Source organism: Pinus tabuliformis, chromosome Q (assembly GCF_031772625.1).
Source record: "Pinus tabuliformis cultivar Carrire ecotype Pingquan chromosome Q, CPIR1, whole genome shotgun sequence".
In the NCBI taxonomy this organism is placed as follows: domain Eukaryota; kingdom Viridiplantae; phylum Streptophyta; class Pinopsida; order Pinales; family Pinaceae; genus Pinus; species Pinus tabuliformis.
The window spans coordinates 1,175,728,086-1,175,872,264 of record NC_142296.1 but is presented as its reverse complement, the minus strand read 5'-3'; the positions used below and the strand labels follow the sequence as shown (position 1 = coordinate 1,175,872,264).

The window sequence follows — 144,179 nt, the reverse complement described above, 5'->3', positions numbered from 1 at the left end:
TGTCTCATGAAGATGTTTATGACCACTTTAGAAGGAAAAGCATGGTCTTGGTATAAAAGCTTGGAAAATGGTTCATTATATTCTCTTGCTGATTTCCATGATGTATTCTATGACATGTATAAAGAGTGTCATCCCTCCTTATTGCTGGTCAAAGATTGCTGTAAACATTCTGTGAGTTTTATTCAATATTTGGAGGATTGTTATGATGATGATGAATTCATGAATGAAGAAATTTTAGAGGCTCTTCATAACAATACATTTCAACACCAAGAAGAAAGGATAACATCCCATGAAATGGAGCATGAAAATCAGCAAGGGTTTACTTATGAAAACCATGTTACATCCTCTGAGATTAATGTGAAGATGCAGCAAACTTGCCAGTATTTTGATCATAAAGAGTATGAAAATGATTACAAACACCAAGAAGAAATACTGGAAGAAATTTTTTATAACCCTAAGGCAAAGGAAAAGGTTGATCATTTCTATAATTCCTTGTAGCAGATTACTTCAAATAATGATCATAATAGTGAGGAAAATTACATTGTCTATGGAAATCATGCAGAAAATCAGTTGGATAACTTATCAAATAAATGTTGTGTGACTAAAGATCGGTTGTTAGAAGTAACAGGGTTTTATGATCTATGAAGTTCAGAGACAATTTCAGTGGCAGTGGTCATCACAATATCATAGCTGCTTTGACTTCCGATGCAGTCGAAAAACTCAAATATCAGATAAAACAAATGATTGGCTACATTGGAAATTTCGCATTGATTGAGCTGAAAGAAGTTTACAATTGATAGGGTAGGTAGGTAGGAGTGTGCAAATAAGCTCAAGGTAGGTTGACTGAGCATTTTTAGTAGGTGCAGTTTGAGTCCTTCTTGCAGAAATCATTAAATCTTGGGGAGCAAATTGGGCAGAAATTTCAGAGTTTTATTCTGAAGGATGGATAGCAGCACTGGAGCTACAGGTTCTTAGTGTACCACTGGGCACACTATCCCTAGTGGATCCACTGTTATCACCCAAAAATTCTCTAAAACTTGGACAATTTACATTTGTTCCTAAGTCTTAATGTTAGATAGTGGTTAAGGCATTTTTATTGTTTTTGTTTTAGAGTCTAAATCATAGAGTTGGAGTCTTGTTTCCATTATTAAATAAAGGTCAACAACCTTATTTCTCCTATCATAGATCCCACATTATTTCAAAAGTGTCATGTGTTAGGTTCTTTCAAAATTGACATGCGCTACGAAATTGCCTAGGAGTTTTCGTAGCGCAAAACTCAGAAAATGCACTATATGCGCTACGAAATCAAGGATTCGTGTCAAATCAAGTCTAGTTGTCAAATCAACCTGAATTCATTAATGTTTCATCATTAGGTGTCAGTCCATGAACCTTGCCCATCACATGCAGCCATTCACTCTCATCATTAGATTCGTTAGGGGTTTTTGTACGCACTCTTTTAAAATTTCAAAAAAGGGCAAGGTAAGGGTGAATTGGTCTTGGTCATTTTCGTGTTCCTTTCATGCATAAGAAGCACTTGGCAAGCTTAGGGCCAGCATACATTAGAGTTCTTTGAAGGCTCAAGCAAGGCAGTTCTCCATTTCAACTCAAGTGAGGCAGTGTTCAAACTAAAACAGGGTAAGTTTTTCCAAGTCTCCTTTACAGGGCTTTCACAGAAATGTTTGAAGAAAAGAAGAACCATAGATCAGGCCAGTGTTTAAGAGCTGAGCCTAAAGGATTAGATGTTCTCATGAAGAATAGAGAGGTTGAAGAAGCATTCAAACAGGTGGGCTGCTGGAGGTTCTGTGAAAAACTTTAGGGAGGTCACAGTCAAGTAACCAAGGCTTTTGCTTTTAATTTCACAGGTTTGAATTCAAAGGTTGGAGTGCTAGAATCACCCGTTTCTCCTGAGGTCATTTCTATAGTCACAGAGATTCCTATAGGCCAAGAGAGATGGTTTAAGAACTTCAAATTTGAAATGGCACCTTGCAAGGTATTCCTAAAGCTCAAATTCATAGACTCAGACCTAACTAAATCAGTGCCCAGGAGCGATGCCAAAGACTCATTTGGAAACTTACTCACATGCATCCAAAGATACTTTACCTGTGAAGGAAGATACCATAAGGTGTACTCTTACCATTTCAAGCTTCTATTACATTTCACTGGAAAAATATCTCTAGGCTTACCTTTTTATCTTTTCCGAAGCTTAGGCAAGATGTCTGATAAGATTCAGTTAAAGAAAGAAGCTTGTGAAACATCGTTGTTCCATCATGGCTTGATCAAATTAATTTTTTTACATGAGCTTCAGAAGGTAGATAGGGAATGGTCTGCTTTCCAATTTATGTTTGGTTTTAGAGCTGAAACAGGACTTAGCCCTAGGGCTAAGGAAATATCATCACCAACAGCTAGTCACCAAGAAGAAGATAGGTCAAGCATGTTTGTGAAACTAAAAACTAGAAAGCAAGTTAAGGAAACAATGACACCTTTGATTGCTCAAGATACCCCTCAACAGTTGTAGAAGAAGGTTCAAATCAAGGTACCAGCACAAGAACATTCCATTGGTGAAACAGTCCAGAGAAGAGTAACTAGAAGACAATTAGCCAAGTAAAAGGGTGAGACAGTGGTTACTAATGAAAGCCCAACTTCAAAGGGTAGTTTGAATGATCTTCTCCAGGCCATTGACATATAAGAGTCTCCTTTGGTCCAAGCAAACTTAATTGAAGTAGGTGAAAGTAGGTTAAAAAAGATGAAATCTTCCAAAAAGTTACAGTTTGATGATCAGGTTTCAAAATTTGTTTTTAAACCCAGAAGGCCTGTGACTAGGCAGTCCAAAAAGTTACAGGAGGTAGAACCGGAGGTGAGTCAGATAGCAGAGACATTAGAATTTCATGAAGAGCCTATGGTTCCGGTAGTGCAATCATCACCAATGCACGAAGATGAAAGAAATAAGGCAGTTGGTACTCAAGAAGAAGAATGTAGATTTGAGGAGGTCAAAAAGAAATTGAAGTCTGCCAATCTTGAGATTGCTCAACTTAAGAAAAGGGCAAGGAAACATGCAGTTGAAAAAGCCAATTTCAAAAGAGTAAAATCCATTTGGGAAGATGGAAAAGTTCCAAGACACGAAGTAGTTGACATTCATGCTCAATATTTCACTTGGATTGTCCCTGCAATAAAGGAGGCAAGATATATCAGAAGGATCAATGGTAAATTAAGAACTAAAATCAGGATGATGAAAAGACAAATTGAAGACCTAGAGATTCAGATGAACAAGTCTAGAGGTCAGCCTCAACATAAATGAACCAGACAGTAAGTAAAGAAGTTTTGACACAAATTTGATTAGGACATTACTGTTTGAAGTTGTTTATGGATGGATAATGTCAAATATATGGGGCCTAATAGCATAAGGTGAAGCTATGAAGAAATCCCAAGGAAGACAATTTTTTAGAAAAAACTATGTGTTTTTTAATCACACAGTAGTTTTGTAGCGCGCCACAAAACTGTTGTAGATGACATGTATTGCACAACAGTTTTGTAGCACGCTACAAAACTACTGTAGCTGCCAGTTTTGTTTTTTGGTGGATCTATCTTAAAAGGAAAACGAGATTATTTTGAAAAGGGTGCTGCTGCAAAGATATAAGAAGACCACTTAAGAAGGTTTGAACCCTAAGCAAAGGTAGATTCAAGAAATGAAATACATATACAAACACCAAATCCTACGTTATGAAAATAGCAGTTATTTTGTAGCTCAATCAGTTTTTCATGCTTCAAGCAAAATTCAAGTGTTTTTTTCTTGGCACAAGTGTTGGAGCAGGGTCTAGGGTTAATTTAATGCATGTCATGTGATTAAAAGAGACAACATGGTTAGTAGAGACTTTGAAGAATCTTCTTGAAAATCAAAGCAGCAATACAGGGGGCAGTTTCCTAGTTTCCAGGATAGTCAAAGGACAGGTAATTGAAGGCTAGCATGGAGTTTAAAGTCATCACCAAAGCCAAAGTTGAGGAGGGACAGTTGTCAAAGACCGAATTTATTCCATAGTCTAGGTTGTTGCTAGCATAATAAGGAGTTACACTCCTAGTTGTATTAAGATTCTAGGACTGTCAGTTAACAGCTAGTTGTAATTAATAATTTGTTTTAAGTATGAATAGGTGTCAATGTCAAGTAAATTCAAATTCCCCTCAGGTTTGAGGAAGGAATCCAAGATTGTAATTAACTCTATAAAGGACAAGAGGTGTAATGCACTAAGGGTTGGAAATTTTTCAAAAGAACACTCATACTGTGTTATAGTGAAAGACTGTGTTTTTTATGAATACAATGATTTGGCTTTATTACTTAAGATTCAGAATAGAGTTTAATGTTTTATTGTCTTATGGTTGTCCTCGTTTCCTCACTTCTAGTGGTATGAATGCATGTTACTTAGAACTCATTGACAATGCTCTAACTTCCTTCATGTATTTGTAGACTGTGTTTCCTACATATTGTTATGTGGTACTGATATATTGAACTCTTGTTGCCCTGACTTCCATGTAAAGCTAATTTTGCTGTGATACTGAAACATTTTCTGACTCCATAAGCCCAATGGATGTTTATTGATTGTGTTCAACCAATTATACATCTTCACTTATTTTTCATAGAGTTAGCCATCTAAACTTTAATTAAAATATTTAACGTATTGAGAGAGCCCTCTCAGGTTGAGGAGGCTAAGCCTCAGCCAAAAGTTGGTTTGAAACAGTTACTCAAGGTCTTCCTGGTTAGTAGCCTATCAGGAGAAGGTTTTCTGATAACATAATCAACAAATAACCAACATATGAACCATGGTAACTCAACCATAATATCACCAACATAATCACTACAAATATACATGAATCACAATAGAAGAATAACTCTTATTAATATATGAAAATACCAACCAAGTTAGGGACTTCCACATACCACCCGACCATAGATTGGGCTAAACCAAATCTCTCTTTCAGCTAATCACCCCCGTGCCATATTCCAAACATGAATGTGGGATCTAGAATAACCAAAACAAAACAAAAAAAATGCTTCCAGAGGCCAAACCACCTAACCCTCATCCACAATGATGCCAATTCCATGATTGGACATCACTAACACCAACCATATCGGTCTCTACCCAAGATGTCCAAGGCTCCAGGAATTAGTAACTCACCCCACAAACTTTTAGGGCTCAAAACCATCTGTCTAACCTCGCTCTAGGGACTAGTAACTCAACCCACCAAGGGCTCCAAAGCGTTCTTCCTAACCTAGGGCCTAGGACTAGTAACTCTACCCAAGTTGTTCCAGAGCTTCTGGAGAATTTGTTCCAACCCACAACCATGAGGAATTTTGAGCACTAATAAGAAAGAAATCAAGTGGAAAAACCCAAAACACCACGGCTATCTAGGAAATATAAAGGTAAGGCTAAAACCACTGTCAATCTAGGAAAATATCCATGCCAATGGCAACACATGACCAATAAATCAGATGCGTATACCATGCATCCATAAACCAGTAAGGAAATCACACATGCAGTTATGCCTCAGATGCTTCGCCATAGAATATATAAACCTAGTTCCCGTTCCTCTCTGGTGCACCTATTACTAGCAAAGAAATCCATTTGTAGTTGTTGATCCACTTGTTCCCTTGCTCTTTCCAGCTTTTCTTTTCCTTCTTTTTCCAAATCCAATGTATGCCAAATTACTCCAAGAATTATTGAAGAATACTCTAAGTGTGCAAGAGTATGAGAGAATGAGAGAATAAAAGAGAGATCCAAAGCTAAATTTTCAAAAGGCTAACAACTGATCCTCATAAGCCTTTTTATCATTGAGGCCTCTACTTTCTCCATTTTCCTTCCTTTTTCCTTCAATTTCCCTCTCATGTAAATATGTGTCTCTTCACCTTCCTTTTCTCCTATTTTCCTTTATTTTCATAATTAAAATGCCAATTATTGCCAATTTTTCTTTGCCAATTTCCATAGCCATAAATTAATCACCAATAATACCCATCACTGTGTTTTTTCCAACATTCGGCTTGGAAGTCGTGTCCCATGACCTTGGTCTTATTTTACTTACATATAAAATCAACCAGGGGTTGTTACAGACCCCTACCCCTTCATGGAACACTATCCTCGGTGTTCAATGACACCTATGAGCAACAAACTACTGAAAAGAAAAAACATATTGCCCATAGACCTTTATAAGATAGAACTATGTAGTATTTACAATGAACAATTGCAAACTGTGACCAACATAACAAACATGGAAATCATACCACTTATTGGAGCTTTATAACATAGCTCATGCGATATTTACAACAGACATGTGCATATACATGTAATCAACACAAAATCAAACACATATATCAGAATACATCTGCTCAACTAGCAAATAGAGAAGGATACATAGCCCGCATCTGATCAACCATCTCCCATGTAGCTTCATTGGCTCAAAGTGCTTCCATTGCACTTTAACCTGCTTCATTGCTCTATTCCATAGCATGGGCTATTTTCGTTGCAATGTGCATTGTGGTTCTAGCTAGAATTCTCCCTCTAGTTCCACATGTAATACAAACCAATCAATCACATGATCAATATCCTGGACATATTTATTAAGCAATGAAACATGGAAAACATCATGGACTTTCACTATAGGAGGTAGTGCAAGTCTGTAAGCCATTGGTCCAATCCTCTCAAGGATCTTGAAAGTGCTGCAATACTGAGGTGCCAGCTTGGAACATGATCCAATCCTTAAGGAGCTCCTCTTAGACTTGATGTGCAAGTACACCTATTCCCCAACCTGAAACTCCTTAAAGACCCTATGTTGATCTGCATAACTATTTTGTCTATCCTCTGCTACCTTCAAATTCCTCTTAATAACCTGCATTTCTTGTTCCATCTATGCCAACATATTTGGTCCAATCAATACCCTATTCACCATATCACTCTAGCTGATAAGAGTATTACAAATCTGCCTGTAAAGTGCCTCAAACAGAGTCATCTTCAAGGACTCCTGATACCTATTATTATAAGAAAACTCAACCAGTGGAAGATAATTTTCCTACTTCCACTATTGATGCATGACGTATATCCTCAACATGTCCTCAAGAATCATGTTAACCCTCTCTGCCTATCCATCTGTCTACGGATGATAAGCTGTATTGAAAGCCAAATTTGTCCCCAAATTTAAAAATAAATCTTTCTAAAACCTAGAAGTGAACTTGGCATATCTGTTGGATACAGTCTTCTTAAGAACACCATACAATCTCACTATCTCCTTGATGAAAATTTGAGCTACCTCCTTAGCTGAATTCATAGACTTAACTGCAATGAAGTGTGCTACCTTACTTAACTTGTCAAGAACAACCATGATGGATCATGCTGCTTTGATGTATTCGACAAACTTGTAATGAAGTCAATGGAAATGACTTCCCTTTCCACTCTGGAATCATAATCGATTGCAATAGACCACCTCGATGCTTACACTATGCTTTTACTTTCTGATAATCCAAACACATCGCAACAAACACAAGTACCTCTTTCTTCAAGTTCGACTAATGATAGAATTTATTAACTATTGTCAATGTCTTCTGATACTATGGGTGACCTGAATATGGATTAACATGAAATTCCCTTAAGATAAGCTTCTTGATCTTACCATCATATGGTACATAAATCATGTTCCTGAATCCGATGAAGACATCTGTTGTGAGATGATACTCCTTATCCTTATCACCTTCACCTTGTTGCTGTAACTTGTGCCTCAACTGCCGATACCTATCATCATGTTGTCCTTCATACAAGATCCGCTCTTGAAGTTCTGTCCGATAAGAACTCACCGTTGTAATGTGATTTACTTGTACTCTTCTACTAAGAGCATATACAACCCTGTTCTCCTTTCACATAATGTACATGATCTCGAAGTCAAACTCACTGAGTAGCCAACCATCTAGATTCCCTACTATTCAGATTAGGTTGACCAAATAAATACCTCAATCCACTATGATCACTCATCAAGAAGAATCTCTTACGAAGAAGATAATGTCTCCACACCTTCAAGGCATGAATGATATATTCCAATTCAAGATAGTGAGTCATGTAGTTCTGCTCGTGCTCATTCAACTTCCTTGACTCACAACATACTACCTATCATTCTTGCATCAAGACTCCACCAAGTCCTCTCTTGCAAGCATCTTCACATACCACAAATTCTTTGTCTGGATCTGTAATCTTTAAGACCAAAGAATTTCTAAGAAAATGCTTCAACTGCTCAAAACTAGTTTCACACTCCTCAATCCATTCAAACTTCTTCACTTTTTGCTGTAAAAGATTTAATAGGATAGGAAATCTGTGATAAGTTCCTAATGAACCACTTGTAATAACCTACTAATCTCATGAAAGAACTTATGTCTGAAAGAAACTACATTTTCTAAGATTGGCATACAACTGATTCTTTCTCAACAATTTTAACAATATTGCTAGATGTTTTGCATGCTCTTCCTCATTCTTAGAATATATCAATATGTCATCAATGAATACTATCAGAAACTTTTCCAGATAATAGCACAACTTACTATTCACCAAACACATAAAAGTAGCTGGAGCATTAGTCAAACCAAAAGGAATCACAACAAACTCATAATGCCCATACCTGGTACAACATGTGGTATTGACATAGATTTCCTCTTCTTTGATGTGTACCTAATGATATCCTAATCTCAAGTCAATCTTCGAGAACATTGATGTTCCCTTCAACTGATCAAACAAGTCGTCAATCTGTGATAGAGGATACCTATTCTTAATCGTCACCTTGTTCAACTGCCTGTAATCAATGCACAACCTGAGAGCACTATCCTTCTTCTTCATAAACAATATTGATACACCCCAAGGTGACACACTTGGCCTAATGTATCCCTTGTTAAGCATTTTCTTAAGCTACAATTTCAACTCCACTAATTCTGGAGTACTCATTCTATAAGGTTCCTTCGATGTTGGTGCTGATCCAGGTATCAACTCAATAGAAAATTCCACTTCACTATGAGGTGGTAACTCTAAAATATTTGCTGGAAATACATCTTGAAACTATTGCAAAACTGGAAACCTCTTCAAGAATTCAACATCATCAACATCGTTCCCTTTTTCACTAGAAATATGATCTACAAACAATACACATCCTTTCCTACTACTATGCTTTTCTTGCATAGCTATAACCATTCTCACTGATAGAGGCTTCTTCTTACCCTACAAAATTCTCCTCTTTCCATCAACATCCAAGCACTCAATAGCCTTCTTGTAACAATATACCTTAGTCCTGTGAATATACAACCAATCCATACCCAACAACATATCGTATGATCCCAACCGAAGTACATATAGATGCACTGATGTATACATATTGTTCAACTCAAATCCACAAGATCTCACCCAATGATGAACTCTTTTCTTAGTACATGTAGCCAACTGCACCAACGAAGACTCTGCATGCACCTATTTATTCAAGCAACACTTATTCACCAAGTCAGGACTGATGTAACTATGGTTATATCTAGGGTCAATTGAAATAGAAGCAACTTGATCACAACTATTACCTTCCATATCAATAATAGATGCATGATGATCAACTTTCCTATTAGCTAATGTTGCATAAATTCAAGGAATACTCTATCCAACATCCCTAACTGTCTGTGCCTCTTGAGCACTATAAATCTAAGGTCTTCCACCCTGATGTTGTGGACAATATCTCCTGCGATGATACTTACCACAAGTCCAACACTGCAAAGGCTTCTTACCATTACCCTTGCTCTACTCGTCAGACTGAAATCCTTGTCCTCTATCAACTACATTTAATTTCTTATACAATGCTGCATTCTCCTTGTTACCTACATCCTGAGGTATTCTGCTTTGCAACTTCTTATTTATGCATTTAAACTTCTAAATGTATCTTCTATGTTAGGAGAGTACTCATCTATGTGCTTCTCATATGATCTATAAGGACAGTCACATGAATTTTAGTCCACCATTTTTCTTGTCATTTATGATCTTCTACTTCCTGCAAACATACCATGCCAAATAACCAAATAATATAAACATAATCTAACATACCTCAATAAATTTCAGGGGAGGCTATCTCATATTCACAATCAAGCCAGATTAGCACGATACATATATATGCATATTCATATAAACCTATTGACATCATGCATGATAACACTAATTGCATAAATGACCTCATGCATGACACCCATAACCATGAAAATGCATGCATAATGACATGCATCTAGCCCATCTACTCCAAGTGTTTGAACTTGGAAGCTCTGATACCAATCTGTAACCACACCTCCCACATTTACCCAATTTCACTGGCATACTAGGGTAAACATGAGACAAAGAGTTACTATGACATGACTGGAATTCCAAGCTACATTTAAGGAAGTGGGGCCATACAACTAACCACAATCTGACAAATCACAACATCCCTCAGGGCTACAAGACACTTAGGGGCCAAATCACCACCCGAATGTTAAAACATTTACTACAGAGATATAAATTATTTACCTAGAGTTACCATGAGAAATAATAAATAACTAGAAACAATACACATAAACATTAAAAACATAATATTTATTTAGGAAAACCCAACTCCAAGGAAAAACCAAACCCAGTGAAATTCCATTAGATCCCTTGGACAAAACCTTGGCTAAGTTAACTTAGTGAGCCTTCACTGCTCACCTCCTTGACCTACATTACAATGAAGTATTCCCATCCTTTTATAGGCTCCATTACATGCAATACCATGTGTACACTAAACCACGTGCCCAAAAACCACTACCATTTGACCCAATCAAATTTTTATTTTTTCCCTGAGTCAAGTTTTCCTAACAATCCCCCCCTTAAACCTTGACTTGGGGTCTCCTTGACTAAATCCATCCAGCTATTCTAAGTGAGTCAACCCCTCTCACTTTGGCTCTTACCCCCCCTCAATTGTTTATCCCTGATAAGCCACAGTATTGCAACAAGAATGTTGTAACTCCCAAGGCTATCAACTTTAATTATCAAACTGGGGTTCGTACACACTTAAGAGGTATCGACACTATATGTGCAACATAAAATGTGTCCTTACTTTGATGTCATGATGTAATGGAGTGCATGTACTGAAGTCAAATCCTAAACTAATTGCAGAAAATGAAATGCTTGAAATGGAAACCTTAACCTATTGCAAGAAAGAAAGTACAAGGAAAGAAACCTATTATAATTGCATAAATATCATGAACTAAATGTAACCCATTACATTTCAAAGAGTTTAGATCCATTAACAAAGTTCATTGGAGGTGGCAATCAAGAAAATCATCATTGTATTATCCAATCCATAAATTTGTCCATTAGCACACATCATTGAAATGTTTTGCATAGATAAAGAGGCAAGTCCTAAGTGGTCTTTAGTCTTCCATAATAATTGATTTAGAGCCTAGGGGTATTTATTCAACACTAAGGGATCATAACCAAGCTTCTTGAGTGAATATGGGCAAGTATATACACGTTGGAAGGCTGCTACAGGGTTTCTTGTAGTACTACTATAGGAAACAACAAATTTTCTATAGGGAGTTATAATTCATCGAATGACCAACCAAATAAAATCAAAATTCCATAGGACAAATTTTATTATTGACTAGGATGTCTTAGGTCTCCATTCCAAGTGGAATCACTCAAAACTACCTCTATTAATCCCTGCTAAAAAATGGTAGAAAATTACTAGTCTAAAATCTAGAAATTCGAGAATTGGTGAGCTAGTAAATCTATTAAATGCCTAACCTAATCAAGTGAAAATGCAATGGGGTAATTTTTTTTATTAACTAGAATTTGTTTTTTTATCTAATGGAAGTGGAACCAACTCGATTGAATCTCATTAGCATGCTCTAAACAATAGCAGAAATATATTGTTATTTGCCACAAAGGAGTTCCAGAAATCTAGATTTGGGAATAAGAAAACTAATCCAAGTAGCTCAATGATTATTATGACCTTCCAAAGATTTTCCAAGGATGAAATGATTTTTTTGATCCTGTAAAATAACTTACATCAACTATTTAACCCAATCCTACAACAAGAAATCATTAATACTAAATGAAGAATAGAAAGAAACAAGAACAAGAGATGCATTTGAATAAGAAGTGAAAAGAAGAAAAACAAATTATAAAAAAGGGCTTTGAGGCTCTTGGGATGGCCAAGCCCAAGGAAACTCAGAGTCCTATGAAGGAGACAAAGGTTTAGAAGCTGAACATGACACCAATATTTGTTATTTTCATCAATACAATTACATCCCTACCAAAAATGACAATGGAGCTGCAAAAATACGACTTCTCTCCACAAGAAGACTAATAAAAAACCACCCCTAGAGGAAAATTCAACTTGCTACTTATACAAAATGATTAGGAATCATTCCCATTGAAATAAGGAAGCTTTCCCCACCAAAATCCCTTGATTAGTGGATCTAGTTCCCAATACTAGGAATCTGCATTAAATGTCAGGGAACACATACCTAGATTTTCTCAATCATTGGAGCTCCACAATCTGTGTCATAATTCCATAATATATTGTTGATTTATTATTTAATATTGGTCCTCATGTAGAAGGGAGCAGGTCCCTAAATTATCTCCTCCCCCAGATCTTCATAATCTGCCCAATATTCTCACAATATTCCACAAAAATAAATAATATAAGACACAAATATGAAATTATCCATAAACCTTCCTAATGAACATATTAAAGTTAAAAATACATTATCTAATGCAAAAAGAGAGGTTTAATGTGCTGAAGGATGGTCAGATGGGCCTTAATTTACGTCTAGTTTAGAGGCATGGACCTTAATTTATGTCTAAATTAGAGGCCCATCATACCCCCTGCTAAAAGTGTTGCTCATCCTCTGAGCAACTTAGTGACCTCATTGTGCCTCATTCATGGCCCTAGTGGCTTCTCTCTTGTGCATTCCTCAGTCCTTTCTCTTAAGACTCTTATCTATAAGTTCTGCAAGAACAAGCCCAAAAATGTAGTTGTTCTTTTCATGATTGCTTAACAATCTTTCAAGAAAAAAAATAGCTTTCTTCTTTGCAAATGAACTATGTGGAATTTGTTCAGTAAATTTAGTGTCCTAAATTGCTACATAAATTATCAATCCGGGTATCGTAAACTGATGAAGTGTAGTGCACTATATGTGCTAGATGACCCTTTCTTACCTCACTATTTTTGAGTTTATGTTTGTTTTGGGGTTTTGTTCTTTTGATTCCTAATGTTCTAAAATGTAATCAAAATCTTAATCTACTACTGCTAAGAACCTAGAGAAATGAAGTGAGAGCTAAAAGTGCTTTTAGGCCAAATTTGGAAGTAAAGTTTTTAAACAAGAAAGTGAAAATAGAGCCTCTCTTCTTGCTATTATGATTGTTTCCAAAACATGAACTAAAAGGACTTTAAAACTTCTATCTACTCAATTACAAAACCAAATCTTAAATGAGAAAATGAGATTGCAGCTATCTATGATAAACCAAAAATGAAATACTAGAAATAAGATTACTTCTACTGTCTAATCTACTTGCAAAATTAAAGCTTATTGAACAACTGAAGATGGAACTGTAGCTAAACTAAGTGAAGAACTAAGAATGAAATTGCAATTATTCTATTATGAAAGCAAGGCTAAATGAAGTATTGTTGTCACTCTGCTACATAACTTAGGGAGAACTACCTCCTTATGATAGCAATCTTGAGAAATTTCATTCTTCATCATTCTAAGAAAAGTAAACATGAAAATGCAAAGAAAGTCTCATTCATAAATAAAACATTTCACCACTTAGCTTTAGGATTAACCTTCAACTGAAAGGGTTATTGGAAATATCCATTTATATCGTGAGTTACTAAACTGATAAGAAAATGGCATTGAATTGCTTAACTCAAAAATTAATGAACAGCAATTGAAAGACTCATTGATAAATACAACATTTCACCATTTAGTTTGAGGATTAACCATCAACAAAAGGTTTTTGGAAACATTCATTTATATCATGAGTGATTACACTAATGAGAAAATGGCATTGAACAACTTAACTCAAAAACTAATGAACAACAATTGTAATGAAAGACTCATTCATAAATATAACATTTCACCATTTAGTTTGAGGATTAACCATCAACAAAAGGCTTTTGGAAATATTCATTTATATCATGAGTGACTACACTAATAAGAAAAAGGCATTGAATAGCTTAATTTAAAATCTAGAAACTAAGGAACAACAGATGAAATAAATCAAATTATGCTACTGACATCAATTTAAAACTACAGTTAAGAGACTAGAAAGAAATAAAAACCAAAGGAATATTCTACGTTGGAATACAACTACTCTGAGTTAGTAAAAAATGACATAAGCTTCATGATACACAGAGTTAGAAAGCGATTATGAACATGATGAAAAACACACAGTGAAGTTACAACTAAACTAAGAAAAACAAAGAAATAAAATGTACAGAAAAATGTACCCTTGACCATGCAGGGGCCCTCTGCAAGGTCTCAGATTATCAACATGGAATCAACACTTCACACGCTTCAGGTATCCATTGAAAACAGAGTTGTTATATTAAAACAGAGCACTGAGTTTCTCACACTACAAAGCGGAAATTGCACTATTACATAAGCAAAAACTTGAACTTGTTCTGCATTCTAAACGCTGGTATTTATAGGAAAAATATACAATTGTTTGAAGAGAGAAGTCATCTACAACAAAACACGTAGATAGGTAATGTATCTGGAATTCTTGTCTTCGGTTGCCTTGAAACATAAATCTTCTAATAGTGGCTGTTGGATTCTATTTGTGCAGGTGGCGAATGAGGTCCTTAGCTTCAGGAGACTGCCTCAGATCCAACACTGAGAATCGTGCAAAAACAGAGTTCTACTAGCCATAGGTTTCTTTAGTTGACTTCCCTTTGACTGGGGTCCTCCTCATCGATCTTGGCCAAATGGATAGGATACCATCCATGCTCTGACGTTTTCCAAGCTACCCATGTGGTTCGTTTCCTCTCTTGACACCTGTAACCTACAAAAGCGTGGATATGGCTACGGAATGTGGCTGCATTCTGTAGCTGAAAAACAAAAACCTATTCAAATAACAAACATAACAATATAACTTGTAAATCACTGAAATATACTCCTTGAGGCAATGTGCAATGGCTTTTGATGATTAAGGATGCATTTTTCATGAAAAATCAAAGGAAGAAGGATGAGAAAGTTGGTTAAGAGATAGGTAGTTTTGGAACTCAACAGGATTGTAGATGCATTTCATTCATATCCTCTCCCTTGAAACCTTCATTCCATTTCCACACATTTTTCCAAAACTGTTTGTGCTTAGAAAACATAACAGTGTTTCTTGAAACCATTAGCCCGCCTTCTTCCCCTTATTCAAGATGGGTTCTTGAATATTTTTCAGTTTGGCAAGTTCTTCCAAATCCTTTTCCAACCTTCTTCTACCTTGTTGCACCATTTGGACACCTCTGAAACCTTAAAAACCCCTTTAGATGAGAACTAGGGCATGTTGTAGTAATTCCTGTAAAAACTACAGGAAACCCGATAGTGGTTCCTGTAGTACTACAGGAAACCTTGTTTAAACTTGTTTTGAGCATAAATGATAGTTTGAGCCTAGGGTAGGCCCTCAAATTGACTTCCATGCCTTTCTCCCATTTCTATAACATCTTTTAGGCCTTGGACAAAAGCTAGAAAGAGATTAGAGACCTCTTGGAAAACCTATTTTCATCACTGTAGTTTCAGTTTTGTTTTGATGGTGAATGCCTTATTTCATTTTATTGCCTTATTCTTCTATTTTGTGTCCTAGATGATTGCCTAATGGCCTTGGAGTTCTCTATTTTTATTAGGTCTCTCTTAGGAACTGCCATTTTGGGTTTTAGCACAATTTATTCCATTCTTCCTTCTTGTAGTAGCATTCTGCCTTCTTGTAGCAGTCATTTCTTCTTCCTTCAGGGTCTTCTAACTATATGGGAGTGATGCGAAATTATGTAGAGGGGTTGGAGGATGATGCTAGGGCCTAGAGGGAGTAATGTAGGTTTGTGAAAATGGAGAGGATCCTCTGTTTGTTTTTTCAAGAAAATTTCAGGGTGAGACAGAGTGTAGGGTTTGTTCTTGAAAAATATTAATTTTTTTCTCATGAAATGGGATTGTTGAATGATGGATAGATAGTGGATATGAAGTGGATGGAGGACTTGGAGTACTGTGGTGACTTGGCCTTTACAAAAATTTATTCTTTTAACTTTTGTCCTCATTCCTCAAAATAATCACCCTTCTTAATTTGACTTTTCCACATTGCATGAGTGGAGTGAGCTACAATTAACTAGTTGAAGGTGGTCGAGACTACTAACCCATCCTTAGCTTATAAAACCTTATCTCTCATGCATTGACAACAATTTTCTAACTATAATATGCTCAAGAGAAGAGGTGAAGAATATTGCATGCATGTACATACCTAATGGTTGTTGGAGAGACATGCATGTTGCTATTGAGTTGATGATTAATCCATGTTCCTCTGGAGGTGATAATTTCCTTTTTTTTCTTCTGCATAGGTCTTCATATCTTGGTGACTCTAAACCTCTATCTTCCAGTTACCATGAGTAAGCTATCCTAGTCAAATCTGACCTTCTTCGAGTGATGTGTTTGTCCATGGGTGATGTTCACTTTCCCTATACCTTATTGCACCATTAGACACCTTTCCCACACTTCATTCTATCTTTCCTACCATCTCCTAAGCTTTCGGCCTGTTTCCTATAGTAAAACAAGGCATCCTGTAGTAGAACTAGGACATCTTGTAGTAGTACTACATGAAAGAATAGATTGGTCTTGTTTTGTCCATATCTCCCAAATGGTAGAAAGGATTGACCTGAAATTTTTTGAGCATGTTTCCATTATCCTTATGCACCTCCCCATAAAACAATTTTGGTCATTGGATGCATGAATCTCAAGAAAAATTAAAAATAGCTGATGTGGATGGAGGTCATTTTCTTGGAAACCATGCACTAGAATTTTTTGAAATTTCCTGGGCATGTTACCATCATCCATATGCATCTCCCCATGAAACAACTTTTTAAATAGATGCATGAATATCGACAAAATTCAAAAATGGATGTAGGTGATGGAGGTTGATTTTGTGAAAACAATGCACTAAAATTTGTTGAGATATCTTGAGCATGTTACCATCATCCATATGCATCTCCACCTGAAACATCTTGGAAAATGGATGCATGGTTTTCAAGATATGACAAAAATAAATTTATTCTCTATGTATTTCTATTTCATGTAGTAAAATAGAGCATTCCTATAGTATTTTAGGACAACAAGGAAAATAATGTGGTAAAATCTTGGAAATGATGAGTGGATCGTGGAAATAGATGAGGGTGATGGATTTGCATGGCCTTGGTATTTCTGGAGCATCTGAGCGAAGGAGGAGAAATTCCAAGTTTGACTTCCTTTGACTAGAATTTTGACCAATTTTTCTTTTATTTGCTGCCAACTTGTTTTTGGCTTGCAGATGTTGGAGAGCACCTACATTCATCAGAGAGATACATGGAGTGAAGTTTTTTTTCTTTTTTTCTTCTAGGCCTAGTGGTTGCCTCAAAGGAGGTTTTCACGTAACATCTTTTTTCTTTTTTCTTTTTTCCCAACCCATTGACCGCCTCATGGAGGTTTTCAATCAATGAGCTAATCTCAGGCACCTCAAAGCAGGTTTTCACTTGAGATTTTTATTTTTTCTCTTATTTTTTAGTTTTTATTTCTTTTCCTATCCTACTCTACTTGAAAAAATAAATTTATTTTCAAGTGTAGGAATACTTCCAATGAATCCAAGTGCACATCAAAATGACAGATAAACTAATATGTAGGCTTGAAATGTATTTTTTAACATGTACCTAGATGTAGGAGACCGAATGCTTTGACTTTGATGATATCAAGCACAATTGAAGAAGAGAGTGTTTCTGCAACTTAATAACTGTCTGAAACCATATTTCAATATAGTTGTGATGCCCCTAGTCCACTTGCTGAGTTGGATAATCTTAGATGTCTTCTTCTTCCATGAAATTCAGATTTTCTTCTTTTTTCTGATTATTCTCTTGAACATATAGAGGATCTGATGGTAAACATGAGGGCACTTTCCCAATCTCTGATTTTGATGTCTACTGTTCATCAAGTGCAGCCCATGATTCTTCGGTCTTCTCATTTGAATCTTTGTTTTCTACATGTTGTCCTTCAATGGCATCAAGTGAATCTGTTAGAAAATTATATATTACAAAGCAATGGAACACATAAAATATTGCAGAAATATAAACACAGAAAACGCATAAAACAAGAGAGACACAGATATACGTGGTTCACCCAGTTTGGGCTACGTGCACAGAGAAATAGCCAGTCCTTCTTAATTATATTATCCAGCATACCGAAGAGATACAACCTACAGTAGATCCGCTGTAACACCCTCTTCGCTCTCAATCTCCTCTCTCTTCCTTACTCAGAATACAGATATGCATAAACGCAATACAATTCCCTCATATACAGTGAGGGGTTACCTTCTAGGGCAAAAAACCCTAAACTAAACATAACTTCTACCGTCAGATCATTCGCCTAATGAATGGCCCAGATTGACTAGAAATTACTAGACTTTTACAAGGCAATTTTACATCTATTTTTAGCTTCGGAGGCACTGCCCTCGAACCCCCACCGGGGGAACGCTAGCCCTCGGACCCCCCCGCGTGGAGGGGTGTACAGTCTTCCTGGGTTATACATCCAGCTGAAACCTTTGAATACAAAAGATAATCAGGCTCCACACCCAACAGAATCTTTTTTTGTAGTATTCTTCCTGAGATAAGATGAATACCATTGAGATCAAGAGGAGATATTTGGAAGTGTTGTACCTCAACATTGTAAGTGGATTGAGCTACTTCATTGTGTGTGTTTGGAAATGGTGGTATAGGTAGTTGAGTGGGAGTAGATATTTGAGATGGATGTGGTTGGGGTTGTGGTTGTGGTTGTGGTGGAGGTGAATGGTAGGGATAACATGGAGTTCGGTATGGAGGATATTGAGGAAAATATTGAGGATATTGTGGATGGGTCCCATAAGTTACTTTCTAACCTTGTTGCCATGATTGGTTTTGGGGTTGAGATGACTAAGGTTGCCAAGGAAAGGGTCTGTTACAATTACTTTGAGATGGATGTGTAGTAGCTTCAAATTGTGAATTAGGCTCTTTCATCATATCAGGTTGAATAGGTTTCCATGGTTCTCTTGGAGCTACATAACCTAGTTGCATTGGAAATTTACTTGCTCCATTGTCCTCTTGGTAAACTTCCTTCAACCTTGGTAATGATGGACAATATTTAACATCATGTGATTCTGCATGGACAACACAAATATCAACATATTCTTTTTCTTCATCTTTTATTCTTAACATTTCTAATTATTTGGTTAGATTGCTAAGAATTTATTTTTTAAAGCCATCAAACAAATTTCCAAGTTTAGCTTGACTTACCGATCTTGACGCTAATTTATTTACTCTTGCCCTTCCTCTTGATATGTGTTTGCATGTTTCACAAATTTATTCAAATGATAATTGATATATATCACCTTTACTCATGAGATCAAGGACATCAATCCATTCATCCCTAATTGTTCTAAGTAAGAGGGTTTTTAGCGTGTTAGATCCTAATTGATGTAGTTTTTCCCTCTTAACATTATACATTAACCCTTTTATTAGATCCTCAAGGCTCTCATCATCTTTTTGATTCATTATAAATATTTCTTCTTTAAGATCATGATCGTTGTATTTTTCTAGAAGTATCTTTTGCACACCATTCCATGATCTTATTGAATTAGTCCCTAAACTCATGAACCATTTAAGAGCTCTATCCTTCAATGTTGCCAGAAATAATCTCAATTTTTGAGTGTTTAATAATTAATCATAAGATATACAAAATATTTCAAATTCAAAGAGAAAGGTTTCCGGATCCTCTGACCTTGGACCATGAAATTTTAGAAGAAAAGATAGAGGGATGTTCTTCATGTGCACACTAGCATCACTATATTGAATGGGAAATCCAAGAGGAACTTCTTAATTGTCATCATCTCTATCCATTTATTCTACCTTCTATGTCACCTCTTCATCTTCTACCTGAAAAAATGAATGGTGACGTGGTTCTTACTACACCACGTGATCAAATGGGGGGATTGGCATTTAAAAAAAAAAAGAATGAGAATGCTAATATAATGCAATTTCCTATTCTCAGCCCCAAGGGTTAGCTCAATCGGTCAAGTCGGGGCCTCGCCAATGGGAGGTCACAGGGTCGAAACCCGAAAGCTCTTGGGGTTAGGTCTGTGGTGACCGAGGGGTGGACCCCCTTCGGGTGGGGTCCACCTAGATTTCTCGAACCTGGAGTAGCGGATCAACTGACCAGGGTCTGTGAACCAGCTGGGAAAAAAAAAAAATGCAATTTCCTATTCTTGAAATGAAATATACATAATCCAATTTTTTTTTGTACAAACCAAAAGAAATGAAACAAATAAGGGAGAAAACAATGCATACTTTGACACCTCCCTGACAATGCTGACAAAAAGTGATGAGCCTTGGTATTGCAACAAAAATGTTGCAGTTCCCAAGGCTACCAGATTTAATTATCAACTAGGCATTCATACAAACTTAAAAGGTATCAAAACTATATGTGCAACATACAATTTTTCCTTCCTTTGTTGTCATGATGTAATGGAGTGCATGTACTGAAGTCAAATCCTAAACTAATTGCAGAAAATGAAATGCTCGAAATGGAAACCTTAACCTATTGCAAGAAAGAAAGTACAAGGAAAGAAAACTATTCTAATTGCATAAATATCATGAAATAAATGTAAACCATTACATTTCAAAGATTTTAGTTCCATTAACAGAGTTCATTGGAGGTGGAAATCAAGAAAATCATCATTGTTTATCCAATCCATAAATCTGTCCATTATCACAAATCACTGAAACGTTTTGCATGGGTAAAGAGGCAAATGCTAAGGGGTCTATAATCTTCCATAATCATTTATTTAGAGCCTATCACTCTTGATTCAAACCTAAGGGATCATAACCAAGATTTTTTAGAGAATCTAGGCAAGTATATACATGTTGGAAGGCTGCTACAGGGTTTCCTATAGTACTACTACAGGAAACAACAGATTTTCTATAGGGAGTTATGATTCATCAAATGACCAGCCAAAAAATCCAAATTGGATGGGAAATTTTTTATTATTGAAGAGGACATTTGAGGTCTCCATTCCAAGTGGAATCACTCAAAAAGACCTCTGTTAACCCATGCTAAAAAAATGACAGAAAATTACTAGTATAAAATCTAGAAATTCGAGAACTAGTGAGCTAGTAAATCTATCAAATGCATAACCTAATCAAGTGAAAATGCAATGGGGTAATTCTTTTTATTAATTAGAATGTCTTTTTTATATAATTCAAGTGGAACCAACTCGATTGAAGCTCATTAGCATGCTCTAAAAAATAACATAAATTTACTGTTATTTGCCACAAAGGAGTTCCAGAAATCTAGATTTGGGAATAAGAAAACTAATCCAAGTAGCTCAATGATTACTATGACCTTCCAAAGATTTTCCAAGGATGAAATGATGTTATTGATCCTGCAAAATAATTTACATCAACTATTTAACCCAATTCTACAACAAGAAATAATTAATACTAAATGAAAAAATAGAAAGAAATGAGAACAAGAGATGCATGTGATTAAGAAGTGAAAAGAGGAAAAGAAAATGATACAAAAGGGCTCTGAGTCTCGTGGGATGGCCAAGCCCAAGGAAACTCAGAGTCCTATGACGGATACCAAGGTTTAAAAGCTGAACATGACACCAATCTTCATTAGTTTCATCAATACAATTACATCCCTACAAGGAATGACAATGGAGCTGCAAAAATACGATAAGACTAATAAAAATCCACCCCTAGAGGAAAATTCCACTTGGTACTTATAAAAAATTATTAGGAACCATTCCCCGTGAAAGAAGGAAGCTTTCCGCACCGAAATCCCTTGATTATTGGATCTAGCTCCCAATACTAGGAATCCACATTAAATGGCAAGGAACACATTCGTAGATTTTCTCAATCATTGGAGCTCCAAAATCTATGAAATAATTCCAAAATATCTTGTTGATTTATTATTTAATATTGATCCTCTTGTAGTAGGGAGTAGGTCCCTAAATTATCTCCTCCTCCAATCTGCATAATCTGCCTAATATTCTCACAATATTCCTCAAAAATAAATAATATTAGGGACAAATATGAAATTATCCATAAACCTTCCTAATGAATATATTAAATTTAAAAATACATTATCTAATGCAAAAAAAAGGTTTAATGTGCTGAAGGATGGTCAGATGGGCCTTAATTTAAGTCTAATTTAGAGGCCCATCAATACCCGAGGTATTTTTTAACCCAACATGCCCCCTATCACCTAGGTCTAACCCAAACTTTACTAGTGATTACATAGGGCTATGCATGCCTTACCAGGTCTTACAACATTATGCCCATTTACATGCAATAAAATTTGACTCTATGATATATATATTAGTTTTGTTGTTTCAGTCCTGACATATCCTCTCTCACTTTTACAAAACCTCTCTTGCTTTTGCAGTGTTTGAACCTGATGCTTTCCACCAAAACCCTTTCCACCTTTTATCTTCTCACTCCAACTATAATAAAAAAATCCTCCCTTTTAATTGTTTAATGGTCGATGAAAAACCCCACATTACTCTCCTCGACCACATGTATTTTTTGATCTGTTATCCTAGCCTACAAACTTCTTTTTAATGGCGAAAGGAAGTTTCTTAAATTAGTTGAAGTTGAAACTCTGATTTTCGTATGCCATCCTTACATAAAGAAAAGCATGAACTAGAAACTCGGATGACATGTTTGTTTCCTTCACTTTCACATTCCGACTTTTCCCCATGGACTCCACAATACAAGTTTCAGCATGTGCATACCCTAGTATAATCTCATTAGCCAAGGGAAGTCACTTATGACCCTTATGGATTCCTTTTTATCCTCTCGATATTGTTATCGAAGGCACGAATTATTCCTCTTCAGGCTTATCGATCCACTCAATACATGGAAAAGCTTCAAGGCCATTATATACATTCCTCATAGCTAGGTCCACACCTTTTATAAGAACCAGATTAGTTGACCTCCTGCGATTCTAATTAATGTCCTGCACTAGATGCTTTCTATGTTATTTACTGAAATGACTATTTTGATCCTTTAACATATCATCGTGTATAGGTAGTATGTGGATCTTGGCGACATACAAGAATGGTCCTTTGTAACTAGAAACATTGTCAATTATTTCCCATGCAACAATATTTCAAATCAAACATACAATATAGTGTCATTTGAAATAGGTCCACTGCACACCCATTATGCACCTTTGTTAATGGATGGACATAGCAATAGAAGCAATGTGCCTTGTCATATGGTGTCATTGGAAACAACCTCCTTGAACACACAATATAGGGCTACGTTGACAAAGACCAAAGCAAAAAACAAAAGGATCAGTGTCCATAGATTAAAACAACTAATGCATTTAGAAACAAAAAACCATAAAATCCATGCAAACAAAACTGCAAAGGAAACATCGTTACTTATCCAAGAAAAATCCCTTAACAATTTACCTAGACAAGATAAAAGACACACCAAATAGGAAATGTCTAATATGTAAATAATTGCAGTTTCAAAAGAATATGGCAAGCATCAGACAAGAGTTGGAACATATATATGTAAATTTATCTGAAAATCATATAAATTTTCACAAAAAAAGTAATATGAAAAATTTGCAAAAGAGCACTTTAAAATGGAAAATTGCCATAGTTTGCTTCACCTGAGAACATTAGGCAAAATATGTGATTTCCAATTGTAGCTACACTCTCAGAACTTGAATAACGTCTTGTGGCATTAAGAATTTCATTTGCACAAATAAGATAATGGGGGCACAAATGATCACAAATGGGCTTAACAAGATCGATTATCAATGTTCCTCTCCAAACAAACATTGTTCAAATTGTATTGCCACAATCTATGCAAGAGACATCAACTGTTGTTGTTGCATTGAAAATATGGCTAGTGTATAAAGATGAATTTCAAACAGGAAACTTTTGTGTGCATAATGTCATGAAAGCATTAAAATAACTATATGATTGACACCTTTATAGAGTTGAGAATATATGCATAAATAGAAATTGGGACAACATCTTACAATCAACTGCTTTGAATGCTCCAATTAAAAATGTTGACATTGAAAACAAAAGTGAAACAAATAGTGATTTAGAAAATGAAACATTAACCTAAACATTGGTCCATAGATACATAGGGTTCCAATGCATCCATGATTTGTAAGACAAGCTGATTGAACTTGGTCCTGCTAAAGGGAAACACCCCCTTGGAGTTTTTAGGGACAAATATCTAGAGGAAATGAAGTTCCCAACCCTTTTCTTTGGAGAGTCCCCATGTGAGAGTGACATTGTAGAAATATTTCGCTACCAAAAAATAGTTTAATGTGATTTAATGCACTATAGTGGTGATTTTTCTTATCACACAACTAGTTTGTTCTTCAAAATATTACGAATAATAATTGAGAAAGTACTTTCATGCATTTTGTTAAGAATCAGAAAATGGAAACTAAAAGGAATAAAGTTATTGGAAAATGATGTTAAATACAAGCCAAACTTGGAGAACCTTCTTAAAAGTGACATTGGTAACATGGGTTTCAAGCACATAAGAACTTCTTTTCATTTCCAACAACAAATGAAGAAAAATATATTTGCAACAATATGTCAATAAGGCCCACCGAATTTCTTCATCACATTTACAAGTGTTGAACAACAATGGACTCCATTGGTCAACGCGTTGACCAGATTACATGACAAAATAAATAAAAAAATAAAACATATTGAAACAATAGAAATTGTAATATTTACTATCTCACAAGAAAGAATCCAATAATGTGTACTCATTATTATAGGCAAAAGATTAATGCTTTGAAGAAAATGATATCTCAAGGGAAAAATTCATTGGAGAGATAATGTATTTCTACTTTGTATTTGAATTCCAAAATAGAGGAAGTGAACATGAACATGGGTTGTTATGGCTAGAAAATGCACCAATATATGGAGTAAATAGTAACACTAATATTGAAAACTTTGTCGAAAATTATTTAACTTGTAACATAGACCAGCTTGATCGAGAGCTTACAAAAATACATGAACACCATCATAAAAAAAAGTTTTAAGAGAACAGGCACACATTGTAGATACAATTTCCCAATGCCACCCATGAGAAGCACAAAAATTCTCCAACCAATTGGTCTGTAGATGAGACATTAGGTGAAAAATAAAAATTGTTGTATAACATCTTAGAAAAGAAACAATATGATAACAATAGTATTTTTGACCAAATTTTGGATGAATTGCATTTAAGTGAATCTGATTACATCTTAGAAATACAAAGTACATTGAAGCAACCAATGATTTTATTGGAACGAAAACCCTCTCATGTTTGGAACAATAACTTTGCAAAGAATATGCCGCAACTATGGAATGAAAATAGTGACACCCAATTTGTCATTAATGCATATGTAGTTGCACCATATTGCACATATTACATGAAAAGAACAACAAACGTCCAACACAGTTCACAACAACAACACCTTCCTTCACATGGTGACATCACTACAACCATGACCGACACAATGCATATGCAACAAGCACATAGACCACAAGGATGGCTAACACATGTGCAACTGACATGAATGCATGACTAACACACAACCCATCCAGTCTGAGGGGTGAACCATGCTCTGATACCACTCTGTGGTATCAGATATGACCCAAAGATAGTGCAACCCACTCTGATACCACTCTATACACCCTCCTCCCACATCTGCCCAAGTAACCGGCCAACCGGGGTAAACATGCGATGAGAGGCTACTATGATTGGATTCAACCTCCTAGGTGACCTTAAGGAAATGGAATCGATGTAAACACATCAAACATACCTTCCACATCAGCTACAATACTCTCGGGAGCCATCCCAACCATACAGATATCATGCCCCTATGTCCCACTACGTTTTTAAGCTATTCAACATTTGGAAGCTCCCATGCTATGGGCATGTGAATGTCCTGAGATCTCTGGATGCTCCCACAAGCTAGCATGCTTGTGTCTAGGGACTTCTCCCAGCATACTTGTGCCAATGTCTAGAGAATTTAAGGAACTTTTCAAGCCCAGAATCAGGACCACTGCCCAAAACTTGTGTAACATATGGAATCCATTAAACACATGATGAAAAGGCTAATAAATGAAAATTCAACTTCAGGACTGGGCTTGACCATCCCCAATCGAGGTTGTCATTTTTTCAAACACTTGGCATCAATGCAATCTACAGGTCTAGAATACAAGACAGAGCATGAATGATTGAAAACTCTTATGAAACATGACAAGAAGGATCACTACCTTATCCCTTGAACTGTTATAAAATCAATTAGGTCTTGCATCCATCATTTTAACCATTACAAGTAAATACATGAAATAACCATGACATGAACCAATCAATTAACCATGCTTATAACCAACATAAAACCATGGAAATAACAGTGAGATAAAAACCATTAAATCCACATATAAACAAGTACAAAAGCAAGGGAACTTAGATTTCATTAATCATAGGCAAATCCAACCAGGTTCGGGACTTCCACCTACCACCCAACCGTAGACATGGATGAACCAAATATTTCTTTCAGCCAGTCACCCTCATGCCATATTCCATAATGAATGTTGGATCTCATGGATAAACCAATCCAAAAATAACTAAGGGAATCCAAACGTTAAACCCTTCCACCGTCACCAAACTGTGATCACACCAAAACCGGTGCTCTGATCACAAAACCAAATCGAACTTGGAATGCCATCCAGAATCCAGCACTGTCCTTGAGGAACTTTCCATCTCCTTGCCTCTCAAGATTTATCGCAATCCAATCCCGGATCACTAGGCCCTAGACCGTGACACCTCCCTCAGGCTTTACTGTGTATCCTACCAAAACCAGTCAAAGGATTCCTAGGCCTTTGGGAATGAACCTTGAGACCACCTCTGCCCTAGATTCTGAAATCCATCCAGAAAATCCAAAGCTCAAAACCGATATAAACATCCCAACACACTATGAGATCCAGAAAAAATCAAGGCTAGGCTGAAAACCACTATCATAACTTGACAAAACCATGCCACTAACAACAAGAGAACCATACACCAACATGAAAATACATGCATGTCAAAACCAGCTAGGAAATTGCACATGCAATATGTTACCTGCAAGTATTCCTACTGAAGCTACTTGATTCTGCTATTCCTTGCTTGATCCTTGCTTCCTTCCTTTCCCATTGCTTGAGTTTCCTCCCTTGCTCCAAAGCTATAGTGCTCCAAGAAAACTCTAAGTGTCCAAGAGCAAGAGAGAGAGAGGGTATAATGAGGGAGCTCCAAAACTAAATTGACAAAAGGTTAAAAACTGATCCTTAGAATCCTTTTTATCAATGAGGCCTCTATTTTCTTCATTTTCCATTATTTTCCTTCAATTTCCTCCTCACATGAAACCTGTGACCTTTCACCTCACTTTTCTCCTATTTTCCTTTATTTTCATAAATAATGTGCCAAAAAATGCCTTTTTTCCTTTCTAATGCCTTTTCCTTTGCCTTTGCCAATTTCATTTAGACATAAACACAACCAGTGATGCCCACTAGGATATATTTTCCCAACATTCAGCTTGGAATAAGTGTCCCTTAACCGTGGTCTTATTTTTCCTTTATTAACTTTTATTACATGAACTTTTCACCAGGGTTGTTACAGTCTTAGACAATCATTCTAGTGTATTTGAGACTCCTAAAGGCGCCCCATCCATTCATGATAATAATCATGCTATTCACTTGATTCCAGGAAGTGTTCCTCCAAACATTAGGCCTTACATATCTTCCTATGCCCAAAAGAGTGAAATAAACATTTGGTTGGATAAATGCTAGAAGTCGGTATAATTCAACCTAGTGAAAGTTCTTTCTCTTCTCTAGTAATATTGGTGCACAAGAAGGGTGGATCATAGTGCATGTGCCTAGATTATAGGGAGCTCAATAAGATCACTATTAAAGATAAATTTACCATTCTTGTCATTGATGAATTGTTGAATGAATTATATGGAGCAATTTACTTCACCAAGTTGGATCTCCGTTCAGGAAGTCATGAAATTAGAACGAAGACTGAAGACATTCTGAAAAAAACATTCAAAACTCATGATGGTCATTATGGATTTTTGGTCATGCCTTTTGGCCTTACTAATGCACCTTCCACCTTTCAAGGTTTGATGAATTCCATTTTCAAACACTTCCTTAGAAAATTTGTGTTAGTATTTTTTGATGATATACTAATCTATAACAATTCTTGGAAGGATCATGTTCAACATGTTCACAGGGTGCTCAAACTGTTGGGGGAGAAACAATTATATGCAAAAACCTCCAAATGTTTCTTTGGAGTATAGGAGGTGGAATATCTAGGTCATATTGTATCTCATGAGGTTGCTAAGGTAGACCCTAACAAAATTAAAGCCATTAAGGAATGGAAAATCCCCACAACCCTAAAGAATCTTCGAGGATTTCTTGGGTTGACAGGGTATTATCGCAAGTTTTTCAAGAATTATGGGAGAATAGCAGCACCTCTAACAACATTATTGAATAAATATGAATTTTCTTGGACTTTATAAGCATTCCCACATATAGATCTGTCCATATTGTAGAATAGACACGGGACTACCTAGAGGAAGACCTGCATATGCACATGTTTATCTGAGACAAACTTGCATAAAGATATGTAATTATTGACTTATTCCTTTGCTGCACAATATAACTTCAGTCAAACCCAAGTCTTGGCAAACCTAGTAACAAACATATGTTAGAAAATTATTATCGTAGATCAACCCATAAGAAACTCATGTAGTCATTTCAGATCTAAAATATATGATCCCACATCACATTCCTTGTGCAACCTTATTTCATATCAAATAATTCATCAATAGCCCATTTCTTTCACACTGAACACTTTGATCTTCATATCCTTATATATGTTAGGACTTATACAATGCCATGGGAGAAATCCTTAGTAATGCCAATAGTATTCCTGGATGGGATCAAATATCCATTGTCGTGCTCATTACTATGGGCCAATACCATGGTAAAGATCCATGGTATTTAGGATACATGGTGTGGAAATTGTACGCGCTTTCTCTCCTCCATACCCAAGTGTGTATGCGACTTTGCTTCACAGAACCCGTGTGTATTTCTCAAAACATCACCTTCATCATTCTTCTTTCTCTGGACTGCTACGCCTTTGTCCAAACTCTCTGTCACATGTGTACTAGTTTGTAAAATAATCATGTTATCAAGGACAACTCATAAAGTAGGTTTCCATCAATGAAAACACATTTGTCATAATGCCAACAGGTAGTCCTGCTATAAAATCTATCGTAATAACTTCCCATTTCCATTCAATAATGGATGGTGGGTGTAGATGTTTGGTGGAATGTTGATGTTTATATTTAACTTGTTGGTATTCCAAACATTTCGCCAAATATTCCACAATGTCTCTTCTCATACACAGCCAAAAGTAATCCTTATTTATCGTTGAGAATAATTTTTGATAGCCATGATGATTAGCGTAAGGACTTCTATGAAATTCATCCAGAATCAGTTGTCTAACAAAATCTAGTTGGGAACATATACTCTTCCTCTAAAATTTAGCAATTGGTCCTTATTAATATTATATTCAGACAGTTTTTCAGGGTTGTTAGTATGATTGGTTTGCTACCATAAAAAAATATACTTTGGATCCTTTTGGGAAGCTTCTTTAATCTATTTAGAAAAATTAAATTCTATCTAGTTGTAGTGAAGTTCATACACACAATGCACCCTTCTAATTAATGCATTTGATACTCAATTTTATTTTCTTTTAAATTCTATATGGCGAAGTCAAATTCGTAGAGAAAATAATTCCATCTTGATTGACATGCATTCAAATCAGGTTGCTTAGAAAATTGGTTAAACTGTTATGATCTCTCATTCTTGCCCAATAGATAATGTCTCCATACTTTCAATGCATGGATCACGAAAGTTAATTCCAAATCGTAAGCATAGTATCCCTACTCATGTTCCTTCAACTTCTAAGATTCGTAAGCCATCACCCTCCCTTCCTACATCAACACTCCCCCTATCTCTTCTTGGCAGGAATCTATGCAGACCACAAATTACTTGTCCCGGTCAACAATCATTAACACTGGGGTAGTGGTTAATAATTGTTTTAGTTATTCAAACTTCATTGACAGTCAATCATCCACTTGAAATCCATCCCTTTCTTCTGCAAGGAACTAATAGGGTAAGCAATTTTGGAGAATCCCTTAATAAAATGATGATAGTATCCTACCAGATCCATGAAAGATTGTATATCTACAACATTTTTAGGTACCAACCACTCCATAATGGTTTTGATATTTTCAAGGCCGATAGTTATGCCTTCGGCTCAAATGGTGTGCCCCAAGTACTGGATTTGGTATTTGTAGAAATCACATTTTCTAACTTTAGCATATAATTGATGTTCCTGTAAAACTTGTAGCACTATCCGTAAATGTTCTTTATTTTCTTCTAGATTTCAGGAGTAAACCAGAATAGCATCTATAAATATCAAGACAATTTTTTCCAGAAACGGGTGAAAAATACCATGCATAAAACTCATAAATGTCATTGGTGCGTTGGTCAATCCAAATGGAAGGACAAAAAAGTCGTAATGACCATAACGAGTTCTAAATTTTGTCTTACAAATGTATTCTTCCCTTACTCGGATTTGGTGGTAATTTGATCATAAATTGATCGTAGAGAAGACTGAAACGCCTTTAACTTGATCAAATAAATCATCAATTCAAAGTAGTGGATACTTATTTTTAATGGTTGACTTATTTAGCTACCTATAATCAAACAAAAGTCTTAAAGTGCCATCTGTTTTCCTCACAAATAGTACTGGAGCTTCCCAAGGTGACATGCTTGGGATGATGTACCCTTTTTCAAGCAATTCTTGGAATTGCATCTTGAGCTCCGTTAGCTCAGCTATGCTCATACAGTAGGGATATTTTGATACTAGGACAACCCCAGGAACTAATTCTATAGTGAAGTCAATATCCCATTTTAGGGGCAACCTCGGGATGTTCTCAGGGAACACATCAACAAAGTCTTCAATGACTAGTATACTTTCTAAAGTGGTTTTCTTATAGTTAACATTAGAATACCCAACCTGGACAATATATATCAAACAACCCTTCCTCACACATTTTCCTAATTGTGAAGTGGTAATAGGACGTAATTTTATTATCTACTTCACTACTTGGATTTCTTGCCTAGTACCATCTTTGGTGAGGAAACTAATAGGTTTTTATTTACAATTCACCAATTACTAATGTCCTTCCATCCAGTCCATCCCAATTAGCATGTCATAAGACCCTAAGGGTAGTATGTTTAAGTTGACCTTAATTTGTTGCTTTCCTATTTCGACAAAGCAATCTAGTACCTTAGCAGTCACTCTTCTCTTTGTTCTAGTAGCTAATTGTACCAGCCAGGGATTTTTAAATTTATGAGTCTATAATGACACTTTTCCACTACCTTAGGGCTGACATAACTTAAACTTTCTCCCAGATCTACTAAAATAGATATAGTCTGGTTAAATAACTTATCTTCCAATTTTATCAGGGTAGGTTGATAATCCACCTGGTGATCTTCCAAAGTAGCATTGATCCTTGGTATGCTCCTTGCTACCTCATCGGCTGTATAAGCTTACTATATGTTAGTAGCTTTCTCCAGTTTGGTATGATGGGGGAAATTTTTACAGTAATGGGGTTCCCCATAGCGCAACATTGTAAGGGGTTTTTTGCGATTGACGAGGTTTTGGCTTGCTTGATACTTATGTTTTCCTAGGCTCATTTTGTGATCTAATTTTCCATTGATTTTTCCCAAAATGTATATTTTTATGACCTTTATATGCACCCTTAAAATTACCTATTTTTGTATTCTTAGTATTATGAAAAATTTTCTACCCCTTTTTATTTGGCCAACGCTTACTACATTCTCCTTTCTATCTCATTTGTTGATAGCAAATCCGAGCCTTTTGAATCACCTTGTCCATTTCCTTGGGTTTATCAAATTCTAGCCTCTCCTTCATGAATGCAGGAAAGATACTAACAAAGCATTGAACTTTATCCTTTTCTTCATGTATATATGGAACATATCTTAACAAGGATGTAAACTTGGTCACAAATTCATCCATAATCAGTGGTCCTAGCTTCAAGTCATGAAACACTTTTTCCTTTTCATCATAAAATTGTTCTGTGAGATATTTATTCTTAAAATTCTTTTGGAACTCGTCCCAAATCACTTCCTACTCCTCAATACATTGCACGTTCTTTACTTCTTCCCACCATAAGGTGTCCTTTCCTGGAAGCTGGTAAATAGACATCATAGCCTTAAGGTTATTATCATACTAATAGATTTGAAAGTAATTATTCATATTAATAATCCAAGCTTTTGCAACTTCCTCCACTTCTCCATCGAATGTCGGACGCCTGATCTTTTTTAATTCCCCCTGCAATTCAATTTTTTGTATTTTTGTTTTCCTTTGTTCAGAAACATTTCCATATTCCTCCTCATTAGCGTCCCTATCTCCCTCGACTCTTTGGGTATGGATTCTTCCTAGCATGTCATCATTTATCTATCTAGTCTCATCATCTATATCTCTGTTATCAGGGCTAGTGTTGGCTTGAGGGGGCTTGGACCCAGGTTCAGAGTTAGTTGTGCTAACCAACAAAACCCTACACTATCATCCCTTTCGGAAAGAGTCCTCTTAGCGCAGACTACAGTCTCACTCGAGGAAGTATTGGGGGATGCTAGAACAAGGTTTATGCATCCATAAGGCTATGTGATGTAGTAGCGAGGTGTTTCCTTAATCTAGGGCCTGATTTTGACCTTCGTGAACCCTTATCTTTAGAACCAAAAGCTTAAATCAATTTCTACTTAATTAGATCTACGAGCTTTGCCTATATTCTAACATGCGTAAGTTACCACATAAAAGTAGATCTAAACCTTTGTGATGCAATTGAGACAATATCACAAAGAATCGAATTATAGCTAAGCATAAACAAAGAAACATATAAATATATAGAGAACACATAGAATTGCTTCAAATATGCTTTATTACTTCAAATCCTTAGTACATACACTTCTTCTAACCCCGTGCACACAGCTGTAGGGGCCCATGCACTTCGCTGTGGAATTGCCAAGGTCTCTGTGCACTTAGCTGCAAGAGCCTTCCCCTTCATTAGAATATAGACTTACAGACTCAAAATATTACTTAGCAACTATCAATAATCTTAGAGTCTTCTCTAATGACTCCTAGATGACTCCCTTTTATATATTTTACATTACATTATCATGATCCACGAACCATGGGCAAAGTTCATCAAAACAACCCATCCCTTTATAAAATAAGGGGCTTTGAACCTCAAATTGCAGAGACTTTACACTATTACAAAATTCTACTCAAAACTTAGACAAACTTGGACCTCGGGCTCCCCATCCCAACAGGCCCCCAACACGAAGATGTGACTAGTCCTGCGTCACGCTGCTGGTACATCCTCAACACATGCTTTGAGGCCACTGAACTCTGCCTTCAATGCTTGAAGCTCTATTGTTCACTGCGCAGTCACCTACCTAACCTCCTCGACCAACTTCTCAGTAGTTGGCCCCTCGACTACTAATCTAATGGTTTGTTGCATTTGCTGCATTCCTTTTATGTATCACAGGCCACCATAATCCTACTCGTAAAATCTTCTGCTCAGTTGCCTTACCTACATAGTGTCCTCTTGTGACATCACCATGCGCTTCAGCTAGAATACTGTGTCCTTCATACTTAGGTACATATTGGTGCAGAACTTCATCCGATCCTATCTTATATAAGTGTCCTCCATCACTGAAAAATATGCAGCCCTGACTACTAGTTCCTTCATTTGCTGCATTGTGTATCCTTCAAGAGCTATGCTAATAGACCAAAAATAAATAATGTCCCCAAAATGTTCATCAACAACTCTGATAGTGAAGAGTTGTGTGTCAGGTAACCCCTCATCAATATTAGTGGGTTCTTCATCGTTCTCGATCCTAGAGAGGTGATCAGATCCAAAATTCAACCTTCCTGGCTTAACTATCACTTCAAAATCATACATTTGGAAGAGAAGCAACCATATATGGATCTTCCCCCCCAACACAGGCTTATTGACAAGATATTTCAATGCAAAATGATCCATATACATTTTGAAGTGTGCACCTAGTAGATAATGCCTGAATTTTTGTAGTGCATATACCATGGCCAACCCATCTCGTTCTGTGGTTGAATAGTTTATCTCTTCCTTAGATATTTTCCTACATGCAAACGAAATCAGATGCTCAATATCTCCTTCACCTGGTTTAGTTAAAACAACTCCCAGTTCTATATAGGATGCATCTACGTGCACATGAAACTCTTTCTTCCAATCTGGGAATACTAGAATTGGCATAGTAACCATCTTCTCCTTAAGAACATCCAAGCTTTTCTGATAGTCATCATCCTAGAAAAATGTAGCATCCTTCTTCAATAACTTCTCCATTGGCACAGTGATCTATATGTACACCTTTATAAACTTCCTGTAATACCCTGTATGACCCAAAGTTGTGCATAGCTATTTTACATTCCTGGGTGGATCCAAATTGATAATTACAACAATCTTGGCAGGGTCTACCATCAATCCTTGCTTACATATGACATGTCCCAACAGTATTCCATAAGGTACACAAAAAATACATTTCTTCAAATTCATGGAAATCTGATATTTCCTGCACGTCTCCAACATTAGGCACAAACTAGAAACATGTCTCTTAACCAAGCCAAATATTGTCCAATTGTCAAATTATACCTCCAAAAATTTGTGAATAAATTCCTTGAATGCGGCGACTACCACCCTTGAAAATATCACAGGAGAATTTTTTAGTTCGAACGACATAACTATATATTGGAATGACCCCAATTCTGTACCAAAGGTAGTCTTGCTTCTATCTTCTGATGCAATATTAATTTGTTGATATCCCGAAAATCCATCTGTGAACGAATAAGCCTCCTTTCCACCAACGTTTTTTTGAACTTCATCTATAAAAGGCGTAGGAAAGGGGTCATGCATGCAGGCATCATTTAACTTCCACAGATCTACGTAGATCCTTAATTCACCTTTTGTTTTCTTTTCCTGAACCACCATCGGACTGACCCATTCCAACTCTTCCATTGGTTCAATGATACCTGCCACGAGCATCTGATCCAACTCTTCTCATACCCTTTCCTTATACTTGGGATTCAGTCGATATGGCCATTTCTTAACTGGCTTCGCATCTAGTTTTAAATCGATCTTCATCACACCCAAATCACCTACTATACCCTTCAATTCAAAGAATTTTGTTGGAAATAAGTCCTGATATTCATGTAGTAATTCAACAACCTTGCCTACCATGTCTTCATCCCAATAGTCACCAATGTGCACGAACTTTGGTTCTGCTTTTGAGCCAATATTTACTTGTTTTGTCTTTACTCGCTATCATATATCAAGTATCATTGAATCAAGTCCTGAAACTTCGTGCAGTCCTTCAAAACCAGGAATGTTGATATTTCTTGGATCCTCATCGCATTCTTCTGTAGTAACATTGTATCATTCCAACACATGTTGTAACTGCACGCTCCAGTCAAGCTACATCCAAGTTATAGGTTTTATTGGTGTTCAGAAGATCGCTACCTTAATCGCCTGAAGCGCCCCATCAATGCATTTGAACCCACCTTCAAAGCTTAATGTAAGCAGAAAAATCTCCTTCATTTCATCCCAATCATTAGTCCTGTGTTGCAACTCCACCTCCAAATACCAATTTGTTGGTATAACATCTAAGGTATGAATAAAGATATGTACCCACTCCGGTTGAGGTACCTCACCCCAAGCCTTAGCCCATCGAGTCAGATGTTCACACGGGTCATCATTTCCTGTGTACTTTTCACTGAGCCATGTTGTTGCAAAGCCAAATCTTAATCTCACTAGTCTACGATATTCCTTCCAATCAACAATATTATCCTTGTGGGTTCCCCACCATCTTGCAGGTGTAGCTCTTAAAGCCAAATCTAGAGACTGGAACCTGTGCTCCTCTGGTACGTCTATTTCAAAATGGTTAAGGAAAGTATTGAAATCATCTAGCCCATCATAATAAGATAATTTATGCACCTCAGTTGATATACATCACAAATACTTTATAAGCCTATTACATCGTATTGTAGAGACCTTATGCAACTGATTCTGCCAATTTTCTAATTATTCATCTGAGTCTAATTGGCATGAACTATCCTTTTCCCAACTGATACGTCCATATGCAGTGGGATTAATCTAGTCTTCTTCTCGCACAGTGAGCTTATATATGTGATGAATGTCTTCATCGTCATAGTCATCACGGACTGGCTCTATGTATCGCGCACCTTCAACTGGGTCCAATCGAACAACCACTCTAAGGCCATTCTTTTCAAGAACCATGATTCGCTTATTCAAATTAATAATAGCATTCATGTTGAAAGCCCAGTCAATACTGAGCAATGATGGGTATGATTATTGTCATCTAATATTTCAATAACTTCAAAATCTGTGAGCACACTGGCTCCTTCAATATCTACAATCACTCCATGCAGGCAAACCATAGGAATTATCTTTTGTTGGTTTTCCATGTGTAGCTGGATTGGCGACCACTGCAACTTAGGTTTCCCCATACATTCCCAAGTCTTCCTTGGTAGTACATTAGCATCAGATCCTAGGTCTAGAATTATCTGGTCCACATCAAAATCGCCAATTTTTGTTGTCAACCGCATTTCGTTACCAGTCCTATTCTTGCTTTGGTTCACCTTATTTATTACTTCTTGTTCCAGTAGTGGCTTATCTTTTCTAGCACAATTATCTATCAGCTATTGCAGTCCTTCAACTAACTTCTAATCCCTCAACATCTTCATGCATGTTTGTAGAAACAATTTCATCATTGTGGGCTCATAGTTCTCCGTCACAGTACTTTCTTCATATTTATCTCTTTGGGGAACTATTGGTATCTGAGTTTTAGACATAGAAGGACGTAGATCCATAAAAAAAATTCTTGCCTCCATAAATGTCTCCTTTTCTCTATGTAAGTCAAATCCAACATCATTTTCAGCAGCCTTGCAAACCCATGTATTCGATACCGGTTGCTTGCATTCTACCTTATCTTCAATAGTGGATATACCACTTTGCTTGACTATATTTACAATAGGATTGCCTATGCACAACTGAGATCTCGTCATATGAATGTTCTGCATCAGATGTTGGTTATTCATTTCCTGCATCTTTGCTATTAATGTAGGACACTATTCTATAACATGATCAAATTGCTTACAATATTGACAAGAGGGATGAGTTTGATTCTGATAGTCGCGCGCAAAATGTCTTGGTTCTCCACAATTGTAGCAGATGATCTTTCCCGACCTCTTCCAACACCTCCTCCTCGTCCTCTTCCACATCCCTAGAATCCTCTGTGAGACGTAGGTGATCCTTGATCATTCTACATGCAGATTTCAGCCTGCATACTATACATCAAGGTTTTGTCTATCATCAAATCATAGCTTTGACAATCTCTTTCATCATGGCCAACCGATTTACAAAAATTTTAGAAGAGTTGTTTTGGTGACTGCACAAACTTTTGTGATAGATAATAATTGTTTGGCATATGCATTCATGGTACTTCGTAGATACTACACCAAACTCTTGAACCAGTGCTTGATCCAACAGGAGACTCTGGTTTCAATGAGTTGGGACCTCCTGCAGCTATATAATCCCGGTATATAAGAAACGGATCCTTATAATGACCTACATCCTTCAACTTCGTGCACCAAACTTTAGGGCGTAGTCTTGATTGAACCTCCTTTCCCTTATTCATATCCTGCAATTCCATATGCAGGATTGCTAACTGTGACTGGATCTGTTGGACTCCTATATTTTTATCCTGGATCGGCAAAGCCTCCAGCTTGATCACAATCTCTAATGGTTTGACCTGAGATCCGATATTCTATTGAGAAAAAGGCAGTCTTAAATGTGGCAATAGCAAAGCTATGTACCATTCCTTATGTTGTTCCTCAAAAATATGAAGATTATCTTGTCTCATTAAGCATTTCAACCTCTGATCCATATCCCACACGGACTCATTAGTTGCCTTCTTGATCTACTTTATTTTAGTGACACACTGAGCTTCTAATTTCGAATTTCTAAATTCTGAGTTCATCGCAGTCTTTGTCTTGGCTAGCATAGCATTTGGGTTTGTTATATTATATTTGATATACCATGCACTCTATCCTGTAGCGCTGTAACCAGTTTCACTTTCTTCATGTCATTATCATTGATCAGCTACGCCTTCCACATAGCTTCGACTATGAGCCAAAACTAATCAGGATCCTCTGATCCCTAACCCTTGAATACATGCATTTTCACTGTATTCATCATACTAAAGAATGAAGGTGGAGGTGGAGGTGGAGGTGGAGGCGTAGGTGTATGAGGTGGTGACGAAGGTGGAGATGGTGTGGATAAATGTGGAATCCCATAAGTTCCCTAACCTTCCTTTTGCGGTGCACCTCCAGGTGTGTTAGGGTTGGTCTTTTCTTCTTTGCTATCTGAATTACCCAATAATGGACTGTATGTGTTTTCAGTGTATTTGTCCCAATTGGCTTTGAATATTTTTTCCACTTCCCGTAGATCCATTCTGACCTCTTTTAAACATCAATTCAAAGGCATAACACCGCTTTCACACAACAACATTTTAAGCCAATTTTTTAGCGATCTCAGGTACTTACTTCTCAAACCCTTAAGAATTAGTGTTCAGCTTTGTTATAATATATAGTGATGTCAATTGCAAATTTAGTGATGAAACCACCCATAATACTATCGATCCAATATTCAATAGCCCTTGCAACCTTATAATCAAATTCTTCAAGGCGCTTGACTAGTTTAGGAGTCCATACAATAGGATTGACATGTTTCCAAGTAGGCTCATTGTCTGATAGCTTAGACAGCCACTCATGTAATTTGCAAGGGAACGATGAAAAGAAAACTTCATGTTATTCAGTGTAGAGATATCTCTATAACCACCTTTCTTTTCACCAACACAGATTTCAATTTTCTTGAGCTACAAACTCGTGCAACTTTTGATCTATCAACTTCTCGATTTCTTTCCTAGTTGGTATCCACGGACACCACATCACACATCCCTTCGATAGATCTCAGTCCTCACAATAGAACCATTTGTTGGATTGAGGGGGCTTGGACCAAGGTTCAGAGTTAGCTGCACTAACCAGAAAAACCCTGCACTATCGACCCTTTCGACAAAAGTCCACTTAGTGCAGACTGCAGTCTCACCCGAGGTAGTATTGGGGGAATCTAGAACCAGGTTTCTACATCCAGAAGGCTATGTGATGTAGCAGCAAGGTGTTTCCTTAATCTAGGGCCTGATTTGACCTTCGCGAACATTTATCTTCAGAACCACAGACTTAAATCGGTTTCTACTTAATTAGATCTACGAGTTTCGTCTAATTATTCTAACATGCATAAGTTACCACATAAAAGTAGATTTGGACCTTTGTGATGCAATTAAGACAATATCACAAAGAATCAAATTATATCTAAGCATAAACACATAAACAGATAAATATACAGAGAACACACAAATTGCTTCAAATATGCTTTATTACTTCAGATCTTCAGTACATACACTTCTTCCGACCCTACGCACACAACTGTAGGGGCCCACGCACTCAACTGCGGACTTACTAAGGTCTCCATGCACTCAGCTATAAGAGCCTTCCCCTTTAGTAGAATACAAACTTACAGACTCAAAATCTTACTTATCGACTATCGATAAGTTTATACTATTCTCTAATGACACCTAGATGACTCCCTTTTATATCTTTTACATTACATTACCATGGTCCGTGAACCATGTGCAGAGTTCATCAAAATAGCCCATCCCTTTACAAAATAAGGAGCTTTGACCCTCCTAAAATCCCCTTTGACTCTTAACGTTCTACGCGCTCCACTCCTCAAATTTTGGAGACTTTACAATATTACAAAATTTTACTCAAAACTTAGACAAACTTGGACCTGGGAGTCCCCATCCGAACAGCTGGGTCAATATTTTTTCTTAGTCCTAGATCAATATTTCATTATGAGTTCTCAACTATGTCATTTTATACTTAGCCATTGAACAATTTCCAACAACATAATGGTTAGATTTTGGTGTTCCTCGCCCAATTGTATCCACATTTCAGGGTTTGACTCGCTAATTGGTATAGGACCGTATCCTATAGTTGGCCTCATTGGGGGTAAACTCCCAGCTCCCCTTCTCATCCCGTTTCTCCCCTCTGTGCACATCAACACATTTTCTTATTATTCCATTTTCCCAAACATGCCATAGTGTTGAAACCATGGCTCTGATACCACCTATAAGATCCATCACTAGTAAAACATTTTTTGTTAACTTAATACAATAAATATTAGTATCAATTCACTTTTCCCAATTACATTATTTTTACCAAGGAATCGCCATTTAATAAAGGAAATGTTGTCTCCTAACTGTTCTTAAATTATTCTTGAGTTACATGGGTTTAAATCTTCCGGTACTCACAACATACCCTACTTTATAACTGATCAATTATACCATATGACATTCCAAAATAATGTACTTATGCTTATACAATGAGTCCTGGTTAAATTTCTTTATGACCTAATGGTCATTAATTTTTTTTACGACTCCATCATGTCAATACTTATGTCTTGGAGGGGGCGCTAGAGTTAAGGTGCATTCATCTACTCGAATTCTCTTGAACCCTAAGGTTTGTCCAATTGGAGGAGATCCATCCAATGATCGTTTAGGGTTCCAATCTGATGGCTCTAATGGTTTTGGGTCAATTAAGGCGAAACAGCCCAATTTTCCCCCTTGTTTCTTGGGTCATTTGCATCTCGCAGGCCAACGAGAGACCTCTGAGACTCTTCCTCTATGTGCCATAATTTCTCCCTAGCTTGCTCTCTATGAGTCACAACAACTTGGTCTATATCATTTACATTTGCTTCTTCGAGGCTTTTATAGTGGAACTGAACCTTTCCTTAACGGTTTCAAGTTTGTTGGTTGGATGAGGACACAGATAGCCGAGATGCCCCAATTCACGAGGTTAGTACATTCGACCTCAGTTCTTAGGTAACAGTTTACATCGCTCAAGTTTTTCACTGCAATTTACTATGACATGCTAGGGTTAGATAGTTTGGCTTATAATCCTGACTTCCTGGTTCCTTCCAGGGCTCAATCTTTCAAATTATCGCTAAGAGGACACCAAGTATGAAATGGAGTGGTTTATTTCGGCACTCATTAGAGGAAATTTCAAGTCTAAAATGGGCCTCCTAAGAAAAATGTACAAACAAAATAAACTTTAGAAGAACCAATATGATTCAAGGTGATGATGTCAACCATGGGGGATGGTTCACCAATTTTGGAGTAAAAAGGTAAAAAGATTAAAAAATAATAAAATAATAAAATTACGTTTTCAACTCATATTTTCAACTTATCTCCCTTATGTTTTACTCAAATTTCAAGTGGGATTACTTGTTGGATGAAAAATTTAATTCCTCACCCAAAGAGCACCCATGTTGCATACTTTCGATGGACCTTGCGACACGAAAAAAGAGAAATACATGAAAAAACATGATTGCAATCATGATTTTAATGTATTTCTCATTTTTCATATTGCAGGGTCCATTGAAATTATGCAATATTGGTACTCCTTGGATGAGGAATCAAATTCTTCATCCAACGAGTATTCACACTTGAAATTTGAGTAAACCCATAGGGAGATAAGTTGAAAATACAAGTTCAAAAAATAGTTTTTTTCTTTTTTTCCCTCTAAAATTTAATGATGTAATCTAATCTTGTTTTATTATTTCCACTATTATTTTATAATTTCCTTAGGAGTCTCATTTTAGACCTCAAAATTCCCCTAATGTGAATTCTTTTCTTTTCTATGACTTTTTCCATGACACTGGTCTAAACTTGGATGCATGTTTCTTGCACGAAGGGTTTTTGTCTCGTTCTTGTTGTATTTCCAACCCTACTCCAACGACGGAAAATATTAGTTATTCTCTAATATGGGCTTCACCGATGATTTTTCCTTCTCAGGTGCACATGTTATTCTTTTCCCTTATGCAAAGCTTACTTATGTTTTATAAAGACTACAACACTAGCTCTCTCCTGAAGGTTTTTCATTTAGTAGTTTTTAGCACCCTTGTCTGAGGGGTCTCATGATTTTTTTCATAGGCGTAGCCCGTAGGGTTCTAGGCTAGCTCATACTGGTAATTTATTTTGTAAATAATGTGCTACTATGGCTACCCTCTATAGGGTTTGACAATTGACAAACTGATTTATTTTGTATGTGCATTTAATAGTAATGGTCGCTTCAACCGTGACACTTATAGTGACCTTCGATGTATTTATTTTATGCCCCTTAACTTCTCAGGGTTCTACGAGTGGTATTATATTTTCTGGAATGTAGACCATTCAATTAGTTTTTTTTGCGAGTATTTAATTGGTTTTTGGTGTTGTACTTGCATGGGTTTCCATATTTAGCTTCCTTGAGTATTTTGTGTAATTTTTTTATGAATTATTACCAGGGTTTCAAATTATTATTTATAGTTAGTATGTAATCATGATATTGAATAATTACAAGGATTTCGAACTATTATTTGCAATCATTCTGTATTATTATTATGAATAATTATAAGGTTTCCAAATTATAATTTTCCACCTGTGTTTGGTAGGGACTATGCCGAGGTAGCTGGTTACATCTGGCTGGCCAAGTTGCTATCCCGACGATGACCATCCTCGTGCCACAACTTCGATCTATTAATGCTACTCTTTCTAGGTTTAGATTCGTTGTTCTCTTATTATTCAACTGCTGATTCCAAGAAAAACAATACTCAATGATTATTTTCCTATGGTAACCCTTTCTTAAAAATTCTACCAAAAAGAACAATTATACAATTACTTCCCTCACAATAATATTATTCCTTAATACTCAGTGAGGGACAACGAATCAAATGTCTATGTTATGCACTTTTTTTAAAGAAGCAAGAATCAATGAATTAAAATACATTTATGTATCCATGTTACTCACATTCTTTATCTGAAAACAAGAACAACAAATCACTAATACATTTTCACATTAGAAGTAACTATTGTAAGTACTTATCTATTGTGCTAGGTTATCTTCAATTTCACCAGAAATACCACAACCACCCAACCAAGAGAATGATAGTTACGCATGCTTCTCTCCCCTGAGCTTCTTTAGTACAAGAATAGCTAATTTTCAATAACCCAATAAGGCAGTTTATAGGAAACAAGACCCCTGAGGTCCAACCCAGAGCTCATAAAATCATAAAAATTTTGAGGCTTCCACTGGCTCTCCGTCTAGCTCAAGAACACCTCATAGGAAACGTCTTGCCTCACCTCATAGCGTCATGTGCATGTTCTCATTTCCTTCTCCCTTATTCCCAAATGTCTCCAGTGTTCTCTCTTGCCTTCCTTGGCTCTCTTCTTTTTGAGATAACATTTTATCTCAAAAGAGGGAAAGGTAACTCACTGCTAATTTTAACTAGGGTTCTTTCCAGTGAATTCCAAGATTCCCTTAGATTTTTACCTTTTCCTAAGATAAAATAAAAACCAACTTTAATCATCGAAATTCTTATTAGGCTTTCCACTTAGCCTATATATTCTTAAGTCTTCAAAGAGTAAAAATAAATACAAGTAACTTAATAGATATTTACAATAATTGAGGGTGTTACAACATCATGGAGTAACTTAATAGTACACCCATCACCTTCTATTCTATACTGGTAAGCTATTTTTTAAATAAATTATCTTTTATAAAAATATTTCATTATTATATATTTAAAATAAATTTAATAATTAGAAAAACATATATATATTAAAAAATAATGTATATATACCTTTATAAATTATATAATCTTAAATTTAAAAAAAAATAAAATTATATTTAAGTTTTGAAAAATAATGTATATATACCTTTATAAATTATATAACCTTAAACTTAAATTATTATAAATTAAATTTTTTTTAAAGTGACTAAATTTAATATAATTTATTAGTCAAGTGGTATTGAGGAAAATGATCATATTTATCATTATTTAAGGCATTATTTATATAAAGACACTACACTATTTATTTTATAGGTATATTATTATTTTTTATTTATTTATTTTCTTTTACCATTTTCTAAAATTATTTTCAAAAATTTAATTATTATAAATTTTAAATTTTTTAAATTTTTTAAAAGTGATTAAATTTAATATAATTTAATAGTCAAGTGGTATTGAGGAAAATGATCATATTTATCATTATTTAAGGCATTCTTTATATATAGACACTACACTATTTATTTTATATGTATATTATTATTTTTTATTTATTTATTTTCTTTTATCATCTTCTAAAATTATTTTCGAAGATAAATCTTCTGGATCTATTTATAAAATATATGATTGTGCACTTAACTTTAGTGTACATTATTTCAAATTCATATATATGTATATATATATATATATATGATTGTGTACTTAGTTCATCTATAACGAGTCAACAATAATGATGGGCCATGTGGTATTCATATAACCTTTACCTTTTCCCTCTCTTAAAGTTCCATTCACCATAACGAGAAGCTCCCAAACTTTCTATATATAACATCGTTCTGTCCCACTGCATCTATGTCTCATTCCATCCCACATTAATTGAGATGTGCTTTTCTTGACTTCCACTTACAGAATTCATAATGGGAATCGAGTAAATCCTTTGAAAATCAATGACAGCAGATTTGTCACCTTGAAGGATATTCTTTCTTAATGAAATTTCATTCATACTATTTCGCACATACTATTGTCAAAATTCCTCATCTTCCATTATGGCTGAGTGGAATTGTGGACTTACCCCTTTACTTCTGAAGTTGCAAACATGATTATTACTTGGCTTGTCTTTTAGCCAAGATTTTTTAGCAATTGAGATGCTTTCCAATTCTTTTTTATCGAATCCTTGTGCTGATATTGTTTTGAACAATATAGTTATTACTTTAGTGGTCGAAGATGTTGCACTTGGTTTTTCCTCCTGAAAAATGGCTCAATTTCAGGTGATCCAAATAGCCCACCATAAATATTTAGGTAGATATTTCCAAAATCAGGCTACTATAGAGTTGGATTTTATTTTCCAGTGGATTTTCTAAATCCAATTGATAAACATATCTTCCCAGGAGGCTGTGATGGAAACTACTTCAAGAATGTCATATAGAGCAAATTTCCATACTTCAGGAGAGAAAGAAAACTGTTGAAAAAGGTGGTGGTTATTTTCCTCCACTTTTTGGCATAAAACACACATGGATAGACCACATATATTTTTCTTCTTCAAATTATCTATAGTTAGAATCTTTTCATGCACCAATCCCCAATAGAATAAATTTATTTTAGGGATGCCATCAGAGTTCTAAATAGCTCCCCAAATTCTATTGCATGATCTCTGATCTTGGCCCTTAGAAAGCATACTGTATCCTTCCTTTACTGTTGATAAGCCTCATCATTGGGTAACTATATGGACCTTCCTACACCTCCTAGCTTATTCAAATCAACTCTTCTCATAATTTCTTATATATTTTGATTATATTTTGCTTGATGAGATGAGTCAAAGTGAGATATTATGCCTAGTGGACTAATGTGCATTGATTGCAAGTTTTTGAGAGCAAATCATGGAAATTTTGGATAATTAAGGGATGAAACTTGAATGAGACAAGGAGGAGAGATTGTAGGATATAGATCCTCCTCATTTACTCCTCACTCATTCGAATACTCCTCCATCAAATCACACTAGCTCGAAGTTACAAGCAGCGAAGTCATGAAGATCTAAAGGCAGCCGAGCCAGTGACAGTTAAAGAGTTAGTTCATATTGAGTTTTGGAGCTGAGCCTCCCTAGATTTAAGGAAGTCATTGGAGACTTTAGTTGTATAAATAAGGACGCCTAGAGCCTCATTAGGTGGTGAGCTCCAGTATTGTAGCAATAATGCTACAACTCCTGGGGCTTCCTGTCTCTAATTTTATCAACCCGGTAGTTCGTACAAACTTGGAAGCGACGGTGCTGTATGCACAAGTACTAGCTCTTGTCACAGCTGTCACTTGTTCAGCTGGCACAAGTCCGCTAGGGCTCAAGCCAACTTCTATAGGCTCTCAGAAGAAGCTTGCTAAATGATGGACGAAAGCTAGCTCAAAGAAAACTAATCTATTTGGCGAAAATGAACTGAAAGCAAATCAAAGCATGGAAACCCTAGGAAACCCTAATTTGACTAGTCTAACCTCTATGATGCAAAGAACGTGAATGAAACTTCTACCAATGATGCCATTACTTCTAGTAAGTGGAAATTCATGAATCTAAGCTACTTGCATCTGAAAAGACATGTTTTTGTATTTTTTCTTTAAGTGGATGGAGTGATGGTGATTTTGTTCTTATTAGGGTTTGGTTGTCCAGAGGTGGTGCAGAAGGAAGGAAAGCTTGGGAAAGGTTGGGGAGGCTAGGAAAGGTCCCCCAGGGATCCTTAGCATCTGTCCATAGAGGTTCCTCATGCTCAGAGGCTCAACAACCGTGTGAGTGGCCTCCTACAGGATGTCTGCAGGGGATCCTACAGGAAACTCAGGGGTTTCTACAGGAAGTCTACAAATTGCTACAGGATGTCCTACCGTGAGTGTTTGAGGTGATGGTGAAGTGATGGATTGGTAGGGGGAGATATGTAGGGTGAAGATACAGTTGGTGATGGCTCAGGAGTGGAGAAGTAGGGTGGAGAACGAGTGTATGCAGTTGGTTGATGGATGGAAGGCTACAACAACGAAAGGTCTAGAGAATGAAGTTACGTGAGGAAATGGAGGTGTTGGAAGGTAGATAAGCGAAGCAGAGGTCAAGGATGTGGTTTTATGCGTGATCAAGACGAAGAAGAAGGTAATGGAATGATGAAGAGCAGTGTAAATAAAACAAATGGCTTATGACTGTCACCAAGACGAAAATTCATTAACCTATGCTACCTGTGCTATGAACTCAATGAACAGCAATATAAATCGTGAAAAGAAATGTGCATGAAGCTGTGATGAAGGTGTATGGTGCAAGTGTGAAGTGCATGGAAAAATCTATCATAAACGTGACTGTGTTGCAGCATGCATAAAGTAAAGAACTGTGTTTTTTGGTGGTTGGTGTAGACTGCACTCCAATCTCCAAACAGAGATGGCAGTGGAGGCTCTCTCAACCTTTTTCTTGGAGCTCCAATGTATTATCAACCTGCTAGTCTAACTAGACAACTGAAAGCAATTTAACCATAAGCTAAACTCACTCAATCTCATAAAAACTAACTCAGCAAACTGTAATTTCGAATTGCATGGTAAAGCAAGGAAATAAAGTGCTGGAACGAAAAGTAATTAACATTACAAAACAGAGGAGATCTATTGCTCTCAGGTTGGGCCCTAACCTGAGAGCTATAGCTCCCTTAAAAGCTCAGAACTAGATCCAAATCTGGTTGCCTTTATTCATATCAAAAATCTAATGTCATGCCAAAACTGGCTTACACAAAAACTAACACCAAGCTTGCAACTCGTGCACAGCAATTACAAATGTAATCCCAAGGTTCAAAAAGCTCCTAACATAGGCTACGGCCTGCATATTTATACAAAATGATGATTAGGCTGGCTTCCTTCATTCGTGGGGCTTGGCTATCCAACTGAAGTCAAACTGCTGTAAAACTGCTGATCCTGTAGAACGTGTTGGTTGCCTTTGAGCTCGGTGGGGAGAGTTGTTGGAGCTCGGAGTTGAGGTGATAATTACGAGGGAAGTCATTTAAGGCCGTAGACAACCTCCCTATAAACCTGCAATGTCCTCCTTGTTGTCTCCTTGTCTCCATTTACGTGGTCTTTTGCTCTCTTTAATGCCAAAAACCTGAAATCACCATGTATTAGCCACACAAATATAATGTATGCCCTTCTTCCTACAAACACACGAATATACTAAGAAATGAATGCATAAGCAGTAAAAAATGAATGGTTGAGAAAGTAAAATAGGCCAAAATGAGCCCAAATTGTACCAAAAATTGGGGCTCATCATCACCCCCCAGCTAAACCATTTTCTCATCCTTGAGCAACCTTGCTCCTGCTCCTTGTCCTTGGCCGAGGACTAGGGACCGGAACATGCTCTTCCTTTCCCGCTTTTGATGGCCCTGCCTTCTCTGCCCCTGGTGGTGACGAGGGTGGAACTTCTTCCCTCTTTCCTGTTTCTTTGAGCCGGGCTTCGGAAGGCGATTGGCCTATCTTTCGTGTCCAGGAGGTGACTTTCGGGCTTCCCTTCTCGGGGGTGGCCGGTGTTTTAGAGGGAGATTTCTCACTGGGTGAAGTAGGGACACTCCCTAAGGTGGTTTGGCTGCTGGGTGGAGGCTGTGACTTGTCCGTTTTCATTCTCTGACTTCTCCTGGCTTCGAAAGGTAGAGGGATCTCCCTCTCTCTCTTCTCCTTTGGCTTTGCAGGTGTGCTGAGGGCGGCCAGCGCAGCTGCTGCCTCCTTTTCGAGAATGCCAGCCTTCTCTTCCTTGCTTTTTACTTTCCCAGTGCTCCTTGTGGAAGGCCCCTTCCTTTATGATTTCGGGCTTCCTATAGAAGACCCTCTCTTTACTAATTTTGGGCTTCCTGTAGAAGACCCGGTTTTGACCACTGCCGGGCTTCCTATGGAAGACCCCTTCTCTGTTTTTGGGCTTCCTGTAGAAGCCTGTTGCTGCTTTCCTGTAGGCGTTGTTCTCGGGCTTCCTGTAGAAGCCTGCGTCTGTGTTTTTGGGCTTCCTGTAGAAGCCTGTTTCTGCGTTCCTGTAGACACAGATGTCACCACCTTTTCTTGCTTGGCTGCATGGATTTTGCTTTTTGCTTTGGCTGCAGGTGCTGATGAGGTGCTTGGGCTGACGTGGACCACCTCAGCTCTGTCCGTCCTACTCTTCAACCTCTTTTCTCTTGCTGACAGGATGGGTGTGCCCTCTTTTGCTCTGTCATCCTTTCCCTCATGCTTCTCCTTTCGTTCTTTCTTCTGTACTGGAGTCGGGATCTTTTGGCCTTTCCCTCTCTTACTCTCGGCTACTGCCTCTTCTTCCTCACTGCTAGAGGAACCCGTTTCTTCAATCAACATCTTTATGTCCCCCTCTCTCGTTAAATTTCTGAATGATTCCCATGAGAGGGGAACCTTATATGAGTGGAGCGCATCCTCCACAAGAAGCTTGATCAACCCATGGTGGGCTACCTGATCCGGTATGCCGTCCTTGAGCTTTGTAGCGCACTCCATCAAGGACTGTAGCAAAAAGTAAGGGATGCTCAGTCTCTGCTCTGCCGGAAGATCAATCCGGTGTCTTAGTTCATTGAGCAGCCGAAAGTGATATGCATACACGATGCTATAACGACCTTCACAGGTGATATATTTCATGATTTGCAAGCTGACTTCGTTCCATGGTGGCAACAAACTTGTCCTTCGCACCCCATTTTTGTCCTCTGAGAATTCCTCCTCAGGTGGGAAGAACTCTTTCTTGGCCTGCTGGCTCAGCTTTCGTTCTTCTTTATCCCACGGCAGACCCATAGGAAGTTCAGTGATTCTACTGATAGATTGCGGGGTGAGCTTGAGGCTTAGGCCCCTGAAATTTACTGTGGCCAGCGTCTTGGATTTTGGCCTCAGGGCCTGCAAGAATTCCTCGGCCACTTCATCATCGTAACCCTGCAGCTTATCACAAAATGATATCCATTGTGCTCGGGTGAAGAGCTCCACCACTTCCTGATTTCTCCTCAATTTGTCTGAATCAGTGGGTTCTCGTCTAATAAACCCACCCGGCATGATGGCACAGTTTTCTTAACCGGAGGTGGTGATGGTGGAAGAGAGTTTAGTTTCTGAGACAGAGTGTAGAATAATGCACATAACCCACAAAATTTTACGACACAGTCTAATTACTCAACAATCCTGTAGAATGCAGTATAGGCACAACAGACAGCAATTTCACCACTTTCCCTATGACCAGACGGTGAATGACAATTCTACCACCTTTAATAACCAGTTGCATGAAGAGTCCAGGGTTACCTCGTTAATTGGCCACCTTTTTACGTGAGGCACCCGCTTTCCTGTAGAAAACTGTGTTCCTGTAGGATGACAGCGTTCCTGTAGAATGCAGTGTTCCTGTAGAATGCAGCGCGCGATTTTTCGGGAGAGTCTACAGTCGGTCTGCGCCTTGGGTGTGCTTCTCGACCGCTCTGATAGCCAAAGACTCGGTGTCACACTGCAGAAGGATCAGGATCGCCGCTCGAGTTCAAACTGGTGGTTGGTACATGCATGAATGCAATCTAGCCGATTAGATTTTGAATTCGGCGGAACTCGTGGCGCGGGGGTGAGCTGTCCCCGCCGGACCGTTGGGTGACGTCATCCCCATCATTCAACTGTGCGTTCCCTTGCTACTGCATCAATTCCCGCGGATCTACCGCCGCCTTTTTCTATTAGTCGTTCTTTCCCCCGACAGGATTTCTCACGTGCATGCTGCCCATACGTTTTGTCCTGGCCGCCACTCACACATCCAACTAGACCATTCACTGACTGACGTGGCCGGCCAAATGGCCACACCGTCGCTCAACCCATTCACCTTTACGCTTAGCAATCAATCAAAGTAACATTCATGCAGTCTGAAGGAAAGAAGGGTTGAGACACTTACCTGCGTGGCTGCACACGATGTTTCGGCTCTTTGGGATGCTGAGGAATCGATTTACCTGCTGCTGGCGATCTTACACAGTCCCGGAGGTTTATGTTCACGAGCTGCCGATGATGGATGGCATGCTTTGGTTGCATGCACCCACGTTTCACTTCAGATGGCCTGCGCGGTGAACGGTATCCACTCTAGCAGGTTTAACGGTTACAGGACTCCCGCGGGATGTCTTGGCACCGTTCTTCCTCCTTGGGTGCATGCTGCATGATGATAGATGGCCTCACGATCATGCTCTCGGTGCTTCTGGACGACTGTGATGAACAAGAGGTGAGATCTCCAGCGTTTGTTTCATTGACAGTTTGCTTTTCCTTGAGATCTCATCGATCTGCTTTGCTGATGCAGGTACTGTGTTGCATGGCGACAAGGATGGTGGAATAATGTTGCAGCAATGTGCATGGTTGACAGTGGTGGCGTGCATGCGTCCAAACCCACCCTTAGCCGCCAGATCTGTTCATGAAATGCATTCTGGGCCGTTCTGAGCTTCTACAGGAAGTTTCCTGTAGAAATACAGAGCTTCCTGTAGAAAGGCGGCTCTTCCTGTAGAAAGTCTTCACCTTCCTGTAGAAAATCCGCATATTCCTGTAGAAAATCTGCGTCTTCCTGTAGAAAATATGCGCCTTCCTGTAGGAGACTCAAGCTGTAATGAAAGTGCACATACCTTGGAGAAAAAGAGAATTCTTGGAGGAGGTGCTGGTGAGGTGTCCTGGCTGCATGATAAGGACCCTTGGCCTTGAGTTGAGAGGCTTCCTCTCCTCCATAGAACATCTGCAATCTGCATGCAACTTTCACATGATAAATTTGTTGATCTTGTTTTTTTTTTTTTTTTTTTTTTTTTTTTTTTGAAAGATAGCAGGGGCGCCTCAATGAGGTTTTCACCCCTACCACCTGCCTTAAGCGCCTCAAAGAGGTTTTCACTCAAGGATCTTTATCTCTTTTCTTTTTTTTTCTTTTTTTCTTTTTTTTGAAAGATAGCAGGGGCGCCTCAATGAGGTTTTCACCCCTACCACCTGCCCTGGGCGCCTCAGAAAGGTTTTCACCCAAGGATCTTTATTATTTATTTTATTTTATTTTTCTTGGATTCTTCAGGGTATGCCCAAAGCAGGGGTAGAACCCTTCTCTATGACCAATACTGCCTTCTCCATGGTTTTGATGAACTCTTGTCTTGAGGGAGGCTTCATGTAGATCTTCAATCGATGCCCATTGACAAGCATGGGGATGGCTTCCTCATCAATGGATCGAATAAGAACAGATCCATTGTCATGACATTTTTCCACTGAATATGGCCCGAGCCATCTGGTTCTCAGCTTCCCCTTGAAATCTTTGTATCTGGAGTCATACAACAAAGCCCAATCTCCCGGCTGAAATTGCTTGTCATGGAGATGTTGGTCATGCCACACCTTTCTCTGAAGTTGAACCACTTCTGAGTGAAGGAGGGCCTGCATGCGGTGCTCATCCAGTCCATTCAGCTGCAATAGCCTTTCTTGTTGTGCATGGCTGAGATCTAGATCCAGCTGAGCTGCCATACTCAAAGTGTTGTATTCGAACTCAATGGATAGCAAAGCTTTCTTCCCATAGACCAGCTCATAAGGTGTGAAGCCGGTGTTGGTCTTCCAAGTGGTGTTGTAAGCCCATGTGGCTTCAACCAGGCAATCTGCCCAGTCCTTTCTGCTGCTGCTCACCACCTTGGTCAAGATCCCTTCCAATGCTCTATTGGTGACTTCCACCTACCCATTTGCTTGAGGATGATAGGGGGTGGAAGTCCTGTGCTTGATCTTGTGATGAGCTAGTAGATCTTCAACCAGGTTGGAGGTGAACTGGCTCCCTTGATCGGTGACCAGCTCTCTTGGATAGCCAAACTTATAGAATATGTTTTCTCTTAAGAACTCGGCCACCTTTTCTTCTGTTGCTGCTTTGATTGCTTTGGTCTCTGCCCACTTCATCCGGTAGTCAGTGCACACAATGATGTAAGACCTTTGCCTTGAAGGAGGGTTGATTGGGCCCACAAAGTCCATACCCCACTTCTCAAATGGCTCAAGAGTCACTTGAGGTTGGAGAGGCATCTCATCCCTTTGGGTCGGTTTCCCCATTCTTTGGCATTGGTCACACTGGCTGACATATCTTCTAACATCTTGATGAAGTGTGGGCCAATAGTAGCCTGCCTGCAGGATTTTGAAGGCAGTTCTCTTTGCTGCAAAATGTCCTCCACAAGGCCCATCATGACAGGTGAGGAGGATGTCAAAGACTTCCTCCTCCCTTACACAACGCCTTAAGATCTGATCGGGGCCAAGCTTGAACAGATTGCCCCCGATCCAGGTAAATGAGGCACTCTTTCTGATGATTCTGCTCTTTTCTCTCGAAGAGAGATGCGGAGGGAACTGTGCTGAAACAAGGTAGTTTCCTATATCAGCAAACCATGGAGAGAGTACTCAGATAGCAAACAGATGTTCATCAGGCATCTGGTCATCCACTGTTCCATCCTCACCTGCAGACAAATCCAATCTCGATAAAAAGTCAGCAACAACATTTTCTCTACCTGGTTTGTCAACAATGGTTAAGTCAAACTGCTGCAATAAAAGTAACCATCTAATAATACGAGCATTCACATCTGGTTTATTCATTAAATATCAGATTGCAGCATGGTCAGTATGTACAAATGTTTGATAACCAGTGATATAATGTCGGAACTTGTTCAGTGCATGAACCACAGCTAAGAATTCTTTCTTGGTTACAGTGTAATTCAGCTCAGTTTTGGACAAGTTTTTGCTAACGAAGTAAATGACATATGGAAGTTTTTGCTCAACTTGTCCTAAGGCTGCACCTATGGCTTTGTTCGAGGCATCAGTGTGGATGTGGAAAGGTAGGGCCCAGTTTGGACCTCTCAGGATTGGGGCTGACACTAACTTGTCTTTTAATTCATTCAAACTCTTCTAACAATCGTCAGTCCAATTAAACTCCACATCTTTTTCCAACAGGCCAAACAAGGGCGAGGCTAGCTTGCTGAAGTCTTTAATGAATCTTTGGTAATATCCTACTAATCCCAAGAAACTCCTAACATCCCTTACCTTTTGTGGAGGTGGAACCTTCTTGATTAGAGAAATTTTGTTAGGATCCACCTGTAACCCTTGGCGAGAGATGGTATGGCCTAGCACGGTCCCTTCAGTCATTAGGAATTCACATTTTTCAGGACTAAGGGACAAGTTCATCTCGATGCACTTGGTTAGGACTTTTCCCAAATTGGACAATGCTTCCTGGAAGTTGGCCCCGTAAGGAGTAAATTCATCCATATAGATTTCTACTCCATCATGGACCAGCTCCGAGAAGATGCTTAAGACATCTCTCTGGAAGGTAGCAGGAGCATTGCATAGCCCAAAGGGAAGGACACGGTAGGCAAAGGTACCCCAAGGACAAGTGAAGGTGGTCTTATCTTGGTCTTCCGGGCTGATTTGAATCTGGTTGTACCCGCTAAAACAATCCAGGAAAGAGAAGAACTTCTTTCCTGCCAGTCCATCCAACACTTCATCTATGAAAGGTAGAGGGAAATGGTCTTTCTTGGTAGCTTTGTTCAATTCTTGGTAGTCCACACAGATTCTCCATTTCCCATTTTTCTTGGGAACCAAGACCAGAGGGGACACCCATTCACTATCTGAGATGGGGTAGATGAATCCGGCATCCAACAGTTTTTGCAATTCTTCCTTGACAATGTCCTTAAGGGCTGGATTCATTCTCCTCTGGGGTTGCCTAACTGGTTTGCAATCCTCTTTGATGTATATGTGATGGGTACAGACCGAGGGATGGACTCCTTTCATCTCCTTATAGCTCCAAGCAAAAGCATCTGGGTGGCTGGCCAACAGGCTACACAACTCCTTCTCCTGGGAAGGAGATAGGGAGGAGCTGATCTTTAATGCTCTCTCAGGGCCGAACTCCACATTTTTGACTCTGGGAGTGACAGGGTTGGTTGTACAAAGATCCACCAAGGAGCTAGCTTGGGCATCCTCCACCAATTTCTCTAAGGATAGTGCACTGGAGGGTGGATTCTGAATCAAGGTCTCAATCAAGTCATCCTCGGTTGGAGGGTCTCTTCTAGTGGTATTTAGGGTGCACAGAGGTGCTGAGTACACCTCGTCTTCCTCTCCTTCTTCTATCCAAAGTGGTAAGTTATGCTCTAAGGAGGGTTGGGCAGGAGGGTATAGGACTAGCTGCTTGGACATGGGACCATTTTTGATGGTCATGTTTCCTGTACGAAAACTTATGTAAGCATCTGCAGTGGCTAACCAAGGCCTTCCCAAAATGAGAGGATATCCAGTAAGCTTTGCCTTTGGTTGCAGAACCAGGAAGTCTGCAGGGTATTCCCAAGAGTCAATAGAGACCAAGACATCCTCCACAATCCCTTCGGGAGTCACGGTGGAGCGATCTGCTAGTTGCAGTAATGTCGAGGTCTTCCTCAAGGAATCCTGAAGATTGAGTTTGAGCATGGTATCCCTAGTCATCACATTAATGGCGGCCCCCAGATCAATCAAGGTGTGAGGTATGATGGTGCCATTGATGTGAACATCTACTACAAGACTTCCGGGATCTAGATACTTTGGGCAGATGATTTGCCCTAACGTAAGGCCAGACAGTTGTCCTATGACATTGATGATTGAGGCATCTTTCTTTCGCATGCCTGGGTGTTTGAAGCACTTTTCCTTAACCAGTTTGTTGTATATGGGCACATCCTTGATGGCTTGGAGAAGTGGTATTTTCACACACAACTGCTGGAGTTCTCCCAGAAGCTCATCCTCCTCTGGGTTGGGTTGTGTGGTGGCTGTTAGTCTCTCAGGAAAGGGTGGAATAGCCTTTGGTTCACTTTCCTGTTTATCTTCCTCATCCTCTGGGGGAGGAGGTTGGCGATCTAGAAGGGTCTTTCCATATCGAAGGTTGATCTCCTGGATCTCCACAGCATAGGTAGGACATGATGTTTCCCCAATGTATACCTGCTGAGCCTGTCTATTGTTGGGGTTCGGGTTCGGTTGAGCAGGCATTTGAGGTTGCCTTGGAGGAGCAGGAGGTAAAGGCTAAGGTTGAACTGGTGGTGGAGGCAAAATGGCAGGAGGAGTGTTGTATTGGGGCCTCCACCCTGACTGAGGTGCACTCCACTGAGGCTGTGACTGGGCATGTGAATGATATGAATGAGAAGTAGGTTGAGTAGGGTACTGAGGTGGATAAGACCATGGAGGAGGCATGGACCAGGAAGGATGAGCAGGGGGACCCCAAGAAGGCATGGGAGTCGATTAGTTGGGGTTGTAATAAGCTTGTGGTGCCCCTTGCATTCCCTGCTGATAAGGTCTAGATCCTTGGGGCCTCCTTTGGTTGATGAAGTAGAGAGGTTCAGTGGGGGCTTCAGTCCCTTGGTACATGGCTTTAAACCCAGGTAAGGTTGGACACTGATTTGTTCGATGGTCCTCCTCACAAACGAAACACACTTCAACTGAATGCAATGGGCATTCGTTCTTAGGGTGTCTTCTGGTGCACCTAGGGCAGAAGACAGCCAAGGCTCTCTCAGCTTCTTCTTTCTTCTGCTGGATCCTGAATGTGTCCAGCTACATGGCAATGATCTGTCTCACCTCACTCTTAAGATCTTCTAATTGGTTTGTAAACTCTTGTTTGGAGAAAGGGACACCAGTGGAGAGGAGATTTCCTCTACCTCGTTTCCTAGCTGCCCTGGAGTGATTTCTAAACACAGTCTTGATGTCCTCATAAGGCAGTTGGTAAATGTCCCCCCCAGCTAACATGTGAAGGGTATATAAAAGATCTTCAGGGACTCCTCGGAGTAGGACCAACTTGAGGGATTCAAGGTCAAGTGTGCACCTGGCCCGCTTATAGCTAAGTTGGAACCTCTCCTCATAATATTCTAAGGACTCATCATTTCCCATGGTCATCCGAAAGATTTCTCCCTTGGTTTCCTTAGACCTACAGTAATCCCTATACTTGGTATTGAAGGCTTGCTGCATCTGAGCCCAAGTAGTGATACTATTCCCAGGTAATCCCATGAACCAGCGTAATGCTGCATCCTTAAGAGTTGAAGGGAAGAGTTTCAGCTTTTGCTCATCTTCAGTATAGTCATAGGTTCTACAAAGGACAGCAAACTCAAACAAGAAGGTATCAGGATCCTCAGTGGTCAGTCCATGGAAGTGAGGCAAGGCGGAGGGGCTAATGTTCTTCATTTTCATCTCTCCATTGGTCTCTCGGATGGGGAAGGCACCTTCTATTCTCTCATCTTCTCTTCTATTATCAGCCATGGCTTCAGATGGAGTGGTCTCTAACTCTTCTTCTTCTATAGGGTCTTGGTATATCTCAGGATGTTCACCTATAGGTTCCTCTAGGTCATTGTCACCAAAGAAGAGAGAAGGGTGACTTAGTGATGTGGTGGGGGTGTTGGGTAGGAATTTGCCTGATTTATCTCGGTTCCTACGAGGCATGAAATGGAAAGGACTTTTCTTTTTTTGATTGCTTTTGCTTTTTTTCTTTGGTACCTGCAAAACTGAAACAGAGTGATCTACAACTAACTATCTTGCTCAAATGAAATTGCGGAATTGAAAGGCTAATCTAGGAAAGCAGGAAATACTAATCTATGAAAGCAGGAAATGCTAGTCTATGAAAGTAGGAAATACTAATCTATGAAAGCAGGAAATGCTAATCTATGAAAGCAGGAAATGCTAGTCTATGAAAGCAGGAAATACTAATCTATGAAAGCAGGAAATACTAATCTATGAAAGCAAGAAATACTAATCTATGAAAGCAGGAAATGTCTATGCTACTTTTTCAGAATGGAAATGAAATAAACTACTGAGCAGAAGCAAGAGTAGGAAAGTAGAAGAAAAGCAACAATTACTAATACTCTGATGCTTCCCCGGCAACGGCGCCAAAAAGATGGTGAGCTCCAGTATTGTAGCAATAATGCTACAACTCCTGGGGCTTCCTGTCTCTAATTTTATCAACCCGGTAGTTCGTACAAACTTGGAAGCGACGGTGCTGTATGCACAAGTACTAGCTCTTGTCGCAGCTGTCACTTGGTCAACTGGCACAAGTCCGCTAGGGCTCAAGCCAACTTCTATAGGCTCTCAGAAGAAGCTTGCTAAATGATGGACGAAAGCTAGCTCAAAGAAAACTAATCTATTTGGCAAAAATGAACTGAAAGCAAATCAAAGCATGGAAACCCTAGGAAACCCTAATTTGACTAGTCTAACCTCTATGATGCAAAGAACGTGAATGAAACTTCTACCAATGATGCCATTACTTCTAGTAAGTGGAAATGCATGAATCTAAGCTACTTGCATCTGAAAAGACATGTTTTTGTATTTTTTCTTTAAGTGGATGGAGTGATGGTGATTTTGTTCTTATTAGGGTTTGGTTGTGCAGAGGTGGTGCAGAAGGAAGGAAAGCTTGGGAAAGGTTGGGGAGGCTAGGAGAGGTCCCCAGGGATCCTTAGCATCCGTCCATAGAGGTTCCTCACGCTCAGAGGCTAAGCAACCGTGTGAGTGGCCTCCTACAGGATGTCTGCAGGGGATCCTACAGGAAACTCAGGGGTTTCTACAGGAAGTCTACAAATTGCTATAGGATGTCCTACCGTGAGTGTTTGAGGTGATGGTGAAGTGATGGATTGGTAGGGGGAGATAGGTAGGGTGAAGATACAGCTGGTGATGGCTCAGGAGTGGAGAAGTAGGGTGGAGAACGAGTGTATGCAGTTGGTTGATGGATGGAAGGCTACAACAACGAAAGGTCTAGAGAATGAATTTAGTGAGGAAATGGATGTGTTGGAAGGTAGATGAGCGGAGCAGAGGTCAAGGATGTGGTTCTATGCGTGATCAAGATGAAGAAGAAGGTAATGGAATGATGAAGAGCAGTGTAAATAAAACAAATGGCTTATGACTGTCACCAAGACGAAAATTCATTAACCTATGCTACCTGTGATGTGAACTCAATGAACAGCAATATAAATCGTGAAAAGAAATGTGCATGAAGCTGTGATGAAGGTGTATGGTGCAAGTGTGAAGTGCATGGAAAAATCTATCATAAACGTGACTGTGTTGCAGCATGCATAAAGTAAAGAACTGCGTTTTTTGGTGGTTGGTGTAGACTGCACTCCAATCTCCAAACAGAGATGGCAGTGGAGGCTCTCTCAACCTTTTTCTTGGAGCTCCAATGTATTATCAACCTGCTAGTCTAACTAGACAACTAAAAGCAATTTAACCATAAGCTAAACTCACTCAATCTCATAAAAACTAACTTAGCAAACTGTAATTTCGAATTGCATGGTAAAGCAAGGAAGTAAAGTGCCGGAACGAAAAGTAATTAACATTACAAAATAGAGGAGATCTATTGCTCTCAGGTTGGGCCCTAACCTGAGAGCTATAGCTCCCTTAAAAGCTCATAACTAGATCCAAATCTGGTTGCCTTTATTCATATCAAAAATCTAATGTCATGCCAAAACTGGCTTACACAAAAACTAACACCAAGCTTGCAACTCGTGCACAGCAATTACAAATGTAATCCCAAGGTTCAAAAAGCTCCTAACATAGGCTACGGCCTGCATATTTACACAAAATGATGATTAGGCTGGCTTCCTTCATTCGTGGGGCTTGGCTGTCCAACTGAAGTCAAACTGCTGTAAAACTGCTGATCCTGTAGAACGTGTTGGCTGCCTTTGAGCTCGGTGGGGAGAGCTGTTGGAGCTCGGAGTTGAGGTGATAATTACGAGGGAAGTCATTTAAGGCCGTAGACAACCTCCCTATAAACCTGCAATGTCCTCCTTGTTGTCTCCTTGTCTCCATTTACGTGGTCTTTTGCTCTCTTTAATGCCAAAAACCTGAAATCACCATGTATTAGCCACACAAATATAATGTCTACCCTTCTTCCTACAAACACATGAATATACTAAGAAATGAATGCATAAGCAGTAAAAAATGAATGGTTGAGCAAGTAAAATAGGCCAAAATGAGCCCAAATTGTACCAAAAATTGGGGCTCATCATTAGGATTCGAATTTTTGATGTAAAAACACTAGGCATTTTTCGAGTTCAAGACTTGTGGAAGACATTGTTATGTAATTTTCTGATTTGATAATGAGAATGAGCATTTCCTTGATGCATCACTGAGTTGACTCAGAACGCTGAAGCTCTTGGGTTAGGGCCCAACGCTAGTAGCAAAGGCTTCTCTTCTTGTATTTGTATGCTTAGTTGATTTCATAGATTAATGGTTGAATTGTCTTTAACATTTTTTCATTACAAGCAGTGGTGGATTTGATTAGTTTGCTTCCATTTGTGCATTGCTTCAACATTAGATTAGGAATATAAAGGAATATCAAAAAGATATTAGTAGGTGGATTTGGCCTCAATCCTCCCTTCAGGGACCATGGTTTGAGGAAAGAACTCCTATACAGCCCGAAAAAGACAGAATTCTGATTTCTCATGGAATTTAGGGTTTTCTATTACTTAGGTCCACATTTCACTAGTTTTCAAGAATAGGATTTAATTTTCATTTCTTCTATCTTCAGTCTTACATTAGATTTCATTAAGGTTTCATATTACCCTGCAAGTTTTCCCATGCATGAAATAGGCAGCTAGCTCATGAAATTTTGTTTTCCTTAATTGAAATCCTTCTTATTTACATGATTTATGGATAAATGCCAATGATTGATGCAGTGCAGGAGTTTCAGGAGTACAGAGAAATTTCATGATCAGCAACCCCATCCGAACCTCATCCATCCATGGTTATCACTTTTCTTCACTAAATCCCTCACTAAATTCATCATTCCACAAGAATACTTCTCCAAGTTTGTTGAGCAAATCCAACCATTTCACAACTCTGTTTTTGAGTTTTGAAGGAGTCCTAGGCACTCCTTTGCTTCATTTCACCCACCATTCACCTTCCTTAATACTTACATCACCTTCCAAATCCCTCCTCTTTCTCTCGGTTGTATCCTGTAGGAATACAAGGGATCCTGTAGGAGCATTAGGACATCTTGTAGGACGAATTAGGACATCTTGGAGGACGAATTAGGACATCTTGTAGTCGCCTGTTTTGAAGCCGAATTGTGGAAAAAGCCCCTAGGAAGCCAGAAGACGACCCCTACTTGCCTCCCAAATCATCTGACCATCCACTATCATCCCTAATCCACCTGGCACATCACCAAAAGAAGTTAGCTTCCACACTTTCACACAAAAAATACAAAAAGGAAAAAAGAGTTATTTTTTTCATTTACATGCATAGCAGTAGAATGTTTGGTGTTTCAAATTGCATGCCTAGGACAGTAGGATTGCACATATGATAATTTAGCATCCTCTTGAAGTAAAGTCTCTTAGCAGTTAGATTAGATGAATGGTGTGTTTAAGCATTTGATTTCATTATTTTCCCTTATTGTAGTAGACAAGATTTCTTTTAGTGTATATTTCTCTTTTTCCTCATTGGAAATCAAGCTTCTTCTGAATCAATAGGAGCCTAGTTTGAAAATCCTCTATGGTCTATCGCTAGCTTAGCAGTGACAAAGAGTGGACCCATCACATTTACTTGTGTATAATGCACTATCACCTCCAAGTTTGTACGAACCCCAGGTTGATAAAGTAAAGTTGGTAGCCCTAGGAGTTATAGCATTATTGCTGCAATAATGGTGCTCATCACTTTTTGGTACTATTACCGGGGAGGTGTCTAAGTAATATGTGATTTCTTCTTTCTTTCTTCCATTTCTTATCTCTGACATTCTACTATTAGCTTCATTTCTGCAAAAGTAATTTAGTTTGCTTTATTTTCCATTCTGCAAGTGAGATTTCATTCAAGCAATTAGTTTTCATTCAGTCAGTTAGTTTCCATTCAATTTGTGATTTCAATTCTACAATTATTCTCAAACCTTGAAAAAAAAACAAAACAAAAACACTTCTTTCATGCCTCGTAGAAATAGGGATAACTTAGGAAAATTTCTACCAAATACCCCCATCGCTTCAAATAGCCAATCTTCCCTTTTCTTCAGTGGCTATGAATTGGAAGACCCCTTAGGTGAACAACCCAAGATATTTGAAGAGTCTATAGGGAGATAAAAAGAAGGAGAACCCATTCCAACTGACGTAATGGCTGAAAATAAAAATGACAGAGGAGATAGAGAAAGAATTGAGGGTGCCTTTCCCATTAGAGAAACTAATGGGGATACCAAGATGAAAAACATAAGCCCCTCTTCTCTTCCTCATTTCCATGGCCTAACCTCAGAAGATCCAGACACTTTCTTGTTTGAGTTTGTTGTCATATGCAGAACTTATGATTACACCAATGATGAGCAAAAGTTGAAACTATTACCATCCACTCTCAAGGATGCAGCTTTGCACTGGTTCATGGGTTTACCTGGGGATAGCATCACAACCTGGGCTCAGATGCAACAAGCCTTCAACAACAAGTATCAAGACTACTATATGTCCAAAGACACTAAAGAGGAAATTTTTAGGATGACCTTAGGGCATGATGAATCCCTAGAGGATTATGAAGAAAGATTCCAGCTTAGCTACAAAAGGGCCAGGTGCACACTTGATCCTGAGTCACTGAAGCTAGTCCTTCTCAGAGGGGTAAGGGAAGATCTTTTGGATACCCTCAACCTCCTAGAAGGAGGGGACATCTACCAACTATCCTGTGAAGATATCAAGATTGCCTTTAGGAACCATTCTACAACATCTAGGAAAAAGGGTAGGGGTAGTCCTGGACAACCAACCTCCACCTCCACCTAGGGAGAGTGAGGAGGAAAGAGAGGAAAGCATGCCCAAAATAAATCCACCACCCTTTCCTGAGAGATTAACTCAACCAATCGAGCCTATCCAGAAGAGAATGAACTTCTGGGAGAATCTAAAAATATATGTGTCAAAATTCCACTTCTCTAAACCATAAAGGATATACCTATTTACAACAAGTTGATCAAGGGGAAGTGTTGCGAACATCCACGGAGGCAAAAAAGAGACACCCCTACCATTAATGTCATTGGACAGTTGTCCGACTTAATTCTAGGGCAGGTAATTTTCCCGAAGTATTTGGACCCTGGAAGCCCTGTAGTAGATGTGCACATCAATGGCACCATTGTCCCACACAATTTGATTGATCTTGGGGCTGCCATTAATGTAATGACTAAGGACACCATGCTCAAACTCAATCTCTAAGGTTCATTGAGAAAGACCACAACAGTCTTGCAACTTGCAAACCATTCCACAGTGACCCTTGAAGGGATTGTGGAGGATGTGATGGTCTCCATTGACTCTTGGGAGTACCCTGCAGACTTCCTAGTTCTCCAGCCTAAGGCTAAGCTTACTGGTTATCCTCTCATCCTTGGGAGGCCCTGGTTAGCCACTGTCGATGCCTACATCAGCTGCAGGGCTGGAAATATGACTATAAAAAATGGGCATATGTCTAAGCAGTTAGTCATGTACCCTCTTGCTCAGCCATCTCTAGAACATGACTTACCTTTATGGCTAGAAGAGGAGGAAGAATATGAAGTCTACTCAGCCCAACTCTATACCTTAGAAACAACCATGGGAGGAGGACAACTGGATGAAGATGATTTGATTGAACACATACTCCAAAGTCCAACTCCCAACACCTTGTCCTTAGAGGAAGTAGTAAAGGAAACCTAGAACAACCATCATATTGATCTATGCTTAGCTGATTCAAACCCTACCCATGTCAAAACCATAGAATTCAGCCCTGAGAGAACTTTGAAAATCAACCCATCTCTTTTTGTACACCAAGAAGAAAAGTTGTGCAACATGCTAAAGGAACATCTGGATGCCTTTGCTTGGAGTTACAAGGAAATGAAGGGAGTGCACCCCTCGGTGTGTACTCACCACATTTATATCAAAGAAGGTTGCAAACCAGTCCGACAACCCCAAAGGAGAATGAATCCAGCTCTCAAGGATATAGTCAAAGAAGAACTACAAAAGCTACTAGATGCAGGATTCATTTACCCTATCTTGGATAGTGAGTGGGTCTCTCCTTTGGTGTTGGTTCCAAAGATAAATGGGAAGTGGAGGATTTGTGTTGGTTTTTTGGGTGATAAAATGTGCCTTTTAAAACTCCTCCTTATCCTCACATTAATTATCAATCTGGGCAAGTCTTCTTATTTCAAGAGTGTACATAGTATGTAGCGGCTATTCAACTCAGAGAGTAATGTTTCTAAATTGCAGTATAGATTTGTTAAATACAAGAGTAAACAAATGCATCTAGTAAATTCCAATTGCAATTAAAGGAAACTCAATCCTGAAATAAAATCTTACATTCATCAAAGTAACAAAAACATCAGTTGAGAGTATAGTAGTGATAACTCATCTCTCTTTAACTGATCTAATCTCAACCAAACCCAATCCTCAATAATTAATCTAAACAGTGAATGAATGTCAATTTGAGAGTTTCAACAACAATAGTTAATACTCTTTATAGTTGATTACAGAAAGCAGAATATTTATCGAAGGAACTTGATCTGAAATGAAAGAAAACTGAATCAATGACAATTCTACAAATTATATAAAATAAAGAGGTTCTGTCAATATTGTAAAATAATAAACAGTGTAACGATAAAATCACAAAAAGCAAGAATACTATCAAACCATCACACTTGTGAGAACTGGAAATGTATGACACAAGAAGAGCAGTTGAATCCACCAGTGGCTGGGCCCTTGGCCGCCAGCAAAACACTGCTAAGTTACTTCAGCAAATGCAAAGGAACAGCAACCCTACTTATATATTAATCATCAACTAAATGAACGTTACAAGAGATTCGTGTTCTTCTCAACAGCAAGAGTCTGTGAATACAACTACAATTACAATAATATAGAAATTCCTCCCCCCTTTCTTCTTACAAAACATCTCTTTTATAATCGAAAAGGGTACAAAGATAAGTGATAAATGCGATCCCTCAAGATCTCTCGATCCTGAGGGATTCGCAACAATTTTCCATCTTTAGACATTATTTCCTTTCTTGCGCTGATCCTGCTAATTTGCTTTTGGACATATCTGCAACCGCCGCGTTCCTTCCTTAGCTTGTCGATGTTTGCTATTTCTTCACAGGGAACAACATTTGTCCCTTTTGTTGTTTTCCTACAGAAAGGAAGGTAATAATTATCCAAAGCATAACTGCAGATAATTTTTGTATTTCTTACCGTAATTCCTTAATAGATTAGTGCATTGAGATATAGAATGGATAATAATAAAAGAAAAGGATGATGAGTTTAATAGTAATTGCATACCTTTTCCATGACCCAACATACTCCCCTGCTTACCGCTTTTCATGTCCTCATGAAAACCATGTAGCTCGTATGCAGAGCAGTCAAGGAATAAGCTGGAGAAGGAATGGCGTAAAGCGGTCTGAAACCATGGTTCTTGGCCAAGTGCTCAAAGATGTGCCCTGTCTGTGCTTCAAGCAGTTCACATATAGCCTTGTACCCCTCAGCAGGATACCAAATAATAGGGTTGCGAAACCAACAACCCAGCCAATAAGGACCTTCTCTTAAGATGAGATTGCTATAAGTGACAAAGCGTTCTGCAGCCAATTTAAAATTTTTATAATTGAATGGTTCTCTATTCTGTACATTGCTATTAGAAACTGTCCACCTGAACTTGGTTGCAGCCAAGGAGCTTTCCTGAATGGAGAGGAAGTATTCCACTCCCTTTTGGACAATCTCTTTCTGAATGGGCCCCAAGATTTTGATTACTCCTTCCCTTTTCATCAAACTTTTGTGATTGGCCAGCATTTGTAATAGGTGTTTTGGTTCACCTCTGACCCAAAGGTCCAGTCCATTTTCCTGCCTCTGGAACGTGTTATGAGCCTTGAACCATTTTAGTTGATTAACAGCGAATGAAATGAAAGCCTGGAATTGCACATCCCCCACAAAAGGACTGGGGTTCTTTTCAATTTCTTCCTCTAATACAAAATTATGTAAGTAAAATTCACACAGCAATCTCTGAACTTTTACCCCATGATGTTTTCAACAGTTTATAAATCCTCAATTTTTTTCATTTCTATAGGTTTTCCAGTCTTAACAGCTTTGATTTTCAGCTGTGAGTATCTTTCTAGCAAAAATAAGGCATACTTGTTGGCTGGGGATCTACATGCCAAGACATCAGTGTACAGTGAGCAAATAGTATCCATTTGACTCATGACCTTCTCTAATCTGAGCTTCATTTTCTCAGTTCTTTCCTCTGCCTTTCAGTATTTATCAAAGGTCTCACTTTCTGATGTATTCATGTCCCGAAGTTGCTTCTGTAATTCCTGATATTTTTGTTGGGAGACAGTTTCCAGCTCAAGCCATTCTATGGTAAGCTGAGCCTGGGCTAAATCTGCTTGAAGATTCACTATACTGAGGTCGTTGCTCGTCATGATATATTTGGCTTGGGTATTTGTCTGTGTACTCCTGCTATGAGAATGGATGTTGATTGTCTGTGTTTCTTTGCTGTAGGAGGCCCAAACCTCTATCTAGGTAGATGTGTTGTAGGAGGGTGCCATCTCTGTCTAAATGGCTAAGTCATGAGAAAGTATAACCTCTGTTTGGGTAGCTGTTTCTGCAAAAATTGCATGTTGTTCCCTAACAAGTTCAGTGAGTATGGGCTCAGTTTGAGTCCCCGTAGCTTTTGTTTCCTGCAATTCAGTTTGGATGGCTACATTTATTATTTCTGGGGTTTTGTTTGGAACCTTCCCTGCTACTAACTTTCTTATTTTTTGCCTGAGCCTTTTTACTAACTTCTGCAGCCTTTGTTGTTCCTTCCTAAGCTTTTTAATTTCATCTCTCTGCTTTCTAGGAGGAACAATTGTTTTGCTAATGGTCTGTGCTCCTAACGAGCTTGGTTTCTCATCTTGGTTTTGTTCCACAAAGACTGTGTCCTCTCCCTGATTTGTTTCTATTTCTCCTGTTTGGCCTACATTTTCTTTATTTAGGCCTTCCTGACTGGGTTCTTCTGGAGGCATATCACAAGTTGGTTTACCTCTTCTTGAGTGGTCTCTGTCTTTATTTCAACTTCACAGCTTACGTGGCCAGAGTTTTCTACAGATTGGGTTGCTCCAATGTTCAAATTGAGTGAGCTTTCAGGTTGTATGAAGTCATTCATATTGGCCAAAATCTGGGCCAATTCGATATCATGCAGTAAATCACCTGGGGGGCTTGATGTTGAGGGGATTTCTAATTCATCTCTTTCTTCTTCTTCAGAATGCCTTGATTCTTCCTCATGGTCCGACTCAGGGTTCTCCTGGCCTTCTATCTGTAATTTTTGTTCACTTCCCGGGCTAGACAATTCTATGGGCTGGCTGATACTGCCCTGGGGGTTTTCAGCTACTTCTAGGTTTGTCCTCACCCTAGCAGAATGTCTGCACTTTTGAGGAGTGGTTGCTGTAAGGGTAGTCCTTTTCCTTTTCGGAATAGGGTTAGGCGCAGGCAGAGCTAGGCCCCCTTCAATGGCAAATACTAATTCTTCCCAACTTGATTGCTGCTGGGCGAGGTTGTAACTCACTATCAGCCTAATCAAGCAGTGGTGGCTCACGACTATTTCTACATGCCAGGATTTTTTTATGCTTCGAGCAGTGTCATGCAACAGAAAATTCAAATACGCAGGCAAATTCACAGAACATTTTTGTTTTAGAACAACTAGGAGTTTAAGTTGACGCGGCCTTACCACATCTTTTCACTCGTCACATGTGATGTAGTTCTGGACGACTCTGGCTAGTTCTGCCCATGGTTCTCCAAGGGATGACGGTCGAACTCCTTTGCCTTTGACGATCAGGTCCTGTCCCTCGTCCTTGAAAACTGCAATAGCATCCTGCAATTTTAATCTTTTATTAGCCCATATGGGTCCTTCTGCTGGTAATCTAGACACTTCAGCTATCACCACATCTGTTACTGTGATTTGCCTTCCTCTTATCATAGATTTCCTGTTCTGTAAATTTTGTAGGAATTCAATAGCAATTGCTTCGTTGGGTTGCTGAAACCATGTGAAATATGTTATCCACCTGGCTCTAGTGAGAATTTCTCTAGCTGCATCAGAAACAACCAGTATTAGTGGTTCCCTACGCACTGTTCTTCCTCCCATACTGCCTGGATTCTACAAACAGTTAGTATAGCAGAGATATCACAGCAATAGACAGAGCCGAGCTATGGAACAACAAGTTGTTATAATGGTTATTTTCGGATGATACTTTACAAGCATGAATACTGTTAACTAGAACTTGCTATTGTACCACTTACTCTGTAATTATGGAATGTTGTATTGCCCTGCACAATCGAATAAAGGACTGACACGCATACATAAATACACTAGAGGTTGCTCCTCTCCCCCCTTCAAAATGATAGGTCGCCTTCGACCGAATGAGTGAAGGAATGACGTGCTGGAAGCGAAGTACGAGGGTGATAAAGTGGCAAGGTATACATATTAATGATAAGATCGCAAAATATATCAGAGTGCTGAAATCAATGCATATAACAAAGATTATCAATAAGTGTGGAGATGCCGTGAGATAATTCAAAAAGGAAAAAGGACATCGGGTGCAGGAAAGATACTTTTTTGTCATCATTCCACTTAAACTACTATGATTGATTTTTAAAAGATATCTCATGCATAAAGGTTCAAAAATAGATTGGGAACATAATCTCTCTGTAGTAAAGGTAAAAAAATAAGAAAAGGGAGTTATAATAACTATTGATGTTAAAAATAAGACTCCAATACCATCAGGAGTGCTTTTGTTGCCGGGTAGATGTTTATAACCTCGACAGAGTTTCTTTTTCACCTTTTTGGAACCATGATCCTCTATGTATAATTAGGAAAGTGCATTATGATGTCAGAGTGGAGACCAATGTACTGGCTTGGTAACCAAATGAATACATTACCATTCACTCGAACGAGCGAAAAGTGGGTAGGCTGGCTCGTGATGAGACCTCCTGTTCCAAGGACTTTATTTTTCTGATGCATCCATTGGATCATATCCCTAGTGTGGTGGCCATAGTAGGAATGCCACTTCGTTGATTCCTTATGATCATGGTAGGCTGGCTCATGATGAGACCCCCTATCCTCCATCTGAAAAATCATAGAATTGTTAGTAAACAGATATATATATATATATATATATATATATATATATATATATATATATATATATATATATATATATATATTTTAAGAATAGCACTTCCTATTTACATATAGAGAGTGGCTCAACACTCCTTACGAGTAGGGATGGTGGAATAAGTCTGAACATCTCAATAGAAAAAAAGTATGCCCTTAACCTTATTTGATGATAAAGAACAGAGAGCATTATAGGGATTAGAGAAGAACCAGCATGGTATAAATAATCAATCAATTCGATTTATAGTGAAAATAAGGACAGTGAAGTGATATAGATAGTTGTGTCCTTCCTTCTTTGATTAATACAAAGCAATCTCATTAAAGATGATAATATTTGATTTGCCTGTTCCAGTCAACTTCAAATTTTGTATCCTTCTATATCTATTTGTGTACCTGCCCTATAGAGGATCATAAGGAGTGAAATAATATTCACAAAGTGCTTATTTCCTAAAGAAAACCTCACACAAAGAGTGTTGTTCCTTGTAGGGAACAGCAAGAAAAGACACAGAAAAAGGTGTTGTTCCTTAAAGGGAACAACAGCTGTTCCCTGTAAGAAATAGCGAATGAAAAATACACACAGATGGTGATGTTCCATGTCGGGAACAGCAAAAGGATATATACATGATGGTGTTGTTCCTTATAGGGAACAACAGTTGTTCCTCAGGAGGAACAACAAGAAGAAAAATTGCACACCGAAACTATTGTTCCTTAGAGGGAACAACAGTTGTTCCTTAAAGGGAACAGTAGTAGTTCCTTAGAGGAAACAGCATTTGTTCCTTATAAGGAACGGCGAAAAGAAATAAAAATAATTGGACGCGAAATTGTTGTTCCTTAGAGGGAATAGTAGCTGTTCCTTGGAGGGAAAAGTAGTTGTTCCTTAAAGGGAACGGCAACTATTCCTTAGATGGAACAACGGAAAAATAGATACAAATGAAATTGTTGTTCCTTAGAGGGAACAACAGCTATTCCTTAGAGGGAATTCTAGTTGTTCCTTTGAGGGAACAACAAGTATTCCTTAAAGGGAACAACGAGAAAACAAATCCAAACAAAACTGTTGTTCCTTAGAGGGAACAACAATTGTTCCTTAAAGGGAACAACAAAAAGCAAATACACATGAAAGTGTTGTTCCTTAGAGGGAACGACAGTTGTTCCTTAGAGGGAACAACAACTGTTCCTTAAAGGGAACAACAAAAAGCAAATACACATGAAACTATTGTTCCTTAGAGGGAACGACAGCTGTTCCTTAGAGGGAACAGCAACTGTTCCTTAAAGGGAACAGAAAAAAGCAAATACACACAAAATTTTTGTTCCTTAGGGGGAACGGCAGTTGTTCCTTAGAGGGAACAACCACTATTCCTTAAAAGGAATAACAAAAAGAAAATACACAGGAACTGTTGTTCCTTAGAGGGAACGGTAGTTGTTCCTTAGAGGGAACAACAATTGTTCCTTAAAGGGAACTGCATGAAAACAAATATACAGGGAATTGATGTTCCTTAGAGGGAACGGTAGCTGTTCCCTAGAGGGAACAACAACTATTCCTTAAAGGGAACAACACGAAAATCTGTACACAAAATTGTTGTTCCTTAGAGGGAATGGCAGCTGTTCTTTGGAGGGAACAACAGTTGTTCCTTAGAGGGAACAGCAAGAAGAAAATCCATACAAACATTGTTGTTCTTTAGAAGGGATAGCAACTATTCCTTAAAGGGAACAACAACTGTTCCTTAGAGTGAACAACAAAGGAAAAATTGAAAAAAGAGAACTTATATACAATTTATACAAGCAAATTCAATCAAAATAGAAAGAAAAATTTATGTACAAATTTCAAAAACAAATGAATTATTCACTAGGTCGATGCTGAGGATGGGTTGCCCTCCTCAGCAAGAATTTGTATGGTGGAATCTTCTCATAATTGTTGGCAAAAGGACTCCGTGGTAAGCGGTTTGTGATAGAGTCATACTTGATGTCCATTCGCTTTAAAAGAGTAGCTAGACCCATCAATGGTGGCTAATGTGAGGGTGCCATTATCATGCACCTTTTGTATCTCATAAGGTCCTAACCATCTGGTCTGGAGTTTTCCTGGGAAATCCTGGAACCTAGAATCATACAGGAGTGCCCAATCTCCTTCATGGAAGATCTTCTTTTTGATAAGGACATCATACCATTTCTCTCTTTGTTTTTGGATAAGTGCAATGTGCTGAAGAGCTGATAGCCGGATTTCATCCAATTCATTGATTTGATGTAGCCTATTAATCTGTGCTTCGTTTAAGTCCAAGCCTACCTCCTGAGCTATCCTCAATGTCTGGATTTCAAATTCAATTGGGAAGATAGGTTCTTTGCCAAACACTAGTTGATATGGGGAATATCTCATGGTATTTCTCTGTGTCGTGTGGTATGCCCATAGGGATTCTAGCAATTGGTTAGCCCAGTCACATTTATGTGATGCAACTGTCTTTGTGAGTATTTCCTCGATCACTTTATTTGTGCTTTCTACCTGGCCATTTTCCTGCGGGTGGTATGGAGTCGTGATTTTGTGCATGATATGATGATTCTTTAATGTTGCAGCGATCTTATGGCCTATGAATTGTGGCCCTCCATCTGTAATTACCTCTTTAGGCAAGCCATATCACACGAATAGTTGGAAATGAAAGTGTATTACCAAGTCCTCTGTTGCCCTTGGTAGTGATTCTGCCTCCACCCATTTAGTCACATATTCTGTTGCGATGAATATGTATGTCTTTTGATTAGATGATGGGTTTATTGGACCAATGAAGTCTAACGTCCATCGTTCAAAAGGTTCAATGACCAATTGCGGATGCAGGGGCATCTCATCATACTGTCCAGGGCGTCCCATTCTTTGGCAACTGTCACATGCCTGGACGAACTTCTTGGCATCTTTAAAAATGGTGGGCCAATAATAGCCCATTTGCAAGACTTTGTGACTAGTCCTGCGGTCTGCAAAATGACCACCACAAGGCCCATCGTGGCAAGCTTTTAGGATGTCAAAGACTTCATCTTCCCTGACACATCTTCGAATGTGCATATCGGCCCCTGTATGAAATAAATATCCTCCGATCCAGGAGAACCGAGTGCTACACTGTACTATTTGTTTTCTTTCATTAGGCATCAGGTGCTTCGGTAATTTTCCCACTACTAGGTAGTTTGTGACATCCGCATACCATGGTGTTTTAACGGTGACAACGAATAAGTGTTCATCAAGGAACTGGTCTTCTATTGTTTTCGAGTTGTCTGTCTTTGGCATTCGTGAAAGGAAGTCTGCTACTGGATTTTCTTTTCCTGGTCGATCTTTGATAGTGATATCGAATTCCTGCAAAAGGATCAACCATCTTGTCACTCTTCCATTTGTAACAGGTTTATTAGCTAGATATTTAATAGCAGAGTGATCAGTATACAAAACCACAGGGTATCCTGTTATATAATGTCTAAATTTATTGATAGCATAGATTACAGCCAAAAATTCTTTTTCAGTAACAGTATAATTTAATTCAGATAGATTTTTGTTGATATAGTATATTGCATATGGCTTTTTATCTTCCTCCTAGCCGAGAACTACTCCAATGGCTGTGTCTGAAGCATCAGATGAAATCTGGAATGGCAAATCCCAGTTTGGGCCCCGTAATACTCGGGCTGTTGATACAAGTCATTTTAATTCTTCAAAAGTGATGTCACATTTGTTAGTCTAGATGAAATCGATATTTCCTATTAATTCATATAACGATGCAACAAACTGAGAAAAATTCTTTATATATCTTCTATAATAGTCAAAAAAACCCAAGAAACTGCATACCTCAATTTGTGTGGAAGGGATAGGTATTAAAAGAATTATCTGAATTTTTGCTGGATCTACCTAGATTCTAGCTGCTGAGATATAGTGACCCAAGATGAGGCCCTCGGTCATCATCATGTGGCATTTTTCATGGCTTAAACAGAGTCTGGTGGCAATGCATCTTTGCAGAACTTTCTCTAATGTTTGTAATGCTGGCTTAAAGTCATCTCCATAAGGTGTAAAGTCATCCATGTACACCTCGAGCCCTTCATTTATCAGATCTGAAAAAATGCTGAGTATAGCCCTCTGGAATGTGGCAGGTGCATTGCACAGCCCAAAAGGTAAGACCCTGTAAGAAAATGTTCCCCAAGGGCAGGTAAAGGTAGTCTTATCCTGATCTTCAGGGGCAATCTGAATTTGATTGTATTTGCTGAAGCCATCTAGGAAAGAAAATAATTTTTTTCCTGCCAATGTGTCCAAGACCTGGTCAATGAACGGAAGGGGAAAATGGTCTTTTTGGGTTGCTTTATTAAGCTCTCTATAGTCAACACATATACGCCACTTTCCATTCTTTTTCGGCACCACTACTAATGGAGAGACCCATTTGTTGTCAGATATGGGGTAGATGAAGTTTACATCTAACAATTTTTGTAGTTCAGCTTTAACAATATCTTTAAGATGAGGATTTAACCTCTGTTGAGGTTGTTGAATGGGCCTGGCATCTTTCTCTGTATAAATGTGGTGCATGCATAATTGGGGATCAATCCCTTTCATGTCCGGGTAATCCCATGCAAAGGCCTCTTTATATTTTCTCAGGAGTTGAACAAGCTTCTGCTCTTGGTCAGTAGTCAGATTTTTGTTAATATTCAAAGTTTTTCCTGGCTCAATTTCTATGGTTTTGTTGTTATAAACAGAAGTTGTTGGTATTGATTGATCGTTAATATCTTTTAAGGGATCTTCTTCTATTTCGTTATCGAGGGCTGCTTCGATCATGTGACATTTTAGATGGGATATGACATCTAGTTGGTTAATGTAAGTGTTAATGATGTCATCTTCTGTTGATCCTTAAATTTGAGAGCACCTTCTATGGTTAGCGGTGATCTAATGTTTTCAGTTAGATATGATACAGGTTGTTTTCTGGTTTTGATTATTGTTAAACTTGGCTAAGCTGGAGGATATGAGGCTAAATTCTTCACATTGCTTCCTCTTGCTATAGTCATGCTGCCTATTCGACAGCTTATGTAAGCATCTGCGGTTGCTAGCCAAGGTCTACCTAGAATTAGGGGATGTCCATCGAGTCGGTTTCTACGATTAATGATCAGAAAATCTGTTGGGTATTCCTAAGAGTCTACAGACACCATTACATCATGTAATGTGCCTTCTGGTTTGACTACCGATCGGTCAGCCAATTCCAACAAGGTCATGGTTGGGTCCAAGGATGTAATGCCAAGTTTTTGACAAGTTGTGGTTGTAAGAATATTGATTGCTGCTCCTAAATCGACTAATGCATTGGGGAAGGAGCATCCATTTATTTGCACAGTGACTATAGGATTTCCTGGGTCCTCATATTTTACAGGTGTTTCTCTGCCTGATAGTAAATCAGATAAGGTACCGACTACATGGAAAGTTGGGGTTGTTTTTATTTTCCTCTTTGGCTTTTTCATACACAATTCCTTAATAGTTTTTTCATAAATTGGAATGTCTTGAATAGCCTGGAGGAGCGGTATTTTTATACACAAATTTTTCAATTCTCCCAGAAGATCAAAATCGGGATATTCAATTGGGTGAGGTATGATTAATCTTTCTGGGAATGGTGGAGAAGAGGTGATCATTTGATCATGAGTTTTCTATTTAACCATGTTCTCCACTTGTGGTGCTTGTTCTACAAGTAACAGATCTTCAATTTGTATATTTTTATCCCCCTCTGATTCTATTATCCACCCAAATCTTAATTGAAGCTCATTACACTCCCTTAGCTCAGTTTCTGGCTCTGGTCCTTCAATAATTTGCACAGATTGAACCGGTCTGTTGTTGGGGTTCAGGTTGGGTTGGGCTGGGAGCTGCAGTTGTAGGTTGGTCTGAGGGTTCTATTGCAATGTCTAGGGTGCTGGTAGTGTGGGTTGAGGTAGGGGGATTGTTCCTGCTGGCTGATTTGTAGGTCTTTGCTAGCTTGACTGCCAGTTCTAGTTCTATGAAGTGGAGGGTGGCCATTGGGATTGATATGCATTATTCTACCAAAACGATGGGAAGTAAGAGGAATTTGGCCAATTGTTATTTTGATTTGATTGTTTGGGTCAAGGTGGTATAGGGAATGGTTGTTGTGACCAATTGGAAAAAGGTAGTTGGTTCTACCACACAGCTCCTGGGTATTGTTGCGAATTATATTGCAAAGTTTGAAAGAAAGAAGATGGATCAGTCGACATACTTGTTTGTCATGGTTGCCATTGGCGACATTGATTTAGCAGGTAGACTGGTTCTATTTCTTCCTCTGCCTCCTTATAGACTACTTCCTGTGGCATGATATTTCGTACATATGGCATAGGTTTGCACCATATCCAGTAGGCATTTTCTATGACTATGCTTCTTCTTGCATCTAGGAAAGAATATCACCAATTTTTTTTCTACTTCCGCCTGCTTTTTCTTGGCTTGCATAATGTCCAATTGCATTTTTAGAGGTCCAAAAATATCTGTTTTGAAATCCTCTAGCAGGTTGCCAATTTCTGCACAAGTTATACCTCCACCAGAGATTTTGTTGTCCCTAGTGGTCATGTCGCGTTCTGCTGGTTTCAATCTCGTATTGCCTCTTGAGGACCTGATACACAATTTAATAATGTCAGCATATTCTTCTTGATATATATCACCTTTACCCATAATATTTAATGTTTCTATCCATTTTTCTTTCATCCCTTTAATCAGTGTAGTTTTTAGCACATTATCAGGTAAAGGCAGAGTTGCATAGGGAGATCGCTGGAGGTTATATTGAAATCGTTCCACATATTCTTCTAATGTTTCACTGGGTCTTGCTACCATTTGGAATATTTCATCTTTCAATTCCCTAGATCTGCAATAGTCCTGATACTTTTTTAGGAAAGCGGTTTTCATTTGTTCCCAATCATTTATTGTGCCTCCACCTAATCCCATAAACCATCGCAAGGCTGCTCCTTTCAATGTAGAGGGAAACAACTTTAGTTTTTGGGGGTCGATGGTATAATCATAACCCCGACACAATACATCAAACTCAAATAGGAATGCGTCTGGATCCTCTGATGTTAGTCCATGAAAGGTAGGAATGTTTTGGAGAGGGATGGCTTTCATGGGTGCATTGACAGTTGTGTCAACGATGGGATACTGCAATGTAGAGGTTTGAGGTGTTTGTGGGTTGTTGGCCATTTGATCAAATATGTGCTAATACCCTTCCGAGATCTCTAGAGAGTTATTCCTAGGATGATTAGAAGGGGTGGGAATAAGCTTAACAGCACTCCCTCGGTTTGGGATACTGAATGTTCCTTGTTGAATTACTACCTGAGGGGATCTTGGCTCCTTTGCTTCCCCTGCTTCTTCTTGAATGATCTTAACAACACTCCCTCGATCTGGGATACTGAGTGTTCCTTGTTGAATTACTACCTGAGGGGATCTTGGCTCCTCTATTTCCCCTGTTTCTCCTCCTCCTTCACGAAGATTACAAGAATTCCCTTCTTGTAAAGAAATTGGGCAAGAATTTTCAATTTCTTGAAAACTCTGCTCAGTCCCTTCTATTTTGTTGTGGACCTCAGCGAAGGCTACAGATGGTGAGCCTGTGGCCTGAAGGGAGACAGTAGGCTGTCTGGAAGCAACTTTTCTAGGACCTACTGATGGCTGAGATTCGGCTTTCTTTAAGATGTCATCTATGAAAGTTGATCATCCAAGGGTCACCGGTCCCTTAGATCTGTCGGGTTTGGGTAGTGGAATTGGATTATTTTCAGGTTTTTTCTTCTTAGTCATTCATACACATAATTCAAATATTTACCTCTACCCTAAGTTCTTAACAATTCTGCTGGAAAGCGGGCGGGGGAGCAAGCATTTTACGTTCTTCGTACGCAGGTTATTACCTTTCATTTTTAAGACCCAATTCTCTCTCAATAGACAAGCAACAAATACTTACTTCAGTTTTCTGTAATTGTGCTGAAAAGCGGGCGGAGGAGCAAGCACTTTACTTGCTCGTTACATAGGTTCTTACCTTCCATTTTCAAAACCCAATTCTTCTTCAACAACAATCATCAGATGTACATTACTCCTTAGAAATGGCTACACTCTCCCCGGCAACGATGCCAAAATGTTGGGTGATAAAAGGTGCCTTTTAAAACTCCTCCTTATCCTCACATTAATTATCAATCCGGGCAAGTCTTCTTATTTCAAGAATGTACACAGTATGTGGCGGTTATTTAACTCAGAGATTAATGTTTCTAAATTGCAGTATAGATCTTTTAAATACAAGAGTAAAGAAATGCATCTAGTAAATTCCAATTGCAATTAAAGGAAATTCAATCCTGAAATCAAATCTTACATTCATCAAAGTAATAGCAACATTAGTTGAGAGTACAGTAGTGATAACTCATCCCTCTTTAACTGATCTAATCTCAACCAAACCCAATCATCAATAATTAATCTAAACAGCGAATGAATATCAATCTGAGAGTTTCAACAACAATAGTTAATACTCTTTACAATTGATTACAGAAAGCAGAATATTTATCGAAGGAACTTGATCTGAAATGAAAGCAAATTGAATCAATGATAGTTCTGCAAATTATATAAAATAAAGAGGCTCTGTCAATACTGGAAAATAATAAACAATGCAATGATAAAATCACAGAAAGCAAGAATACTATCAAACCATCACACTTGTGAGAACTGGAAATGTATGACACAAGAAGAGCAGTTGAATCCACCAGTGGCCAGGCCCTTAGCTGCCAGCGAAACACTGCTAAGTTACTTCAGGAAATGCGAGGGAACAACAACCTTACTTATATATTAATCATCAACTAAATGAACATTACAAGAGATTCATGTTCTTCTTGACAGCGAGAGTCTGTGAATACAACTACAATTACAATAATACAGAAATTCCTCCCCCCTTTCTTCTTACAAAACATCTCTTTTATAATCGGAAAGGGTACAAAGATAAGTGATAAATGCGATCCCTCAGGATCTCTTGATCCTGAGGGATTCGCAACAGTTTCCCATCTTCAGACATTATTTCCTTTCTTGCGTTGATCCTGCTGATTTGCTTTTGGATGTATCTACAACTGCCGCATTCCTTCCTTGTTAAAATTGGCAACTACGGCCAAACTTCATGTGGGTCATCTTATTCATGGCTGATAATATTTTTATTAGATTCCTCTCATCGATAGGTGTAGGATTGATCTAAATATCATCCGATTCTGATAAGTATTTATGGATATATGAATTTATTTTGATTATGGAATTATTATCAAGCCAACCTACAACTCATCTAGGCTCAAAAGCCCAACAGTCACATCTATTCAAACATCAATAGCTATGTATAAATATAGGAGGAATTTTCCTCATTTTCACTCACTCATCTCATCACATCTCTCTCTCTCTCTCCTGCATAGAAAAGAGACTCTCTCTCACATATGTGGAAGGAAGCTCCTAAACCTAAAGCTGCAACTGCAGATCCAAACTTTGACCATCAAACCTCCTCTTCTGAACTATGTTGTAGGTTCATCTGAACCTCCTCTAAAGGCCACAATTTTTGGTGGTGGAATCAAGCCGATCCGATGGTCGGTTTGTGAGATATCGATTGCCCTAGTTTTGATGATGAAGCCGCTAATGCTGATGTCGTTGATCTAGGGTTTGCTACTGCTGGTATAAATCAGGTTTATTGTACTATTTCTCTCTACTGAATTTTTGAAGATAAAAGAAGATTTGATCAAAGGGTTTCCCCACACATTGTGGGGTTTTTCCCTGGCTAGCCACCACATCTTGTGTCTCTTGTCTTGGTTTGTTTTCTGTTGATCGTTTAATGTTCTATCTGCACTTTACTTATGCACATGTGATTGCTAATATATGAATAATAAAGAAAGAAAAGTAAATTGCTCTAAGCATAGAACATACCATAACTTAACATGGTATTGGCAAGGCTATCCTAAAAAGAACTATGGGGTCCTCATCGCTCTTTCCTACCGAGGACAAGCTCCGTGAGAAAGCTGACTATCACGAATGGAAGATGTCTATCAATCTAACCCTAGAAGATCAAGGAGTATTGGACCATGTGAGAGGCAATATTGTTGAGCTTCCATCAAATGCATCCGCTGCTGCCAGGAACAAATGGAAAACCGGAGAAGTCAAAGCAAAGAAGATCATCTAGGACTCGATTGACAAGCATTTGGTGGCCTACATCTCTGACCTGAACACCTCCAAGGAAATCTATGATAGACTAGGAAATGGCACTCACGACTCTTGGAGGATTACCATCCGAATGGTACGTGTTCAGGAATACTCTTCTAAATAATAATATAATTCCTGGTTTTAAGGAATTAATGGCTAGATGCATTCAAGAAGAAACAAGGGTAGAAGAGCAAGAAATGTCCATGCCTAAATGTCCTCCTGCTGCCTTTTCTTCTCATGCTAAGAAAAGAAATAATTCTGGGACTAAATCAAAAAGAAAGGCTGGACATAAGGGAGGAAGAAAAGGACAATGTTACATTTGCGATAAAGCAGGTCACTATGCAAGGGAGTGCCCTGATAGAAAGGACTCACACTGGGACGATGATCAAAATCCCTCTCATGGCAATCAAAGGAATGGAAAATTCCATAGCAAAGGTAAAAGGAATGCTGGAAATCAAGGAAGAGGACAACCATTCAAGAAGGCTAGAAATTCCAGGTATGAATCCAAGATTATTGAAAATAAGCAGGATGAATATTATCTACTAGTTGCTTTATCTACCTCTGCTCCAATGGGAATTTGGCTCATTGATAGTGGTGCCTTAAGGCACTTCACTGGTTACAAAGATGTTCTCCATAATCTGATAGAGAAAGAAACTAACCTGGAAATTGTCCGTGGAGATAATATGAAATATCCTATGAAAGGTGTAGGCAATGTCTCCCTCAAATTGAATCAAGGTAATACGATCCACTTACAGGATGTATTATATGTACCTGACCTCAAAAAGAACCTGGTGTCCATCTCAGCAATGGAAGACAAAGGCTACAAGGTAACCTTCAGCAATGGCAAGGTATGTGTATGGAAAAATAATGTTAAAGATGCCTTTACTCTTGGGTTTCTTATTGATTCATTATATCAGGTCGATGGAAGTCCACTAGGTGTCATGTCTTATGACACATCTCTTCAGTCTACACATTGGCATTGGAGGTTTTCCCACTGTCATTATAAAGCTCTACCTAGTGTAAGATAATTGGTAACAGGGATGCCTGAATTCTGAGTAGAAAAAGAAGGTGTATGTCCAAGATGTGCCGAAGGAAAGCTCAAAAGGGGACCATTCCCCTCAAGCCAAAGCAAGACCTCTAATATATTATAGTTGGTTCACTTAGGCATACCTAAGGCTGGCATTAAGAGGGAGACTAATACACCACATACTCCTGAGCATAATGGTGTGGCGGAAAGGAAGAACTTTATGATTTTGGAAATTGTCTGTGCCATGCTCCATGATCAAAGACTTCTGAAGTTTCTATGGGTAGATGATGTAACAATGCCTAATGTGGAGGAACCCATGGATCCTATTTATCCACCTGAGCCTTCCTCTTCTAGGAATAGGCCTTCATGGCTTAGGGGGCTACTTGATGATGCTAAAGGACATGTTGCACCCGAAGGAACCTTCCGTCAAAGTAAGAAACCTAACAGGTATCAAGGATACCTGACCATCATGAGCACGATCATACAAAATGAACCTTCATCATACTTAGATGTCATCAAGCATCAACTATGGAAGGATGCTATGACCAAAGAATATGAGTCTATTATGAAGAATGATGTTTGAGAAGTAGTTCCCAGACCCCAGGACAAGACAATTGTCACTTCTAAATGGCTTTACAAGATAAAGCATGCAGTAGATGGAAGTACGGAAAAGTATAAGGCTCGTTTTTTTGCTCGTGGTTTCTCCCAAAAGGAAGGTATAGACTATGATGAGATATTTGCACATGTTGCCAGATATACGACCATCTGCTCGATCATAGCCCTTGCGGCTTCACAAGGATGGAACCTACATCACAAGGATGTCAAGACCGCATTCTTTCATGGTTCAATCAAAGAAGAGGTCTACATGGAGCAACCCAAAGGATTTGAGATTTATGATTGAAAATCTCATGTATGCAGGTTCAAGAAGGCTCTCTATGGGCTAAAGCAAGCACCCGGAGCACGCTATGAGAGGATTGATACCTACTTGATGAAGCTGGGATTCACTAGGAGTGAAGTCGATCCTAACCTTTACTTTAAGGTTGAATATGATAGACCTCTCATACTGGTGTTGTATGTGGATGACCTCTTTCTAACAGGTGCAGACCCTCTCATTCACAAATGTAAGAGGGAGTTGGCTTCTGAATTTGAAATGAAGGACCTAGGACTTGAAGTGTGGCAGAAGCCAAGGGAAATTTTCCTATCTCAAGGAAAATATGTGGTGAAGATTCTAGAAAGATTTGGTATGGTAGACTGCAAGCCTGTAACTACCCCGATGGAGCTTGACTTCAAGAAGTTAAGCGGTAGTGCTGCTGGACCTATTTTATGAAATGCCACCGAGTATCGGCAACTTGTTGGAGCATTAATGTTCTTAGTGAACTCCCGTCCAGATATATGCTTCGCAGTCAACACGTTAAGTCAACATATGGTTGAACCTCACCATATACACTAGATTGGTGCCAAGAATCTGTTGAGATATCTTTGTGGCACAATTACATATGGGTTAAGATACACTGCCAGATATGTGAGACTACTTGGATACACTGATGCTGATTGGGCAGGCAATGTGGAGGACCATAAGAGCACTTCCGGGTGTTGTTTCTCCTTGGGATCTACTTTGATATCCTGGATGAGCAGGAAGTAGAAGTTGGTGGCTTTGAGCACCGCTGAAGCAGAGTATATTGCTGCTAGCATGGCCTCCTGTGAGGAAGTCTGGTTGCGAAAGCTCTTCAGTGAACTATTTGGATTTACACTGGATACCATCGTGATCCTATGTGACAAATAGAGTGGGATTCATCTATCAAAGAATCCCGTATTTCATGATCACTCCAAGCATATCGATATCAGGTATCACTATATTCGAGATATGGTGCAACGGGGAGCTATCAGGCTCCAACATATTCGTACAGATGAACAAGTCGCCGACATTCTGACAAAGCCCCTAGGGAAAGTAAAATTCATGAATTTTCGAGAACAACTTGGTGTTGCTCAAAGACCCTCCGATGAGGGTCCTATATGATGCATTGAGCTCTGGGAGCTCCGGGGGGGTGTAGGGTACTTCTTGGAGTGACATATGACCATAGGGTGATTCACTATCCCCTGGTGGTGTACATGTACACCCTGTGGCAACTATGTAGTAGGATGTTTGGTTCTCCTGTGAGGTCTGGATGATGTGTTCTCCATGACAACTATGTAGCAGGATGATTGGTTCTCCTATGAGGTCTAGATGATGTGTTCTCCATGACGATTATGTAGCAAGATGATTAGTTCTCTTGTGAGGCCTGGATGATGTGTTCTCCATGGCGATTGTGTAGCAGAATGATTAGTTCTCCAGTGAGGACGTGATTGATTAAGTTCTCCTATCAAGGCATCCTACCCATGTAGTCAGGGACTCACAGGAAGTACCTCTCATCTTATCAATGAATAGGGAAATGAAGTTAGGGACTATAGTAGTACCGATGGACGCATCGCTATATCTACCATATTCCCTATGCTAGGATGACCTTCATTAATCTAGGATCAATGATACTAGTCTGGGACCAGTAGTAGGAGGTTTACCCACTATGACGTTGACTTCGGGTCGGTTGAGACTGGTCTCGGACCAGTGGTACATACTATGAGACTGACCTCGGGTCAGTGCAGTACTGGTCTAGGACCAGTGAGAGTGGTACATACTATGACGCTGACTTCAGGTTGGTTAAGACTGGTCTGGGACCAGTGGTACACTCTCTGAGACTTCAATACTAGTCTGGGACCAGTGGTAGGAGTGGTACCTACTATGACACTGACTTCGAGTTGGTTGAGACTAGTCTGGGACCAGTGGTACGCACTCTGAGACTGACTTGGAGTCAGTGGAGGATGATACTGGTCTGGGACAAGTGGTAGGAGTTGTACTCACTATGATGCTAACTTCGGGTTGGTTGAGACTGGTCTGGGACCAGTGGTACATACTCTGAGACTGACTTTGAGTCAGTATGATACATCCTCGATCATTTCTTCTTCTTCATAATTTGTACAAAAGCAGAGAAAAACATAATAGAGTAGTACAAATTAGTATGGGGCAGAACAAGACAAAGCAGAATAGTCAGAATAGAGCAGAGCAGGGCAAGGGTCAGGCTATATGGGGCAGTGCATTTGATGGATGAATAGTAGCGACCGACAGATAGATTGCAGATGAAGTTCTCCCTAGTTGAGAGGGAGTGTTAAAATTGGTACTAGGGCCAAACTTCATGTGGGTAATCTTATTCATGGCTGATAATATTTTTATTAGATTCTTCTCGTTGAGAGGTGTAGGATTGATCTAAAGATCATCTGATTCCAATAAGTATTTATGGAGATATGAATTTATTTTGGTTATGGAATTATTATCAAGCCGACCTACAACTCATGTAGGCTCAGAAGCCCAACAGTCACATCTATTCAAACATCAACAGTTGTGTATAAATACAAGATGAATTTTCCTCATTTTCACTCACTCATCTCATCACATCTCTCTCTCTCCTGCACAAAAAAAAGGTTCTTCTCTACTGCGCAGAAAAGAGACTCTCTCTCACATATGTGGAAGGAAGCTGCTGAACCTGAAGCTACAACTGCAGATCCAAACTTTGACCAGCGTTGACCATCAAACCTCCTCTTCTGAACTACTCCGTAGGTCCATCTGGCCCTCCTTTGAAGGCCACATTTTTTGGTGGTGGAATCAAGTCGATCTAACGGTCGGTTTGCGAGATATTGACTGCCCTAGTTTTGATGATGAAGCCGCTAATGCTGATGCTGCTAATCTAGGGTTTGCTACTGCTAATATAAATAAGATTTTTTGTACTATTTCTCTCTGCTAAATTTTTGAAGATAAAAGAAGATTTGATCAAAGGGTTTCCCAACACATTGTAGGGTTTGTCCCTGGCTAGCCACCACATATTGTGTCTCTTGTCTTGGCTTGTTTTCTCAGTGATCGCTTAATGTTCTATCTGCACTTTACTTATGCACATTTGATTGCTAATCTATGAATAATAATAAGAAAGAAAAGTAAATTGCTCTAAGCATAGAACATACCATAACTTAACATTCCTTAGCTTGTCGATGTTTGTTGTTTCTTCACAGGGAACAACATTTGTCCCTTTTGTTGTTTTCCTGTAGAAAGGAAAGTAATAATTAGCCAAAGTGTAATTGCAGATAATTTATATATTTCTTATCATAATTCCCTAATAGATTAGCGCATTGAGATATAGAAAGGATAAGAATAAAAGAAAAGGATGATGAGTTTAAAAGTAATTGCATACCTTTTCCATGACCCAACAGGTTATAGAGAGTTAAACAAAGCAACAAAGAAGGACCATTTCCCTCTACCTTTCATTGACCAAGTGCTAGATGGCTTGGTAGGGAAATTTTTTTTTTATTTCCTATATGGTTTCAGCAGGTACAATCAAATCCAGATTAGCCCTGAAGACTAGGATAAAACCACCTTCACTTTTCCTTGGGGTACTTTCTCCTATAGGGTCCTTACTTTTGGCCTATGCAATGCCCCTGCCACTTTCCAGAGAGCAGTCTTGAGTATCTTTGCTGAGCTAGTCCATGATGCAGTAGAAATTTATATGGATGATTTTACACCCTATGGGTGTGATTTCTAAAAGGCTCTGTCCAACTTAGGTAAGGTCCTGAACAAATGCATTGAAATGACCCCATTCCTTAGTCCCGAAAAATGTGAGTTATTTATGATTGTAGGGACTATTCTAGGTCATTCAATATCCTAGAAAGGACCGCAGGTGGACCCAAATAAAATAGCCATCATCCAAAGGGTCCCACCTCCGCAAAAATAAAGAGATGCCAGAAGGTTTCTAGGTTTAGCTAGATACTATTAGAGGTTATAAAAGACTTCAGCAAGTTAGCTTCTCCTTTATTTGGGTTATTGGCCAAAGACTCTTAATTTTTATGGTAAAAAATATGTCAATACGCCCTAGACACCCTGAAGGAAAAGTTGAACACTGCACCTATTCTCCGAGGCCCAAATTGGGCCCTTCCTTTCCATATACATTCTGATGCCTCTCACAAAGCCATAGGAGCAACTCTAGGCCAGATAGATAACAAGTTACCTTATGCCATTTACTTCATCAGTAAGAATCTGTCAAAGGCCGAACTGAACTATACAGTAACTAAGAAGGAGCTCCTAGTTGTTGTGCATTCATTGAACAAATTTAGGCATTACATTACAAGTTACCAAACATTTGTACATATTGATGATGCTACAAATAAATATTTGATGAATAAACCTGATGTGAATTCCTGAATGATTAGATGGTTACTTTTATTACAATAGTTTGATCTAACTATTATTGATAAGCCTAGCAAGGAGAATGTTATTGAAGATTTTTTTATCCAGTTTAACTTTGCCTACAGGGGAGGAATAAATGGTTGATGTTCAGTTACCAGATGAACACTTATTTGCCATTTCAGTTCTCTCTCCATGGTTTGCTAACATAGCAAACTACTTGGTGTCTACACAGTTCCCACCGAATTTGTCCTCCAAAGAGAAAAGCAAGATTGTGAGGAAGAGCGCCCCATTCACTTGGATTGGGGGAAACCTCTTCAAACTAGGCCCAGATCAAATTCTAAGAAGATGTGTTAGGGAGGAGGAAGTCTTTGACATCCTTCTAACCTGTCATGATGGGCCTTATGGAGGTCACTTTGCAGCCAAGAGGACAACATTCAAGGTGCTACAAGCTGGGTATTATTGGCCCACTCTTCATCAGGATGTGAGAAGGTATACTAGTCAGTGTGATCGATGCCAAAGGATGGGAAAGCCTACTCCAAGGGATGAAATGACTCTCCAACCTCGAGTGACTTTCGAGCCATTTGACAAGTGGGGCATGGATTTCATTGGACCTATTGACCCTCCATCTAGGCAAAAGCAGTACATCATTGTGTGCACTGACTATTTGACCAAGTGGGCTAAAACCAAGGCAATCAAGGCAGCAACAGAGGAGAAAGTGGTTGAGTTCTTAAGGGAAAATGTATTTTATAAGTTTGGGTACCCTAGAGAACTGGTCATTGATCAAGGCAGCCAGTTTACATCTCACATGATTGAAAATTTGTTAAGCTAGCAAAAGATCAAGCATAGAACATCCACTCCTTACCACTCACAAGCTAATGGGAAAGTGGAGGTGACCAACAGAGCATTGGAGGGCATTCTAACCAAAGTGATTAGCAGCAGTAGAAAATATTGGGCTAATAGATTAGTTGAGGCCACTTGGGCCTACAATACCACTTGGAAGACCACCACTGGAATCACCCCCTATGAGTTAGTCTATGGGAATAAGGCCCTGTTGTCCATTGAATTTGAGTACAATACATTGAGAACGGCATTACAACTAGATATAGATCTCACCAGTGCACAACAAGAGAGATTTCTCTAGATGAATGGGTTAGACAAGTTTAGAATGCAGGCCCTCTTGCACATAGAGGTGACTCAAGTTCAAAGGAAGATCTGGCATGACAAGAACATAAAGGAAAAATAATTTCAAGAGGGTGATTGGGCTTTGTTGTATGATTCCAGATACAAATATTTTAAAGACATGTTAAGGACTATATGGTTAGGGCCTTATATCATAGAGAAATGTCATGATAATGGTTCAGTGCAGATAAGAACCATTGATGGAAAGGTTATTCCTTTACTTGTCAATGGGCACAGATTGAAGGTCTACAAGAAGCTCTTGTCAAAGAAAGAATTCATTGATGGCATCAACAAGGCAGTAATGGTGGTGGAGCAAATCTCATCTTCTGCCCCATCAAGTCACTGAAAAAATAAAAATAAAAATAAAAATAAGGAGACTCAAGTGAAAACCTCCATGAGGCACCTGAGTCCCACTGTTGGGTTGAAAACCTCTTGAGGCGGCCCAATGGTGTCAAAAAAAGAAATGAAGTAAAAATATATCTGGGTGAAAACCCCTTTTGAGGCACCCAGGGAAAGCAACTAGGATGAAAACTTCTTGGAGGTAGACTAGTTGTTTTCAAAAAAAAAAAAAAAAAAAATTAAAAAAGAGAGAAAAGAAAATTTTCAAAATGTTGTTTACAGGTCAGCGCGAGGAGGATCAGAGCAATAAGAGGGGATCAAAAGGACCTATACAGTTCATGTTTTCATTCCTCCATTCCATATCGTTCATCATTCCATCATTCCCTCCATTTGTAAACTCATGTAGCTCAGTATGCAAGCATTCTGTGTTTTCTACAGGATTCCCTGAAAACCTACAGGATGATCCTGTGGGAATTACAGTGGAATGGGAATCCCAAGGAAAGTAACCCTAGAGCAAGGGGATGACATGCTTATGTAAAAAAATAAATGTCTACTTCACCATCTCATCACCATGTCTCTCTCCACCATGATCACCCCTACATTCATCTAATAAAGAGAGTTTCAAAATTTTTTTATTACTATTTTCAAAAAAAAAAAAGGGATAAAGCCAGAGAACAGGGAGATAACACCTGAAAGTTATACCTCTCATTCACCAATCCATAGACCCCTTCTCTACCCATTCCAACCATCCTCCTGCTCTAGAAGTGAAGGATTGATTTAAAAAAAATTCAGGGAGAGGCAGCTACAGGACATCCTGTAGTAAATCCTGTAGCAGCCTATCCCACAAAACAAAAAGTCACAGGTTGTATTCAAGTTCAACATGGAGATCCAGAGGTCAAAGAAGCTCCTCTAGAGCTTAGCAGCATTAGCATCACCATCGAGTACCTGCACATCAAATAAAAGCATCAAAGGGGAACAATGAAAAAAAAAGAGAAAAACACATGCAACAAATACACAGCAAGGACTTTACTCTCCAAAAAAGCAACATCAAGGCATCTCACCACAGGTATGTCTTTCGCTTCAGCTCTCTCATTGGCATAATATGATAAAACATGTAGATTTGATAAAAAGTTGGTTTTATAAGCAAAAGGTGGGCAGTTAACTTGGCCATCTTCGGTCAGTCAATGAGAAGAATATAGTTATAGTCAAGTCAGAAGAAAGGAGAGATGAGGTTGAAAGTGGTTAATTTATGGATGCCTAAAGTGGGAGTTAATTACGATGTAATGAGAATGATGATGTGGTAGTGGAACCAACGGTCCAAAAATGGATACTCATACCTCAGTTGCCAGCACACCATACCATTCAAATCACCCATATGAGGAAATAAAAAGTTGATTCCCATGCATAGAGGCATTCGCAATCTCAAGGCTACATCAAAGAAAAGTTGCTCTCGGTCCCTGAAGCAGTCTATAGGAAAGATAGTAAGGGTTTTTTCCAGCGCAGGAGCACCAACAGGATCCTACAGGAAAACCTACAGGATACAAAACAGTCACCTACAGGATTGGCAATGAGCATTTTTAAAGGGGAAAACCGAAGATTTTCTTCATCAGGCAGTGATAAGGAGGTAGGAGTTATAACTTCCCACCTTTTACAAGTAAAAAAATATATAAAAAAGCCTTCTATTTTGTTGAAAAGATTGCAGTATAGGGGAATTATACACAGAATTTTCATTTAAAATTCCTCATCCATTAGAATTTGCTATCAGACATATACAACTCTCCACATCCATCAGAGAAAAATGATAAGGGGATTTAACAAGAGGGAACCCACTAACAAAGTGAGAATTCATCAGCACCCTCCTGTACTAGAGATATTCACAAGGAATAATTTGATGGGTTTGTTTGAAAAATTAAGGGGATATAATGATGAAATGGCTATAGACTTTGCTTTCTCCCTCATACCACTGACTAGGACCCATGCCATTGTTGTGGTGAAAGGCCTCTCTGTAGAACTCACCCCTAAAATCATAGGCAAAATCACCACAATTCCTTTAGGGTTGCCTTGGAGAAAGGAAGATAAGGGTAACAACCAAATTGCAAAGAAGAAATTGTTTTTGGAAGCAGAGGAGGCAATGGAAGACAAAAAAGGGGTCAGACGAGCAAGCCTGCCATATCCTTGGAATGAAATTCACTACCACCTCATCAAGTATATATAATGTGAAAGTAGGTACAATGTGGTATATGGGTACCATTTTAGGATTCTCCAAGAGATGAGGTTTGGAGCATATACACCTCCTCAAAACAGACTAAGCATACCCTACTTTCTTCTTCAATCAGTGACAGATATGAGCATTAAGGTGTAGGGAGGAAACCATCAACAACTAGTCCATCGTGGGTTAATTAGACTTATCATAGAAGATTCCCTCCAAAACCTAACACTAGTACAAAATGGCTAATTAGTTACTAAAAAACAAGTAAAATTTGCATATAAACGACCATTTTTCAGTTGGTGACCAGTAGTAGCTAATTTACAGTATCTTATAACACGACCAACTTTTAGTCGTTTTTAGCTTAGTCATTAATTGGTTGTCTCAATTTTATCGTCTAGTAGTATATTTAGTCATAAATTTGGTCATTAATTTAGTCATTAATTGTCACAATTAATGACCAAATATACAACAAAATATACTACTATATGATCACCGTAGAAAACCGATTAATGACCAAAATGTTGGTCATGTTATAAGATACTGTAAATTAGCTACTAATAGTCATATATATGCAAAATTTAGTCATCGCTTAAAACCAATTAATGACCAAAGAAATATGACTAAATTTCAGTCGTGTTATAAGATACTATAAATTAGCTACTAGTAGTCGTATATATGCAAAATGTAGTCGTAATTTGTAATCACAAATTTATCAATTGCAGTAGTCATTTATCTTTTCTTGGTAGTTTCATATTCATTATATAAACAACTAATTTAGTAGTTTATATTCATTTCATTTACTTTCATTAATAATCATTATAAACGACTAATTTAGTGATATATTCATTTTACTTGTGTTCATCATTAATTAGTATAAACTATTAATTTAGTAGTTTTAGATTAATTTTGTGTTCATTATTAATCAACATAAATTAATTAGTATGACTTTGTGACTAAATTAAAAAAAATCATACAATGTGCATGTTCATCTAATATGAAAATGCAAAGTTACATATGTTAATTACAATACTAAACAATATCAACTACAACTATAAATAATTTCAACCACAAAAAATATATTATATGAAATGTCAAGTATTACAATATGAGTTTCCAACTTAATATTGGTTGGACTACAATTTACACATGAAATATTGTTTCATCACTTTAAAACATTATCATTGTGTTGCCAAGGCAATATTGCACATGAATTCACCAACTATGAAGACTTGACCATTAGTCTCTATGTGCGCGCCTTATGTGGGATATTGTCTCTAAGGGTATCACTAGACCGATTCTCTTCTCTCTCTCTTTTTTCATTTGTCACTCCAATGTTACAGTTCTCCTCTTTCTTCAATTATTGCTTCTTAACATCAATACTAAGTTCCTTTTCTAAAAACAAAAGAATATACAATACAAAGTATAAGACATGAAAGACAATGAACACTAGAATATAAACTAAACTAGACTATAAAAGAGGTATACGACATATACCTCAACATCAACAATGTCACAACCATTTTCTCCCATCAAAGCAAGAAACTCGAACAAGTTTTCTTCACTTGGGCAATAATGGCCACTATGTGGCCAGATGACCTATATAAACAAAGAAAATAAAACATCACCATATAAAATAACACCTAAGTAACTTAGTATTCAACCTTCAGGGAAAGCTTAGGCACATTCTTGTCAACTATGTTACATGTTAAAAATATCAAGTTGTGGATAACTTGTGAAAACTAATAATCTGAGGTGTGATGTCTAATCCTTGTTGTTTTATTCGCAACAACATTTCATTATCTAACACATGAACTTGGTCAAGTATATAAACAACATGTACTAAAATAACAACATGAAATTAAACTTTTCAAATAGCCATGAAAACATGTTAACACAAAACAACTAAATAGATTTCAATCAATGAAGTGTAATACTAATTTCATCTTCAAACTTTAGTTGTTGTTTGAATGGATATGATACCAGGTATTTTCAGTTTCATATTTAAAAGACCAAAAAATAAAAAGAAACATTCAAAATACAATCAAACAATAAAGAGAGGATATCATGCAATGGACATTACAATTATAAAAAAAATTGTTTACCTGTCCACCAATGTCTTGTTTGACATTTATAAAACATTTGCTTGCCCAAAATAACCATGAGGTGAAAGAATCACAACATTAAAAACCATAGGAATCCCTACTAGAAACTCAAACAAGTTTTCTTTAGTTGGGAGATAGTAGCCACCATCTGGCTAGATGACTTGTATAAAGAAAGTAAATAAAACGTCACTATAGAAAATAACACCTTAGGAACTTAGTATTCAACCTTCAGGAAAAAACTTAGGCATAATCATGCAAACTAAGTTACATGTTTTAAGACAAGTGGTGAATTAGCATACCATATTTCCAACCCTCCATTTTTTATTGCACCAAACCTACTAACATCTAATACAAAAAAAATTTCATTATAGTGGATCAAGAAAGTTTCTACAAGAAACTTCTTAAGAATCACCTTCTCCACTCTCCACTCAAGAGGAAAATTCAATGCTCGGTAACGATGAAGATCCCCTTTTCGGCTAATATCAAGAATCATGTATATCTGCATATACAAAACAACAACGTAAGAGGAAAGTGTGTAGAAAAAAATATCTATAAAATTGAAATAGATGACAACAATGACATAATGAGAAAAAGGAATGAAAATTGAGAAACCTAATTTATTTGCATAAGGAAAAATTCAAGTAGAAATCATAAACAAATCTCAATATTTACACAAGAAAAATGTCACCCTTATTACCATTTTGTTCATACCAATGCTCCTAAACATCATCAAAAGTGTTGTTATTTTAAAGTGTACCCTCAAGAGGATGATAAAGGGAGCAATGCACATGATTTCAAACTAACAAATTTAAAACAAGAAAAAAAATAAAGTTGATCTTTCTAGGTTCCAGAAACATTCTTTAAATATTAACAACCTTCTTTTACAAAGAAAAGGTGCATTAACCAAAAGCCCAAGGAATGGATTTTTTCTTTCATAGCATCACAATTTTCTACTATAAAATTTTACCAATTAATCCTAATGTCGCTCAAAATTTTCACAAAACCATTTACTAAAGAAATTGTCTCATTAATATTTGACAAGATGAAGTTTGAAAAGTGAAAATTGATTTTGATTTGGAGTTGGTGAGACTCGGAGCTTGAACATAATTTTGTGCTTATTACGCACCCATGTTCTCATCATGGCTTATGAGGTTCACGCTAAACACTTTGATAACTTTATATTGCAATCACCATGACCTGGGACATTGCCATGATTATAATGGGGAGGGTGAATGGTAAAACCCCATTAGTTGACATATACGTACCTTGAGGAGAGTACATGTCCTACCCATTTAGGTATTGGCTCATTGAGCGTGTAAATATCAATAACATAGAAGAGTGAATGCAGGCAATGGTTGTAAGAAATGCATGTATCAATAAGAATATTATACTTAAAGTGAGATAATAATTGTATAGAAGTTACCTAGATTTCAAGAAGTCAACTTTTAGTTCTAATTAAACAAGAACCCCAATGAAACATCCTTCACTTCGAAACATATGTTTACAAAATCACATTAATAAGATATATATTTACTCACCTACCTATCATAGTGAAAAACATAAGGATAAGAAAGATGAAACTCTTCATCTAAACTAATGCCTAAATGTTGCCAGGTGGTTCTTGATTAATGTTTTTTTTCCACACTAATGTCTCTTGACATTGTGATAGAATTCTTTGTCTTGAGGAATAGGTACAGAAAATCTCCCTATACATCAACACCATGTGAATCAGTTTTATGTTGAAAAAGCTAACTACCATCTTAAGTAATTTGATTGAAAAAAAAATCTTGAGCTAACTATCTACAAACCATATAACAACTTGTAGTTTTCATATTCTACCACAACTGGCCAAACAGACAAATAGAAAATCATTGAAACATGGTATGCTATTATGACCCAATCCACCAACTTCAAGAAATATAAATAATATATAATTGAAACATTTCCACAAAGCATCAAAGTTTGATCCTACATATCGTATTGAGTTGTGCTTCCATTTATTGAAGGTCTTATGTGAAAATGTAAAACCCAAAAAGTATGATGACATTTATAATAGCATCAGAGATACAATTTTCATATCCTTTATAAATTTGGAAAAATGAATGCATGTGAACAACGGTACAAGCAGACAACTTAAATGGGAAAGCATAGAAACATGGTCCACCACTGTCCCAATCCATCAAACTCCAAGAAATAGAAAGAATAAATAATTGATTCATTTTCACAAAGCCTCAAAGTTTGATCCTACATATTTTATTGATGTGTGCTTCCATTTATTGAAGGTATTATGTGAAAATGGAAAACTCATAAGATAAGATGGAAGTTTTAATAGAACCCAAGATACAATTCCATATCCCTTTTATTATACTTTATAAATTTGAAAAAATGAATGAATGGAAAATAAAGGGGTAAGGAATATGCGAGGTAAACTACTAACTAGAGAAATTTTGGATGGTCAACCCAAGGAGAAAATCAAGGGAGGAAAGTAAAATGATATCATCTTTCAAATGATAAGTGGGAAAAAGGGGCAAATACTTGTTTTTTGAATAAATTAATACATTGCATACAAAATCCTACAACTTATGAACAACTTGGGCTATTTTGCATGGTGTTTCAGGGATGGGGGTGAGGGGAAGGGTTTCAAGGATGGCTAGGAGTTAACCCCAAATTTCAATTGGACAACCAAAAATATTTTTAAAAGATAAAATTTTAAAGAAATATAAAATTTAAAAACAAAGATTCTAGAACATAGTGTTATAATATAAGTCAATAAAAGTAACTGCCATAGATAATAGATCTAATGTAACTCAAAAAAAGTAACAAGTCTTAGATAATAGATATTAAAGATCTTGTCTACATGGATGTTATAACTCTCCCAAAATAAAGAGTTGATATAGGATACACAAACCTACTAAACATGAGAGTCAAAACTATGAAGGCAATTAGTCCTCATTACAAAAACATACTACATAATATTCATGCATGCAATGCATAGATAAACTTTGTCCAGGTTTGAATGTAGAACAACTTGGTGAATATTTTTATCTGAGAATTGGAACCAAATGGGCATTATTTTCGATAGTGGTTATTCAAATGTCCTCAAAACCATCCCAACAGATCTCCCAAAACTCCCTATTTTTGGTAAGAACCATCTAGAGGATATGGGATAAGTCCCCAAAACCATAATAATACGTCTTCCAAACATCCCATTTTATGGAAATAAACATTTAGACAACGTGGGAGAGGATAACACAACCTCAAAGATGTCTCATTCAAAATAGGGAAATTCCCCTTGCAAACCCCAAGGGCAGAAAAATCCAGAGGATGCATCCCAAAGTAGGGACAAGTTCCCCTATGCAACATCGTCCTCAGTGGATAATCAACATGATACACTATACAATGATATAAGAGAGTGACACACTAACATATGAACTCACAACCAAGTGTATAAATTGACCTATATATCCACAAGTAGAATGTAAGTAAGGAAATTATTAAATCATTCCACAAATGCATGGAAGATAACATCTATCATATCTAATTAAATTTTAATACTAGAAACCCTACAATTGGAGGGCCTAAATTAAGGAACATTGGAAAATAAAACTTATAATTGGATATATCTATTGTACTTCCTACAAAATGCAAGCAGATTGTGGATTACAAATTTACAACCATGATTACATAAGAACTACTTACGGGTTTCAGGTGACCATACCCATGGCTTTGAGAGCATCCAAAGCATTCAACTGCTCCATTCTCATATTTAGACCACTCTTTTGGGTGCTTCTTGCACACTACCAACCTTAGGGATAGTTTGGACAGTGCTTACTTGCATATCCATATATGTGACACCATATGTTACTTCATCATATCCTAAGGATGAGATGATTAAACTTCACTTTAACGTAGCAACCAGATGTAACCTTGGGTTGGAAAGGGCTGGTGGAGTCCCTAAATATAAAGAGGGTAGAGTCTTTATATCTATTAGGAACTCATTTTCTTTCTACACTACCTCCCACCACTCTTCTTCTAGTAAATTCAAGTTGAAACAACCCTCTACTTGTTTCCTTGCTACCACAATTGCACAAGAATTGATCTTGTGGAAACCAACTTTCAAGAGAGAATTAGTTCTAATAATTCTACAAATTTTGAACCAAAGTTTAACCTTGCATGCATTATATGGTTCTAGAATTCCCTAATACATCGACATAGCTAGATTGGTACTCGCAGAGTGCATCGACCACAAAAGTAGTGTACTTAAGAAGCCACAATATACATATGCTACAAAAATAAGATATAATTAATAAAGGAAATAACATAAAACAAAAGGACAACCTAACCCCTTATTGATTAATATCTTTATTTGAGCTTGTGAAATGCAATCTAGAGGTTGTAGTCTCTCAACAATTCATATTATTTTAGACTAGCATGATCAAACTGCCAATCAGTCTTAGACTTCCCTAAACATGAGCTGGTATTCATTTTATTCTTCTTCTTTTAGTTCATTGGAGTTGAACCCCTTATTATATTGTAGAGTTGGAGTTGAACCTTCTATCCTGTTTCATAATTGGAGTTGAACCTTCTCTTCTCCCATTGAAAATTGTTGGAACTAAACTCTCTTTAGTTAATTCACTAGATTTACAATTGACCCTCAAACTATTAATTTCACGTGGTAGTCCAACAATCTTAGTGGCACTTCACCTCCTCCTGAGTTGTCTCAATGAATTCCCAGGGGTAGTGCATGGTGAATCTCCCTTTGACAGTCCCAATAACTTCCCATGCATTTGTCTTTAGCATTCCGTAGCAATGCATCAATTCTATAGAAATGCGTGAATTTTGTGGCAATGCATGGATCCACAAAAGTTTTGTAGCAGTGGAAAATTATTTATTACTCCTACTAATAAAATAAACTAAACAAGAAGAAATGCAGATCAGAAGATAATATTTTGATACTTACATGAGCCCAAGGATGCTAACTTTATGTGGGATCAACACCTCTAACAATGATTCTCACATTATCCTGTTCATCTTTCAACTCATCCTACTGGATTTGGGCTTTGATTACCATTCGTCTTCACAGTGATCATTCACATCATTCTAAATCCAAAATTCCTCATGCTTCTCCTTTCCCAGTTCAAATGGTTTCCCCTCTGGGATGTTTTTGGAGTTGCTCTAATATCAAAACTGATGCAATTTTTTGACTGTACACTAGAAAAATTTGGAACTGACTCCAAATGGTTGTGGATCCTTTGGCTTTTATACGCACATATCTGCAAAACTGATGAAGACACCTTCGGTCTGCACATGTGTAGATTTACAAACCCTGTTATAGTTCATAGGTAATTCCAATAATACTTCTCATGATCTGAAAAGGTGTTATTAGCAACTAAGTAATATATTCTGCCACACAACGTTATAATTGGAGGAATCAAGAGAGATTTAATACCTAATTCTAGCATATCATACATGAACATGAATACACAACTTGTGGCATCACTTTATTTATTAGCTCCTCCTCTAATCTTTAATGCAACACACAGGTCCAAACCATGGCTTTTGGCCAATGATTAATGCCATAGGAATACTGGTGAGCACCAATATTGCAGCAATAATGTTGCAACTCCTAAGCTGCCTACTTTACTCTTATCAACCCGGTAGTTCATAACAAACATGGAAGCGTCGGTGCTGTATGCACAAGTACTAGTTCTCACTGCAGGTTGTCACTTGGTCAGTCAGTGCAAGATCACTAGGAGCTCAAGCCAACTTCTATGGATTCCAAAAGAAGTTCTATATATGATGAAAGGAAAGAAAGATTACTCTACAAATGCTACTCTAACTGCAGAAAGGAGAAAGACTAAAATGTAAAGCAAACCTAGTAAACCCTAATTAACCAACTAATCCTACTTTTGCAGAAAGCACTATGAAAACCATGAAAGGAATGCCATTACCTACTCAAGGAAGTAAAAAACATCTAACTAAGCTATTTCTGGAAGTAAATAAGAAAAAAACATCTTTTTGGATTTTTATGTATTTTTATGTGAATTTGACATGCATGTAATTTATTGTGTGTGAATGTGGTAGCGAATAGGTGGCGTTGGAGGGTGGCTTTGGGACTTGAGAGGATGTAGGATGGTGTGGATGGGTCCTAGGAGGTCTCAGGTGGCCTTCTGGAGGCTTTCCCACACTCAGCCTTCAAAAGAAAGCCTACAGGAAAATCTACAGGAGGACACAGGAAATCTACAGGAGGAAAACAGGGCAACTACAGGAGGCCTACAGGAGGAGGCCGAGAGCAGTTTTCACTATTTTGAGGGTGTGAGAGTGGGTGGCAATGAAAGATGAAGGTTGGAATTAGGTGTTAGGGCACCTAAGGTCTACCATGAATCACCGGGAGAGAGGAAGATGATTGGGTTTTCTCAAGGAGAGAGGAAGAAGTTCTATGGAAAATGCAGGAAAATAAGGTAGAATTGAGGTGAGGTTTGGGCGACTTGTAGGGCATGGATCAGATGGAGGATGTGATGGATGATAAGCTAGCCTACTGCAAGAAGAGATCTGCTACAAGGGAACTGACATTCAACCAATAAGATCAAGCAAGCAATGAAATGAGTGCATCTCAAAAAACAGAGTTTTGCATCAAAATAGTCTAAACTATGATCTATGAAAGGAAATGCTGAGAAATGCTGCAAAAAAGGAAAGCATGAAAGAATACTATTGCAAGTAAAGAAGTGAGCATGATGAAGAAGATCTGAAGAAAAAAAAAACTGGACTATTAACCTACTAAAAAGCTGCAAACACTAGAACTCCTATGAAGGAGGAAAATCTGTGTTTTTGGGGTAGCAAGAGGGTCTTTGCCTCAAATCATGGTCCCAAAGGGAGGAAGAGAGGCCAAGGCACTATTTCTAGCCTTTTGAATCTTCTCTTTATCACTACTTAACCTACTATAGAAAGCACAAATGGAAGCAAACTACTGAATCATCAAAAGCAACCTATTCTTAACCATAAAAGAAATACATCTAACAGCAACTGAATCTACAAACTGAAATAAAATATACAAATACAAGTAAAGAGGAGCTTGGCTACTTGGATTGGGCCCTAACCTAAGAGCTTCAGCCCTTTGAGGTAACTCAGTGCTAGCTCAAAAAGGATTCCATCTTTATTATCAAAACAATAGCAAGATTACATGAAACTGTCACAAAATAATAAGCTCGAAGTTGGAGCAGAGTTTACATAAGAAAAAATCCAACAAAAATCTGACCCTAGTGAGGCCCTAGGCCTCTCTACTTATACAAATGAAGCTACCAACAGCTTCCTTAAAATCAGGGAGGCTTGGCTCCCAAAACTCGAGATAATCATCAGTCATCCTCCACTTGCTCGGCTGCCTTCTAGTGCATGATTCGGCTGCTTGTACTCCGAGCTGAATGAAGGGGAATTCGAAGTGAGGAGTAATAAATGAGGGGGATTCCCTCCTATAAGTCCTCTCCTTTGTCCACTTCAAGTTATTGTTGCCATTTGTCCACTGGATCCTTGACTTTGACCTCGAAATTCATCAATAATCTGCATTAAACACATGTTAGACCACATGGCATCATAACTAACTCAACTCACTCCATAAGCATAAATATAATCAAAAAATAATAAAATAAGCTAAGAGAATGGTTGATTTAACTAGGTAAGGAGGTAAAATGAGCCCATATAATTACCCATTTATGAGGCTCATCATCACCCCCTACTGAAGGTGTTGCTCATCCTCTGAGCAACTTAGTCCATCTCCTCATCTTTTATGGCCCTGGTGGCCTCCCTAGCATCCCAAGCTTCTGATGTGGTCTGCTCTTCTTTGTCATAGAATCCTACCTTCCTTTCTATCTCTTCCCACTACTCCTCCTCTTCTTCTTCTCTTCTGCCTTCCAGCATGCCTAACAACAGTGGGGGACTCAGTTTGAGGCCAATCCAGTTGACCTTCAGCCTCTGCATGGAGCGCTTGTACATTGGCACTCTTCTTAATGCCTCCTTCAGCCTCATGGGGGAATGATATTTCTTGATCTATAGATTGTGTGGTAAGGTGTTCCATCTCCTCATGCATGCATGCACATAGTCATCCCCAAGTAGCCTTTGCATATCCTCAAAGTGTGCAATGGCTTGTGCCTAATTGTTTAGATATCTAGGGGTAATCTGAGGATCATTGGAAAGTAGGTTGTGTGTGCTGATGAGTGCCACAGGATCTGATGGCTCAGCTCTTATCATTAATGGCTCATTCTGCTCTTTTATCATCAATCTTTTTATTTCTACTGCCCTCAACTCTTCATGGTTCATCCATGAGGCCATGGCCATTAGTTGCAAGTCCCCCAGCCTAGCATTGGGGTCCCACACATTCATGTCTATGAGGGCCATGTTATGTAGGTAGAATTCTGCCATCTTTGCCTTATCCTCTGACATGCTTTGGTCACACAGATCCATAAACTACCTATAATCTTGGAAAGGCATTGTGCCTCTTTGTGCCAGAGTCTTTATCTAGAATTGTAACCATTGGTCCTTGAGATATAGGCCATAGGATTTTGCTGGTGTTCTACATTGCAATGCCTCCATGGATAAGCTGGCCATGCATGCCAATTGAGTCTCTTTCTCTTGCAGTTGCCTCCTTAACAATTCATTTTCAGTTTCAAGGTGGCTTCTTGTAATTGCTTCCCTATCTCTGAGAGCACTCAACTCTCTGCCCATTTCTCTGAGTTTGTTTTCCATATGGCCAATATCCTCAACTCCTTTGGATTTGGCTATTTGCATCCACCTATGTGTTCTTATTCTTTCTTTCTCTAATTCAAAGAATAGTGGAATTGCAAATTTTTGTGGGATTATCCTTCCTCCCTCAAGTAGATTGTAATAGGAGGCAAGACTAGGCTGGGGATCAGGTTCTTGTAGCTCTGTTGCTTCCTCCTTTACCTGTGGTTGTCCTTCCATCCTTTTCTCAAGCTTTTGGGTCTCTTGTAGTTTTGACAGTGTCTCCTGTAGAATTGTCTGAGCCTCCTATAGGACTATTTTTGGGTCTTGTAGTACTACCTTTTCCTTCCATGTGGAAGATCTAGGAGTCCCCCTTTCATATGTGATAGGTGTCTTGGAAGGGGATTCTTTCCCCTTGGCAGAGGGTGAATCTTCAATTGTAATTGGCATTTTTGAAGAGGGCTAAGGTTTGCCTGTTTTGATTCTTGTGCTCTTCCTAGCCCTGAAATACATGGAGGCCTGTCTTTTCCTCTTTTGCTTTGGCTTGATTGGTGTATTGAGGGTAGTGAGGGTAGCTGCTACCTCCCTTTCCAAAGTCTCAGGGGACCCTTCTCCTTGTTCTACCTTTTCTGCCTCTTTTTCTCCTTCTTCTGTCTCTTTTTCTATCTCTTTTTGCTCTGTTTCTTCCTGCTATGTTTCTTCAGCTTTCTCCTCCTCTATTTTAGTTTCTTCCTCCTTCCTTTCTTGTTCTGCTAAGTCACCAGTGACTTCACCTTCTCCCCCTTGCTACTCTTCCTCCTCACTGCCAGTAGGACTAACATCATAGGTTAGGGCCTTTATGTCATCCTCAGCTGTCATGTTTCGGAAGACTTCCCATGCTATAAGGAGTGTAAATGTATGGAGGGCTTCTTCCACTAGGATTTTGATTAACCCATGGTGAACTAGCTACTCTAAATTCCCTGCTTGAACCTTAGTGCTGGAGTCAATGAGGGACTGCAGGAGGAAGTAGGGGATGCTGAGCTTCTGAGGTGCTGGAGTGTCCATGCCATACCTTAATTCATGGAGGATTCTAAAGTGATAACCATAGACAATGATGTACCTCCCCTCACAAGAAATGTATTTGATTATTTGATAGCTAACCTCATCCCAAGGGTATGGTATGCTAGCCCTTCTAATGCCATTTTTATCCTCTACAGGGGTTTCATTGTTTTGGAAAAAGTTTTTCTTGGCAGCCTGGCCAATTGGTTTCTCATCCTTACTCCAAGGCAGCCCAAGAGGAAGGGTAGTGACCCTACTGATAAATTTAGGGGTTATCTCCATGGAAAGACCTCTAAAGGTGACAATGGCACAAGGATAATTTTAGGGGCGAATGTTCGCCCTTTGGCGAAATTAAGGGGTTTTAAATTTTTAGTGGGCGAATATTTTGTATCATAGTACATTTTTACAAATCACCTCAAATAGCCCACCTTATTTTAAGGGAGAGGGTAAAAAAGGTAAATTTAGCCCTTGTTATTAGGACTTACAACCTTCCATTCGCCCATTTTCAAGAATAGGTTTTATTTAAGTGAATCCTATGGGCCAAATACCATATTTATAAAAGAGTTATGGTAAATTAATAAAAATATAAATAAATGAGAGGTATGGTAAATAAATAAAACATTTTTTATATTTACTCCAGAAGTCACCTTATATACATGTAAGGGTGTAAACAAATAAAAATATAAGTAAAGTGGAGGTATGGTAAATAAATAAAACGTCTTTTTATACTTACTCAAAAGGTATGGTAAATAAATAAAAATATAAATAAACTAGACATATCGTAAATAAATAAAACCTCTTTTTATATTTAGTCCATAACCCTCGTTCTATTTATGAAGGCTCAAGAAAGAGGCTTTATTTAAGTGAATCCTATGGGCCAAATACCATATTTGTAAAAGAGGTATGGTAAATTAATAAAAAACATAAATAAACGAGAGGTATGGTAAACAAATAAAACATTTTTTTTATATTTACTCCATAAGTCACCTTATATTTACGAACACTCAAAAAATGGGTTATATTTAGGTGAAACCTATGGCCAAAATACTATGGGACAAATACCATGGACTAGATTGTTATTGTTGGCATTATGATTCAGGTGTTGTCCTTGATGGCAAACCCATTCAGGTGATAAATCAAGAAGGACGCAGGAAATATGTTCAGCAAGTGCGTCCCCGCAGGTATACCATACAGAACCCGCGTCCAGGGACGCAGGCCAGCCGTTCAGGAGGTGCGTCCGCCCAGTGCACTCATTTCAAGGCAGAGAAAAGCACGTGGGGGTTTCTTGTGTGGTATCTAGCCGACGGTTTTGTGTTTCTATGGTGTCGGCTCGTGGTTTTGTTCCATGTTTTGGGGAGAAGCTTGCCTATATAAAGCAAAGGAGTTCATTTGGATTAGGCATCATCTTGGTTGAATATCTTTTGGTGAGATCTAGTCCAGATCTATGAAGGCGAATCTTCTAATGGACTGTGATCTCTATGGCGCATGATCAGATCTGTGGATCTGAGTATTTGGGTTGGTTCTGAAGTCCTCATATCTTTTATATCTGAAGGGACGCAGGTTCAGTGAAGGGAAAGTGCGCCGGGACGCAGTACAGTAAAGGCTCAGGTGCGTCTCTGAGGCAAAGAACGCGGCGCGACTGTGTTATTGGGTGCGTCTCTGAAGCAAAAGACGCGGCGCGATAGTGTTTTTGGGTGCGCCGGTCGCAGCAAAGCATAGAGGAACAGTGCGTCGGCACGCAGAACAGTGGAAGGTTGACTGCGTCCAGTCGCAGGTCACAGAAAGAAAATATGCGTCCCTGTCTTAAAGATGATCTGTTGACTGTATATTTCTGTTCATAAGGTGTTCTGGGTTATTTCTGTAATTACCGATCTGATATCTGTAGTGGACTGTATCTGTTGTATACTTGCTGATCTTTTGATTCTTCATGAAAAGAAGTAGGGGGTTGTAGCTCCCTTCCAGGAGAGACTGGAAAACGAGAGAGAGTTGTAGCTCTCTGCAGGTTGCAGCCTGCGTGCTGGTAAAGGACTGCACCAGTACAAAATCATTGTAAAAAGAATTTCTTGAAAGAAGATAGAGACATATTGCAGCAGGTGGTTTTCTCCCGCATTGGGTTTCCACCTTACATCTTGTGTTCTTTGGTGTGACTGTCTATTTTCCTTATTCATGCTCATTATTTTATGGTACTGATATGCAAGAATAATTCAAAAGATCAAATAAGGAAGATTTGGTAAATTGCTTGATAATACTGATTCACCCCCCTCTCAGTATTATTTCCAACAATTGGTATCAGAGCAGGTCCTTCAGAAAAGCTTGATCGCTTGAAGGTAGATCGTTCATCATGAGCAACTACGAGAGAGAAGCATCAATCAGGCCACCAGTTTTTGATGGGACAAACTTCAATTATTGGAAGGTAAGAGTTACTGCATATCTTCAATCTCTTGGTACTGAAGTTTGGGACATTGTAGAAACAAGCTATGCTTTTCCTTCAGCTACTCCTACAGATCCAGCTGAGAAAAAGAAGTATGAAACAAATGCAAAAGCAGTCAGTACTCTATTAGGAAGTATATCCCAAACAGAATTCATGAAGGTAATGCATTTCAAATCAGCAAAAGAAATATGGGACAAAATGATCACAAGCTATGAAGGAGATGAACAGGTAAAACAAGCCAAACTTCAAACTCTCAGAATTCAATATGAGACTCTCAAGATGTATAATGATGAAAGTGTGGCTAATTATTTTCTTTGGGTAGATGAGATTGTAAATTGTATGAAAATTTTGGGTGAAGAAGTAAAGGAGTCTCTAGTAGTTCAAAAGATTCTAAGATCATTATCCCCCAAGTTTGAATCCAAAGTATCTGCAATAGAAGAAAAAGAAAATCTCCGTGTTCTTACTATGTCTCAGCTACATGGAATTCTAACTGCTTCTGAAATGAGAAAGGGAGGACCATCAGACAGAAGGGAGGCTGCTTTTAAAGCATCGGGCAAAGAAGATTACTATGAAGCAAGCCATGATCCAGAAGAAGAGGAAGAAGAATCAAATTTTGTCAGAAATCTTCAAAGAGGTTCTGGAAGGTTCAGAGGTAAGCTACCTTTCAAATGCTTTGCTTGTGGAAGAGTAGGTCATTATGCTGCAAAATGCTCTTATAAGGATAAAGGAAAGGAACCAGTTAGATGGAACAAGAAACAAAGCGCAAATAAGAAAAGCTACTACACCCATGAAGATAGTGATGGCTTATCAAACAGTGATGAAGATGAACAAGGTAATAAATATAGGTTGTTAATGGCATTTGAAGATGATGATTATGAGGATGCTATAGATGTGGATAACCTTTATGATGAAATTACTAGACTCAAGAGATGCATAGAAGAAAAGAACATGATTATTGATACTCTACAATTCCAAATTGATGAAAAGGAAAAACATCTTGAAAAATTAGAAGGTGAAATTGTTGGTCTTAGAAAAGAAATTGAGAAAACAAAAACTATTAATCTCAAGTTTGTCAAAGGATCTGAAACTTTGGATGAGATTATCAGTGTGCAGCGGTCTCCACTAAATAAGACAGGTTTGGGCTATAATGGAGAAACTTCTCAAGCATCCACTTCAAAAAGTTATCTTGATGCAGCAAGAAGAAATGAGCAAGAGCACAAGGAAGATCATCAGGTAAAGCAGGGACAAATGTCAAGCAGAAACTATCAGGGGCAATCCAGCTTAAGGGTGAACAAAAGCCACAACCAGCCACAGGTAAAATCTTCTCAATTTGGTTCAAGAATAGATGAAAATAGAAATTACAATCAGTTGGCTGGTAGATCCAATAATCGCAGAAGCTTCTTCAATGGACAATGCTTTTCTTGCCATAACTTTGGTCACAAAGCAGCTCAATGTGTTGCGTATAAAACAATCATGACTAGAGAAGCTCAAAAACAAAGAAGTATGACAGGGATTACAAAAAGGACCTATAACAACTTTTCAGCTCTTGAAAATGAAGTTGAATGTTCTATTTGCAATAATTTTGGACATAAAGACTTTGAATGCAGAAGCAGGTTTCCGGAAAGAAAGGTACAAGAGCAGAAAAAGGAACAAGCCTCAGACGCCAAAACATGGAGAATAAAGGAACCTCAAACAGAAAGATGTGGGATAGCATTTTATGCAGAAGGACAAGAAAATCTATGGTACATTGACAGTGGATGTTCGAAGCATATGACAGGTGATAAAGAAAAACTTGAGTCTTATTCTAATTTAGAAAAGGGAAAGAAAGTCTCTTTTGGAAATGATACTCCTGCAACTATAAAAGGAAAAGGTATTGCTCCTTTAAAAGAAGATGTTAAGGCTGGAAATGTTTTGTTTGTTGATGGATTGAAGCATAATCTACTAAGTGTCAGCCAGATGTGTGATCAAAGAACCGAGGTTATATTCAAATCAAATGGATGCCTTGTTCGTGATCTTGATACAGGTAAAACAGTTCTCAAAGGAAAGAGAACTCCAAATAATCTATACATATTTGATGAAGGACAGCAACAATGCTATCTAAGCAAGAATGAAGAGCACTGGTTATGGCATCGAAGGTTGGGACATCTAAGCTTCTCACAAATAAGGAAAGCTTGCAAATATCAGGCAGTTCGCGATCTTCTAGATATCAAAATTCCTGACAACACCATATGCAGATCATGTCAGTTTGGAAAACAAACCAGAACTAACTTTCCAGAGAAAGAAGGATCAGCCAGCATGCCTCTTGAGCTAGTACATACAGATGTATGTGGACCATTCAGAAAAAGAACACCTAGAGGAGAGGAATACTTGATATTATTTATTGACGATTTCTCCAGGTTTGTTTGGTTAGGACTTATGAAGCACAAAGATGAAGCATTCGAAAAATTCAAAACCTTCAAAGCCTTGGCTGAAAATGAATCAGGTCACAAAATTAAGTGCCTCAGATCTGACAGAGGTGGGGAATTTACTTCAAATGAATTTTTCGATTTCTGTGATGAACATGGGATAAGGAGAGAATTCTCTACAGCTAGAACGCCTCAGCAAAATGGAGTTGTTGAAAGAATGAACAGAACAATCCAACAAATGGCTCGTGCTATGCTTGATGAATCAGGAACCCCCGCAACCTTCTGGGGTGAGGCTGCACATACTGCGGTTATTATTCTCAACAAGACAAATGTCCGGGTGAACAGCACTCAAACCCCTCATGAGCTCTGGAGTGGTAAAACTCCTTCGGTAAAGCACTTCAAAATATTTGGGAGCAAATGCTATATCAAGAATACTGAGGAGCAGCTTGGCAAACTTGATCCTAGAGCAGATGAAGGCATTCTTCTTGGCTATTCTCCACATAGCAAAGCATACAAATGCTACAATAAAAGACTTGGCAGAATTGTTGACAGCATTGATGTAGTGGTTGATGAAAAGGGATATATTCCTAGGCAAATACATCGTGAAGACATCGAAGAAGATGAGAGCTACCCTCAAAGACAGAATGATGAAGAAGAAGAACCTCAAGAAGAATCTCAAGAAGAACCTCACGAAGAAGTAGAAGAACGGACAAGAATAGAAGAAAAGACTCCATCCAGATATGTTCAGAAGAACCATCCAGAATCTCAGATCATGGGACAAAAAGAAGCAGGTATACAAACTAGAAGAACAATTGCAGAAGCTTCAAGCTATTTGGCATTACTTTCCTCCACCGAACCACAAAATGTGAAAGAGGCATGCAAAGATGAATGTTGGGTGAAAGCAATGGATGAAGAACTTGAGCAAATCGAAAAGAACAACACTTGGGAGCTGGTTCCTAGACCAAAAGATAAGAATGTTATTGGAACAAAATGGGTCTTCAAAAATAAATTGAATGAAAATGGAGAAGTAATTAGAAACAAAGCCAGACTCGTTTGTAAAGGGTATGCGCAGCAAGAAGGAATAGACTTTGAAGAAACTTTTGCTCCTGTTGCAAGACTTGAGGCCATCCGAATGTTCCTTGCTCTCTCAAGTTTTCAGAATTTCAAAGTATTTCAAATGGATGTGAAATCAGCCTTTTTGAATGGAGACTTGGAAGAAGAAGTGTACATTGAACAGCCAGATGGGTTCATTCTTGGAAATGATCCAAATCTTGTATGCCGATTGAAAAAGGCTCTCTATGGTCTCAAACAAGCTCCAAGGGCTTGGTACTACCGGTTGGACAAATATCTTCATCAACAAGGTTTCTTAAAAGGTTCAGCAGATAGCAATCTGTATATAAAAGTTGAAAATGACAAATTGCTAATACTTGTTGTGTATGTAGATGACATTATTTTTGGCAGTAATGAAGAAGCTATGAGTCAAAGCTTTGCCTCAGTCATGCAGAAAGAATTTGAAATGTCCTTGCTAGGAGAACTGACATATTTCCTTGGTTTGCAAATCCAACAGAAGGAAGGAGGAATCTTTTTATCTCAAACCAAGTATCTCAAGCAGATTTTGAAGAAATATGGCATGGAAGATGCAAAACCAGTATGTACACCCATGGTCACAGGATGTAGTCTCAGTGCAAATGATGAATCTGCAGCAGTACATCAACCAACCTACAGATCTATGATTGGAAGTTTACTATATTTGACAGGTACCCGACCAGACATCATGCATGCAGTTGGAATAGTTGGAAGATTTCAGGCAAATCCGAAGGAGACTCATCTTCAAGCAGTGAAGAGAATTTTCAAATATCTTCAAGGGACTCAAAATTATGGCTTATGGTATCCTAGAGATACAGATCTTACTCTTCATGCCTATACAGATGCAGATTGGGCCGGAAGCGTGGATGACAGGAAAAGCACAAGTGGTGGTGCGTTCTTTATGGGTCCCAGACTGGTCTCTTGGTTCAGCAAGAAACAGAGTTCAATTGCCTTGTCTACAGCTGAAGCAGAATATGTTGCTGCTGCATCTTGTTGCACCCAACTCCTTTGGATGATGCAGAATTTGCAGGATTATCAAATCACTTGTACTCCTCCAATCCCTATCTTATGTGACAACACAAGTGCAATCAGCATCTCAAAGAATCCGGTTATGCATTCAAAAACCAAGCACATACCAATCAAGTACCATTTTCTCCGGGAACAAGTACTTGAACAGAAGGTCAAGTTGGAGTATGTTCCTTCTAAGGAACAAGTTGCTGATATTTTCACCAAACCGTTGCCCAGGGACACTTTTGAATACCTCAGGCAAAAGCTGGGGGTTGTTGATGCATCATCTTACTGTTGATCATCTTCCTATTGGTGGTATAGGCTCAGGGGGAGCACATAATGCATTGTTGAGAAGGAGATCTTGGAAATAGCTGCAATATGTCTTTATCTCCTTCATGATGGATTTCTGGTTACAGATCTGGAGATGCATGAGCATAGGGGGAGCATACCCTTTGCCCTTGATGTCAAAGGGGGAGAATGAAGCTGAAGATTATGTGGTTGCCATCAAGTCCAAAGGGGGAGATTGTTGGCATTATGATTCAGGTGTTGTCCTTGATGGCAAACCCATTCAGGTGATAAATCAAGAAGGACGCAGGAAATATGTTCAGCAAGTGCGTCCCCGCAGGTATACCATACAGAACCCGCGTCCAGGGACGCAGGCCAGCCATTCAGGAGGTGCGTCCGCCCAGTGCACTCATTTCAAGGCAGAGAAAAGCACGTAGGGGTTTCTTGTGTGGTATCTAGCCGACGGTTTTGTGTTTCTATGGTGTCGGCTCGTGGTTTTGTTCCATGTTTTGGGGAGAAGCTTGCCTATATAAAGCAAAGGAGTTCATTTGGATTAGGCATCATCTTGGTTGAATATCTTTTGGTGAGATCTAGTCCAGATCTATGAAGGCGAATCTTCTAATGGACTGTGATCTCTATGGCGCATGATCAGATCTGTGGATCTGAGTATTTGGGTTGGTTCTGAAGTCCTCATATCTTTTATATCTGAAGGGACGCAGGTTCAGTGAAGGGAAAGTGCGCCGGGATGCAGTACAGTAAAGGCTCAGGTGCGTCTCTGAGGCAAAGAACGCGGCGCGACTGTGTTATTGGGTGCGTCTCTGAAGCAAAAGACGCGGCGCGATAGTGTTTTTGGGTGCGCCGGTCGCAGCAAAGCATAGAGGAACAGTGCATCGGCACGCAGAACAGTGGAAGGTTGACTGCGTCCAGTCGCAGGTCACAGAAAGAAAATATGCGTCCCTGTCTTAAAGATGATCTGTTGACTGTATATTTCTGTTCATAAGGTGTTCTGGGTTATTTCTGTAATTACCGATCTGATATCTGTAGTGGACTGTATCTGTTGTATACTTGCTGATCTTTTGATTCTTCATGAAAAGAAGTAGGGGGTTGTAGCTCCCTTCCAGGAGAGACTGGAAAACGAGAGAGAGTTGTAGCTCTCTGCAGGTTGTAGCCTGCGTGCTGGTAAAGGACTGCACCAGTACAAAATCATTGTAAAAAGAATTTCTTGAAAGAAGATAGAGACATATTGCAGCAGGTGGTTTTCTCCCGCATTGGGTTTCCACCTTACATCTTGTGTTCTTTGGTGTGACTGTCTATTTTCCTTATTCATGCTCATTATTTTATGGTACTGATATGCAAGAATAATTCAAAAGATCAAATAAGGAAGATTTGGTAAATTGCTTGATAATACTGATTCACCCCCCCTCTCAGTATTATTTCCAACAGTTATTAATACCATGCAAAAAACCATTATTAACCCTAATATTAGAATTAATAAAAATAAAAATGGCACATGGTATTGACCCATGGTATTCACCAAAATGGCACATGGTATTGACCCATGGTATTCACCTGGAATGTAGCCTATTTGAATGGGGGAATTAAACCAGCATGTAGCCTATGCTAAGATACACTAGGACTTTACAAAGTTTTATTATTTAGTGAAAGGCTCACCAAGATCTTACAAGATTGTATAATTGAGTAAAATATTCTAATAAAAATAAAAATGGCACATGGTATTGACCCATGGTATTCACCAAAATGGCACATGGTATTGACCCATGGTATTCACTTTGAATGTAGCCTATTTGAATGGGGGAATTACACCAGCATGTAGCCTATGCTAGGATTCACTAGGACTTTACAAAGTTTTATTATTTAGTGAAAGACTCGCCAAGGTCTTACAAGATTTTATAATTGAGTAAAATATTCGCCATGCCTGGTGAGAGATTCGCCAAAAAATTATATATACGTATTATATTATTGATAAAATCGCCTTCCATTTTTCCTATATACCATGGAGATTCGCTCATTTATTATATTTATAAATTTAGTGGGGGTTCTTAAAATTTTCCCTGATGGCATGAGTTCTTGTGTGGGGCAATTTCCTCATCAAACCCTTGGAATTTCTCAAAGAAATTCATCCAATTTGCCCTTGTGAAGATGTCCACCACTTGTGGATGTGCATCGAGCCTAGTGGAGTTAGTGGGCTCCTTTCTCATAAACCCTCCTGTCATTTTGTTTACACTCTTTTGGGAAACCAAATGTGGAGATGGAGACAACAATTTTTTAGAAAAACAAACAAACAAAGGAGACTGTGCTTTTTTTAAATAAGCAGAATTTTTTTTATGTATTTTCTCCTCTCCTAAAGACTTTATTTCCTCCTCAAATTGAAACCACTTCTTGCATATATTGATATTCAATAGGGGCATGCATGGAACCTACCTCCTCAGACTGAAAATCGTGCTAAAACTCATGTTTTCTCCCTTCAAAACAACTCACTGCCCCTCCTGTAGAAGCCTGTTGTCCCTCCTGTAGAATTCCTGTAGGCGCTCTTGTAGAAAATGTCGAGAGCAAGAATATGGGAGAGCTCAATGGAGGACAATGGCTATAAGGCTGTGGGGGCACAAGGAGAGTGTTGTAGCTGAGTTACGAGGAGAGAATGAAGGAAAAGGTGGTGAAAATGCTTGGGGAGGAGTACTTATTACCCTTTATGGATATTTCCTGTGATGGGGGGTGAGCTGGCAAAGTATATGTTGGCCATATTCAGATCGTTGGTCCCCACCTACCTTTTCATCATGGCCCCTCCTCATAATCATCCCTTATTATCACATCGGAGTTCACACTTCCTCCACTACCTGTCCTTGACATCTTTCTTGAGTTGACTATGCACACATGTGGGTGACATCTCAGATGAGTGGAGTCAACTAGATGAAGGTGGCCAAGTTAACTGGCCACCTTTCCCTCATTCAACCTCAACCATCTCATTGCTTTTGCATGACTTCTAATTACACAAATGAAAATAGAGGAGTGGGTTAGTTACTTACCTGTGATCCAAATGTATTTCTTGTGAGGTGTTATGGCTCTCTCTCTGTTGCATGCCTTTATTTCTTTTGGTGCATGTTGTCTACTTGTTGATATGTGGTTATGTCTTGTGTAGGTTCTTCTCTGGTTGGGTCTGAGCTTCAGGTATCTTCTCAACCTTCATGTGTGCATTCTCCTGCTGCTGGTGCTGGGTTTTGATGGGATCAGCTGCTACAGGAATTCCTATAGGAGCTCCTGTAGTTGTTTCTCCCCTTGAAACTTCAGCTTCTTTCTGCTTGGAGCTTGGAGGATGATGCCAGAGGTATAGACAGAGATGGAGAGGTAGTAGGTAGGCTTCAGGTGAGGTGGATGGTGCTGCTTCCTCTCTTATTTTTTGTTTTTTTTTCTTTTCCTGAAAAACTATTTTTTTCCTGTGTTTTTCTTGGACAGGAAGAAGAATGATGCTTGGGGTGTGATGCAGGCTTGGAAATGATGGCAAGGAGGTTTGAAGAATATAGGAGGGTTTATAAGTTCTTCATGAAGCTTCCTTGTCCACCAACTACCTTTTATATCCATTTATGTCTCTCTGTAATTCCTACAGGAGCCTCCTCTAGAAAACACAAAGCCTCCTATGGAAAGCACAGTTTTTGAAAAAGAAGCACAGTGGGGTGAAAGAAATGTCAAAAATCATGGAGAAAAGTGTGGAGAAGGTAGAATAGGTGCTGGTGTGGATGTCAGGGTTCTCTTGGCACCTTCTTCTGCTTCTTGTAATCCTCCTGCAAACCTGCAATGCAAATAAAAATTCATTTTTCTTTTTTCTTTCTCTTTTTTTTTTTTTTGAAAACAACTAGGGCACCTCCAGGAGGTTTTCACCCTAATTGCCTACTCTAGGCACCTCCAAGGGAGGTTTTCACCCAGGGATCTTATTATTTTTTCTCTCTTTTTTTTTTGACATCACTGGGCCGCCTTAGAAGAGGTTTTCAACCCAATGATGGGACTCAAGTGCCTCATGGAGGTTTTCACTTGAGTCCTTATTTTTTATTTCTCTTTTTCTTTTTCTTTAGTGAGTGGGTGAAGTGGAGGCTAAGACATGCTCCACTACCATCACTATCTTATTCAAATCTTCAATGAACTCTTGCTTGGAGAGGGGTTTCTTGTAGACCTTCAACCGATGTCCCTTGACAAGCATGGGGATGGCTTCACCATCAATGGTTCTGATTAGAACTGAACCATTGTCATTGCATTTCTCCATGGTGTAGGGTCCCAGCCATCTTGTCCTCAGCTTGCCTTTGAAATCTTTGTATCTTGAATAATAGAATAGTGCCCAATATCCCTCTTGGAATTGCTTCTCTTTGATATTTTTTTCATGCCATATCTTTATCTGAAGCTAACTACCTCTGTATGGAGAAGGGCCTGCAGTTTGTGTTCATCCAATCTATTGAGCTAAAGTAATCTTTCCTTCTGTACATGGCTAAGGTCTAGGTCCAGTTGAGCTGCCATCCTTAGGGTATTCAATTCAAATTCTATTGACAGCAAAGCCTTCTTCCCATAGACCAATTCATAGGGTGTGAACCCTGTGCTGGTCTTCCATGTTGTGTTGTAGGCCCAAGTGGCCTCTGTTATCACTCAGGTTGTCCCTTGGCTCCTTAAGGGATATGGCCGAGGTAACCACAAACCAATCTTTGGACTGCAGGTCCTAGCCTACCTGCAGTCAGAGAGGGCTCTCTCTTTATGATTCAGCTTTGTTTAAGGGTGATTTTAGGCTAGATATGAGTGCATGAGTTTGATTTAAGTTTGGTGGGATGGTTGATGTTTTCAGACAGAGTTGGCATGCAAAGTGTGAGGAGTTAAGACCATTGGGCATGGATTCAAGGATTAAGGCTGCTGGTGCGTATTCTTGGTCACACGAGGAATTACAGAGCATAATAGTTTAAACAGGGAAAAATATCAAAGCTGGAATAAGGGTGGAATGGGTGTCAGGGAATGAAAGATAGCTAAGCAGCTCTCATTATGCTAACAGAGGGAAGGTGAGTGAACATCATATAGAAGCAAACAAGGATTCCTAAATAACAGTCATATATGAAAGAACTAGTGTAAATATGAGCCAAGAAGTATTCATATTTAGGACTAATTCAGAGGAAAACATGGAGAAATAACAGGAATTGAGAACAGAGTACAAATAAGCAATATCTGAACTATTCTTTCTTCCTGCAATTTAGATCATGACACATGGATGATATAGCATACATAGAAACTAAAAAACAAGGGAGAAAGACTTATTGTTCCATGAAGAAAGCATTAGAATTCTGCAATCAAATCTTTAGCCATCAAATCCACAAAGAGACAGTCCATAAGCCAACATTCCAGCAATCTTTGTTCATAACAGTTCACAGGTTTACAGCACAAGTCTAGAATGACTTAATCGACCAACCAACCCTTTAAACAATGAACAGGGTGGTATTTATAAGCAAAATATCTACAAACACAGATCTGATAGCAGATCTGGGGAAATAACTGTCTTTAACCTAATTTGTACTGAAATAAATGCAAGAAATATCTATCTAAGTGCTGCACTGGGGCAGCTGCCTCAAAAATGAGTAAAGATGTGTCCTTATGGCTCTGTGTTGTTCATTTATCCATAACTGTGCCTTGGAACTTGAAGCGCTCCTATCATGTGTCTTTACTGCTCATAAATTCTGATTTGGTGAGCCTTAATGGCTTTAAGCTCCTTACTGATACTCTTTGACTTGGATGGAGGGCCTTTATTGCCCATCTGCTTTGAAAATAAAGATTTCCACTGAAAACATTAACTGATACACTTTGCCACTTCACTGGTACACTTTAACACGGAATCTGGGCCTTATCTTTCCTCTGATATGCTTTAAACTGTCAAATCGCCCCTTTTCGGCCCTTTCAAGGCAAAAATAACTGTTGTAATGTCTTCAGTGGCCTTTAGAACTGTATCGGAGCTAGCTAATCAAAATATTATCAAAACTGAAGAAATCCTGCAAAAAATGGCGGAGGAATACAACCAGATAACTATGCTGGGCCGAGGCTGGCTTTTTGAAACAAAACTGGGCTTTGGAGCGATCCAAAATGGCTTAGAGATGCATGCTTTTCTTTAACTGGAGCCGGGCGCGGGCGCTGGAAGAAATCCTGTGAAAAATGGCCATTTTCCTTTTACACAGCCAAAGACCCATTTACACGCAAAAATCACGAAAAATATGGGCGGGCGCGGCACTGTTCATTAGATTAAATCCTGGCCATTGGATCGCGCAAAGGCAGATCCAACGGCTGGCGCTAAATCGACGATCGGCGGATCCCAACACATAAACCTCCGACATGCGATATGGCCCGCGGACCCGAAAATGCATTAAGGCCCTCTTTTATTGAAATCGGGTCCGGCCCATCGGCGGAACCCAATCGGCGGATTTGATGAAAATGGGTAAGAGGACCCGAAATCCCCTTAACACTGCGCTTTATATTATCTCGGCTCCGGCCAGTCGGAGCCATATGGGAGTGATGCGATTAAATATGGGCCATTGAACTGGGGGCCCAGAATGGGCGGCTGCGATTAACTCGGTGTTTCATCAATCGGCGGGGCGGAGGGTTTACACATATGTGATCGCCGAAATGGGCGATCGCTGAAATGATCAGAGCCGTCGATGCGGTTGCGCGATCGGACGACCGCGATTAACTCGGTGCATTGGCGATCGGCAGGGACGGGGGATATCATATATATGGGCGGAGTGAAATAGAAATGCGCGACAAGATTAGGGTTGTTGATCCGAGGGCCTGATCCAACGGCTCCCGATAAGTCAGCAATATCGCGTCGGTAATGGACCAGGGTGCGGGCCTTTGTTTATTAGCGATGCGACATATATAATGCGATAAGGCTCATTTTAACCAAAGGAAGGCTTAAGAGATCGGATGAGGATTTATATGACTCGGAGGGTTCCGATAACAAAAAGGAAGACATGTAATGCATCGGAGATGAGTTTACATGATCGGAGAAGGGCTTTTAAGAAAAAAGAGGGAGTCTTGAGGCCTCGAAAGGGGTCCGATAACCAAAAAAGAGGGGTTTCATGCCTTTGGAGGAGTCCAAAGGTACTTGAGAGGGATTTTATGTGTTTTGAGAAGGGTTTTAGGCCTTTAAAAGGGGTTTATGCCTTGGAAAAGGTAGAAACAAGGCCAAAAGATGGATTTGTACATTTGGAGGGAGATTTTATGCTTTAGGAAGGGGTCCAAAAGCATTTGGAAGGTGGTTTGAGAGGCGAATGAGGGTTCTTGCTAAGTTTCAGGCAAACTTAGCAATTCCCAAGCATACTTATGGTTATCTTTCAACCAGAGGGAGGGGATATGTACATAGGGGAGCTATTTAGCATATTTTTAGTAGGGGAAGGGGAAATAGATAGGGATTTACATAATAATGTTAGGAATTAACATGAAATGTGAAGAAAGCGCTAAGTATGGAGATCTTAGGCTATAAAGGGGAAATAGAACTTCGTAGAGGAAATATGAACACTCCTTAAGTAAAGCAGATCTTTACTAAGGCGAATGATATGAAAAATGATGAATTTAAGAGATATCAAGCAGATCTTGACCTCTTTAGGGGAAGTTAGTGAGTGATTTGGGAAGAGGAGGAAGGGGAAGTTAGACATGCCTCTTTTTAGCTGCTCCGAGTGAAAATTGCCTCATATTTGTGATCTGGATAGATTTGACACTTGAAAATATGAAATGGATCACAAATGATCATTCTGCCACCTCAGAACTACCTACCCAGCCTACTTACCTGGCATTTTGTCTTCTTTTTGGTTTGGGTGCACTTGAACTATCAAACCCAGCTTTTCTTCTTTTCTTTTAACTATTTTCCTATCTAAATCTAGCCTTATTTCTTTCGGGGCTTAGATTAAGCTGTTGAGCACCCAAGATTCTCTACCTATCTACATATCTGCCAAGATTAAACAGTTTGGATAGATGTTTATTCTCTATATTCTAAAACAAGAAATTGAAACCTAGGGAAGTCAAGATTAAGCTGTTTGGCCTTCCCTTAACTGTGAATTCTTTCAAAAATGGAACTTTTGTAGCATGGAAAAGATGAACATTTTTGGCACTTCCACTATCAATCACGAAATGTGAAAACCTATTGCAATAGGAGGCTAACAGTGGCTCCACATGGGGATGGCTTTTCCTTGTGAAAAGTCAAGAACAGCAGGTCAGAATGCCTTGATCTTCAATTGCTACTGTACTCTGAAAACTTCCCTTTGCTGGCTGCTTTATTTATATATATGATAGCATGCTTGAAGAGCTCAGGGCCTTCACTTCGGGCTTCAACTGCAGCAAGCTTGCTATCCAAACAAAAAACTGAAATCCTACCTACTTACTCTAATCAGCACTTACTTTGTTGGTTAGGTGAAATGAAACAACCAATGCAGCCACTTAAGCAATATAAACATCAGTGAGCTTTGCTGCTTGTGCTTGTTGATGCTTAAAATGGAGATCTTGGAATCTGATATAGCTTTGTTAACCATTGAGAAGATCAGGAAACTTCTGATCTCCTTTACTGAATCTAAACATTGTACAAAAGGGTTCTGCAACATATATACATTATTGCTGAGCTGAAATAAACAACTGTACAAAGGTTTAGGATCACTATCATGCCTTTGAATTGGGGAATCACCAGCATCTTGATATTGAGCTTTGCAGCCTGCTAATGGAGAAGAACACTGATTTATGTCATCATTCAACTTGTCAGTCGATGCATCATACAGAACATGGAATGATACTTGCAATTCATTACAAACAGGCTCATATGGCACTTGACTGATTGGCATTTGTTGCTCCTCCTCTTCTTTACATAGCTCAGAAGACTAAAAACAAAGTGGCAGGGGATCAACCTGGATCATTTGATCATATGCTGTTGCTTCCAATTCTTCTTCAGAATTCTAATATTCAGTGGCACTTTGGGGCTGCAAAACTAGAGGTAATGCATTATGAGCAAGGATTTGACTCTCCTCTAGATGATCAATATCCACACTTGCTGACACTTGATTATTAACTGCATGATAGTTCTCCCTAATAAACTAAAAAGACTCGAAACAAAATGGCAAAGTTCCTTCGCTGGCTTCAAAATTTTCTATACTTTCCTCCTCCTCTTCATAGCTGAAATGAGCAAGCTGATTACTAATTTCAAGCTACTGAACTTGAACTGTGCTTTCTGACAAAATAGGCTCTAACTCTTCTACAAGGCTGATTTGGACATTAGGTGCATAATCTTCATCATATTGATGATACTTGGGCAGACAACTGAAAGAAGAAAAGCAATTATATTCATACAATAGATTGGGAGATTCATCCATATATTGCTCAGAAACTGAAGTTTCATCTTTGAAAGTAGTTCTTCTCTCAGCTCTTGCTCTGTTTCGTTTGGCAATCAGATTTGCCTCCACACTAACAGCTATATTCTGCATGTCTGCTAAGGTTTGAGGGGCTCTTTCCCTCAATTGATAGGCCATGTCGATATCAAAACCATCAGGGAATTTATACATAGCAAGATCAGGTGGAGGCCTAAGGTTCTGGGGAATTGCATTGTAAACATTGTTAAATCTTGCACAATAGTCTAAGACAGCCTCTTGAGGGCCTCTTTTGATAGTATCATATTCTGATAATATGTGCAGTGGATCTCTCTTTTTCTCCCATCTGTTAAGGAATGTCTGGTAAAGGGCCTCTGGGTCAGCTATGGAATTTGCAGGGAGAGCTCTAAACCAAGGCCTTACATCTTCTGTTAAACTTTGGACAAAAATCTTCATTCTTACATGATCATCATCTATTTCATAAGTCTCAAAATAGTCCTGCATTTTCTTGGTGTGTTGCAGGGTTGTGCAAGAACTAGTACCATCAAAATATGTGATTTTGGTTTGATAGTCCTGAGGCATAGCCCCTAGATTTGCAGGTAACTATAAAGGTGCATAACGATTCGCCATATTTGCCAGGATAAAAGGAACAGCAAGAAGAAACAGAACAGCTGGGATGGAAAAGGAAAAAATAGAAGGAGTTGGAATATAGCTTGCTGAACTGTTTCAGAGGAAACTTAAAGATTTTCTCTTTCAGGTCCATTCCTCCAGTGGAGTCTTGATTGAAAAAAAAATGTGGAGTCGCCAGGTGGATGATTTATCCTATGGTGTGTCTAATCTCTATCCACCATCAAAGATCAGAACTAAACATGAAATAAGTTCTGAAGAAAAGGAGCACTTTCTCCAGAAAACGAGATTTCCTCTTTGGAGCCAGCTTCTGGCCTGATTCATAGAATTTTCTAAAGATGTTCCGCAGTCGAGTCGCCACTATGTTATCACTCAGGTTGTCCCTTGGCTCCTTAAGGGATATGGCCGAGGTAACCACAAACCAATCTTTGGACTGCAGGTCCTAGCCTACCTGCAGTCAGAGAGGGCTCTCTCTTTATGATTTAGCTTTGTTTAAGGGTGATTTTAGGCTAGATATGAGTGCATGAGTTTGATTTAAGTTTGGTGGGATGGTTGATGTTTTTAGACAGAGTTGGCATGCAAAGTGTGAGGAGTTAAGACCATTGGGCATGGAGTCAAGGATTAAGGCTGCTTGTGCGTTTTCTTTGTCACATGAGGAATTACAGAGCATAATAGTTTAAACAGGGAACAATATCAAAGCTGGAATAAGGGTGGAATGGGTGTCAGGGAATGAAAGATAGCTAAGCAGCTCTCATTATGCTAACAGAGGGAAGGTGAGTGAACATCATATAGGAGCAAACAAGGATTCCTAAATAACAGTCATATATGAAAGAACTAGTGTAAATATGAGCCAAGAAGTATTCATATTTAGGACTAATTGAGAGGAAAACATGGAGAAATAACAGGAATTGAGAACAGAGTACAAATAAGCAATATCTGAACTATTCTTTCTTCCTGCAATTTAGATCATGACACATGGATGATATAGCATACATAGAAACTAAAAAACAAGGGAGAAAGACATATTGTTCCATGAAGAAAGCATTAGAATTCTGCAATCAGATCTTTAGCCATCAAATCCACAAAGAGACAGTCCATAAGCCAACATTCCAGCAATCTTTGTTCATAACAGTTCACAGGTTTACAGCACAAGTCTAGAATGACTTAATCAACCAACCAACCCTTTAAACAATGAACAGGGTGGTATTTATAAGCCAAATATCTACAAACACAGATCTGATAGCAGATCTGGGGAAATAACTGTCTTTAACCTAATTTGTACTGAAATAAATGCAAGAAATATCTATCTAAGTGCTGCGCTGGGGCAGCTGCCTCAAAAATGAGTAAAGATGTGTCCTTATGGCTCTGTGTTGTTCATTTAGCCATAATTGTGCCTTGGAACTTGAAGCGCTCCTATCATGTGTCTTTACTGCTCATAAATTCTGATTTGGTGAGCCTTAATGGCTTTAAGCTCCTTACTGATACTCTTTGACTTGGATGGAGGGCCTTTATTTCCCATCTGCTTTGGAAATAAAGATTTCCACTGAAAACATTAACTGATACACTTTGCCGCTTCACTGGTACACTTTAACACTGAATCTGGGCCTTATCTTTCCTCTGATATGCTTTAAACTATCAAATCGCCCCTTTTCGGCCCTTTCAAGGCAAAAATAACTGTTGTAATATCTTCAGTGGCCTTTAGAACTGTATCGGAGCTAGCTAATCAAAATATTATCAAAACTGAAGAAATCCTGCAAAAAATGGCGGAGGAATACAACCAGATAACTGTGTTGGGCCGAGGCTGGCTTTTTGAAACAAAACTGGGCTTTGGAGCGATCCAAAATGGCTTAGAGATGCATGATTTTCTTTAACTAGAGCCGGGCGCAGGCGCTGGAAGAAATCCTGTGAAAAATGGCCATTTTCCTTTTACACAGCCAAAGACCCATTTACACGCAAAAATCACGAAAAATATGGGTGGGCGCGGCACTGTTCATTAGATTAAATCCTGGCCGTTGGATCACGCAAAGGCAGATCCAACGGCTGGCGCTAAATCGGCGATCGGTGGATCCCAACACATAAACCTCCGACATGCGATATGGCCTGCGGACCTGAAAATGCATTAAGGCCCTCTTTTATTGAAATCGGGTCGGCCCATCGGCGGAACCCAATCGGTGGATTTGATGAAAATGGGTAAGCGGACCCGAAATCCCCTTAACACTGCGCTTTATATTATTTCGGCTCCGGCCAGTCGGAGCCATATGGGAGTGATGCGATTAAATATGGGCCATTGATCTGGGGGCCCAGAATGGGCGGCTGCGATTAACTCGGTGTTTCGGCAATCGGCAGGGCAGAGGGTTTACACATATGCGATCACTGAAATGGGTGATCGCCGAAATGATCAGAGTCGTCGATGTGGTTGCGCGATCGAACGGCTGCGATTAACTCGATGCATCGGCGATCGACGGGGATGGGGGATATCATATATATGGGCGGAGCAAAATAGAAATGCAAGACAAGATCAGGGTCGTTGATCCGAGGGCCCGATCCAACAGCTCCCGATAAGTCGGCAATATCACGTCGGCAATGGACCAGGGTGTGGGCCTTTGTTTATTAGCGATGCGATATAGATAATGTGATAAGGCTCATTTTAACCAAAGGAAGGCTTAAGAGATTGGATGAGGATTTATATGACTCAGAGGGTTCCGATAACAAAAAGGAAGGCCTGTAATGCATCGGAGATGAGTTTACATGATCGGAGAAGGGCTTTTAAGCAAAAATAAAAAGAGGGAGTCTTGAGGCCTCGGAAGGGGTCCGATAACCAAAAAAGAGGGGTTGCATGCCTTTGGAGGAGTCCAAAGGTACTTGAGAGGGGTTTTATGTGTTTTGAGAAGGGTTTTAGGCCTTTAAAAGGGGTTTATGCCTTGGAAAAGGTAGAAACAAGGCCAAAAGATGGATTTGTACATTTGGAGGGAGATTTTATGCTTTAGGAAGGGGTCCAAAAGCATTTGGAAGGTGGTTTGAGAGGCGAATGAGGGTTCTTGCTAAGTTTCAGGCAAACTTAGCAATTCCCAAGCATACTTATGGTTATCTTTCAACCAGAAGGAGGGGATATGTACATAGGGGAGCTATTTAGCATATATTTAGTAGGGGAAGGGGAAATAGATAGGGATTTACATAATAATGTTAGGAATTAACATGAAATGTGAAGAAAGCGCTAAGTATGGAGATCTTAGGCTATAAAGGGGAAATAGAACTTCGTAGAGGAAATATGAACACTCCTTAAGTAAAGCAAATCTTTACTAAGGCGAATGATATGAAAAATGATGAATTTAAGAGATGTCAAGCAGATCTTGACCTCTTTAGGGGAAGTTAGTGAGTGATTTGGGAAGAAGAGGAAGGGGAAGTTAGACATGCCTCTTTTGAGCTGCTCCGAGTGAAAATTGCCTCATATTTGTGATCTGGATAGATTTGACACTTGAAGATATGAAATGGATCACAAATGATCATTCTGCCACCTCAAAACTACCTACCCAGCCTACTTACCTTGCATTTTGTCTTCTTTTTGGTTTGGGTGCACTTGAACTAGCAAACCCAGCTTTTCTTCTTTTCTTTTAACTATTTTCCTATCTAAATCTAGCCTTATTTCTTCCAGGGCTCAGATTAAGCTGTTGAGCACCCAAGATTCTCTACCTATCTACAAATCTGCCAAGATTAAACAGTTTGGACAGATGTTTATTCTCTATATTCTAAAACAAGAAATTGAAACCTAGGGAAGCCAAGATTAAGCTGTTTGGCCTTCCCTTAACTGTGAAATCTTTCAAAAATGGAACTTTTGCAGCATGGAAAAGATGAAAATTTTTGGCACTTCCACTGTCAAACACGAAATGTGAAAACCTATTGCAATAGGAGGCTAATAGCCTCAACTAATCTGTCTGCCCAGTCTTTTCTGCTGCTGCTCACTACCTTGGTCAGGAACCCTACCAATGCTCTGTTAGTGACCTCCATCTACCCATTGGCTTGTGGATGGTAAGGGGTGGAAGTCCTGTGCTTGATTCTATGATGTGTGAGCAGGTCTTCAATCAAATTGGAAGTGAACTGACTGCCTTGATCTGTGACCAACTCTCCTGGATACCCGAACTTGTAGAATATGTTTTCTCTCAAAAAATCAGCTACTTTTTCTTCTGTTGTTGCTTTGATTGCTTTTGTATCTGCCCACTTTGTAAGGTGATCGATGCACACAATGATGTATTATTTCTGCTTTGAAGGAGGGCTGATAGGACCCACACATTCCATGCACCACTTCTCAAATGGCATCCTTTGGAGCAGGTTTCCCCATCCTCTGACACCGATCACACTGGCCGGTATATCTCCTCACATCTTGATGAAGAGTGGGCCAATAGTAGCCTACTTGCAATATCTTGAAGGCAGTTCTTTTTGCTGCGAAATGATCTCCACAAGGCCCATCATGACAGGTCAAGAGGATGTCAAAGACTTCCTCCTCCCTGACACATCTTCTCAAGATCAAATCTAGCCCAAGTTTGAAGAGATTTCCCCCAATCTAGATGAAATGGGCACTTTTCCTTACTATCTTGCTCTTTTCTTTTGAGGAGAGGTGTGGTGGGAACTGTGCTGAAACCAAGTAGTTTGCTATATCAGCAAACCATGGAGAAAGTAATGAGATAGCAAACAGATGTTCATCTGGAATTTGGTCATCCACCATTCCTTCTTCACCTGTAGGCAAATTTACTCTAGACAAAAAGTCAGCAACAACATTTTCTTTACCAGGCTTATCAATAATGGTCAAATCAAATTGCTGCAGTAAAAGAAACCATCTAATAATGCGAGCATTTACATCTGTTTTTTTCATTAAATATCTAATTGCAGCATGATCAGTGTGCACAAAGGTTTGATAGCCTGTGATATAATGTCTGAATTTGTTTAAGGAATGCACGACAGCTAGGAGTTCCTTCTCAGTCACTGTATAGTTTAACTCTGCCTTTGACAAGTTTTTGCTTATAAAGTATATGGCATAAGGTAACTTTTCATCAATTTGTCCTAAGGCTGCTCCTATTGCTTTGTTTGAGGCATTTGTGTGAATGTGGAAAGGTAGGGCCCAGTTTGGGCCTCTCAGAATTGGGGCAGTCATGAGCTTGCTCTTCAAGGTATCTAGGGCTTCTTAACAATTTTCTGACCATATGAACTCAACATCTTTGCCTAAGAGGCCAAACAAAGGAGAGGCTAGCTTGCTGAAATCTTTAATGAATCTCCTGTAATACCCAGCTAAGCCTAGGAAATTTCTAATATCTCTCACCTTTTGAGGATGTGGGACCCTTTGGATGATGGCAATTTTGTGGGGGTCCACCTGCAGTCCCTGCTGAGATATTGCATGACCTAACACTGTCCCTTCAGTCATCAAAAATTCACATTTTTCCAGACTAAAGGATAGGTTCATCTCAATACACTTGTCTAGAACTTTTCCTAGGTTAGATAAAGCTTCCTGAAAGTCAGAGCCATAAGGAGTAAAGTCATCCATGTATATCTCTACTTCATCATGAACTAATTCAGAAAATATACTCAATACCGCTCTTTGGAAAGTGGATGGAGCGTTACACAAACCAAAAGGAAGGACCCAGTATGCAAAGGTACCCCAAGGACAAGTGAAAGTGGTCTCATCTTGGTCTTCCGTGCTGATTTGAATCTGATTGTACCCGCTAAACCCATCTAGGAAAGACAAAAAAAATTCCCTGCCAGACCATCTAACACTTGATCTATGAAAGGTGAAGGAAAATGGTCCTTTTTAGTGGCTTTGTTCAATTCCCGATAGTCGACACAGATTCTCCACTTACCATTTTTTTTTGGCACTACCACCAAAGGAGAGACCCATTCACTGTTAGAGATGGGATAGATGAATCCTGCATCAAGCAATTTCTGCAGTTCTTCCTTAACAATATATTTAAGTGTTGGATTCATCCTCCTTTGAGGCCGTCTAACTGGTTTGCAATCCTCCTTGATGTATATATGATGAGTACATACTGAAGGGTGCACTCCCTTCATCTCCTTATAACTCCAGGCGAAGGCATCTAGGTGTTTTCTCAGTAGGCTACATAGTTCCTTTTCCTGGAAAATGGATAGGGATGGATTGATTTTCAAGGTTCTTTCTGGGCTGAACTCTATATTCTTAACATGAAGACAAGTGGAGTTGGCCGCACAAATATTAGTTGAGGGGTTGTTTTGGGTTTCTCTTACTATGTCCTTTAATGATGATACACTGGGACGTGGATTCTGAATCAGATTTTCAATCATATTGTCCTCGTCTTGCTATTTCCCCCCCATGGCAATTTCTAATGCACAAAGCGCTGTAGAATAGACTTCATCCTCATATTCCTCCTCTAACCAGAGAGGTAGATCATGTTCTAGCAAGGGTTGGGCAGGAGGATATAGGATTAACTGCTTGGACATGTGCCTGTTCTTTATGGTCATTCTCCCAACGCGATAACTGATGTAGGCATCAACGGTAGCCAATCAGGGTCTTCCCAGAATGAGAGGATATCCAATGAGCTTTTCCTTTTGTTGGAGAACTAAGAAATCAACAGAGTACTCCTAAGAATCAATGGAGACCATCACATCTTCCACAATCCCCTCAGGGGTCATGGTGGAGCAGTCTGCTAGTTGTAGCACGGTCGTGGTCTTCCTCACGGAGCCCTGGAGGTTAAGTTTGAGCATTGTGTCTTTTGTCATCACATTAATGGCAGCTCCCAGGTCAATCAAGGTATGTGGTATCATGGTGCCATTGATGTGGACATCAACTACTGGGCTTCCAGGGTCCAGATATTTTGGACAGATCACCTGCCCTAACATCAGGTCAGATAGTTGTCCTATGACATTGATGGTTGGGGCATCTCTCTTGTGGCTTCTTGGATGCCTAAAGCACTTCTCTGTCATCAACCTATTATAGATAAGCACATCTTTTATGGCTTGGAGAAGTGGTATCTTCACACATAAATGTTTCAATTCTCCCAAGAGTTCATTTTCTTTTGGGGGAGGTTGGACTATCACGGATAGTCTCTTAGGAAAGGGTGGAATTTCTTTAGGTTCACTTTCCTCTTTATCTTCCTCACCCTCCCTGGGTGGAGGCTGGTTGTCTGGGAGAACTTTCCTAGATCGAAAGTTAATTTTCTGAATCTCCACAGCATAAGTTGGGCATGATGGTTCCCCACTATACACTTGCTCAGCCTGTCTGTTGTTCGGGTTCAGATTTGGTTGGTCAGGAATTTGGTGTTGCTTTCGTGGAGCAGGAGGTAACGGTTGTGGTTTGGCAAGTGGTGGAGGCAAAAGAGTGGGAAGAGAGTTGTATTGGGGCCTCCACCCCTAATGAGGTGCATTCCACTGAGGTTGTGGCTAATCATAGGATTGAAATGAATGGGTGGCTGGTTGGGCATGATATTGAGATGTGAAGGACCAAGGAGGAGGCGTGGACCAGGAAGGATGAGTAGGAGAGCCCCAAGAAGGTATGGAAGTGACTTGGTTTGGGTTGTAGTATGCCTGAGATGTCCCTTGCATCCCCTGCTAGTATGGTCTAGGTCCATGCGGCCTTCTTTGGTTTATGTAATAGAGTTGTTCAGTGACTCCCTCAGCCCCTTGATATACAGCTTTAAGTCCAAGTAAGGAAGGGCACTTATCTGTAGAATGATTTTCTTCACAGACTGAACAAACCTCTATAGAGTTCAATGGGCATTCATTCCTAGGATGCCTCCTTATGCATCTAGGGAAAAAAATGGCCAAAGCCCTCTCTACTTCCTCTTGTTTCCTTTTGATATGTAAGGTATCCATTTACATGGCAAGAGTCTACAACATCTCACTCTTGAAGTATTCCAACATGTTTCCAATTTCTCCTTTAATGGATGAGTTAGATGAAGAGGTATTGGCTATGGGTTGACTCCCCCTACCTTTCTTTCTGGCTGCTCTAGAATGGTTTCTAAAAATAGTCTTGATGCCCTCACAGGATAGTTGGTAGATGCCTCCCCCGGCCAGTAGATGGAGGGCGTCTAAAAGATCTTCCTGAATTCCCCTGAGCAAGACCAGCTTCAGAGACTCAGGGTCAAGTGTACACCCAACCCTTTTGTAACTAAGCTAGAACCTCTCTTCATAGTCTTCCAGGGACTCATCACTTCCTATGGTCATTCCAAAAATTTCTTCTTTAGTATCTTTTGAGCCACAATAGTCTCAATACTTGTCGTTAAAGGCTTGCTGCATTTGAGCCCAAGTTGTGATATTATTGCCAGGTAATCCCATGAACCAGCACAGTGCTGCATCCTTGAGAGTAGAAGGGAACAGTTTCAACTTTTGCTCATCTTTTGCATAGTCATAGGTTCAATAGATAACAACAAACTCGAACAAAAAGGTGTCAGGATCTTTTGTAGTCAGACCATGGAAATGAGGTAGGGTGAAAGGGCTTATATTCTTCATTTTGGTGTCCCCATTTTTCTCCCGAATGGGAAAGGTACCCTCTATTCTCTCTCCATTCCCCCTAGCATGTATCTTTTCAGCCATTGGCTCCAAAGGAATGTTTTATTCGTCTTCTTCCCCTATAGGTTCTTCAAATATGTATTGTTGTTCACCTAAGGATTCTTCTTGATCGCAGCTGCCGATGAAGAGAGAAGGTTGGCTGTGTGAAGCAGTGGGGGTGGTGGAAAAAATTTTCCTGAGTTATCTCTATTCCTAAGAGGTATGAAGGGAAATCTTTTTTGGTTGGTTTTTTTTTCTTTTTCCCCACACTGATAGTACCTGCAAAAAATGAAATTGATTGAACAAAACAAATTGCAACTAGCTGAAATGAACTTGCTGAAATGAAATTTGCAAAATTGAAGAGCAAAGCAAGGAAATGTAGAACTTAAAAGAAGAGAAATGACTAGTCTAATTTTGCTAAAATGAAATTTGCAGAATTGAAGAGGAAAGCAAGGAAATGCAGAACTTGAAAGAAGAGAAATGGCTAGTCTACTTTTGCTGAAATAAACTATTAGCAAAATGTTGGAATAGAAAATAGAAGAAAGTAGTAATCACAAAATACTCTGACGCTTCCTTGGCAATGGCACCAAAAAGTGGTGAGCACCAGTATTGCAGCAATAATGTTGCAACTCCTGGGCTGCCTACTTTACTCTTATCAACCCGATAGTTCATAACAAACTTGAAAGCGTCAGTGCTGTATGCACAAGTACTAGTTCTCACTGCAGGTTGTCACTTGGTCAGTTGGTGCAAGATCACTAGGAGATCAAGCCAACTTCTACGGATTCCATAAGAAGCTCTATATGTGATGAAAGGAAAGAAAGATTACTCTACAAATTCTACTCTAACTGCAGAAAGGAGAAAGACTGAAATGTAAAGCAAACCTAGTAAAACCTAATTAACCAACTAATCCTACTTTTGCAGAAAGCACTATGAAAACCATGAAATTAATGCCATTACCTACTTGAGGAAGTAAAGAACATCTAACTAAGCTATTTCTGGAAGTAAAGAAGCAAAAAACATATTTTTGGATTTTTATGTATTTTTATGTGAATTTGACATGGATGTAATTTATTGTGTGAATGTGGCAACGAATAGGTGGCGTTGGAGGGTGGCTTTGGGACTTGAGAGGATGTAGGATGGTGTGTATGGGTCCTAGGAGGTCTCAGGTGGCCTTCTGGAGGCTTTTCCCACACTCGGCCTTCAAAAGAAAGCCTACAGGAAAATCTACAGGAGGACACAGGAAATCTACAAGAGGAAAACAAGGCAACTACAGGAGGCCTACAGGAGGAGGCCGAGAGCAGTTTTCACCATTTTGAGGGTGTGAGAGTGGGTGGAAAATGTGATGAAGGTTGGAATGAGGTGTTAGGGCACGTAAGATCTACCATGAATCACCGGGAGAGAGGAAGATGATTGGGTTTGCTCAAGGAGAGAGGAAGAAGTTCTATGGAAAATGCAGGAAACTAAGGCAGAATTGAGGTGAGGTTTGGGCGACCTGTAGGGTATGGATCAGATGGAGGATGTGATGGCTAATAAGCTGGCCTACTGCAAGAATATATTTGCTGTAAGGGAACTGACAGTCAACGAATCAGATCAAGCAAGCAATGAAATGAGTGCATCTAGAAAAATAGAGTTTTGCATCAAAATAGTCTAAACTATGATCTATGAAAGGAAATGCTGAGAAATGCTGCAAAAAAGGAAAGCATGAAAGAAGACTATTTAAAATAAAGAAGTGAGCATGATGAAGAAAATCTGAAGCAAAGCAAAACTGGACTATTAACCTACTAAAAAACTGCAAACACTAGAACTCCTATGAAGGAGGAAAATCTATGTTTTTGGGGCAGCAAGAGGGTCTTTGCCTCAAATCATGGTCCCAAATGGAGGAAGAGAGGTCAAGGCATTGTTGCTAGCCTTTTGAATCTTCTCTTTATCACTGCTTAACCTGGTATAGAAAGCACAAATGGAAGCAAACTACTGAATAATCAAAAGCAACCTATTCTTAACCATAAAAGAAATACATCTAATAGCAACCGAATCTACAAAGTGAAATAAAACATACAAATACAAGTAAAGAGGAGATTGGCCACTTGGATTGGGCCCTAACCAAAGAGCTTCAGCCTGCTGAGGTAACTCAGTGCTAGCTCAAAAAGGATTCCATTTTTATTATCAAAACAATAGCAAGATTACATGAAACTGTCAAAAAATAATAAGCTCGAAGTTGGAGAAGAGTTTACATAAGCAAAAATCCAACAACAATCCAACCCTAGTGAGGCCCTAGGCCTCTCTACTTATACAAATGAAGCTACCAACAACTTCCTTAAAATTAGGGAGGCTTGGCTCCCAAAACTCGAGATAATCATCAGTCATCCTCCACTTGCTCGGCTACCTTCTAGTGCATGATTCGGTTGCTTGTACTCCAAGCTGAATGAAGGGCAATTCGAAGTGAGGAGTAATAAATGAGGGGGATTCCCCCCTATAACTTCTCTCCTTTTTCCACTTCAAGTTATTTCTACCATTTTTCCACTGGATCCTTGACTTTGACCTCGAAATTCATCAATAATTTGCATTAAACACATGTTAGACCACATGGCATCATAACTAACTCAATTCACTCCATAAGCATAAATATAATCAGAAAACCTTACAATAAGCTGAGAGAATGGTTGATTTGACTAGGTGAGGTGGTAAAATGAGCCCATATAATTACCCATTTATGAGGCTCATCACATACTAAGGCTCCTCTGAGCACATTATCTCTATCTTTGTTACATAGAGGTAGGCTTGTTCCCTTGTACACAGAGATTACAATCATTATATCCTAAATTTCTAGAAATAAATACATCTAAAGATCCAAACACCAACGCTACCACATTTTTTGGGTGTTAGAGACCCACTAAACACCGCATAGGAATCTTGCTTCATGGTCTTGTTGTAGTTTCTCTTCTTTCCATTTGGTTCCAAAATCAATTCCTAGCTCCTCATGATTAATAAACCCAACAACTCCCATAAATGGGTCAATAATTTAGATGTGTGTCATGCTCTACTGCCCCTACATAAAGCACAAATCTATATAGACCCAAGTCTGAGATGCACTTCCCAGTTTGTGAATATTGATGTTGCATATCTCCTATTTATATATTTCAGAACTAAGTGATTTGCGTGCATTTGATAGATCCTCAAGCTTAGGAACCCCCAAGGTCAATATCAAACATGAATATATAAGGGTGTGTGCGAACATCATATTCATGTAGTCAATGCATTGTTTATATTTAATGTCCCATCACATCGACATACAAACACTACAATGCCCACCCATGTCCAGGCTATTAGCATGGACCTCAGCTCTTTCTCAGTGCAACTAAGGTGGATGTGATCCAATTTCCATCTCTCCAAAAGTATATAGTAAGCATTACATCAAATAAGATTTACCACTATCCCTGAAAGGACATACTACCAGGGACGTTGTGGCATAAACATATATATGTAAAAAGGATGGAGCTTCAACAGAAAGGATCCAACTTTGCATCAGGAATAAAATCTATTCACTAGACATTGAATGGGGCTCCAAATTACTCATTGACATTTTAGTAGGCAAATTGCACAAATCCATATCCTTTAGATTGTCCTAATACATCTGTTGCAATGTTACAAGAGAGAATAGACCCAAACACAGAGAAAGTATCATAGAGAACTTTAATGTCTATTACTTTGTGAAGATTCTTAATAAACATGTTCGTTGATCCACTCTTGCGGATGTTGGGATCACGATGTGAATACATTATCCGAATGGGCTTTACATTAAGAGGCATAAAATTCAGCAAATCTCAAGCCTTGCTGGAATTTTCAGCAATGCCATAATTGATATAGGTGTATCCAAGAAAACTCTTGGTGCTGATATCTCTGTAGATGCGAATAAAGAGAACGAGACCAATCTGCTGGAAGAGCCCATAAATCTGGCCATCGGTAACGCTGAGGTCTAGATTCCCCACATACAGAAACGTTGATAGGAATTGATTAGGCAGATTGTTGTTGTCATTCCCAACAGCCTGTTGCTGCTGTGAAACAATAGATTTTTGGAGTTGGACTTGTATCTGTGTCATTCTATCTCTCTTTTATAGAACTTTTATCTCTACTCTCTGATATTGGAAAAAATAGAAATTCGAACCTCCTTCAATTACCACAAATAATTTAAAATAAAAGGAATGAAATCGTGATCAAAATGGAAAACAAAAATCCAAAACCACCATAAAAAAACATGTGAAGTTTAAAATCAAGGTTGGGAGATTCAAACAAAGCAAACCAACCAAGCCCTCCTTTAAAATTCTTAAATCCTGAAAATTGTTAAGTTTGTTGAATTTTGAGTGAGATCTAATATTCTTCTTTCTTACCTTCTTAGTTAGTGTTGTTGCCTCTCTGAGGTTGGGCCCCTAAATAGTTCCTCCCCCTAGGAGTTTCGTACCTCCATTTCTCCCCCCTTGGTCTGCGGGATAACCCCACCGCACTTACTTACTTACAAAGAAACATGTATATACACCAAAATGGAATGCAAGCAACTAAGTTCTATTCAGACTAACCTCAGGTTTTAGTATGTATAGTGCTAATGTTAATGTTAATGTATCAATAGTAAAGGCATGTGCACTTCCTACACCACCAACTTGAGGTGGGGGAGATTTTGTGATGGTTTGGATATGGGAACATGTTCCACCCGACCCGATTCTTTATCATCCAAAAACCCAATAATTAGAAATGGATTATGAGAAAAAAAAGGGAAATGTCTATGAAAATCGAGGTCGGATGGGATCGGTCACTACACATATCCCAAACCGAGTCAGGCTAAACCTGATGATTGAGTTGATTCAAGTTCAATATGTGCATGCCTAGGAGGACCAGGTAGGTGTACGAAGTTAGGCAGTAAGGCAGGAAATGCTCGTTGAGGAAGGACATGGCTGGAAGAAATCAAATTGTAGATTTGCAAATATGGTGTAAACTATAAATTTGACCATCCTCCCCTAGGAGCACTTGACAAAGGTTGTGCTCAGCAACTTATGAAGTTGACTCTTGTAGGATTCCCAGGACGAGAGGGTGAGGCTTCATGCCCATTCTATATGAAAACTGGAACTTTCAAGTATGGTGCAACTTGCAAGTTTGATCATCCCCCTCCTGAAGAAGTTGTAGCCAAATATGTTGCAATGGTTGCAACCACTAAAGATACCTCAACATATTATGATAAGATTGATTGAGGGAATGTTGGAGCCAAAGCTATAGATGAAAATATCAAATATTGATGAACATTGCACAAAGTGGATTAAGGTCTTCTGTTTGAAGGAGACATGAAGAAAGGTAGATTTGTTTGGGGTTGTAAGATTTCACCATCAAACTGCTATTTGTGGGATGCAGGAAAATATGCCAAATTCAGGGTTGCAAGGTTTTCCCATGAAGTTGTTGTTTGGGAGTTTCTTTGAAAATGTCAAAGTTTCCATGCATGCCTAATATTTTGAGGAGCATTGAAATATGTATTTTGGTTGTTTCATATGTTGTAATTTTTTGACTGTATGACATAGGGTAAAGAATTTTACACTGAAGATGTTATTGTAGCTATTGTAGGAATGTTTAGAAATTGGCTATGATTTCGTACCAAAAAAATAATGCAAACCTAGAGATATAGAGATCGACTCAACAACACCTACTTCGACTTCGATAGATAATAAGAAAAGGGAGAAAAGACAGCTACAAACTGCGTCACTCACCATTTGGTAACCTCATCCCAAATATTTCATGTATACCCCTGAATCAAGGGCTCTCCAAACTTGTTGCCACTTTATTGAGGGAGGTGTGCAACAGGTCGATATAAGTGATTCCTAGACAATTACGATCTTAGCTTCTCATATTCTAATTGATAAAATCAAATGGTGACAGCTTCAAGCTACAACCTTCACGATATTGATCTTTCAATGACATCAATGACAATACATGTTCAACTATAATTCTCAATTCCACAAATCTATATAAATGATTGAGGGAAAAGAATGATATTTCCAATTATTCCTAATCACAAAAAGGATTGTTGAATAGAAAAAGCCAGTTTAGGTAGTATATGGGGGCAACAAAAATTCAAATTGTGTAAACAAATTTTTAAAATGCATAAAAAAAATAAGGCATGACCCATAAAAGCATAGAAAAGAAATTTTGGGGGTCTATATCTTAAGCAGGTGCGAGCAAAACAAGGTCACAAAGTTTATATATAGTAGCATTTAAGGTAATTTCTAGTTATTCAAAGAGATGTCTGCAAGCAAATCAATAACACTTAAGATTTTTCTTTCCAAGATATTGGTCAAACAAGAAGCTTCAATTCTTTTGGGATATGAGTAAATTTAGTGAGTTGCAAACTTTATTTTATAGAAAAACACAACTTTCCATAGAAGAAGTTTCTTCTCCACAACCACAGCACCGAAACCAGCCCCAAAAACTCGAAAATCAACCCTAAAAGCATGAAACAATTGACAACAGAAATGGAAAATTTGACAAGACCTGAATTAAATCTAATCATAGTGAAGTCCACCGTACCTTCCAAGTGACAATGACGTGATCTGGCCTTTCTTAAGCACTAGGGGCAACCCCAGGGTATCAGAAAAGGGATATCATTCATATCTAGTAACCTAAATGAACATAGCATTTAATACAGAAACCATTTATCATAATCATCTTCTACAGTAGCACCATGAACACGAACAAGCAAAATCTCATATTCTTCTTAGGTGTTTCTTTGGTTTCTCTATCTCATCACCAACTTAGTGTCCATTCTCTAAAGGACCTGATAGACACATTCATGTAACTTCTTAAACAACAAAATATCTTAATATCGCCTAACTCCAGGCCATGCATATGAATGACCTTCAGTAGAGGGAAAGCAAATTTTAGGTCTGCTAGATGATCCACTACTGTTTCCTTCAAGAATCCTTGATCTACTTCTTGATCCAGGGAGAGAACTTGTTGCATGTGTTTCCCAAGTTTCATTGAATTTGAGAGCTTCCTCTTCAGTCAAGTTGTGAAGATTCTGTACAGTATTCTCCTTGCCATCTACATTTTGTTTCTTATAGACAACATGCATCTTGTCACCAATTTCCTGAGAAACTCCATTATTCTCTTGTTGTGAGTCATCCCCAGGCTCTTGCTAAATGCGAGAAGGCTTTAACCGAGTTGGGTGTTGCACTGGAAAATGTGGATGACACAGCAAGTGCTGCTAAGTTTATAGCCACCCATAATTACAGAGATACAAGAGTTGTTGCAAGTGCTCAAGCTGCAGAGATTTATGGCCTTGATATTCTTTTAAATGGGATCCAGGATGATTTTTACAATGTTACTCGCTTCTTGATGTTAACCAGGGATCCAATAATTCCACGAACTGACAGACCTTTCAAGACAACCAGGGGAGATTTTCAAGGTACTTGTTGTATTTTCTTTTAGAAATATCAATTTAATCAAGATTGAAGGTAGACCCTAGAGAAAGCGGCCATTGAGGGTGGTTGATGATAGGAACAATCAGACTGCAAAATACTCTGACTATCTATTATATGTTGACTTTGAAGCCTCTATGGTTGATCTACGAGCACAAAATGCATTAACTCACCTACAGGAGTTTGCAACATTCCTCTGAGTACTGGGTAGCTATCCAATTGATACGACCCCTGTGAATCATCCTGTAGTTTCATAGGCTTACAGATCATTGGTTTAAACTTCAAAGGTTTCTACCCTTGTGAAGCACATTGTTTTCCACTGCCCTATTTCATGGTTGAGGCGAACAAACATTTTGGCCTCTGCTTATTTATCCTTGGTGTCCTGTCAAGGAGATTGCATTCCAGAGGTTCCCGCAGTGCTCAGTTGGCATGCACAGGTTGAAAATTAGCAACTTATCCATATTAATACTACTTATAGCTTGCCAGGTTTTGATGTGGGCCTGAAGTGAGGATTGTCACCACCTGGTTCTGTAAAATATAAGATAGATGCATGTGCATCTTTTGTATATTTGATTTTTTGTAAATATAGTTGTAGGACATTGATAGAGACAAACCGAATCAGGAATAAATGATGCCTTTCTAAACTTGAATATAATATTATTGTGCTATATTGAATCACTAACATTTTATTTGGATTAAAAAAATGCCACTATTCTCTTGCTTCCCTTGGCTATTGTTCTGATCACTTCTTTTTCATTATTTCATGAAGGTTAAGAATTCGTTGAATATAACTCAACCCTCTCATAGAAATATTTGATCTCTCTCGTAGAAATGGTAGTGATGTTCACCCTCTTGGAATCATAATGGGGATGCAGATAGTAAGGAATGTATGCTTCCAATCTCAGCTCCGTCGAAAACGGGACACCGGAGAAGCGATATCCATAGTTTGAATTGCTCCCGGCTACTAAAACACATCTGTCAGGTAGAACATTGGCAGTGGAATGATACATGCTCGGGATTTTAGTGGGAGCCAGGACTGTGAACCTATTGCCTAATTCTTCTGTGGATGTGTAGAGAAATAGACTTAATGCGGGCTCTTGGGCAAATTGCCAGCCGGCTATGCCATTTCTCGCACCATAGATTATGAGAATCTGGGTAGTGGGGAGAATGAGCATGTCGCCCATGACTCTGGGGCCAAGCATGTCCTCCATCTCCCATTGCGGATTCTGAGACGTGATCTCCATTCTCCCGCAGCTCCTCAACGCCTCCACGAACGTCTGGTTCATAGTAGCCTTTACAAAAGCTCCATCCGGGGCTCCTCCACAGACTAGGATCTCCACCTTCTGGAAATTATTAGGGGACTCCAGGGGAAGCATTACTGAAGAACCAGACGAAGGATAGTTCTGGGCGCCACCTCCAGGCATGGTGGGGAAGGTTTTTAGTACCTGGTTTTTGTTGTAGTCGAAGAGGATGGAATCCTTGTTGGCGAAAATGAAGAGATTTCCATCTGACGAGAGATGGAGGAAGGGATAGAGATTGTTCTCCTCTCCCACTGAGTTGGTCTTCATGAGGAATGGGAGCTGGAAGGCCCTGTCAGAGGGGGCTTTCGGAACGAATTCATAATTGAACGATCTATGCCCCCTATGACAATGACCCGACCATCGGGCAAGATCTGGTTCAACGCGTACCATCATTTGGCAGTGAGGTGGACCAACGATTCAATCCAGTTGCAGGCCGCGTCGGAGCATGGGACGAAGTAGCGAATGACTCTTGTCCCATCGCTTCATCCTCTGGTCTGAATGAGTGTGCCATTTTTGGAACACGAGCAACTACATTCGTTGAATCTTACCAATACGAAACACAGGGTCCCGAGCTTGGCTACTCGGTTTGGCTCCTGGGCTTGGATCCCCATCTACAATTGCAAGCGATTTTCAAACAGAAGAAGAGGGTTTCCGGGAAGCTGAAAAAATCAATATTATGCACAACTATGATAGCTATGCTAGTTACAGTTTCACGAAAGTAAAAGGATTCATCGCGGAATCTAAAAACTGAATGATTTACCAATTTTGACACATTTTTTGTGAGAAAACCATTCAAGAAGAGCGAAAAAATTCCACTTGCAAGCTCCAATCACTGCAATTAATCCAATCATCGCGGCTACTGCTCCCACAGTTATCCCAAGAATTACATAACATTTTTTCCCTTCTGCAATTTGCACAGAGTTAATGGGTATGATCTATTTAACCCAAAATATATAAACCCTTACTAAATTAAGTAGTATATTCCTTTTCATGCTAAACTATGTGAAACAAATACCAGATACTACAAGAAGTTTACCTGGAGGGGCTGCTGTAGGAGGCGGCGGTGATGGGGGCGAATGCGGGGGGAGCACTGACAAATTGACAAGAAACCTGATTTAAGAAAAGTAGTGATGATAAAATGATCAAAGAAACCCTCTGCGCAGGCCATCCTTTCTATCGATCCCTCTCGTTGTTCTCAATCCTCAACCCCTCTCCCGATCAACCCTCCTACTATTGTTGATACCTCCGGGAATGATGTTGTTGATACCTATAATCCATCGACTTCCCTTCTAATCCATCTTCATAAGAATTGGACTGTCGAATTTTTATCATTCATGATCCAATCTAAAATCCCCGCCTAAAATCCCCCTTGTCCTCACGTGCTAATTCTAATATTCTCCCACTCGATCCCTATTCTTCCATCACTAATAATTTTTTTACTAAAAATAACCCTAACAATATTATTAATTATAATAATATCTCCAACCTTTCTAATCCTAATCTTGTTTTCCTAAGTCCCCAATTATTTTCCTCCCCTTCATTTATCCAACTTTAATAATATCCTCTCCAATTATAACTCTCTTACTAATTATAATTTAATTAATAATAAATTCCTCATTAATAATAATTTCTCTAATAATACCTCTAACAATAATAATAATAAGAAGAAAACTAATAATTCTCTTAACATATGTAATAATTTGAATAATATGACTCCTAACAATAATAATAAATGTATTTTTAATAATAATACTAATTCCTACCTTTAGTTGGATTGGTTTTAAAAGCAAACCCATTTTATCTTGAAATGAAAAATAAGCACCATGATCAAGGCATGTCATGAGAAAGGGTACAAAAGCCAAAGGTGTAAAAATTAGGGCAAAACTCCATAGGACTGAGGGACAGGGATAAATGCACCAAACTCTTTTTTCAGGATCTTCAACAACAACAGGAGTTTGATTACATCAAAGCTATTCAGATTAAGAAATGTAGGCTCATTAAGAATAAAGAGATTTTTCAAAATCTTGTAGCCTACCACAAACTGATATCACATCCAGCACTTCAATGAGAAGTCTAATGAAGCATCATGGAGAGAAGAATTTTCCTACAACCAATTTCATTTTCCAATTTTTAAAACAAACTCCAACTAGAAAAACAGGAGGAGGAGAAAAAGGAAAATATTTTTTGGAAGTAGAGGAAGTTGGTCATGGCCTTCAATCTTATTAGCACATGACAAGGAATCTCTATCTAGATTGTCAAGAATATTGTCATGTTCTAACTTCTCTTCTGCCACTAAATTTATCTCCAACATTGTTGCACAAGAAATCAATGTCTTGTATGCTAGTAGTTTCTATGCTTACAAATATATAGTCTTATGATTAAACAATTATCATTTCCAAGATAACAGTCAAGAGTTTTATAGATGGGTTGTGCTAGTAGTTTCTATTCTTGAATCCATGGGTACCCTACAGAGTCAAAGTTTCCTCATGCATATACCTACAACCGAAACATCTTTTGCTGGTTGCAAAATTTTAAACTACTACCATCTCCCGCTTTCATTTTTTGCTGCAACCTTCCTGCTTACTTGATCTTTCTAGTTTTTAACAATAAAGTTTTGATTATTTTCCTAAATAGGTTTAGGTTTCTCATCAGGCTTAGTTTCTTGTGTTAACCTTGTCTTACAATTTGAGTCCCTTGAACGTTTATCATGAAAATATTTATCAATAAAATCATAGCCAAAAATAAATATAATCTTAGTGGTACTCTCATGTGGTAGTTCAACTTCAACTACTTATAGTGCATTTTCATTTTATTCCAGGTTCTTCCTATATGTATGTATATAAAGAAGATGATAAACTTGAGGCATCGGATATGAAATGACATAATGCTATATCTGGGCTACATTATGATTCTAGGTACTAAACCTAGGGTTTTTCATTATGGAATTGAGTTTGGTGTTGGCAATTGGAAATTTGACAAGGTTGTTTGGAGAGACATAGATATGACAAATGTGTGTTGGAAGTTGTTTCCAGAACCACCTAATATTTCTACACTGACATCAACAGAGGGTGGAGACAAGACTGGTGCAGATGTGGGATTTAGAGATTAGGGACCTATTCATAGGGCTCTACAAAAAGCACCAAAGTGAAATGTAGTCTATGACAATGGATATTTATGTGTTGTGGTTGAATTGATTTGGGAAGTGGTATGCACCCATTGTTAGGATATTCCGACACATAGGATATAGTTAAGTTCAACTTGGTCTAGTATAGAGTTAGGTTAGAGTTAGGTAAAGTGTGTTTCTTTACCGTTGTACATTTTGTAACTTACAATCTGACGGTCACGATATGTAGTGATCCGACGGTTCACTCTCACCTCGGTATTACCGACACTTGATCCGTGGCTTGACACCCGATTGGTCCATGAGTTCTATTTAAAGCGCATGGAGGGTCATTGTTTGAGTAATCCATGCATGAGAGAAGCTTATGTAAATTTTCATTCTTTGATTAATAAATTGCCTGTAGTACCCACGTTGGGACAGGCCGTGGACTGTTTCCCTCCTTGCACTCTGAGGGTTTTAACCACGTCAAAAATACTGGTGTATTGATTTGAGATCTGGTTGTGAGCGGTGTCCTTTTGGTATTCTTTCTGAGGAACTTACCCTGTAAATTCCTACATGGTATCAGAACTATTTAAGGGCCGCGTCCGTTGGTGATCCAAATCTGAAGCCGGTAGAACTGCATGCGGCTGTCGTTTCCTAGATCTACTGTTTTTGACTACTTTCGAGCTGAGAGTACTGCTCTGTTGCGTTCAGAGCATCTGTTTCAGTGAGGAACCCCTTTCGTTTCACGCGAAAAGGTTTCCGGTAGCCCTAGCTGCGTCATTTTTCAGATCGGGAGGTATACAGTGTTTTTTGCAGTTTACTGTTATTTTCTCTCTACTTATTTCGGTTTCGGTTTATTTAGGCTTTTTTTACCGGATCTATACCTTTCATTTCTGTGTATGCTCTTTGCCCTGCGACTCTGTGCGATCTGGGAAAATCAGAAACAGAAAGGAAGGATTTTTCTCATGCGTATGCTCTTTTCCCTGCACCTTAGTGTGATCTCGGAAAATCAGAAACATTGAGAAAAATATTTAGTTTTTCGGCTAAAGCTAACTTTGAGATTTTTTTTAAAATTTCTAGTTTTTTGGCTAAAGCTAACTTCGAGCCGTAAGGTTCGTTTTTCTTTGCATATTTGTGTTGGGTTTTTTGTTTTGTGTTTTGTAGGGAAAAAGAGCTTTCTCAAGGCAAGCACGCAAACCGAGGCCCCCCCTCTCTCTCTCTCTCTCTCTCTCTCTCTCTCTCAAATTTTTTGTATAGATCAATTGGTTCAAAGCTTTTTTAAGAGAGTAGAGGTCTTGGGTTCAAGTCTCCATTTTGTGGGGGCGGATTTTTTTTCATTCCCGCACATTCGCGCACTTTGCCGGCAACGTCAACAATTTTTTTTCAAAAAGCCATAACTTCTTCATCCGGAAGCCTTTTTCAGAGCCGTTTTTTTTAAAACCGCCTATTTTTTCGAGATCTATCCATTGGAACACTTACTTTCAGCATCTTCAGCTTTAGGTTTTTAAAAAAATGGAAAGTCCATGCCAAGTCATTCTTGACAGCACTAACTACTTCCAATGGGTAGCCTACATGGAAGATTTACTTAGAAGGTCTCTTCAGAATAGCCACAGACCAAGAGAAGAAACCGAAAGATGAAGACAAGGCGGAAAAATGGGAAAATAGACAAGATCAAGCACGTGGTTTGATAGGGATGTCTATTTCTCCTGATCTTAGATTCCACATTGCAGAACTTGAGACTCCTCATGAAGCATTAGAAAAACTTGCTAAAGTTTTTGGAATTAAAAATGAAATTAGAGCCCATCAACTTGAAAATGAGCTGCTTACTTTGGATCCTAATAATTTTTCTTGCATTGAAGATTTTTTGTCCAAATTCAAGACCCTTAGATATCTCTTGGAAGGTGTTAAAGTTAAGAAAGAAGATGGTAACCTTATTTATTCCATCCTTACTAAGTTGGGACCAGCCTACTCTGTATTTGTTTCCACTTTCCATTCTACAAGGGAAGCTTTCATTTGTCAAGGACAAGAATACAAGGCCCCTTCCTTTGACTCCTTTTGTGATTCCTTAATAAGAGAACAAGAAAAACTCTTACACCTTGGTCTTCTTAATCTTGGAAACTCTTCCACGAAAGCGTTAGCCGCCCAGCAGCAACCAAATTCAAAGAATCCTAAGAAGTCATATCCTCAAAAGAATGGTCCTAAACCATCTCAGCCTCAAAATGAAAGATCATTTCAGCAAAATGATAAGACCAATAAAAACAAATGGAAGAAGACTGATAGACATTGTAACTTTTGTAATCGAGATGGCCACTTAGAATCTAAATGCTTTAAGAAGATGGAAGCCTTGGAAGCCGCAATGAAGAAACATAACATCCATGTGGAGCCTACTTCAACTTCAACTTCCGGAATGGCACTTTCTGCATGTCATTATCAATCATCTCAGTCTGGTTATGCATTAAATGTATCTTCTTCTTCTTCTCATTCTCATGAGTGGCTCATTGATTCTGGAGCCTCTTGTCACATGGCCAAAAACCAAGCCATGTTTTCTTCTTTAAATGATTGTAACACCAAAAATATATATATTGGTGATGATAGATCTCTTAATGTTGTAGGGACTGGAACTGTTCATCTAGACAATGGTCAGTTTAATGATGTATTATGTGTTCCAACCTTATCCTGCAACCTTCTATCTGTCTATCAGATAACTCATTCAGGTGAAGGTAAAATTGTTGAATTTTCACCTCATGATGTTGTAATCAAGGATCTAAAAGATCCTAAACAGATTCTAGCTACTGGTCTTGCTGATGATTCCAAAAGGTTGTATAAGTTTCACAACTTTGGGTCATCAAATCTTCCCTCAGTATTTGTTGCTCATAATGATGAAGTGAGCAAACTTTGGCATGAGCGATTTGGTCACTTAAACTATCGCTCCCTTCAGCATCTATGTAAAGAAAATATGGTGACAGGTCTTCCTATGGTATCTTGCAGAGATGGTGTTTGTTCCGGATGTGTACTCGGAAAACATCATCGGGACAGTTTTGACAAACGTGCCTCTTGGCACGCCTCAGCCCCTTTACAGCTTGTGCACAGTGATTTATGTGGTCCTCTTCCTGTTGCTTCATTCTCTGGCTGCAAGTACTTCTTAACTTTCATTGATGATTTCTCCAGACGCACTTGGGTATACTTCTTAAAACTCAAGAGCGAAGTATTTAACACTTTTTTGGCCTTCAAAGCCTTTGTTGAAAAACAATCTGGACATCAAATTCTTAAGCTAAGAACTGATAATGGTGGAGAATATGTTAAAAACACATTCATCAACTTTTGCACCGAAAATGGAATTCAAATGCAACATACTGTTCCATACACTCCACAACAAAATGGTGTAGCTGAAAGGAAAAATCGCACCTTAAAGGAAATGGCTAATTGTATGCTGCAATCTAAAGGACTCAGTCTTAGTTTTTGGGCCGAAGCAATTAATTGTGCAAATTATATAATCAATCGCACTCCTACTAAGGTTCTAGAGAATATCACTCCAGAAGAAGCTTGGAGTTCCATTAAACCAGATGTAAGTCACTTTCGTGTGTTTGGAAGTGAAGCATGGGCCCATATTCCAGATGAAAAGCATAAAGCTTTAGAACCTAAGAGTGAGAAATGTACTTTTGTTGGATATTCTGAAGATGTAAAAGGTTATAGACTTATTCCATTTAAGTCCAAAAATGTTATCATTAGAAGAGATGTAAAATTTGATGAAAATAAATCGGCCTGCGAGCCTAGTCCGGCGGATGTGCCACCTCTTCCTATCTCTTCTACTTTTGAAAACATTTCTTCTTCAGATGATGAAAGCGAGGATGATAATCCTCCCCCACCTTCTCAGGATCCTCAACTTCCAAGATGGGTCCGTGCTACTCGGGATGCAGCAGGTGATCTTGCCGGTGATCCTACAGATCAGCGACGTACACGTTCTCAGTTTGAAAGAGCCTCTTCTTTACTGGCTCAAGCTCCAGTAAATCATGATCCTGACACTTTTGCAGAAGCTTCAGGCCATCCACATTGGGAAGCAGCTATGAATGAAGAATATCATTCATTGATGACAAATGATACATGGGATCTTGTTCCTCTACCAAAGGGACGCAAACTTGTTAGATGTAAATGGGTTTACAGAACCAAGTATGGACCAGATGGGAAAGTTGATAAACATAAAGCTCGTCTCGTTGCTAAGGGCTTTTCACAGGTTGAAGGCATTGACTACACTGAAACCTTCTCCCCTGTTGCCAAAATGAACTCTATCCGCCTTGTTCTTTCCCTTGCTGCCTCTTTAAAATGGGAAGTCCATCAGATGGATGTTAAATCTGCCTTCTTGCATGGGGACTTGCAGGAAGAAATCTATATGGAACAACCCATTGGCTTCATACAAACAGACTCCAGCCTTGTTTGTCGACTTAAGAAATCCCTTTATGGCCTCAAGCAAGCTCCTCGGGCTTGGTATGCCAAAATGGATAGCTTTCTTTTAGAATCTGGCTTTTCTAGGTGTCATTCTGACAATACTGTCTACACCAAGAAAGTGGGCAACTCTCTTATCATCCTTGTTCTTTATGTTGATGATCTTATTCTTACTGGTAGTGATCCCAACCTTATAAACCATGTGAAGTCCAGCCTTAAAAAGAAATTTGAAATGACAGACTTAGGACACTTACACTATTTTCTCGGTCTTCAAGTCTTGCAATCCCAAGAGGGTATTTTCCTTTCCCAGTCCAAGTATGCTTGTGATATTCTTCGTCATTTTCACATGGAAGACTGTAAGCCAGCCCCTTCTCCCTTTCAGTCTGGAGTCAAACTTTCAGTCTCTTGTACTTCTCCTGAAGTTGATGCTACCTTATACCGTCAACTTGTCGGAAAACTCTTGTATTTAACCCATACTCGTCCTGATCTTTCCTTTGTTGTTGGCCTTGTTGCTCGTTTTATGCAAAACCCCCGTGAAAGTCATTGGAAAGCAGCTAAAAGAATACTTCGTTATGTTCGAGGTACAGTACAGTTTGGGATTCATTACAGTGCCAAAGCAGCTCCTCTGTTAGTTGGTTTCACTGATTCTGATTGGGCTGGTGACCCTGATGATCGGAAGTCTACTGCCGGTTATGTCTTCACTCTTGGTTCAGGACCTATTACATGGGCTTGTAAGAAACAGGCTGCCATTTCTCTTTCGTCAGCAGAAGCAGAGTATCGTGGTGCCGTGGAAGCTAGTAAGGAAGCCTTGTGGCTTCGTCAGATCCTATCAGAGTTTGGCTTTGAGCAGCAGCATCCAACCACACTTTGGTGTGATAA

General features: G+C 38.9%; 1 protein-coding gene across 1 annotated transcript; it reads right to left on the bottom strand.

The window, feature by feature from the left end:
• Window positions 1-67,807: 67,807 nt before the first annotated feature.
• LOC149223887 (uncharacterized) lies at window positions 67,808-135,880 on the bottom strand. Its single transcript, XM_089388029.1, has 5 exons — window positions 135,305-135,880; window positions 91,947-92,033; window positions 90,927-91,028; window positions 68,368-68,394; window positions 67,808-68,224 (listed from the first exon to the last, which is right to left on the bottom strand). Exons 1-5 carry the CDS (start codon window positions 135,878-135,880, stop codon window positions 67,808-67,810), a joined length of 1,209 nt encoding a protein of 402 aa, XP_089244155.1.
• Window positions 135,881-144,179: the final 8,299 nt, after the last annotated feature.

Coding starts and splice junctions, on each gene's coding strand:
- LOC149223887 (XM_089388029.1), bottom strand. CDS start 135,880: ATGCCTGGAGGTGGCGCCCAGAACTATCCTTCGTCTGGTTCTTCAGTA. Junction 92,034..135,304: donor CCCATTATGATTCCAAGAGG/GTGAACATCACT, acceptor TTGTATATGCAG/ATATACATGATTCTTGATAT. Junction 68,395..90,926: donor GTGACATTGTTGATGTTGAG/GTATATGTCGTA, acceptor TCGATTGTGCAG/GGCAATACAACATTCCATAA.